The sequence below is a fragment of the Apus apus genome, chromosome 1, assembly GCF_020740795.1.
Source record: "Apus apus isolate bApuApu2 chromosome 1, bApuApu2.pri.cur, whole genome shotgun sequence".
Taxonomy (NCBI): Eukaryota; Metazoa; Chordata; class Aves; order Apodiformes; family Apodidae; genus Apus; species Apus apus.
The window spans coordinates 55,472,616-55,616,794 of record NC_067282.1 but is presented as its reverse complement, the minus strand read 5'-3'; the positions used below and the strand labels follow the sequence as shown (position 1 = coordinate 55,616,794).

The 144,179-nt window shown below is 40.2% G+C and overlaps 4 protein-coding genes across 17 annotated transcripts; 1 reads left to right on the top strand and 3 right to left on the bottom strand.

Annotated features, from left to right (window-relative positions):
* The first annotated feature begins 11,217 nt into the window (after window positions 1-11,217).
* SLC10A2 (solute carrier family 10 member 2) lies at window positions 11,218-21,008 on the top strand. Its single transcript, XM_051608356.1, has 6 exons — window positions 11,218-11,639; window positions 15,207-15,325; window positions 16,465-16,553; window positions 18,700-18,875; window positions 19,466-19,623; window positions 20,716-21,008. The coding sequence occupies exons 1-6, from the start codon at window positions 11,218-11,220 to the stop codon at window positions 20,847-20,849; spliced, it is 1,098 nt and encodes a 365-aa protein (XP_051464316.1). The 3' UTR covers window positions 20,850-21,008.
* A 64,963-nt stretch (window positions 21,009-85,971) lies between these two features.
* Window positions 85,972-102,654, bottom strand: LOC127380010 (protein-lysine methyltransferase METTL21E-like). 7 transcript variants are annotated; one of them, XM_051608387.1, is made up of 6 exons: window positions 102,528-102,654; window positions 101,696-101,822; window positions 100,733-100,842; window positions 90,877-91,034; window positions 88,254-88,371; window positions 85,972-87,348 (listed from the first exon to the last, which is right to left on the bottom strand). In XM_051608387.1, the coding sequence occupies exons 3-6, from the start codon at window positions 100,800-100,802 to the stop codon at window positions 86,924-86,926; spliced, it is 771 nt and encodes a 256-aa protein (XP_051464347.1). In that variant the 5' UTR covers window positions 100,803-100,842; window positions 101,696-101,822; window positions 102,528-102,654; the 3' UTR covers window positions 85,972-86,923. The 7 variants fall into 7 exon arrangements, with proteins under 7 accessions (XP_051464347.1, XP_051464326.1, XP_051464358.1 ...); XM_051608366.1 differs by having other exon boundaries at window positions 100,733-100,816; XM_051608398.1 differs by having other exon boundaries at window positions 101,722-101,822.
* A 2,098-nt stretch (window positions 102,655-104,752) lies between these two features.
* ERCC5 (ERCC excision repair 5, endonuclease) lies at window positions 104,753-123,220 on the bottom strand. 3 transcript variants are annotated; one of them, XM_051631963.1, is made up of 16 exons: window positions 123,176-123,220; window positions 122,622-122,742; window positions 121,832-122,007; window positions 121,196-121,311; window positions 120,995-121,087; window positions 120,179-120,239; window positions 119,167-119,310; window positions 118,069-118,276; window positions 114,262-115,452; window positions 113,612-113,850; window positions 113,116-113,235; window positions 111,298-111,511; window positions 109,506-109,650; window positions 108,510-108,710; window positions 107,515-107,599; window positions 104,753-105,415 (listed from the first exon to the last, which is right to left on the bottom strand). In XM_051631963.1, exons 2-16 carry the CDS (start codon window positions 122,707-122,709, stop codon window positions 104,864-104,866), a joined length of 3,633 nt encoding a protein of 1,210 aa, XP_051487923.1. In that variant the 5' UTR covers window positions 122,710-122,742; window positions 123,176-123,220; the 3' UTR covers window positions 104,753-104,863. The 3 variants fall into 3 exon arrangements, with proteins under 3 accessions (XP_051487923.1, XP_051487932.1, XP_051487941.1); XM_051631972.1 differs by having other exon boundaries at window positions 122,622-122,722; window positions 123,176-123,204; XM_051631981.1 differs by lacking the exons at window positions 121,832-122,007; window positions 122,622-122,742; window positions 123,176-123,220 and having other exon boundaries at window positions 121,225-121,291.
* Window positions 123,221-124,155: 935 nt separating this feature from the next.
* On the bottom strand, window positions 124,156-139,675 carry BIVM (basic, immunoglobulin-like variable motif containing). Of its 6 annotated transcripts, none has more exons than XM_051631994.1 (12): window positions 139,614-139,675; window positions 138,515-138,581; window positions 137,389-137,986; window positions 135,643-135,769; window positions 135,080-135,175; window positions 134,864-134,968; window positions 133,145-133,239; window positions 131,715-131,847; window positions 129,450-129,521; window positions 128,569-128,652; window positions 126,495-126,591; window positions 124,156-125,646 (listed from the first exon to the last, which is right to left on the bottom strand). In XM_051631994.1, the coding sequence occupies exons 3-12, from the start codon at window positions 137,876-137,878 to the stop codon at window positions 125,356-125,358; spliced, it is 1,590 nt and encodes a 529-aa protein (XP_051487954.1). In that variant the 5' UTR covers window positions 137,879-137,986; window positions 138,515-138,581; window positions 139,614-139,675; the 3' UTR covers window positions 124,156-125,355. The 6 variants fall into 6 exon arrangements, with proteins under 6 accessions (XP_051487954.1, XP_051487963.1, XP_051487968.1 ...); XM_051632003.1 differs by having other exon boundaries at window positions 138,515-138,586; window positions 139,614-139,641; XM_051632008.1 differs by lacking the exon at window positions 139,614-139,675 and adding an exon at window positions 139,517-139,560 and having other exon boundaries at window positions 138,515-138,586.
* Between the last annotated feature and the right edge of the window lie 4,504 nt (window positions 139,676-144,179).

Sequence of the window (144,179 nt, the reverse complement as noted above, 5' to 3'; positions counted from 1 at the left end):
ATAAATACTCATACATTTAACTTTGCAAACTGAGGCATAGCAGGAAAAAGGATAAAGTGCATCAAATCACAAAGGAATCATTAGGAGCATAAAAACACAGTTTAAAGATTATAAGTCCATATTTCTGACAAATACATTCAGAACAACATGGGGTTTTTTCCTAATTAATAACACTTGACAGCAGGTCACCAGATTTTTGACAGATCAAAGTCTTCATTAAAAGAAAATAGATGTCACTGAGATATCTAAAGAAGACTTTGATGAACAGAAATCTAATACTGTTTATATTTATTTCAGGAGCAGGGGAGGGGGAAATAATTTCTTAGACATGGTGAAGGAAGCTGGGAAAGCATTTAGAAAAGTCACTTTAGTCAGATGGAAATTCCCAGAAAGCACAGATATTCTCACATTATCACCAGAAAAAAAACACCCCAAACACCTCTCCACCTATATTTAATCGTTATTCACGTCACATATAATCTATCTATCTATCTATCTATCTATCTATCTATCTATCTATCTATCTATAGTGGTCTAGGTATGTTTAGTTTTATATATCCATATAGAACTTCCTTTACTTGTAAACATGGAATTAATCCACCTTTTTGATTCATTACAGTCCAACTAGAAATCTTCCAGTTGTATCAGAAAGGAAAGCAACAGTTTTTATTTTCATAGAAATCATTTGAAAACAGAACTGATGGAAATAATCTTTATAAGCATTTTCAAAACAGGTATCCACACTAGCAAGCATGCATGGTTCAAGAAGAGTTGTGGGTGCTGTGCTCACAAGCTGCTACTGGAGGAATGCAACTCCAGGTGAGATGCTCAGGCTTTCACTGAGCTGACATTTATGCCTGACTGTGCCCCAGATCCACTGATGTTACCAGCAGGCCTAAAGCACAGGGAAGATGCACTCACCTGCAGAAAGCACTGCTGGCATCACTGCTCTTTTTTCTACCCCAAAGCCCCCTGGTTAAAAATCTCACGTGGGCTGGAGGGGGAGCAGAATAAAAATTGCTGCCTCTGTCCAGAGGGACCTGAGGTTGCATCAGCCAGATCCCAGGCGAGCCATCTGCAAAGTGCTCTGGGCACAGCCAGAGGGCTGCTCCAGGTGAGTGCTCCCTCAGCCCGCCTGCAGGAGCCAGGCAGTGTAAGCCCATGCTCACCAGGACAGAAATAGGGCATGAGCAAACATGATTCCTGTGAAAAGGGACCTGCAGCCCAGGTCCTACTCCAGTTCTTGTATTTTAGGAAGCAGTGCAGAAGGGGAGCAGGCCAAGGTCACAGACGTATCCCCTGCCTTATTCACTAATTGCTATGCACAACTTGCCTCTGCACTTATTCTTGTTGAACATCACTAGGTTCCTTTTTGCCCAGCTCTCCAGTCTGTCCAGATCTCATTGAATGGCTGCACAGCCTTCAGGTGAATCAGTCAATCCTCCCAGTTTTGTATCATCAGCAAACTTGCTGAGGATGCACTTTGTCCCCTCATCCAGGTCATTGATGAAGATGTTGAACAGGACTGGACCCAGCGCTGATCCCTGGGGAACTTCCACTTCAGTCAGAATAACCCCAGGGAACACTACTGGCTTGGGTTATGAGCCAGCAGTGTGTCCAGGTGGCCAAGAAGGCCAACGGCAACCCAGCCTGCATCAGGAACAGTGTGGCCAGCAGGAGTAAGTAAGTGATTATGCCCCCTGTACTCAGCACTGGTGAGGCCTCACCTCAAATACTGTGTTCAGTTTTGGGCCCCTCACTACAAGAAGGACATTGAGGTGCTGGAGCATGTCCAAAGAAGGGCAACAAAGCTGGTGGAAGGTCTGGAGCACAAGTCCTATGAGGAGAGGCTGAGGGAACTGTTTAGTTTGGAGAAGAGAAGGCTGAAAGGGGGTTGTAATGAGATGGGTTGGCCTCTTCTCCCAAGTGAGTGACTACAACATTAGAGAAAATGACCAGAAGTTGTGCCAGGGGAGGTTTGAACTAGATATTAGGAAGAATTTCTTTGCTGAAAGAGTGGTCAGGCACTAGAACATGCTGTCCTGGGAGGTGGTTGTATCACTATCCCTGAAGGTATTCAAAAAACATGTAAACATGGCACTTTGGGACATGTTCTAGTGTGCTTGGTGGGTTTTTCTGGGTTGACACTTGTACTCAGTGATCTTAGAGGTCTTTTCCAACCATGAAAATTCTGTGATTCTGTGATCCTCCTTGGTCCCAAAGCCTACACGTTTTATGTTGTTAAGTTTTGGTTTCTTTGGTATTGTGCACCCAAATAGGGTATGTACCCATTGGCACCTAATGGCTACCTGAAGACCCAAAATGTTACTCAGGTTCTAGTAAAAATGAAACTTCATTATTGCCATCTATTTCATTTGCAAAGCATCAGTCAATAATTCTGCCCATATTTCTACCAGCCCACAACACAGACATTCACACAGGACCAGTCTTATTATCAACTACAGTACTCCACACCATGGACAACGCATTCTCTGTACTTCCAACTCCCAAAACCAAAGATCTGCCTGTCTGAATTTCAAAAATTGTTTTGCTAAAGTAAATTTCCAGTATCCAGGTAGATGGCTCAAATTTCCCAAGCGCTGAGAGTCCAGCAGCTCCCAGATAAAGTTGCATCTGCATAGAATTCTTGAAGGTTTTACAAACATATTTGATCTTGTACATATTAAGCCAAATCTTAAAAAACTCCTAAACAGTGTCTGCTGGTAATAAAAGGTATTCTGAAAACAAAAAGTCAAACAAGTCACTGAAATTAGCATTAACAAGAGCTGAAAGTTTTAAAGGACTAGAAACCTTATGAAGTCCTGGTCAGTATTACCTACAGTAATGAAGATGGGTGTTGTAAGCAAATTGAAATTAAGTTAAAAAGATGGACATGCAGATAAAATTTTTCCCTGAGGAGAAGAGTCTAATAGTTTTAGACTGGCTTTTCAGACCGGGTGTCTTATTATATGTCATTTTTATATGCAATGATACCCTTTTGCATTTTTATTTTTCTTCATTTTTGTGCCTGTAGCATTGGTGGTTTCCATATGCTGAAGTAATATGAGAAATATTAGAGGAATAACCAGAAGTGCTGGGAAGTGGTATTTACTATGGTCCTAGCATCTAGCACAAATGGGATATTAAACTGGTAACAACTGCCATTATCTGATTCCCCTCCCTCACACCTAATTATATGCAATCAAAAAGCTCTAGAATCAATATTGGTGAAATCTAACCACCCATTTTAAGGAAGATACTGTTTCTTTAATATTCATTAGAAAAGTTTCTACCTGACCTAGAACTTTCTATAAATCTGGAGGGACATGAGAATATTCCCTGGTAATTAGGGTATCAACATAAGCAATGGCATATATAGGTCCTAATTCTGTCCTCTGACCTGTACAGGCAAAGCCACTCCTCTGAAGACAGTCTGAGACCAGCACCTCCCAACAGCTATGTGGCAGTTCAAGTCTTTGCTGTAAGTCAGGCAAAGAAATAATAAGGGATGCTCTCTCTCATATTGTCAGAGATCAGCCCAGTTTTGGGAAGGGGGCATAAACCTCCTCAATTAATGAATATGTTTGCTTTCTTTGTTAAGGCATTAAGTCAAAGTAAAACATCTGCTTAAAGAAACGGAACAAAGAGAGAACAAAGCAGAGCAAGAGAAGGAAAACAAAACCAAACAAACAAAACACACAAACAAACAAACAAAAACCAAACTCAAACATTAAAAAAACTCTCAACTTTACTTTTTTATTTCCCCTCAGTTGCTTCTTTTTCCCATTCCCAGCAGTGCTGCTCAGCTTATGGCTTTCTGCTCCTATTCAACTCCCTGGGCAAGCTAAAAGCAGGAACTTAGTTTACGATTCTCCTCAAATTTCTTGTATTCTCTATTCACTAAAGGATGTGCCCTATGAAACCTGGCTCTCCACATCCCTGGTCTAGCTGTCTGCTTCAGAGTTGTTCACACACAACTTGCCTTACTCTCAACACAGAGTCTCATGCACGTCAGAGCACAACTCACCTTCTCCGGTACAGCTATCCAGACTGGGACACAGCTGCCTAAATGTAGATGTCTAATGGTATTTTCAGTGCCATAGGACATTCTGCCCAACAACCAACCAGCCCTGCAGGACACAAAACCCCCCATAGCCTATGGCACGCCAGCCAGCCCAGTGCAGGTGACATGGACACCCTGAGGCTGCACCCCCTTTGCTGTTCTGGCCTGGAGCACTAGAGCAGTGTCGAAGTAAATCCCCAAACTGTTCACCTTTACTTCATGTCAGGTTTTTGCAGAGCAGTTTTGGTGTGTGCAAACTGGTTTCCTCTAAAAGGTTACAGCTACATCAAAAAACACACTGCAAGTTTGCAAATGTGCTCCGATACTTAATAGGGACACATGGATCCAAACTGATGGCTGATCCTTCAGACAGTTCCAAGACACATAGGATGGGGACATCTAGATCAGGGACCAGACTAAACCTTTTCTGAAGTAAAACACCCAAATTACATGTAGGGACATTTTAAAATCCTCGGCACCAGGTGCTTTGGACTACTGATCTCTGCTTCTGTTGTGCTGAGTTAGTTCCTCAATAAGGTACATCACGTCCAGTGACAAGTAAATGAGTGTATGGACATTATACATTTACTATCGTTCTTATTCTACTTTAGTTCTGTGCCTTCTGTGCCCTATCTTTACCTCTCAAAATAATAGATAGAACAATTTCATTATTTTTATTATTATAATTACTATTATTATTTCAGTAAAAGACAAGTTATTGAATTATTTTATTCATTATCAAAATAAAAACTTGAAAAGGTGCAGCTGAGTTCTAAGCTTAAGTGACGGTGGGAAAGTGCATTGGAAGTGAAGGCAAAACCTCTTATTTCCTGCTACTTGCCAGAAGAAAAAGTCATCAACCAACACAACAGCAAACAAAAAACAGTGTAAGTCACTGTCCCTTCTGATGTAAATTAGAAGAGTGAATTTTGGTCCCAAGAGAATAAGAATTCTTAAAAATATTCATTTTTCTTTAATCTTGCAGTCTTTAAAGTTAATCAGGCTTTTGATCTAAAATTTAAATATCTTATCCCAAATTAAGCCTTATGACAAACTTAAAATTACAGGACCAATGAAGACACTGAAATATTTGCATAATATATTAGTCCTCAAAGTCTGAAGTCATCCCTTGCTGAGGAACAAGAAAAACATACTTTTATTAAGGGATTCAACCCAGTAGAATCATTCAAAAACTTACACTTTTATAGTTGGTACCATGACTCATTTATTTGATTTAGTATAAAATTATCTATCTTTCAGCTTTTTAATTAATGTCAGAGGTCACGCTTACAGTTTGGCAGTCAAAAGGCTGGTTTATGCTTTTGGCAGACTTTTCATTATTTGTCTCATAGCAGACAGTCCTTGCTGAGCAACATGAAAGTGCAGATTTCCTCTCATAAATGTACCAAAAAAGAGAGAGATTCTTTATAGTCTAAGGCTTTTGCATGCTCTGACCTGCAGTTAGACAGTAACCATGCCCTTCTGGGATGAGATGTTCTGTTCTTTTGAAAATGCCTGCACTTGGCTACCGAAGATGAGTACACTGGCAGATTTCTCTTTTTCATGATTCAGGTAGACAACGATGAACTGTGTCAGAAAATACAAATGCATTATGTATTTCTCCTTGCACACTCCATATCTAGAGTTCTGACAAATCATAGCAGAGCTGTATCTCTCAAAGCAACTGCTTAGAGTGCGTGGGAGTTCAGCCACGGGCATAAGGTGCATCTCTCAGGGCTAGTACACCAGGAAGCTAAATTTGCCTGTAATCCAAGTACATAAAATATCAGGGGTTTTTCCCAACTGAGTTCATCAACAGCAAAATGCAAGAACACCTGTGCCCTGGATGTTTCATTTGAGACTCAGCTCAAGAGTCTAACAGGCAGAACATAGATGTAAGCACCTGACAGTGAAATGTAAAATGTAAACATAATGATTCAGTAAGTCGGCTTTAGAGCTGACTTTTCAGTATTCTTTAGAAAGCTATTCAGAACTAGATGTATTTTAATGACATAAATTTATCTCCTGCTATGCCATGGAGATCTCGCTTTCTTAATGCCTTCTATAAATTTCCAATCATGGAGTACAATTTTTTCCAAACAAGTAAACAAACACAAAAATCTTGCATTTACAGTTGTACTGTTACAAATAAGGTCACCAATATTAGGTATAACTGCTGTGTCTCTTAAAGTTTATGGTAAAAATCAGGCAATTGCCTTTAGGAAATCAATTATCTGAAATAAAAATTTCTTCTAACCAAGATATAAATATACTAAGAAGCATCTTTGAGTCAGAATTAAGCAGACAAGGAAGATTCATAAGTCTCATTAAGAGAAACATCACAGAAATAAGCACCAGACAGCCATAAAAGACAAACTGTTAAATTGTCTCTCCCAGTGTATGGCTTTCTATGCACTTACTGTTATTCATGTTTTATAACTGCTCAAGTTAATGTATAAATCAATTATCTAATCGTCAGCACAGGGGCAGATCCTTACGGGTTTCATCTGCCTGCATTTGTTTGCTAAAGTGACAGTAAACTCACTTGCATACTCACCATAAAAATTCAAGAAGACAATTCAGAATACAGCAATTTGGTAGTTTGAGGATGGAAGCCTACAGTTAGGCTGCTTTTTATTTATTTAAGTATTGATTGTTTTCATTCTTGAGGTATGCTGACAGTGTCCAGAATCAGACCAGGGATGTTAATCATCACCAAAACGTAACCAGGCTCACTGCTGCTTTCTTCCCTTAACATCAATGCCCAGTGCTTAAAATCACACTGAGTAACACATGCAACAGGAACAGGCAAAAGACACCAGTTCACTTCACAGAGCAGTACGAAGTCCATCTCACCAGCTAAGCAACATAACCTGTGTGAAAAACAGACAACAAAACAGAAGCTGTACAGCTCAGTACCCCTGACAACTGTCTCTGAAATGCTGCTTTCTCTGCGGAGGTCAGGGAAACTAACAAGGAGCAGCCAAATTTGAGGTTGTTGATCTATTTTCTCCCATGAGCCTGTATGTGGTTTAAACCCCAGAAGCACACTGTAAAAAGAAAACAGGCTAGAAGGTTTGAAATCCAGCACTCCTAAGAAATCTGCCTGCCTACTTGACAGTACTGTCCTTCCTGCAACATACTGAGATTTTAACTGTGTCTTTAAATATTTCAGTGTCTTGGATATGGTTTTAGTTCCCTAACAACACACAAGGATATCTTGAAATATCTATTTTTGGCATTTGTGCTGAATTGTGGCATTGTTAGCCTAAGAATAAGCTGAATTCAGAAGAGCTCAGTTCTTTTTACAGAAATTATTTTTTTGTAATCTAGGATTTTTTACATCTAGCTGCTGTACTAATGATTTGGAACCATTCCTTTTACAACAGAGAAATAAAAATGAAGGCAAACCTAGCAGTATAGCTTAAGTTTACACACCCAGCTGGCTCACAAGTCCATACAGAGGAACAGCTTATATTTCATCTGTCCTCAGTTGAGCCCAAATCCTGGGCATGAAGGTCTTCCACTCCGGTACATTTCCAGAAGTCAAACTCCAAGACAAGACCTGGACACTATTACCTCTCGGCAGAGGCTGGAGACCGACAGCAGGGAGCAACAGCTGTTCCTGGGGGATGGCATCAAGCACCCCTTCACAGCTCAAACACATTCTTGGCAGGGGGAGAGAGGAGGTGAAAGCAAGTCCTGTGTGAGGCTCCACTTAAGAAATAGCCTCTGTGAGTTAGAGACCCACCACCTCCTTTCCCAAACCACCCACCCTGGGTTCCCACAGCATCACAGATGTTTACAGGCCTAAGAAAGTCACCCCAGGCCCCAAGGCTGGTTGGAGATTTTTAAATGCTCCAGCAAAAACTTTAGTTTGAACAAGAAGCAAGTTCAAGAGCAAATCCAGACACTGATACAGGTTTTATAGAAAATGTTAATACAGACATTCTTTTAAAACCTTACTAGCCCTTTAAAAGACTTGGATTGAAAAATTTTGTTTGAAAGAAAGCATAATAAGAAGAATAAATTTTCTGCTCAAACAAGATCTTGTAGCCTTCTCTTCCTTTCATCTACTCCTTACTACCTTGCTTGTTGTTCTATTAGACATATCATAATCACACAGATGGGGCACTAATCATGGGGTAGGAGCTGCCAGCTGCCTGGGAGGATAAAGCTACTCTGACATTATACCATCAGGCACCTAACAGTGACTTAGGAGATACAGCCATTTAGCTGACCCCCTTGTAAAGAAACAGGTGCCATCTGAGCATGCTGGAAAATCCTTTCTAATGCAGTCAGCTCCTGCTACATGTTTCGCAGTTTAAAGTAAAAAAATAAATATATATATAGCAGTGCCTGTCACTTTGCACACTGAGCTTAGGCACAAAATCCTGAGGCTTTCAGTGAGAGTCTTGGTGCTGAAGATAATTATGGCTTAGGATGTTAGCCTAGTAAAAAATATTCCTGTAGTGAAATTGAAAAATGTTTGGAGGACATAAAAATTCTTCCCTTGAAAATTCCTTCCCAATTTTGAAGGAAGCCTGAGGCATAAATCTTTGACCAACCAAAAGAGTCAAGGACTTTGGTAGGCTTTCAGAAACTTCAGAATGAGATTCAGATGTGCTGTATAGTTAAAATTATCCCAGCTTTCTAGTGTTTTGTTATTGTTGCTGTTGCTGCTGTTGTTTTGGCATAAAAACCTCATCTGGCTGCTCTTCTGCCTTCTTTTGCTCTTACAGAATGTCAGTGGCACAAAGCTATTGTGCCACACATATTTAATGCAGGAATATTTGCACAGCATCCACGTAGTACAGTGATAAGCACAGTAAAAATATTTAAGTGCTGACTGATCTGTGGTGTTTTCCCACAAGAAAGCATACATGAGAGAAGGACATGAATTCAGGCAGGGGAGAGAGAACAGGGATGGGCAGCAGGAGACAAATACTTCAAGTACTCCACAAAGCTCCTCTGGTCCCAGGTGAAAACAAGGCATGAGCTGTGTCATAAGCACTGCTAGAGCTCATCCTAGAGCTGTCACACCCCAGGAGAGTCCTAGGGCAGCTGCTCTTCCTCAGCCTCTCATCCCCTGTGAGCCATGGTATGACAGAGAGCAAGGAGTCACACCAAAGCCAGGCATGAGATATCTGTCTCCCAAGCTTCATGCCACACCAGCCCAGGCAAAAAAAGGTGACCAGCACCCTTCTCCCACGGTATGGATGCTGAATGTGTTGCCATGCTGAATGGGACAGGGTCAGCTTTGGCTGGGTACCACAGCTGCAAAGTGGAATGCTGGCCCTCTCCCTTGCTCCTTGCTCCTCACACTCAGCTCAGCAAACACCTCTTCTTCCTCATCTGCCCTCACCACCCTGTGCTCCTACTCTCATCACCCATCATTTCCAGCACAAACTGGAGTGAAGTGTGACTGCACCAGCTGCGCCTGGCTGTCCTGGTTTGAGCCAGGATGAAGCTATTTTTCCTTTTACTGATTTTTTTTCCTTCAGTAAGCTTTCTTTTAACTAGTCTCAGAATGTTCCAGCTAGGAATGATAACAAACAGTGGAATGTTTTTCTAACTGCTGGGTCTCCAAGGTCACATGTTTATCTTGCCGGCTCAGACACTACGGGGAAATCTATGACCCCCCCGTAGGAGGCTGAGTTAGACAGACAGCAAAATTGGCCAGAAATATTCCATTCCATATATCTACATAAACTCAGAGGAAGGTCAGAGATCACAGAAGACAACTTCCTTCCTTCTTCTTCCCTTCTCTTCCGTCCATGGCCGGCGTCAGAGGAGGACTCCATCCATCCATCACTGTCGACCCTTAGGCTCGAGCTCTCCTAACCCTCATCACTCTGCTCTCTCTCCAACAGCTCTGGGACTTTTCAGAACTGGTCACAGCTAAGGACAGTGCTGTGGGAGTTGCTGGGGTGGGAGGAGACAATAGGGGTTCTGTACATTTCCTGAACACATTTGTATATAATTGTATGCATTTTCTTTTATCATTGGTGTTTAATTAAAACTGTGCAGTTAGTTTTCAATCCAGAGCATCTCTCTCCTAACTCTCTCTCTCCTTCCCTACCTAGGTGGGAGGGCGAGGGGATCAAGAACATTGTTGTCAAACTGAGTCAAAGGGTGATACTGGCAGAAGGTGCCAAGAGGACCATAGACCTCCACATCGCCCAACAAACCACAACACACGGCTCCTTGCCCCCCTCCCTTCCCCTCTCCTCCCTTCCCTGGATGATGAGATCAGTGTACAGGTAGACACGACCAGGAGTAAGGCTAGAATGAGCAGGAAAGAGCAGCCACCAGCTGGTCACCCAGTGCCCAGCCTAGAGGGACATGGAGATGTCAGGGCAGCGGTGATTCTCCATGTGCTGAAATCAAAAATACAGGTGACATTTTATCAGATTGCATCAGGGGAAACATTGCAGACAGGGATCTTCACCATCTTCAGGATTACGTGGAAGCTGAGAAGGAATCAGAAAGATTACTTAAAAGTTGCATTTATGAGCCAAAATTGACACAAATATGCATGCAGTTTTGTGGTAGTTATCACTGTACACCAGTCACAACTTCTATTATGCTAGAAATAGGACCAAACGAGGATCCCACCACATTCAAATGAGCCTGTGTGTCATGGTGGATGCTGCATCATTTAGGAAGAGTTGCAGCTTCAAATCCTCATTCAGCACCTCTCCTCCTGGTTTCCTGTTTTTTGGTCAGATCTTTCCACCCCACAGACCCTTGTAACACCAGTGTCAATGCACAAATGAGTAGCTCTCCCCATAGCATGCAAGAAAATCAAAGAATTAAGTCTAAACTTCTTCTTCATCCTGTGATTCTCATTTCATGTGTTCAGCTTCACCAAAAGCCTCCCTTACACTAAATATTAACACAGCTATTCTCTTTACGTGGGATTCCTCATTATCATACAAATAAATGATTAATTGTCCCCACACCGAGCAAGTGCAACTTTTATAACTACATGAATCAGCACAGTGCCAAACCCTACAAGAATAGTAACAGTGTTCAAGTATTTATTGCACTTTATTGCTTCCTGGATCATTTAAAAGGAATCACTGACAAACAGGCATTTACACGGGCTTGAAAGACTATCTCGGATGTACTGAGCAGTTCTGTATTTCAAAATGCAGACATACCTCCTTTCCCAGCAACTTAATGCTGGGTCTTTGGCAAAAAACTCCACAGCTTGTTCAGCAACTGCTACTATTTGCAATGGCACCTCTTGTGTATTACCAGAAGATAATTTTAATGAAACTTTGAGCATAGTTTTAAGTACTGTTCTAACAATCATGCTGGCTTTGGTGATGTTCTCCATGGGTTGCAATGTGGAACTTAAGAAATTCTGGGGCCACATAAAAAGACCCTGGGGTATTTTTGTGGGTTTCCTTTGCCAGTTTGGAATTATGCCTCTCACAGCCTTCTTGTTGGCCCTGGTCTTTGACGTGCTTCCAATTCAAGCTGTTGTGGTGCTGATCATGGGATGCTGTCCAGGGGGCACAGCCTCCAATGTCATCGCCTACTGGGTGGATGGAGACATGGACCTAAGGTAAGGGCAGCCATTTTCTAAATAATGTGTGTGTTTTTACAGTGTAAACTTTATATTGCTCCCTTTTTTTCTTAACTTCTCATCCCATGCACAGTGGAACTTTCCTCTTATAAATCATAGAATCATAGAATCATAGAATTGTTAAGGTTGGAAAAGACCTTAAAAATCATCAAGTTCCAGCCCCCCTGCCATGAGCAGGGAACTCTTATCACTAGACCAGGTTGCACAAAACCTCATCCAACCTGGCCTTCAAAACCCCCAGAGATGGGGCATCAACAACCTCCCTGGGCAACCCATTCCAGTTCCTCACCATCCTTATAGGGAAGAATTTCTTCTCAATATCTAACCTAAATCTCCCCTCTCTCAGTTTAAAACCATTACCCCTTGTCCTGTCACTACCTTCTCCGATGAAGAGCCCCCCCCAGCTTTCCTGTAGCTCCTTCAGGTACTGAAAGGCCACTATAAGGTCCCCCTGGAGCCTTCTCTTCTCCAGGCTGAACAGTCCCAACTCTCTCAGCCTGTCTTTGTGAATATGTTTAGTCACTGTAATAGTACTAAATATAACCAGAGTAGCAAATATCCTCGGTTCATTCAAAATTAGTGAGGAACTTGCGTGTCTTATAAAATATCTTTGTTGCACTTCTCAGACTCTGCAGAAAATAGCGTTGATGAAAACCTCCAAAATTCTAAAGATTATGAAATCTTTGTCCAAATTGTGGTTTTGTTTCTCACAAGATCTTGGGCAATAAAAAAAAAAAAATAACAAAAACACATAATGAGATTTTAGGACCTGTATCCTGTGTACAAGATAGTGGCTGTGCAATAGTTCTTGAAGCAATGTCTCTTGAAAAAGACCACTTGTGGAAAAACTTTTTCCTTCCTTTTGTGTTCTGTGCAATGAATAGGCAGGCATAGATTATCTCTTTGGGAACTAATAAAACATTAAAATCCCTACTCTTGGCACCTTCTGCAAAGTCTTCAAACTGAGCGAGAGTTTCACTGGCTAAAACCCACTAACCAATGCAGCTCTGTATTTTTGAGGCCAATGAAAAAACCCTTTGTGGCAAAGAGTGACAGTGTTTGTGACAGGGTGCTCTGAAGCCAGACACAGATATGTAAGGCACCTGGTACAGCCTAGGAATCAAAACACACAGGAGACTTGAACCCTACTCCTGATGCAAATTCCATGGGGGGGCTTATTAACTCCAACAGCCTTTAAAAATTAGCCATCTTTTTATTTTTATTTCCTGATTACTTTGCTCTAATATAAACAGGATCATTTTTCTGTTTCCCACAGAGAAACATAAATCGGAGCGTTCATCCAATTTATCACATATTATTCTGAACTAGAAATGGAAAAAATAATAGAAGAAAGAAAGATGTGGAGCTAGGGCAAAAAGACTAAGAATTTTCATATTTGTATCTTTAATAAGACATTTTTTCCATCCTTTGAAAATAGTGAACTTTTCTGCCTCATACAGGTGTTAATGTAATACCAGCTTTCGAATTATGTATGAGGTCAGCTCTACTAATCACCAACTTCCTCACTGTGGAAGAAGAAAGACCTAATGATATCATGAAAGACCTATGATATTAGGAACTGCAAGACATTTAATTTCAATAAATAGAGGTCTAAGAAACCACAGATGGAAAGATATCCAGCACAAGTCTGAAATTCTGTCCTAATCTTTCCTTGGAGGAATACACTGAGCTAAATTATGCTTTCTCAGCTCCATATGTTCAGAATCATTCTGCTGAAATTAATGGTAAAAATCTGAATTGATGATGCTATAAATATGAATAGGGTTTATATGCCATGAAGCTGGCAGAGGGTGAAGTAAATTGAAAATACATATGAAAGGTTGTTCTTCAGGTAAAGACCTTTACCTTAAGAAGTCAAAGGCTTTTGCTCAGTACCTTTGTGACAATAATGTGGGGACCAAACGATATAGAAGGTACAGCAGAGATGGCAATGCAATCATCACCAGTTCTTGATAGAAGAGTAACTGTGTAAGTAACATGCCTGGTTTCTGGAGCTAGCTCAGTATTATAGAAAGCCTGCTCATCATACCAGACAAGGTTTTATTTTCAACTGGTAGTGTTTTATGTCTGTACATAACAAGCCACCACGATAGCCTACAGTTCTGCTTCAAAATGTCCCAGTGAAACAGATCACAAGTTAGACCAGGAACTAATTTTCTACTGGTCATACAATCTCAGGAAGGTGAAGTACGAGTTTTCATACCTTTATTAGTAACTCAGATCCAGATGATATCCTCTAAAGCTTTCCATAGGGACATCTGTTTTTGACATCTCCTGATACTGGTACTGTGACCTACTGCTCCTGAAATATCAACTCCTCTCCTCCACAGATCCCTGGGGAGCTTCTGCGAGCACAAGGACTGGGGGTAGAGAACAGGCAAACTTTGGAGCAGTGTGTAGGTATAGGGACACTAAGAAGGTGTAGGAAATACTGAGGTAGGAAAAATAAGCTCTTTTCTCCATTTGGGACTTTATCTGACCTTGATTGTAGCCCATGGCTCTTTGTTCTGTATGTGTAGGAACTCTTGCCAGAAACTCCTACAAAGTTATATTCAATGACTCTGAAGTAAAGAATGATGGGAGCTAAAACTAATTAAGATATTCCTGTGGTTTTTGTATTAATTGTTCTAGTTTCCTCTGGATCTGCCCAGTTTGTGGAATAGGACCAGTAGTCCCTTTTCTGAGGGCAAACCAGACAAAAGAGAAATCAGAAGTGAGGCTCCTAAGGAAGTTTCCAAGGTCCCTTAATTAGAACCCTCTCTCATTATTTTCATGTCAAAAGAGTGTGATTTGTTGGCAAAATTCTGTATTTTCTATTCAGATTCTGATAATTTCCTCCTTATTTTTGCTGTCTTGCCTTTTCCTCTTTCTTCATCGCTGTAGCAGGATGTATTTTAGTACAAGATGAACCAGATCTGATGGTTTCAAACCTTTATATTTTAAAACAGAAGTGTCTTTGCTCAGACCAAGGAAGCAACAATACTTATTCTCAGCTTCATTAACTAATTCCCAGAATCTCTTCCATAGCCTACAGCAAAACAAGCCAGAAAAGGGAATTTCATAGCATCACACACACAAGGTGATGAAATATATGTGGTTTATGTTGTTAAGTTTGGAGTGAAATTTTAATGCTTCAGAACAGCTATTATAATGGAAAGCTCCATTTGATGTCCACCTGACCCTGTCCAGCTTCCTACCCTCTCAGAAACCAGCTGGACAGGCAGCACCCAGACAGACAGGCCAACAGACCTTCCTGATGGCCACCTGTCTGACTGCCTTATTTGCCCTGAGATTTACTGTTCTGTGGCTGCAGAACACATGAACATGTTATGTTGCTTTTTTGCAGCAGCAGCAGCAGAAGCCATTCCTTCCATTTAGCCTTTTTCTTACCTGTAATACAGGATAAATTGACTGTAGCCAGCAGCATTTCCTGCCCAACCTTTCATAGGTTGTTAAATTGTAAGGAAAGGAAAAAAACTGCAGGCTAGCATGAGGTTTACTGTCACTCTAACCAATTCTTTGCAGCATCAGCATGACAACCTGCTCCACGCTGTTTGCAATGGGGATGATGCCACTTTGCCTCTTTGTTTACACCAAGATGTGGACCGATTCTGATGCAATTGTATTGCCCTACGACAGCATTGGTGAGCCCAATGAACCAGCACTTTCCCTTCTGACTCTCTCCTTTGTCCTCCCTCTAGTAACAGCCATCTTGATATCATCATCCTTCAGACTCATGAAGAAACAACCCCAGATTTTTAAAAAATATTCATCCTCCTACTTTCTAATAACTTTCCTGGGAATTAGGTGCCTAGATCACTTCTAGTCATCCACAGCTCTGCAGTGCAAAGACTTGAAGTCATTATCAATATGGTACCGGTATTTACCATGTGATTGTGTATGTTGTTCTTTCTAAATGATTTGGAGACCCATGTGGTACTGGGATAAGAATGTAAAATAATTTGTACAGGAATAGCTGCTTCCCCTGGATGAAAGTGTTTGTAACAGCTTTACAGCACAATCCTGCAAAGTGCTAAATGCTGAGGCCGTAATCTGGCAAAGCACTTAAGCACATGTGGATAATTAAGCAAGTGATTAAAACTGCTGAGTCTCTTTGAAAAGCTGCAATCTACATTGCCAGGAGTGGCTTCATTTGACTTCCTGTCATAAATCTCATCCAGCTACAAAGAGAAAATAGTCAAAGTATTTAGAAATACATGTTCCAATGCTTTGCAGAGCTGTGGACCTTGTGCTTATCAAATGCTGTTCCATGTTGTGCTAATCTTCAAAGCTAGCAGAGTAGCTTTCATATTCTTCAATTTAATTTCCCATTGTTCTGGGGGGAAAAAAATCATATACGTTGCTTGTGCTTTCAAAATAAATACTGGAGGGGGGAGGCCAAAACAAAAGAAGATCTAGACCAGTTGTTGATATGGTACAGTAGCAAAATACCTGCAAACAAAATGAACATTTAATTTAGCTACTCACATCAGAGGCTAGTGATGATTAGCACATGCAGATTTCTGCCTGCCTTTCTGATGCAGGTGAATGAGTGTGTAGTTTAGCAGAATGCCAATTACTTCAACAGGCTGCCAAAGATAACGGACTCTATAGAAAAGCAAATGGGCAGGTGTGGGTAGAGTTTGTATGCGTGCTCTGGAGTGTGCATTCCAGAAACATCCTCCAAAGGCTTGCTCCATACCCCCAGCTGCTCTACATGGAGTCTGCCCGCCTGACACTGTGAACTTCTGAAGGATAATGTGGGCTTAACTTCTTTTTACAGGAATTTCACTGGTTGCTCTGGTCATTCCTGTTTCATTTGGAATATATGTTAACCACAGATGGCCCAGTAAAGCAAAAGTCATACTTAAGGTACGATATATACAGCTGAAGCACTAGTAATTATGGACAAATTATGGAATCAGGGCACCACTGAAGCATTATATTGCTATTCATAGTATTAGTATCTGACTTCACAAGAGCTGGGAAGTTTTCAGCAGAAAACAAATGAGACATTGCGGAAATTTATTGCTTTCCCTCTGCATGAAAGTGCATGAGCTGCATACATTATTGGAAACCCTCATTATCTAAAGAGACTACTTTTGTCTTTGGCTGCAACTATGTTAGTAATTGAGTTCAGTTTATAATGTAAACTGAAATTGGAAGGAAAATCATTCAGGTCAACTGGATGCAGTTATTCTCTGCAAAATGAAAAATGAAAACATTCTGCATTAAAAAAAATTTCCTGCCTTTAAACTAGCTTATCGATTGGGGGTGTGGGGGGGCAATTTTGAGTGTGATGTCAATTTGTATTTTAAAAAAAAAAAATTGAAAATGTTCAAACTGTTAAAAAAATCTAACAAAACTACTAAAAAAATTCAAGATTCTTTGAGATGCATCAAAAGTATGTGGTTTTGGCAAGAACGGTTCTCACCAAAATAATAATAATGGGAACAGCAACAACAACAACGTGGTTACATTCAGTGTTAACAGCAAACTAGTGATTCTGTACATTAGGTTTACATTTAAAGTGGTTGTCAGATGTAATGAGTACCCTTGGCTTTTGTTAAACACTCTTAGTTAACATATATGTTTTCTAAATTTTCTTAAACAAAACTCATCTGGCAACTGATTACTTTACCTATACTTTGTTATAAATTCTCTGCTCAGGTAGTATAAAACACAAATAAGGACCTTTTAAGTACAATTCATTTTCTTGAACTATTAGTTTATTGTGTTGTATTTTTAGATGCATTCACAACTTACTTATGAGCTTAGATTCTGTTGAGTGCTGGTTTCAAAACTTTACTATTCACGCTTAAACAGCTAAGAGAAAAACATGGACTTGAACTCACAAAAAGAAATACTCTACTTGCTGTCTCAGCAAAACACCATTTCATCCTCTTTCTTTCTGAGTGGGTGAGCAACGCACCAGAAGGTCCCTTGGCAGTTTGCTTTATGTATGACAATGAAACATCAAGTGTAGATTGAGCCATACCTGTCAGATTGAGACCCGTAAAGTGACAACTGGAGATAAGAGCACAAAGAGAGTGTGCTTGGTGAGACAGAAGTGCTTGTTGTGGACAGACTATGTTTCTTCTTCCTAGGCATATGTGGTTAACAGCTCAGTCAAGCCAAGGTACTTGTTCACTCAGTGCTCTTAAAAAGGCATCAGCTAAAGACTGATTAAATCAGTTCTAAGAAAATGCAGGTTTTACCTGAGAAACAGATTTTCCTAAACTTAGCCCCAGAAGTCTGTTGGTGAGATCCCTGAGAACATATGCCGTAAGACCAGATGTTGTACTTGGATATTGAAAAGAGAGTGAGTTATCACTTTGTTTGGCAAGAAGCAGTAAAGATCTCAACACATTCAGCCACAAGAAACAAGCTCAACTCTGTGTCCTGTGTCTCTGTAGAAATGCCATATGAGCTCACAGCCAGTTTTCAAACACAAATGTTCAGCCACATTAAAGATTTACTCCTCCACTTGGCAAATAATTCCTATCACTAACAATCCAGTGTTTAGCTAGCGTACACCATACTAAGCCCCAGAGTGTACCTGCTCAAGAACAGGGAGGAAAAGTTCATTATACTAACTATTAGACTGTCAGTTTCCCAACTCTGGGAAAATTTTTCTGATGTGTGCTCCATTCCTTGCTCATGTCACACCCATGAGATTATTTTTAATCTCCATTTCTAAGTACAACTATAGCCAAGGCTTCAAGGGACTAGTTTGACAGGTATCTGCTGTATATAATGCACCTATTAGAGCTGTGCCTTGATCTATATCTGCAGTCACACGTTGAAGTAGATCATATATCTCCTGTTTGGAAAAAGTGGCAGCTATCTAATCTGTCTGCCTGCTGTGAATTATATTGCTGCAAATTTTAGATTTTATGTCTAATAAGATGTTTCAGTGACTCAGAGACACTCACAAGCATGTTTGACACTATGTTTGATGCCATTACATTGCATTGGGATCTCTTTTTCACCAAGTCTTTCCTCTTCCCCCTCACAGATTGGTTCCATTGTGGGAGCAGTCCTTATTGTGCTCATTGCTGTGGTTGGGGGAATACTCTACAAAGGCTCCTGGATCATCACCCCAAAATTATGGATCATTGGCACCATATTTCCAGCAGCTGGCTATTCTCTGGGATTCCTTTTGGCCCGCGTAGCTGGTCTGTCTTGGCACAGGTATAAATTTCTCTGTGATAAAGTCTTATTTCAATTGTTAAATATTTTATTTAATGATTAATCAATGCTGAGAATGCTTCCTAAACATTAGCTATGCTACAGTCACTCATTCCCCAGCCCTGCCCCTGGAATACTTATGTGTAGATAAAATTTTCTTGTCCACATTTTTATTTACAGATTCTGACAATACTATTTCTTCCAGTCTTTCATATATCCTCTCCATGTCATGCACTTCAAAGGAAGGGGACAAAACAGACATGAATTCTAAGTGGGTTGCAACTGCAGTAAAATTTCTCATGAAGATGCAACAGTCTACAGTTTAGAATATAATTGCAATAGAGGGAGATAGTGAGTGACTGTTACCAAATACAGCATGCGTGGCTTGAAGGTAGAGCACAGTCATTTAGAATTACTGAACTGCCATAAACTCTGTGTGTTCTGGTGGTAACAGTGATATGTTTGTTGACTATGTGAGCTGAAGGATACCATATTCTCAGTTACTGTATGTTTCTTTTTTCATCCAGCTTATTGAAAAGTGTAAGGACGCACAGGTGGTTATTTCACCATTGTCTTTCTGTTATTCCTTTTAGATGTCGTACAGTGTCTCTGGAAACTGGCATGCAAAACACTCAGCTGTGTTCAACTATAGTACAGCTCTCATTCACCCCTGAACAACTTGAGCTGATGTTTACTTTCCCTCTCATCTACAGCATTTTCCAGCTGTTGTTTGCTCTACTAATTTTAGGAGGTAAAATATATGTATTTTCTTTTATAGCATTATAACTATCATTATTATTATCAGTCTTATTTTTAATGGATTTGGAGAAAACAAGAAGGGATAAAAATAAGCAAATGTAAAACAGTTAAGTATATAATGATCAACATAATTACTGAGCATTGCCACTGTGTTATGCCCTGTACATAAGCTGGAATATACAAGGCCCAGCTGAAGACTTGGAAGATGCCGTTTTTTTCAGCACAAGGGAGGGGATCTCCAGCACCTGCAACCAGGCACATGAAAATACCTTCAGCACAGAACTGTTATTATCCTTGGCTAAGGAAGAGCAAATGTGTCTTCTTCCACAACTCCAGGGTGCCCAGGCATGCAACTGCACAGCAGGGTCACCCCAACAGACAAGCACAAACTCCCCCTCCTATCAGCTGTTGAGAGAACAGGCATTAGCTTCACAGCTAATGTGAGAAAATATCTTCCATTAGATGTAAAGGTCCCTTTTCCTCCCACATCCACCTCTCATGAGTTGCCCAGCTGTTACTTCAACCCACCTATTGAGGGTTAGAACCTTGTCCCCCTTGCTGACCCCTAAAACCAGCTGTGACTGTTGAGGTGCCACTCCCAAACCAGCCATCATACCAGACACCAGAGCCCTGCCCCAGGGACACAGACTGCAAGGAGTAGCCCCAACTCTGACCTCTCTGGCAGGCAAAGGTGTGGGGACAGACAAACCACTTTGTTCTAGCTCCTACCAAACAGGACTCATGTAGATGTAAGGATCAGTCCCACAGCCCAGAGCCCAAAGGCTTCCCAAGCAAGACACAATGCTTTTAAAAGTCACTGCACACAAACAGAACACAAAGCTGTCAAGCACCAAAAGTAAACTTAAAATATTTTCCTTGTTATTTTCTAAATGTACGTTTCCAGTGATGGGGGCAGTTGACATAAAATAGTTTGATCTAACTTTAAATAAACCATCTGGAGGTTTTGGAATGATTTAGCAATATAAGGAAGGAAAATATTGTATGGCTACATGTTGTTACAGTGCCTTTTTCAGGCAACAGTACTAATTTCTTTATTTAATACTAAATATATTCTGATTCCCAGGCTACCGTGTTTACAGAAGACACCGGGTCAAAACAAAGACAGATATTGAGAAAACAGAGGAAACAGAAGATTCAAAATCAACGTCATCACATGCTAAAATAAATGGAGGATTTGTATCAAATGAGAACAAGTAGACAATTACCTCTTTTCTCACCAGCTGAAAAGATATAAGATATATGGTTGGGTTTTTGTTCGTTTTTTTGTAACATGCTGTTGCTTTATGGAAATATTTAACAAAAGGAGGAGTTTTGCTGATATTGTACAGTAAGACTTCAAAATTATTAACTTATGAAAGAGTTCTGCTTTGATTTTGAATATGGCTTCTGCCACAATTGTAGAATCTTTTTTTTGAAAATATTTAATGTTTTATTACGGCTTATTTAAAGAAAGGCAGAATAAACATGAGCTGTTGCTAAAAAAAAAACCCAGCAGATATTTGCATTATCAACTCCAGCCCATGATTCTGCAAATCCAGCTGCTATTTGTAGCCCAGAAATCTTGCAAAAGTTCCTGAGCAGCAATAGGAGTTGATATGGAAGATCTGATAAAGCTGGAAGACTTTCACTGAGCATGATTCAACCATGAAATTGGAACAAGCTAATAATGAAATAAAGTTTCATTTAGGTCAGTCCGGGCAGACTAAAGGCATTGCTCTCTACTAATTTCTTGAAACATTAATTTATTCTAAACCTATAATTTTAACAAACACAAGGTACCTTATGACTATATTTTTTTACCCAAAGTAATACAAAGTATCAGCTTTTAATCTTCAGTCTGGGTCTTTTAAGTGCTGGAAACATGAACAGAGAGACAAAGCTGAGGGAGTCAGCCTAGAGCAATTTTACTGTGACAGCAGTAAAAGCCTCAGAAGCAGACTGAGATTTTGAAAGTGTAAGAAATTATCAACTTCTGCATTGAAGGAAGGCATTTGAAAGTGGAACAAAACCATCCCTGATTCATCCAGGAACTACTTTCATCACTGTTAAGAGGAGACAATAGTGCTTGAGGAGAGTTAGACATTTTTATTATTTTATAAACTCAATAAATTTCAACTTACTAGGTGGCCGGGACATGTAAACACTGAACTTCAAGATTTTAATTGTCTGAACCACAGACAGAAATAATTGGATATAAATATAAATTATTTACATCTCTGAAAATTCAAGAGTACATGGACAGCTGTCCTGAATGTGTGAAGAAAATTAGTACAGAAACAGTGCAGTATTTTTTTTCTTTCTTCTTTTTTTTTTTTTGCAGCTGTAAGTTTTGGTGAATACATTTGCTAACATTAGTCCTATAGCTTTCATGTAAAGAAAACATCCAGAAAACTTCAGATTAAATGAGTGAGAGGTTGGCTGAAAAAAAAAATTCAAGAATGAGCCAACTGTCAGCACATGGAAACTACACACCTCTTTGTCATATTCAACTAGACGTTTTGAGGTGTTGTGAGCAGGTTTTTTACAAACACATCTGAAATTGTGGAATATAAGTGCCCGACATGTAGCTTTCCACCACTGCAGAAATGTGCCCAGTATTAAACTAAGAATAAATTATTTCTATCTGTCACACATGGTGGAGAGGTTCTCAAAATGTTCCTGAGTTTTGGGAGGCTTGAAGCTGCTTCAGTTTTGAGTGACACGGCTCAGAGTGGACATAACCTCTGAGGAGGAGTTCGAAAAGGCTATGTTCTTTTTCCTGCATCCATCAAAAAATGGGCAGTAGAAGTTAGTTAGGATCATGTCTTTCTTACACACCAAGCTGCAAATCTTTCCCCATGCTAAGTTACAATGCTTCTATGCATATTTTAAATTGATTTTTTAAAAAAGAATAATCGTATGTCTTGCTTCTGCTATGCTTGTGTGTGTATTTAAAGCAACTGTATAAACACTGAACTGAATAAAGTCAGAAACTATTTATAATTTTGCCCACTGGAGTAATTTAAGCTTGAAAGAACTGAGACTGAAATCTAACATGCAGACATGGTTTATGGTTTTGAGATGTAAGAAAAACACCTCAGATTATGTGTAAAATGAGTTTGTTTAATAATAATTTAGATTAAATGAATATGGGCTATCTGATTCCCAAGTTGGTATACATTTTTTAATGCATATGTGCACTTAGGGCCCCAGATGAAGGCCAGAGGCTGCAGTCTCTGCAGCCATTACAATATATCTAGCAAGGATTGTATGTTCCAAGCTTTACGTGAAACAAAGCCTGCTCAAAGGTCTCGACCAACATATGCCTCTAGAGCACATCAAACAGAAAAAAAAAATCTCAGGGCTTGTTAATGTTGCTGGAAGCATGGTTATGTTGATATGACAGCTACTAAATCTCCAGATGTAGGAGTCTGTGCAGCATCAATGTCCATCACTGATGCAGCTGGGCTATCTCACAGCAGCATAAGAGACTTTTGCAAGAGCTGTGTCCTCTCTCCAGAGGTCTCCAGAAAGGTTTTATGGGTCTGTCAGCCATATAAGTGCTGAAACATGGGTTTCCCAGTCGAAGGAGGCTGATGACCTCCAGCCTTGGAGCTGGAGTTACCTTGGTATCATCAAATTAAAACCCCAGCTTGCAGAGATCAGGTTGTTTAGCCTGCTCCTTGTTATCTGCTCTCATGTTCTCCAGCATGAAAATCCTATCAAAGAGAGAAAATATCACCAGTGCTTTTTTTAGCATTGTCTGTTCATTGAAACAACCTGTGGATGGGACATTGCAGGATATGCAATTTAGAAGCATCATGCAGTGATGCTCAGGCTAACAGATACTCCATCTCTTGCACATACTGGTGACCATGGATTTACCAATTCAGGGTAAGAAGTGGTAGAGGTGTCTTAGCAGGTTCTAGGTTAACACAGCTAGTGTACTTTTAGATAGTCATTCATGTCCAGAGAGCCTGGGTAATCCCTGAGTCTTAACTCTTCTGTACTGACGGTTCTCAAGTCCTTGAAGACAAAATGAGCTGAATTATGCTTAAAGATAGACATACCCTAAAAGTTGAAATGACAGCTGAATTAATGCCTACCTCATCCCAGGGCCTTTAATATAAGGGCTGCAAGGATGTGACAATCACACTTGTCAAACAGAAGTCATAAGCCATAAATCTGAGTATACAGGTGTGTTCCCTAGTCAGTGAAGAGAAAGAAGGACCACCACAGAGTTAATCACACCCTCTGGCTCAGACTCCTGTCATATGATGAGTTGTCCATAGGAATTGTCTCTCTCCATAAAGTAGATTTAGATGACCTAACTTAGGCTGAATACCTACTTTCCTTACTCTCAGACAGAAATAAATAAAAAAAAAAATTAAAAAAAAATTAGAAAAACCTAGTTGAAATTAAATACCTCTTTTTATCTTCATTTCTTTTTCTGCATAAAGTCTCTGAGTACCCAGTGAGTTTCCTTTAACCAGGAAGATAGGTCTTTATAACTGGGAAATAAAAAATAAAAAAAACTGGACACAAAAAGTTCTGTATAGTGATTTTAATCTCCTATGAACATGTAACAGCTGACTAAAAAACAGGCAGGAGAACTGGCTCTGCCATAGAGTTTGCTACATTAGTCAGAAGAGAGTGCAATTTGCATAGAGTTAACAAGCAAATGGATTTGCAGTTTATGTTAAATTAGTTTCTTTTTTCAGACTAATGAGGTTATGATGTTCAAAAACCACTATTATAATCTCTGCCAATCAGTGTTATTTTTGTCTGTCTCAGAAAGGAGAAATGAACCCATTTTGTTGTGGTCCAACCAATTAACATACTGTACACTTGCTGCAAATCTGAAACAATAATCAGTATTCCCTGTCTCCCAAGACACAGATTTTCTCTGCTTGGTTTTTGACAAGAACTGTCTGCTCTCTCTAGATTAATTGTATCATTTGCACAGGTCCAGGATTAAAGCAAATATAGTGTAATAGTACCACAACTGAACAGCAACCAAGCAACCCTGACTGGATTTTCCAAGCCAGAACTGAAAAGCAGTAGAAGCAAAACTCTCTTTCTCTTTGTTAATGAATATGCATTCTGCTTCAGGTGCACTAACATCTCAGTTAAGCTGAGCATTAAATTAACTTAAAATATAAAAAGTAAAAAATATGACAGGATATTTACCCACCATCAAACTGGAATTGCAGAAGATGGATAACTGAAAGCCCTGAAGGAGTCCCAATATATTTTCATTAATGGATATGATGAGCAGTTTGGAATTACATTACTATCTCCATTTAATTTTCTTTAAAGTTAGCCATATACAAGTTAAGTTTCCAGGATTGACCTTCATCCCTCTCTGAAATCAAGCAGCCAGTAATATCAGTAGGAAAAGACAGATATCTCTGGAAAGCAAGCCATCACACCTCTCAGACACCTGGTTTAGGATAGGAGGACTTTTTGAAAGACACAGATTATGCAGAATAGGATATGGACTTTGCTTGCCTGAACATAGGAACTGAGTGTGATATGAGACACCCTGGAGTGTCCTGCCTGGCTTTTTGCTATCAGTGTGGAATGTCATGTATCTTCTGTAGGCCTTATGTCCCAGCCACAGCCACCACAGCCCTACAGCATCTAAAAGGACATCAGACACCTGTTTACGCAGTTGGATCCTGGTGACTTCTGTGCAAGGCATCCTTATTTGCAGGGTTCCCCCTGATCTATACAAAACTCTTCACAGCCAAGTGAAGGGTCAGAATAGGATAATTGCAAGCCCTTAAGAAGACTCCTGCAATTTTCTTCCCATGAGACACCTCTCACAAAGCAATGAAGTTCACTTGATTGCTAAGCCAAATATTTCCAAATTTAAAACCCAAACAATTACTTCCAGGTGCCTCTTGGATTTGACCAAAGCTATAAATTCATTAATAAATTTATCCCAGCCCTACATCTTTCCACAGGATTACATGAGACTTCGAAAGGCTTAGGAATAAAATTTGGTGAGGACATACTAAACTACGTTTATGTAACTAAGAGTGTATTAAAAACTATTAGTGATATCTCTTCTTGTTCATAATGGACTCAATGTAAAACGAATCAATACAAAATTGTGCTGCCAGTAAGACTTGAAAGATCATAAATCAGCCTTCTCCCTCAGATAGAGTTTGATTTAAGAAAATGTGAGACTTCAGAAATAATGATTTTAAATAAAGATCTTAATCTTTTGGACTTCAGTTATTTGAGAATTCAGCCATGAGACTGGACTTTTGCCTTTCTAATAACCATCTCAAAATCTTCTGCAATCACAGCGAATCCTTTAGAATGCCAAAGAAACTGAAAAGAAACCTCAACACTGGTGAAAATACCTATTGACTACAACAGAAAGTTGATCAGTTCCTCTAAATGGTGTATACATATTTTAGATATTGTTATGAAAAGGAATAATTTCTGTTTGAGACACATAGAACCTAGAGGTTTTTTGCCTTAAAGAACACAAAGCTCATACAGAGTTTCTTGTTCACTGCACTTGTTCCTGACCACGATAAATATTAGCAATTACATACCCAGTGTCACACAAATGTAACTTTGCTTCATAGTTTATAGATGTAACTTAATTGCTTCAGATATGCTGTTTAGATATGCTGATCAGATATCATTAAGGTAATCTGGTACATTCTTTTAAATATGACTGCAGACCTTCTGTCTCCTTCTTCTGCAATAAGTTTATATATTACTCATTTGGGAGATTTCATCACAGTTTTTAAAAGCCACTTTCCCCCATCTGAATTCAAAATAGATGTAAGGAGGTCATATTGAGATGGTAAAGCCCTGTTTAAATAATTTGATGGTACAATTAATTCCCCGCAAGTGGAATTAACTGCAAGGGATTAATGAAAATGTCAGGGTTACAGGTTATGCTGGTGATGTGTTTCTAATGTCAGTAGTAAATCTGCTGTAGGTAGAACACAAATTCCACATAAGGCTCTTTCTTTAAAAATACACCCTGAACTCATAAAATAACCCACAGCTGATATGGACCAATATTTCATAAAAGCATCCCTACTGAGGAAACACAAAAATCATGCAGCTTACAGAGATGGATATACATTTCAGGTTTGAGATACCCAATGATCATTTTGAAAAAAGAAAAAAAAAAAAAGAAAAAAAAAAAAGATAAAATTCATGCACAATATATAAAAAGTGGGCTTAAGAAGGAGGCAAAAACAATAATAATTTGTGGACTGTAAATTCATTACTGGCAATTCAATATGATGCTCAAATACTGGCTCAGAAAGTCCTTTAATAATTGTTTGCTGGAAGTGGCAGAGATATGTGCCCATTTCTCTTACACTCTTTCCTTAAGCATCTGCTTCTGTCATTGGCAAGCTAACTAGAGCTCTAAGGTTTTTGTGTTTGTGCAGTCATTTCCAGTAAACATTAAATCCAAGGAAAACCACAAGCTGCTGTCAACTATTTTGCCTATTGAAAAGGAAATACTATCTGAGTGGAAGGATGGAACAGTATATACTGAAATTAACAATGTAGCAATCGACAGAACAGGAAAAAAAACTGACAGCATTATTCTATGAAGACTTACGTAGGTGTCCATAGAGGGACTAGCCATCACGTCAATTACTTTCTTTCTATGCTGTTCCACTTCACTGTTCTCTTGCATTTTTATCTGAATTTTTCCACAGAAACCATTTGGTACACAAGATAAAAACCTCCCACAGTTAGAAAACATAAAACTGCTGGGCTGTTTACAATATCAAAGTCACCTGTGCTATCTGGAGTATCACTGGAATATGGTCAGACTAGTTATTGCAACTCCTCCACCCAAAGACAGCAAATCCTCTTTGAGGCCTTTGCATGCACATACTGAGAAAGAGTGTAGTGCTACAAAATGTATAGGATGTCTGGTCACATCGGGGGGATGGTGACAAGTCAGGGATGGCTGAGCAAGGAAGCTGGGGTCGAACTGTGGTGAGCAGAGAGCACCATTTCACCCCTTGTTCTCCAACCAGCTTGACTGCACCATCTGTACTCATACCATCCATCAGGGGTGAGCAGGAGGATGAGCCAGTTCCACTATATATGTTTCATTTTTCCCAATTGGTTCCATCCAGACCAGATGCCACCACTTAGGCTTGTGTGGACAAGATACTAGGCTGGGCTCAGGCCTAAGCTATCAAGACAGCAAAGGTGCCAGTTTAGGCTCCACCTTTGCTGTTAATTAAAATAAGCCAGGGAGCAGTCTCTGACCCTGAAGCCAATTATGAGTGTTCACCTCATATTCTCAAAGCTCAGCTCTCTTTCCCGATGACCAGGATGGACACATTTCAGGCTCCCTTCTGGAAATAGTCCCCCTCAATCAACCCTCGGCAGGCACTACTCAAGACTTCAGGTCAGGAGAGCTGAAGCTGTGCCAGGAAGGGTGCAGACAGTCATGAGACAGTCTTGGAGCCCATGCCCTCCTCTTGACTTATTTACTGGTATAGATGTAGCAGTGCATGCCTAAACCCATTTTTTTCTTTTTCAAAACTGTCTGGCTTTAGTGGGACCAAAGAATTCAGGATAAAGACCATGTATTTTTCTCCATTGTTTCCTTGTAGACCTATGGCAGCTCTGACTCATGCTGTTAATGATAAATTAAGCTTTAACAAAGTAGATACTTCAGTTAGAGCAATTTCTACTTCTGTGGAACTGAGTCTCCATTTATAGAAAAAATGAGCATGTTCATCTCAAAAGAATATTATGTCTTTCCTGTAATTTTCTTTTTTAATACATAATTTCATCTTGGTACCATTTATACTGCACTTTGAAGGTTGAATATTTTTATTGTTAAATAAGTCAATGGCTATGAGAAGGAATGAAAGTGATCCCTGGAATTAAGTTTTCAATAGGATTTCAAATTTTTACTAAGTTATGAATGCTAATTGTATCACATGAGTTATTTGTGTTTAACTGCAGAGAACTACAAGGCCAAGTTCAGAGCTGAGGTGCTGCCTTCAGGCACCCTTTTCAAAAACCTGTGAATCAAATCCATACAGTGATATAGAGTAATTTCTGCGTTTTCTACATTATAAGAAAACCATGTTGACAAGGGAGGAGGAGGACTGAGGCTACTCGGTCAGATCCATAAACACTTCTGCAAATGCAAAAAACTTGTTTCTATTGTTAAACTGTTCAGCAAAAGTGCCTGAATTCCAGAGACACCTTACAGTTTTATCTAGGAGTTGTTCAGACAGTTCAAGTAACACATGCATGCAGGTTCTGAAAGTGCCTCTTTTGTAACCCCATTCAGGTCAGAAACAAGTTTACCTCTAAGCCCACCCAGGCCCTAGAATTAAGGAGTTACCCCACGTGCTTCTCAGGGACTCAGCCTAATGGCCATCTTCTGAGGAAATCTAGGCAAGTCCTAGAGCAACAGAGGGTTTCTGCTGCCTTTTTTATATGCAGCTGTTGTTGACCCACTTTTTATTCTCTTGCCCTCCCTCTCAGTTTGCATTAACCAATTCACCTTTGCTGCAGTGGGGGTACAGAGTTCCATTTCCTCTTCTAAGGAGATTTAAATCATATTTCACAATTCCCTAAAGAAAGCTCAACCACTTAATTCTTTTCATTCCACTTATGCACAGCATATCTCAACATCCTTAGCATGCAGCCTGTGCACCAAGTTGACCTTGTAGTTCTGCTCTTGCCTGGCTTGTCTTGTGTCATGTTTTTGAGGGACTGACTGTTCTCAAAAGCAGAAGTCCTGTCCTCCAAAAAGCATGACAGTTTCCCTGGAGGTAATACAACTGCTTTTCAGTTGAAGGTTGAAATAAAAATTATACAAGAGCACAAGAGAATAGTGTGTGGACACCAGGGGGAGTATACCATATAACAGAGTACTGCTTCTAGACTGCCATCCTAAATAACTGAACTGAGACAGCAAAATAAATGGATTTTTAGTTTAATCACAAAATTTAATATGAAGCCGTTTGTTTTATCCCCTTGTAAGAACAGACTGACATTGACCATGGAGTATGACAGGACTGCAAAGCAGCTGAGAGACAGAGCAAGAGCCATCTCCTGCCCTTGGGACTGCCCAAAGGAGAAGCTCTTTGGCCAGGGGGGAGGTAGGCATGAGCATAGCTCAGCTGGCAGACAGACAGAGAAGGTCACACAGAGATGAGTGACCAACACAGCTGCATCCCATTTCATCCATACTGCTATTTGTTTCTGTGGGACCCATCGGTAATGGGAGAGGCCATCCCCCCAGTGGTAAGGATGTTAATCACTCCCTGGCTCCCATTTCTTTAGCAGTATACATGTAGCAGGGCATTCTTCATTCTGCCTGTGCAAAGGCACCTCTGCCTGTTGTGATTTGGGCCTAACACAACAACAAAGTTCATGGGCCAAAACAAAGGACAAGGAGGGTTCTTCACCGATTAAGGGCCTGGGCAAAATAGACTCAACTTGGGGAAAAAATAATAATTTAATTTCACACTAATCAGACACACGCAGGACACAGACAACACACAGAGCAGGGCTTGCATATGTTACCCCACCCCTCCTTTCTTCCCAGGCCCAAATCACTTTGTTCCCGGTTTCTCTCCCTCCTTCCCCCCAGCAGCACAGGGGGACAGGGGATGGGGTTTAGAGTCACTTCACAGGCTGGTGGTTCCTGCCGCTCCTTCCTCCTCAGGAAGAAGGATTCCTTACAGTCCTTCCCTGCTTCCCCACAGGGTGTCTCCCATGGGAGAGAGTCCTCCACCAACCTCCCCTTCATGAGTCCTTCCCACGAGGTCCGGAGCTGCTCCAGCCTGGGCTTCCCACAGAGTCAGGGGCTCCTTTGGGAACAACCACCTCCCCTGGCACTGGGATCTTCCAAAGCTGCACAATCAGAGTCCACAGGCAGCAAATCCTCTGGCCACAAAATCCAAGTCCAGTGGCCAAGTTCACGCCTCCTGGTGCCTTCAGGGAATGTTCCACCATGTTCCTTCACGAGCACAGAGAGACAGCTGCCACCTCACCATGGGTTGCAGGGAAACTTATGCTTGGGCACCTTCTTCCCCGTCTTCCTCACCAACCACCAGGATCTTCACCCCAGCACTGCCTTTCACCTCACCAGCTCAGCTCTTCTTTCTTAACTGATTGCTCTGCTCAGGTCTTATATCAGATGTTTCGTATGTTAATCGCTGAGGTGCATCTGTTGTCCCTCTAATGGCTCCTTGACTGGTTTTGGAGCTGGGGAAGCTTCTCAGCTTCTTACCAGAGCCACTCCTGTGGCCCTTCCCCTGCTACCAAAAAATCCCGCTAAACCAGCACACTGCCTCAGGCTGAGATGTGCCGGAGCATGTGCTAGTCCCATCACAGAGGGCACTGGCCTTGATTTCTGCAGGAGGCAAACCCTGTGTCCAGAAAAGTACTTTTGTACACACCAACCACTTGTAGCACTTGGCAGATAATGGCCATGTGGTGCTTAACAATGGATGGCAAGTCTAAACACAGCCAGAGAGGTTCAGGCTCCTCACAGGAGTGGTCCTATGTCCTACTGCATGCAGGTTGGCTACATCACCAGCAGAAACATGGAAAAAAAAAAAAAAAAAAAAAAAAAAAGTTGTTATCTATTCTGGAAAATCACATGTGAATTTACAAGTAGGTGTACTTGTAAAGGACGTTATAAGGAAAGAAAAGAAATAAGGAAGACAGGGTGGGTAAAAGCTGAGCAACCACATTAACCATTGACTGGAGCAAGAACCCAAGAAGATAGAAACAGAAGTGGATGTACCACAAGGAAAAACAGAAGTGTGGATTGCAGCACTGGAATCCACCTGAGAATAGCTCTGCAATAAGACTGAAAAGAAGAATCAGAATTAGTAGGAAAAAGTTTTTAGACAGAACTGCCTAAGAAGGACTATTTTTCAATATTCTTCCTCTTCTTTTTGAAAATGCACCTTCAAAATTTAGACATTAAAAGAGTTTACTGAGTAACAGCTCCAAGATTTCCCATCAGAACATGAAGTTCTGGTTTTAACTTAATGCTGAATCAAATAGGGTGTGCCATACATTTTTACCAGTGAGTCTCATCTTTATGACTTGGAAGATAAAAATTACTTTTCTTATCAGATAAATTACAGGAGATATGAGACAGGAGTTCAGCTAAAAGATATGTACTTTGAATGCATAAGTGAGCAATGGGCAACTGCTAAAATGCAAAAATTCAAAAGAAAATAATTTATTTTATTTTCATTGAATTTATGCCACAAACTGAGCTTTGCATTAATCAACTTCTCAAAATAGGTGAGTAGTATTGTTCACCATCATTGGGTCATTAAGTAGTGGTGCACTGGAATTACTATGTATTTTTAGGGCACGGTTTAGAAAGCAATCTAAGCAAATATAAAATATTTTAACATAATTTTACTGTGCTCACATTTAGTAGCAACTCTGATACTGAAAACTAGCAGGTATATCTTGCATTTTGCATGAAGGAAGGTTCTGCACAGAGATTGGAATTTGTGAATTCAGATTTTAGACTAATTTTAAATCTTAACACAGATAATTGAAATTCTTTATTGTATTCATCTTCATCATATTCATACTTATTTTAATAGATCTCTTGAAATGTTACTCTGGATGATAACGAGAGTGAGTACTCCATCTCTTGAAGCACTGTAGTTAATGCTTACTTTCTTTTCAGAATAACAGAAGTATTTGGTTGCATACATTGTAGGGTAAATTTAATGTCTCTTCCTATACTTCCACACTAAAACTCAGTACCTTAAAAACTCAGGGAACCCAGACCTGTCACTTACTCTTTCAACTGAAAAAATCCCATCCTACTGGATTTGTTCTCCCTTCTTCCTAACTAGCCAAAATTATTTTGTCTTGCCTCTTATTTTCCCACTATGACCTGAAGCTAAACTTCTGATATCATGTGAAATATTTACACAGAAATGTGAAAATACCAGGATTTAACATGACGGGATTTAACACACAACGGGAGCAGGAGACCTGACCTCCAGAGTTTAATTTTGCATAATCACTCCCTGAGATCAGTTTCACTGCACAGCAGCACATGTCAGCACAGCATGTTCAAATAAAAAGTACAGAAGATCATAAATATTATCTACTGCCAAATGTGTGAAAAAGTTGTTATTTCTTTGCGTATCTTGTTTTTAAAAACTGACATGGGAGATATGAGATACCAAGATGAATTGTAAAACCAGACCTTAATTGGCTTAATCTTTAGCTCTGAAAAACACAGCTATAAGGTACACTGATGGTACACTGTCAAGACACTTGGGCTTCTATTAAAGGGTCGTTATTCACTTGCTGCAATAAAAATACCAACCCAGAGACCAACAGGAAACATTATTCAGTCTATTACTAGCCTCCTCGACATGTCCTTAGCCAGTCTGCCTTGGCCCATTGGTTGATTCGGACTAAAATGCCCTCAAATGTTGCCTTTGCACACACTGTGAGACATCTCCCTGCTTGTTCACAGACCCCCCAGATACTCATGCTGCACAGCCAAGAGACCTGCAGAGCAGCTATGTTCTGGGCTCTGGGAAAGGTCCTCCTCATTCTTCCTGGGGGACACCACTTCCTTGGGCTTTGCTGCAAACAGCACTATAACCTCAGCATACAGCATTGAATAAGTTGAATAAATTGGTCTGAGGCCAATTTTCAGAACCTTATCCATGGAACGTCACAACTCACAGTCACATTGATGACATTTTTCCCTTCCAAAATGCAGGGGAAGCTCCTAATTGCCTGTCTGTGTACTTAAACACTTCTGTCTCAAACCTGAATCCCAGATTTCTGGCTTACACCCAGTCATTAAAAGAGCAGCTTGGTGGCTGGCACATATATAACAGGGTGGAAGGAAAAATCCCTCTGCCAGAATTGTCCAGTGGGACCTGCGTCCCCCATCCCACCATAAGGCCACAGGTGCTGAGTCCAGTCCCTCTCAGATCACAGGTGGAAGCCACCCTACATTAAGTGCTGCAACCCCAGAGTCAAATTGATTAAAAAGGCAGCTCCTGACCAGGCAAGGTCTATATCCCCTGTCCCTTGCACTCACTCTACATCCTCACAGCTTGTGGCCATCCAGCCTTCTCATCTTTCTCACTTCTCAGAGAGCTGTGCAAGACACCTTCATATGCCTCAGTACTTCAAAGTACTTCAAAGGCAGAAAGCAATGTTTGGTATGAAAGAGTAAATTAATTCTTGGGCAGTCTTGAAATGAAAGGGTTCCATTTACACAAGATTCAGTGTATTTTTCCAGAAATTGTTTTACTGTATTCTCTCTGCTACTTCAGTCAGTTGGATTTTGTGTCATTTTTCCACTGCTGTAAATGTTCTTTTATTCCATCCCACAATAAATCCTGTTTCACCAGTCCAGTGTATGGGCTGTTAGTCTCTTTGGGCAGAAAGGATTCCAGGGTTATGCTTTTCACTGTCGTGGTTTCAGTAAATGGTTGTAATAAAGGGTGTCTCCAGCTTATATCCTTATCTGCATTTTCACAGAACCAACCAAAGCTTATTTATACTATACTAAACTGATGAGAAATGTTTCAGACATAATTTTTTAAAAGACTAATTTGTACATAGTAATTCCCTAAAAACACTCATGTTTATTTTTACTGGGGAGAGAGAGGCAGTGCTTATAGAAAGGACTGTATGGGAGATGGAAGATGATGTTGACTGAAGTTATATTATAATATAACTGCATCTCAGAGAAAATTAGAATGCAGAACCCGTTAATTTCAAGTAATATTTCTGTTTATATTTTCCAATTTTCTGAATTTTCCCTGCAACTGTTCCCATTTTATTAATGTGTCCCAGTACTCTGGGCACAAGGCAGACACAAGAATGAATCTTCATTGTTTTACTTGTGATAAATGTACAGTCTGCTTACTGAGACTGCTGTTTACTTTTTCTATCTTTAAAGGTCTAAATCTGGCCTACTTTCCTTAACCTCCAGTTTTTAACCAAGAGAGAGAAATAACAACTCTTAAAACATAGTTTATCTGATCCATTATATGCAAATTTAAGCTGAGAATAATGGGATCTCTCTATCTCCCCCCTGAGCAGAGACATGAGTCTGGGCCCAGGCGTAAAAGTTCACACAGTGGACACCCTCATTTGACCATTTACTAGGTTTGTGGATTCCACTTAGATCAAAAGGTGCAATGTTTTCCATGCTTCTTGGCAATTCATCTTCAACTGATCAAATAACAGTTGTAGAAATTATTTCTTCTGCAATTTTTTTTACACATACCTCCTTACCATTGGAGGTTGGTAATAGCTAGATACATGATGTAGAGCTATATCTTTTTAATTCCTTGTGGTATTGATCTGACTTACCTTTTTGGTACTCCACATTCACATTTTCAGGACCAAAGTTTTGATGACAGGAAGAATACTTCTTTCCCTTCTCTGGATAAATTGGAAGGAGCCACTGGATGTTTTGTACTGCTTCATGACCCGGTGCTGGGGGCATCCTCTAGGTACCTCTGGCAGGTTAAGTCAGTTCTCTATTACAGACTCTTAAGTTGCTAGCACTATTCTCATGTCTTCTGCTTACTGCCTGTGATGTATTATATGCATAAGAAAGCATGGTGGTATTTTGGGTTGCTGCTGTGTAAGAGCTTCACAGAACTCCTCTTTTTAGAACTCAAGGCAGGTGTTAAACAGATGATGGTCACATGCTCTTACAACTTGTCCCCCAACAAACACTTTATCAGATTCCAGGGAGTAAAAGAGAAGAGCTGAATTATTGCAAGAGTATTATTATGGTTTCCTATTGTATTACTCATTAATTCTAATAATATTTGAACTGTAACTAGCTATTGTAAGCCTCTTAGATGGTAAAAAAAAAAAAAAAAAAAAAAAAGGAATAATTTTTTACCACTGATTCAACACAAGATATTTAAGAAACAATGATAACCCTTGAGACCTTAGGCACATCTCACAGCAGGACAAGTTACATGTAATCAAGGACTAAATTAATATGAGAGGCTTGGAGAAGACAAGAATATGAAGCATCACATCACTTCAAATTATTACAAATTGCATCTCCTGGCTAGCAGATCTTATTGCAAATTTCTTTTCTAATTCATCCATGTGCAAATGGTGTTATTGTAGACCTAGGGGCTGGCACAGCAGCATGAAGGATGCTGTGCACTGTGTGTGTTCCACAGCCACTACCATCAAGATTATGTGTGACACACTCATTCCTTCTTCTCCTACCAATAAATCCATCTTTATCCACCCCAGTGCCATTGGAGGCCATATTTGACCATATTTTCTTTTGCTGCCTCGGCAGTTCCATCCACACATTACCTTGAATGGAGAGGTTTTATTACTTAAGCTAGAATTTCACGTAAGATCGGAAGATGGTGTGAGACCATGTATGTGATGATGTAAGCACCTCAGGGAAGTAATTTTGTGTTCTTTCTATCTAATCAGTCTAAGCCTTTATACTGCTGTCATTACTATGACTTCTAAGCGCTTATCATAGGTAATAATCTACAAAGATTGCAACACTATTTCTATCTTATTCCATTGTCACTGATTCTGATTTTGCTGACTCAGATAGTAGGAGTCTACCTGGGAGTGTCTTTAAATATGCATGAAGAAGTTCAGTTTCTCATGGCCAATAGAGCAACATCACTTTAACGTTAAACAAAAATGTTTCTTGACAAAATTCTTCTTTTTTCATCATGGTAATCACTGCTAATACTTTTCCACAGGATACCCATGCTCTAGTTTAGTCTCTTTCAGGAATGGATTTATCAGAAGCAAGTCTTGGACCTCTTTGCATCTTTAATAGTAGCATCTGGCTCTACCACATGCATGCCGTGGCATATAACAGCAAAGCTCTTCAGTAAGGCACCATTTCCCATTACAATTGCATCCAATTCAGATCCTCTCCAAAGGCAGGGAAAAGCTCTTTATTTTAGTGCACTGCATGAACCCTGCACGAGAGCACAGAATGTTCAACTATCAGGCTTTGGAGAAAGCTCCTTGTAGGGTGGCAGAGCCGACTGGCAAAACCAGGCGTTGGGCACTTAACACTCACATGCTGAGCTAAGGCAAAAAGAATGCGAACAGGTCCATTTCCATCCAATTATATTTTATGTTCCCACACCTCTCCTTTAGAGATTTTGTCTTTGTCTTTCAGGCTAATTGGCCAAAATAAGGTAAATCAGATCTGATCAAACACATTCAGCGTGCACTAAATGAGGGAAAGCTGAGAGGGGAAGGTCAGTCATGTAAAGGTGTGATATGGTCAACATGAGCCAAGTTGCTAAAGGTTTAGCCCTTTAGATGGCCAAGTTAAATAAGATACAACTGGTGCTAGGTTAGATTCCAAGAACTCCCAAGTGAAGGCTTATGCATGCCTGGAGACAGGTTTGCTTCAATTGTGCTGTATTTAACTTGGCAATTTAAATGGCAAAAGTCCTTTCTAACTTGGCTCTTGATATATGTATTGCACCTTTATATGGCTTAACATCTTTTCTAAAGAGGATTTTTTTATTATTATTCATGTTAATTAGATATTGCCATATGTGTCTACTTATTATTTGGATATATAGACACACATACAGACTTAAAATATATGCATCTATTAGATGTCACTGAAAATTTGCGTGGATAAGCAAAACCTTCCCACTTCTGGCATGTAATGTATACTCAGATTTTCAGTCCTCAGGGATTGGTTTTCCTAAAGGAAGGTCCTAATGCCTCAGATAGTCCAGGGAAAGAGAGAAGTGTAATGAAGGCTCCTAGAAGGAGATCCTGTCCAGTCAGTGTAAAAATTCCCAGCATTTGACTTGTTCAGTTTTTATATCTGGTAATTTTGTCCACTTAAGGATCAAATCATCAAACAAAGAATCAAATAAAGAAAACTTGGATTTCCAGTGATTTTTCTTCTCGTGATATCTCCCTTACAGCTTGATTGGAGTATGCTGAAGATTGGATGAAGTCACCTTCTAGGGCTAAGATGAGCATTATACAGCTGTTCTCTGTCACAGGAACCAAAATCAGATGTCTGAGTGTTAAAAAAGCTGGTGGGATTAAATCCTTCTCAGTACAGCAATATCTAGCATGAGCATGATTAAGAACAGAAGCTCCTTCTTTCTTAGCTTCTCTCTTCATTTTTGCTGTGATATGCAATGGACCTCTGCTACTATTTGCTATTTTGGTAACCCAGGTGTTCTTCTCCAGGACAGCAATAAGAAAATAATTGGACCTGAGTTGATCTGTACTGAGTTTTTCTAGAATGCCAGCCTCATTTACTCTCAAATTTTAAACTGTACTCTTGTAATCATGAGGGCTGAAATTAAAGCTCTTCAACTCTCTGATTTTGAATGGAGCACTGTTGTTTCCTAACAAACATCTTTTTCAGGTAATACAAAGAAAAATAAATAATCTGTTTGTTTGGTTGGGTTCTTTTGTTGATTGAAAAGCAGAAATGGATTAAAGTGCTGAGAAGAGGTGTTTTCTGGCAGAAACAAGAAACTGTTTGAGCACCTCTGGTCTGGAAAGTGTTCAGTCCCAGGATGGGCTATTCCTTTATTAATGTATCAGATTAGAAAGTTAAATTTTATTTCCTCACTTTGTCCCAACAAAAAACATTGAAATTAGGAGGCAGATTATAGGCTGATGACAGTACCACAGGCTTTAAAGGAACCATTTCGAAATGAGCTGCTTCACTTGCTGCTCCCTTTTAAATCTCTTTTGATTAACCATTGCATTATTCAACATAAGCTATGAAAGCATCATCTCAAAATAGGTTTTCTCCACAGCATCACCGTCATGTTTTATGGTTGGGGTAGTATACTTTTGTCTGCTTGAAAGGCACATCATGGTTGGGTGATATCACAATCTACAAACAGTAGACAGAACAGCATGAGCTTCTTGTCCAGTTGAAAACATCAAAAGAAAGTAAACCAGTAAATCTGTTAAGACGAAGTGCAGGATTTCTTTAGCTTTCATCATGTTTTATTGCTTTGTCCATATCATCACTTATAATCCTTACTATCAGTAGAATGCCCAATTACAGGAAGCTCCAGATATCAATTATTTGTTTAGGTGGGCCATTGTAGTACTCAGCCCTAATGCACAGTCTTTCCAATAGAAACATGTATTTCAAAGGAGAGCACACGGTATCTCTGGTTGATGCATGTGCAGCCGCCACCATCCCAAAGCCATTACCTCTTTGCAAAAAGGCTGATGTGGTACTCTGGTCTGCCTGGGTATTTTATGTGAAGACAAATAGACATTAGGAAAATGGTTTGAAGGACAGTTTAGGAGCTGAGTTCAATTTACTGCTTAGTCAAATATTGCCTGGAACAACTTAGGGCTACACCCACAAGCAAACGATGTCTCGCTCAGGAAGATGACCACGCCAAGGTCACTGCCTGAACTCCACCTACAACACAGAGGGAGAGGAAAGCAGCAGAGAGATAGATTCACAGCAACAACCTTCTGGAGGGGAGAAGGAAATGGCAGTTTATGATAAGCTAACAAGCTGAAAATCAGTGGAAAAAGGAATGGACCTGAAATTGTTGGAATGAGGAAATAAGACTCCTAGGCACAGATACTAGCCTATATTTAGATTTTTAAGGTTATGTAATTGGCTTTTAATGTACTCTGCTTTTCAAACATAGCTGAAGGAGGACATGGTAATGCTGCTGAGATTCATCCTGTGCACAGTAGCTGAAATAGCTGTTTCCTTTGTTAGGAAATAGTTGTTCCTTCAGTTGTTCATGAAGTCAGTGGAGGAAGAAAAATCTCTGGAGGGAGAGAAATAAATAATAAGCATTCCTAATGGGCTAAGTGCTTTTCATTTCTCCAACTCATAACCGTAATAATTACTCATGAAGATTCTCCCTTTTTTTCTAAGTTTTGGTATGTAACAGTATGTTGCTGCTAGGAATTTAATTTATGTGTTGTATTTATAAATCACTTCCATAGTAATTATTTTTCTTCCTTAGGATGCTGTATGCTACTATTTAAGGTATTGTTAAGGCTCTACTTGACTTCAGTGTGGAAAGCCAGTAGTGTAAGCTTCCTTGAGAAGAGTCAGGGAAATCTTGTTATATTAGAATAACTTAAAACCGAGGAAATTTTACTACACATCTTTTGTTTTGTAGATCATCATCTTTAGGGAAAAAAGAAACAACTTCATTGCTGAAAATAATTTGGTATAGAAAGTATTATGTACACTGCTCAAGAATGAATGTTCCACATTCATTAAGAAGCTCCAAACACTGTTACTAAGCCACAGTTTGGAGCATGGGTAGGTAGTAAAGAAACAGTAGATACCAAACAAATAATATTGTGGGGTTTCTTAGGGTCATTAGTCCGACATTGATTGTTTCAAATTCTTTAAAGTTTTTCTGACTAAATTATGATATTATGTGATTTTTTAAAAAAAATAGAAAAATGGGAACTTTAGATAGGCAAGCTAAGTTGTCTGGAGCTGTCTAGAACTATCTAGAGAAGGCTAGCAGAATGGGGTCATGAGCCTGGATGGTGCTCTCATCTACTCAGCTGAATAACAGACGTGAAGCAGAGATAGTTCTTCCCTTTTAACAATCACTTTTTGTGACTGGGCACCCAGGCCATACATGCGTATAACTGGCCTTAGCACAGTATTTTCCATAATAGTGACTGGACATTTCTTTTCTTTTATGGTGACTACTGAACAGGGCTACTGCAGTGTAAGGAACTGCTCAGAACTGGTGTCTCGTAGCATTTTTTAAGTATCTCCAAGATACGGAAGACACATTAAACCAGAGAGCTGTGCCCTTTCATGTGTCAAATTCAAACAATGAAGATACTTCACATCAAGTGGTAACAATAATGAAGCATGAAGAGAGCATCTGTTTCTCATAGTCTAATGAGGTGTTGAAAGGGAAGATTTTTTTTTCATTTAACCTAAGAACATGATTTTCATGAGACCATAGCATATGCCCAAAGTAAGTGAAAATCAGATCTACTCTGTTTATGATGACAATCATTTGAATTCTAATATTTGTCTAATATGACTAGAGGCAAATTCATGTAAGTAGATGAAACAAAGTGCCTGAGTGCCATAATTTTACATCAGAAAACTAGGTGTGGGTCCTTTTGTTCCTAATCCCCACCATCCAGTGTCTGTGGGAACAGCTTGGAGCACTGCCATGGTCCTGCAGCGACAGTGAGAGACTGCTGATGCCAGGCTGCGAAGGAGTGCTAGAAATAACACCTGCTCTCCTTCAGATGGAGATAACTCTGTGAGAAAACTGTGACAGCTGTTACAGATATGGGACACGGCTCTGATGGATAAGAGCATTCAGAGGGCAAATTTTGCTCTAGCAGCTCTGAGAACACTTGATAACTTCCATAGCACAGTATGGCAGGAGATCAAAGGCAAGCATCTTCTGGAAATCCCTTTCTGTCAACAACACACTTGGATGGTTTCAACTTTCTGTGAAGAAATTAAAAATAAAACAGACCCTAAATTATCTGTTCCCATTGCTTGACAAGGTCCTCACGGGAGATTCCCACAGATCTGAATTGAATGTTTGATATACACCATTCTGCCTTTTCCTAACAGAAAGGCACCAAGTCAGCACAGCTGGGTTTCTTGTTACTGTAGAAATACTTCGTTTAAAAGTATTTTACAATTAAATCACCACAGAGGAGGTTAAAGGAAAAAAACATAAGCAGATCTTTAGGGGCCTTAATTCCACAGAGATAGTTGTATACACTTAAACAACAGGTCTTATACAGCTTCCAAATGGAAAGCAGCTAGTTCTTTCATGCAGCTCTGCAGCCTTTTCAGTTATTCTGAACCAAGTCAACATATTATTACCATCTATACGGTTTTGTACAGCCGCTTTTCCAAAAACATCGTACAGAGGAAAAGCTTGCTGGAAACACTAGCTTTAGGGAACCCTAAAGATCTTTGTGTCTTCAAGTTGTGCAGTGAATAAGGCAGTATTTTATGGAAAGTTGTTTCAATTTCTGAAAGAAGTAATATTTTGCAAAGATTCATACTCTAGTCATAACATTAAACTAACAGTTAATAGTACCTTTGCAATTTCCTAAGTAATGACAAGTCTTGCCTTAATGCAAAACTCTGTAGAATAGTTTTAGAATGTATTCTTAACATCAGCAAGGCAAATTTTCCTTTTCTTTTTCCCCCCTGTAGGGAATGAATATCTAATCTGGCAACCTGTAAGGTTAAGGACACCAGAAAACATGTTAAACATTAAGCCGCTGATGGCATTCGAAAACCATCGTCACCAGTAAGGGCTGTAAAAGAATTCCTTAAAACTACATTTAAAGTGAAACTAGAGCTGGAGTCAGGTGTAAAACAGAAAGATCCTATAATTTTTGCCAATTAAAGCAAAGTCTGTTTTCAAAAGAAAAAAAAAAAAAAAGACATTATTTAACATTAAGGAACTACCTTTTCACACTAATTTCATACCTGCCTATTCACTGTTGTGCAGCTTGTAGAACTATTTTCACCTGTGACTTCCCATATGTTTGTGAAACACAGATACTCCAGTGCATCCTGTAAAATCACTACCTTAATGCACTGCAACACAACCACTTGCTTTATTTCAGACACAGTGCACTGAAAAATCATATAAAGATGATGGTGTTGACGTCATAAGACTACACAGAGCCCATCAGAGACTCAGAAGTAAAGTCAAGCAGTGGCAAACACATGAAGTAAACCCTGGGTAGGGTCAGCCTTGAGGCACAGGTGACAGGAGACATTGCGCACCACATGGCATGGAGCATGCATCACCCTGCTGGGCTGATGCAGATGTAACTACAGAAACTGCAAAGCATAATGCTGGCTGTCTATATATCTCTGTAAACATAATGCTTGGAATTTATTACCCAATAAACTCTGACCAAAAGGTCACTATTTGAAGGACAACTTTACAGAAAGAATACTTGCATCTGATACAGAAGTTAAAACTTTTCTGTACAAGAGATTCATCTTGTTGACACTACAGGATTTTATGAAGTAAATTAATGTTTTCAGCATAAAAATAACAACCTTTATAGAATTATAACAGAGTTGACATAAACTTCTACTCCCATTTTGGTTTAAATTATATCAGTTAGTTCATTGCATGGATGGTTATTGCTTCCAGTTTATGCCTCTTTTGCTGAAGTCAGAATTAGGACAAGTACGCTGCAGAGATTCTGCTGTGGTGATGGTTCACCACCTAAAGAGCTCTCTGTGTTGAGAGAATCCCAGACATCCATAGGTGGGATTCAGTACACCCTATAGCAAATCAGCTATATAGCTGGTTTTTGTCTTGGTGTTTCTCCTCTGTGAATAGTGCATGGGTCAAGAAAGTTTCAGATGTGGTTGTTATGTACAAAATCTGGATAGAAGATCTTCAAGGGGAAAAAAACAAAGAAAATAAAACAGGCAACAAGAAAAGTTTCTATCAGGACAGCAGCAGCAAGAGGAAGGCTAAGATTACTGTGGCAGGTAACAGGGTAAACCCTGAGGTCTTCCATGCCCTTTTTTCCTTCAGTTTTCACTGATAAAGATCCAGAAGGCCAGTCAACTTCACATCAGCCCTTGGGAAGACGGTGGACTAAATCCTCTTATAAATCTTTCCCAGTTATGTGAATGTCAAGGTTTAATGCTGGGCCAGCTCAAACCAGGACTAATAAGTACAATGTGATGGCAAAAAGGCAACATGAATTTACCAAGGGCAAATCATGACTGATCAACCTGATAGTCTTCTGTGATGAGGTGACTGGTGTTGTCAATAAGGGAAAGGGCAGGTGATGCTGCATACCTTGACTTCAGCAAGGTCTTTCACACAGACTTCATAGTCTGTATATCACTAAATTAGTAAGATAAGGGCTGGGTAAGTGAACAGTAATGTGGGAGGGAAATTGGCTGTACTGCTGGGCTCAAAGAGTTTTGACTGGTGATGCAAAGTCCAGCTGGCAGCCAGGTAATAGTGACATCCCTCAGGGATGAATACCAGGACCAATACTTTAGTGCCTTCATTAACAACATGGATAGCTTTATGCTCTCTGCAAGTTTGCAGATGGCACCAAATGTGGAGGAGCAGTAAATATGACAAAGAACTTCTTCACTGTAAGGGTTACAGAGCACTGGAATAGACTCCTCGGAGAGGTTGTGGACTCTGCTTCTCTGGAGAATTTCAAGACCCATCTGGATGTGTTTCTGACTGACCTGCCCTAGATTCTGTGGTGGTCCTACTGTGGCAGGGGGGTTTGGACTCAATGATCTCCAGGGGTCCCTGCCAACCCCTAACATTCTGTGATTCTGTGAATATGTTGCTATTCAGAGGGACTTGGACAGGTTGGAGAAATAGGCGGACAGGAACCTGTGAAGATCAGTGAAACTTCTAATGTTTTTACAAGTGATCTGGACACAGCAGTCAAAGGTACATTGAGTAAGTTTGTCAATTATACTAAATTAGGAGGATCTGCAGACTCCCTTGAGGGTAGAGAGGCCGTACAGTGATACCTTGGTAGACTAGAGAACTGGGCAATCACCAACTGTGTGAAATTCAACAAGGGCAAGTGCTGGATTCTCCCCCTGTGACAGAATAATCCTGGTTCTTTGTACAAATTGGGGGGTAAGTGGCTGAATGTCAGCCCCATGGAAAGACATCTACGGTCTTGGTTGATGGCAAGTTGAGCATGAGTCAACAGCATGCCCTGGAAGCTAAAAGGGCCAAGCATCAAGCACAGCATAGGTGATTGTCCTCCTCTGCACTGCTCTAGTCATCGCACCTCAAGCACTGAGTGCAGTTTTGGGTGCCTCAATATAAGGACATCAAGTGTTAGTGCATCCAGAGGACGGTGAACAAGGTGCTGAAAGGCCTCAAGGGCAAGAATTAGGAGTAGTGGCTGAAGTTACTTGGCTTGTTGAGTTTGAATAAGAGAAGGCTGAAGAATAATGTCATTGCAGGCCACAACTTCCTCAAGGAGGGCTGCAGAGGAGGAGGTGCTGATCTCTGGTGACCAGCGATAGGACATGAGGAAGCAAAATTAATATGCATTGATGGAAGTTTAGATTAGAGAAAAGGAAAAGGTTCTTCACTGGGAGCGTGGTTGGTCACTGGAACAGGCTCCTCCAGAAGTGGTCATAGCGCCAAGCCTGTCAGAATTCAATAAACATCTGGATAATGCTCTTAATCGTATGGTTTAGTTTAAGATAGTCTTCCAAAGAGCAGGGCGTTGAACTCAATGAACCTTATGGATCTTTTCCAACTCAAGATCCTAGCATTTTATGTTCCAACGAAAAGCAAATGCAAAGTCCAGCATTTCACGTGTGAACAACCCCATGAGATAGTACAGGTTAGGTGACACCCATTGGGGAAACAGCTTAGCAGAAAAGGATCTTAGTGGCCTCGTGGACACCAAGTGGAACAGGCATCAGCAGCTGCAGCAAAGGCGACTGGTATCCTGGCTGTAAAAGTGCAGAAAAAAGATTCAGGGAAGGACTTTTTGGTAGTCACAAAACCACAGTTGAAGTACTTTATGCAGTGCAGGGAGACCCCATTACAAAAAAAAGAGAAGAAGACACTGGAGGAAATCCAGAGAATACATTAATTAGAGAGACAAAATATTACTATCTCAGTTTGAACACCTAACCTGTTAAAGAGGAAGTCGCATTAATTTTTCTACTGCAGGTACCTGAGTTGAGACTGCTTTACTTAACTTGTCAATGAAAAGGCATGGAGAGACAGCCTGAAGCATGATTCCAGGCACAAATCTTTCTTCAGAATCTGAAATCCTTTTTGGAGTTTCTGATGTTCTCACTGACTATACAGGACAACCAAGAGATTTTGGCACGTAACATAATGGAACTCTCCCTGAGCTGTCATTCTTTTTTCTTAATTTCAGTTAGAAGTTCATAATTAGCTTGTATCATGATGTAACAGCTTTAGGGTTATGCAGGACTCTGTGCTTCTATTGTGACACTTGGGTGAGATTTGGGAAATTTCACACTCCATCTTATTTGCCTGCAATTAGACGGTTTTTGGTAGGCAACCTTCTGCTGCAGTAGTAGTGTCAGATTTCCAATGGAAGGGGTTGCCCCACTTGTGATTACCTGAGTGAATGAAGGTCATATACAATTAAACTAGTGGTATTTGAAATATATATAAACTCCATGGCTTTGATTTATTCTCTACTATGAAGCTGAGCCATAGAAACCATTCAAAATACAGCTGACAATGTTGTCAGGACAAGGAAGTTTTAACAGTGAGCCTCTGTTTCCTCAGCCTCCCTGAATTGCCAGTCTCCAAAATAGACATATGTTGACACTTGGAGCACTATCTACCTGGTTACCTCAATGGCATGGCAAGTGTCAGGGCTCAGTGCAGAACTCCCAGAGGATGCTGGTTGTCTCATACAGACACTTGCAAGGGAATTTTATCTCTCCATTCCACCCCTGTCAGAAATACTGGTCTCATTCTCCTTTGTGCTCAGTCAAATCCCAAGTTCAGCTACAACTGCACTATTGCTGCAGTGTTATTGGTGCAAAGCCTGGGGAATGGGAGGTGGAGAGTTTACATATCAATAATGACTCCTAAATGTGTGTTGAAATGTGGAGCTGGGGTCATCTTAAGGAATATGTTTCAAGAAGCTGGACCTGTATCAGGTTCAGAATGGCTACTCAGAACTGAGGCTGTTTAAATAACAAGTCATCTGAGTCAATCTTTTTTTCTTTATTTGCAGAGGTCTGTGAACTATAGTTTAGCCTAAACAATATATGAAAAATATATTATGTGAAATATAATATATTATAATATATATTATAAGATTGAGTAGGTCTATGTCCAAAGGCATCTCAGCAGCAGAACCAAGAGCTCTGAGCTTTTTCAAAAGCACCTGCAACTAATCATATACAAGAACAACATATTTTGCTCCTAATGTCTCTGAAAATCTTTTGCTAGACAGAAAAAGGGACACATTTTCTTCTTTACTGCATCCTTACAGTGTCACTGTACCTAGCAAGGTTGCGTGTGTGCAATTAACAGAAGAATTTGGTCCATTGCCTTCTGCCAGTTTTAATGACGATCCTTGACCGGTAACAATCCTAATAAAACTATCTCACAAACTGTGTAAGGATAATCCTGAGAACAAAACAGTAAAATATTGGTAGACATACTTTATTGTATATTATAAAATTAGTGAGAAAGAATTTACTTAACTAGTTCAGCTCATCATAATCTTATCTGCTTAGAGAGACAGCTGGCAATGCTTTCCCTTAGCAGCAGGAAAGAAAAGCAATGAGGAGCACAGAGATTAATTCTTCACCAGCTGATTTGCTTTATAAATCTGTGTTAAACTCAAAACTTTGAAACCTGGATATCTGTAATCAATATTTAAGCCTCTTTGAGGGAGTGACCTGGTTTTTAATTGATACTGAGCACCCACAACTTCCACTGGTTTCTCTCAGTATAAGTTAAGCACTTAACACTGATTTTGTTCCATGATGCATGTTAAACAACCCTGAATATCAGACCAAATAAACTTTTGCCCTCAGATAACAAAATCATCATTCATGGGTACATAATATAATTTGTGTCACATTGCTAACAGTGTGCAGAGCACAAATTATGATGTTAGAAGTCCCCCACTATAGAGTGGGACCCATGGTAATTTTCTATAATCAGTCTATAATAATTTCACCATTTAGAGACTATATATAATTTTTTTTCTTTCTGGATCTATTATAGAATTATAGAATCATAGAATGCTTTGGGTTGGAAAGGACATGTAAAGACCATCAGGTTCCAATCCCAGTGCATTGCAGGGACACCTCCCACTAGACCACATTGCTCAAAGCCCCATCCAACCTGCCCTTGAAAACTTCCAGGGAGGGGACATCCACAACTTCCCTGGGCAACCTGTTCCAGTGTCTCATCACCCTCACATTGATTTGTAATGTCTAACCTAAATCTTCCCTCTTCCAGTTTAAAACCATTACCCCTTGTACTCTCACTACAAGCCCTTGTAAAAAGTCCCTCCCCAGCTTTCCTGTAGCCCCTTCAGGTAGTGGAAGGCTGCTGTAAGGTGCCCCTGGAGTCTCCTCTTCTCCAGATTGAACAACCCCAACTCTCTCAGCCAGTCTTCATAGGAGAGGTGCTCCAGCCTTTGGATCATCTTTGTGGCCCTTCTCTGGACTCACTCCAACAGCTCCATGTCCTTCCTGTTTTGGGGACTCTAGTACTCTAGGTGGGGTCTCACAGGTCAGGAGTAGAAGGGGGAAAATTCCAAGGTAAGTCATATATGGGAGACATTATAATTATTTTGCTATGAAAGTTATTTCATTTTGAGGGTTTGGTTTGTTGAGGTTTTTTTGTTGTTGTGTTGTTTGTTTTTTTAAATGGAAAATAAATTGATCAGCAACCAAGATAGAGGATATGCAAAACTGAACACAGCATTTTTAAAAACTTGTAATAAATGTGTGATACCCAGGTAAAGAATTTCAACAGTTCTTTATTTTGGAAAGAATTTTCTCACCCTGCCTGTTTTTTAAGAAATCTATCATCACTTACTACTGCTGAAACACTATGGCTTTCTTACATCCCCACTTTTTTGTTCTCTACCAAATTCCTCCTGCAGCTGATTGTACATCTCCCAAACAGCTGTGCTGGCACTTCTGCATCTTGTATTCCAGGCAACCAGAGGGACAGTTTCTTATCTTTGCCAATAACATTATCTCTGACCTCAAGAAAAAGCAAGATGATGCCATTGCTATTTGGGTTCAGCTGATTCCCCTTCTCTTTACAGCCATTTCCCCTTCTTTCCACTATAGTTAGCAAGGCTACAGCACGTATCCTAATTATTTCTTAAGAGGTTTCTTAGCACACTCATTTTCAAAGCTCACATTTTCTCTCTCTTCAAAAAGAGAGCATGGGCAGCATTCTCATCAAAGCATTTTCCTGACCCACGCTTCTTCTTGTAACTTCTACAGGGCTAATTGTCTCTGTCTCAGAAAGCTTTCAAGGTTTCAGTTCTGAAGTTTGTATCTTTTTGCCCGTGAGCCTTAGAACTGGTGATCCTAATAAGTCATCTTGAATTGTGCTACAGTACTCTCACAATGCTATATATAGTTCTTTGGAAACTTCTAGGACATTTTGTGAGTTAATTGTACAGAATTGTTTAATAACCAGTTTAGCTTTTCATACTGTACCCTTGAAACAATGGGTCCAAATTATATTTTAAAATAATCTACCAGATTGGTTACTTGGCTATTTCAGTTCCACAAGGGGTTTCCTACCAAGAGCAATAGAATGTGTGCAAACACATAGACTTCAATGCCTTGTAAAACATTTAATTCTATAAGACTTTGATAAGATAATCCTTCTTTAATTCAGAAAGATATGTGCCAGTCTTGAACTAAGAACATAATTCCTAAATTATTTTATTCATTTTCTAATTTTTTATTATTTAAAAAAAAGCTTCATCTTGGTTAGAATTGTTTATATATTGCAAGAGTAAAACATCTTTGAGCTTTTATTTGGATGAAAATAAGAGTTAGGTTTAGATTTTCTGACCACATACTTAACAGGTTTCACAGAATCCTCTCCTACTTTTACCAATGTAGCCCAAAGAAGTTGTTAAGCTTGGAAATATCTGGGATTTTTCTACTGGTCATTCATCTGGAGTAAGGCTCTTAAATTTTTACACAATGAGCTAATTATTTAATTCCAATATAAGAATTTCAAAATAATTTCAAGGAATTAATATTACTAGTGTCTTACTTTCTTCAAATCCTTTTTCACAGCTCTGGAATTTTACTATTAACAGGTATCTTTAAAATTCTGTGTGCACTGCAAGAAACATCATGTCTAGCCTGCATTTCTTATTTAATGAAGTAACCATTTTCGGAAGCCTAGGCAGGTTGGAGATACTTTTTGATATCTGGTACAACATGAATTGTAAGGGCTTAGGGTCTTTTTCTACTCTAGCTATTTCTTCATGTTGCTTTTTGCTTGTGAGTATTTTAATAATGAACCCACTATAAAAAACCTAAAGAAGTAAAAGCAAACATTAAAATAATTCCCAGAAATTATTCAAGTCCACTGTTCTTCTGTCACTAAAAACCTTTACAATGCAACAACTGGCACTAAGATGGTACATTCTCACCATGAAAATCACTACTAATTTTTTTAACATATATAAATAGGCACTCACACATGTAAATGCAAGTTCAATGTTCAAACAGTAACAAAGAAAACCATCGGTTTATGCTATTTAGATATAATATTTGAAATTTTTGGCTGTGAGTCTAAAAGTTGTTACCAGAATAAGACAGGATGGGAAAGGAGCTAAAATATATTTAAAAAAAAAAAAAAATCCTGTTAAAAAGGAGAACTCCACCACTTGCTACTCTCAGAGTGAAACCTTTTATCTGAACGAAAGGTTGTCACAACCTTCCTGCAAAGATGTCATCAAGGCTATGTACCTGCTCTGGGCAGAGCCTGTAGACAGTCCCTGGGCAACCAAATAGGAGGTCTGTGGCTCCTGGGGACTCTGCACCCTCCTCGATCCCATTTGAAGGTGTCCAGCCACACCAGGCATTCATGTCAGACCTCTGCATAATCACATTGCCCAGTGACGTGTGAAAGGACGGACAAGGAAGTCGTGGCGGCCTTTAGCATGAGGAGCTAGCTCCAACCTCACAGCGCAATGGGCAGAGGATGTGTCCAGAGCCTCCTGTCATACAAGAACCCTTCAGACATTTCTGAGTGAACCATTGAATTTTACATAGCAACTTTCATGGTTCTTCATTGTCAGGAAAGCAAAGAACTGCTTTTTCATTTTGCAATGACATTTTTAAAAAGAAAACACATCTGCTGCCACAATCCCGCATCCCCCACAAGAGGATGAACAGTATGAGTGTGAATTAGCAGAGTACTGGCCACCTATATATGAACATTTTAGCTTGTTTTGATTCCCAGTCTCACATAATCTTTCCACTCTCTCTAGAATGTTCTGGCACTCACCCACTTTTTTTTTTTTTCCCTGTGCCTTGAAATTTGCTCACGTCATATCAGGTGTGATCAGAAGATGTGTATGACTCAGTGTAATCAGGTTGCCTTCTTCCTTCTTCCTTCATGCTCTTTCCCAAAACTGTTTACATAATACATCCTTAAATAATAGAGGGGCCAACAGTCATTTAAGTAATGAATTGTTATACTTAGAAGAAAGTTATTGTACTAAATATTTTTTAACTTGATAATACTTCTTCTGAAATTTTATTCACTTTCAAATAAAATACTAAAAGGTTGAAGACTAACATTTAATGTACTATTAGTATATACATTTGTTCCAAACCCCAGGAAAATTAGGTAGCAATATTAATGCTAAGAAAATATCCCACACTTAATCTAGATCTCCTACTGGTATGAAACAGAGGCCTATGTAACTGTGTTAAAACAGAAACTTGCTGCTGCTACACCTCTGTCTCTCGGTAATTGTAACATTTTACATAATTCCCATCAAAAATTACTCTTTTGATGTAGCCATCTTGTTTTCTACAAAAAAGGGTCAAAGTGATTGTGGTTTAATTGTCACTCCTTTTTAATCTTGCACAGGGATGCATGAAGCATAAGATACTAGCAAGAGAATCATGGTACTAACACTTGCTTTCTCATTCTGGAAAATCATTGACCAACAGTGAATATGGTGGAGGGCTTTCCAACCACCTGCTTTTAGGCACTCGCTTAGTATTTCCAACCACACCTGATTTTCCTAAGCTCCCTGGGTGCACAGTGGGGAGATAAAAGTATGGCCATGTTGAAGCTCGCCCAGTTTCACTCCAGAATCCTAGTCAGTGGGAGTAACACCTGCATGGCTGACTGTCACAGACTCTACTTTTATACATGCCAAGTGGCTCCCTTGCTGAGGAAACAAGCCATGGTGAGATCCCATGAGACATCTGTATTCCTGCATGCAACTTCAGAGTACTCCAAACTGTATTTCTGCTTTACATCAGTCCCTAGAATAGCTTCTCTCTCTCAAAGGGAGTTTATATCTACACAAGAGAGGGAAACTGGTTCCTAAGCTAGACTGAATACCTGAAGTTGGAAAGCGAGAACTATCCCTAATTGTCAAGAGATTCACAGAGCTCACTCAGAAATTATAGAGAGAAAGTACAGAATTAATTTAAAGCTTCATTTCACAAAATTATGCTTTACTTATTATTACTTCTTCCCCTCATTAATACATGAAAAAAAGAATAAATTTTGGAGCACATTTCTGCTGTTCACTTTAAGGTAATGTTGTCAAGCTAATCATTACATGAGTTCCAGCAATATTGCCTGCATTGTACTATTCTGATTTCATCAACTGTTAACTCTGTAAAATCAAAGAGGGATAAAGTTCAAGATAATGACTGATAAAAGAGTACTGCATCGTGAAATAAAATAGTCTTATAGCTACTGTTCATTGGAATTTAGAGGTCAGAACTGTCCAAGGTTTACGTTCTCAGATACATTATAGGCACTGCCTTTGATCCAAATAAAACTCTTAGGACTGTATCAGTTTATGCTATTCACAGTGTTGAGCAAAAAAGCACAAAAATCTTAATTTAGCCTCACTGCACATCAGGCAGTTATGAACACAGCACCCCAGTTCTCTAACCTCATAAAAACAATGCTTTAAATGAGGTAGTAAAAAGACAAGTCCTACCTCATTTGTTGGTTTTCATCTCCACAAGATCAGGAACTTAATGCATCAGCCCTTGGGATGAAAACTAATGTTTTGTTGTGTGGATTGGTTTAGACCCAGCTGACACTTGGGTCAGCCTGGAGTAGAACATGGGAGGAGACAAACTCTGGCTTCCTGCATAATTATGGTGCCTGGTGTTGAGCCAGGTGCAGGCACATAGCTATACATTGAGAAGAACTAACAAGAAGTCTAATATTACAGTATTTACAAATCAGTAAGAATATGTCATGGAGGGAATGTTTGACACAGTTATAACTAGCAGCAATTCAAGATGTATTAGTGGAATGAGATGGATCAAAAGGTTGAATTTTAGCAGCATTTAATCATTAACTGATTTAAAGATTTACAAGGTGATTTGGTAGGATATGTTATAATTAAAACAGCAACGTGATTACAGATTTGAGGACAACAAGATTCACACTAACTTACTACAAGGAATCCTAAAGCAAAGTATACATATGCATTTGTACATATGCACAAACACAAAACGTACAAAAACACACAGAAATATTTGGATCCAGTGAGAAGGACCTGCGGGTGCTGGTTGACAGCCAACTCAACATAAGCCAGCAGTGTGCCCAGGCGTCCAAGAAGGCCAAGAGCATCCTGGCCTGCATCAGGAATAGTGTGATCAGCCAGAGTAGAGGGGTGATTGTGCCCCTCTACTCAGCACTGGTGAGGCCACACCTTGAGTACAGTGTTCAGTTCTGGGCCCCTCACTAGTAGAAGGATGTCGAGTTGCTGGAGCATGTCCTGAGGAGCTACCAAGCTGGTGAAAGGTCTGAAGAAGAAGGGAACTGGGATTGTTTAGTCTGAAGAAGAGGAGGCTGAAAGGTGACCTCATTGCTCTCTACAACCACCTGAAAGGAGGTTGCAGGGAAGTGAAAGCTTGCCTCTTCTCTCAAGTGAATAATGACAGGATGAGAGGAAATGGTCTGAAGCTGTGCTAGGGGAGGTTTAGACTGCACATTAGAAAGAATTTATTTACCAAAATAGTGGTTGGACAGTGGAACAGGCTGCCCAGGGAGGTGGTAGAATCACCATCCCTGAAAGTGTATAAAAGAAATATAGTTGTGGTGCTTAGGGACATGATTTAAGCACTAAATGGGTAAATTAGGTTATGGTAGGGGGATTTAGGTTATGGTTGGACTTGATGATCTTCAAGGTCCCTTCCAACTAGGATGATTCTATGATTCTATGATACTATATTTATGGACACCCACACTCGTGAAGGCAAATGTGTAAACACATAGGTAGACAGGTGGATTCAAGAGGCTAGCCTGCTGTTGAAATGTCCCTGTTCTGTAGGGAGTGCCCTCTTCTCAATGGGTGGTAATTAAAACTCTAGAAGGATGACTCACCCTGGCCTTCTGTCAGCTTTGTTGGGAGATGATCCTTGAGGAGTTAGTACGTGAGAGGTGTCCCAGCTGAGGGGAAACCCTCAGCTCAAAGGGTTTTTTCTTGTAATCACTATTTATGGGGTCAAAGGTAATTGACTTTTGTCAAGTACTTTTCCATTTCAGCCCTACTCAGATGGTGAAGTATTCTGGTACTTTCCACCAGTTGTGTGGACCCAGAATATGGCTGGATTTGGAAATAATGGTATCACTCACTTTGAGACATGGCTCAGGTATAGATATGACAGGACCCAGGTGCAGATGTACCAGGCTGTCATTAGGTGACAGATTGTCACTGCCACTCCCAAGCAATAGGAGAAGCAGGAGCCAAGCACATCAAGGGGATGCTTTAACATTCTGTTCCTCTGCCTTTCACAGTCCACACATCTTATGTTGGCTTGTGGCCCAGAGAGGGGAGCAATCACATCCTGCACCAAGTGTCTCAAAAGTGAAGACACCACCACAGCAGAAGAAAGAGTTCCTAGGAAAATCATTCTCCTGCCTACTCACCATGTTCCATAATTGAGAAGTCGCTAGGTCTAAAAACGAGCTTCAAAGCCCCTTCAAAATAAAACCCAAGATTTTGGATTAGATCTGAGATTTTGCGGAAAGCCATACAAAGTGTCCAAGGCGCCTCTGGTTTGCTAAGGCATCAGGACTCCCAAGTTTTCATTTGGATTGGGGTAAGCAACAACCTTAGTGCATGTCAAAAATGTCTCTCCTCCTTTAGGGCCTTAATATGTGAGTTTCCTTCCTGTGACTTTCCTGCCTTCTACTTTGAACCCAGATGCTCAGACAGTAGTTTTAGATGATAAGACAGACTTCTCTGTGCTTGAGCTCTGACTCTCCTTTCATCTCTATAGTTTTTTGTCACCACAGTAAAAACACCTAACTCTAACTGATGCCTGTAATTCACTTACTAGTAGCCAATAAAGAGGTCTGTGACCCGTATAAACTATAAATATACTAACCTGGGTATGGTGAATATTAACTTGCTTTGATCACTAATATATCACTAAAATAGTAAAACTGGCAGCAGTATTTAAGTGTTTTGTAACATAGTGATGGCATATCCAGACAGAACAGGACCATCCTACTTCAAGTATGCAAGCAAGATCATAAGAGGGACAAAGAGAGATGGCTGTCACTGAATGTCACTGAATGTCACTGAATTAATATGAGACAAAAAGCTGCAATACAAAGGACAGGACAGCCACAAGGGACCGTGAGTAGCCAGGACATCCTCCCAAATACACTAGGATTACTGGCAAAATCTGAAACAGTTAAACAGTATCAGGAGCAGAAAAAAACTCTTTTTGGAGGGAGAGAGGGGGCAACAGTGGAAAAACATGAGGCATACGCAAGGTGAATTGTGGAAGACAAGACCTCTTCAGCCCTGACTTCTCTCATGGGCAAGGTCTCCAAGCCTCATAACTTCAACCTCGGTGCCAAAGGACAATCAGCAACTGTACCCATCCATGCAAACTGCACAACTTCACCTCCTTGATTTTGCACACTCACAGCTAATTCAGGATAATTGCCTAAAACTAACAGGCTTGTATACAAAATGGTGATTAATATTGTGTAGGATTTAGCCATTATCAAGTAGGATACTGGTAATTAATTAAGTCAAGTCAAATTTTAATGTTTAAAGCTGGCCTGATTTTTCAATCTTTTAAACACTCCCATCAAAGTGGGAGTCTTTAATTCCCTAATGTATTTATGTTTATTTGCAATGCTGTTTTGCTTTTGGCTTTGTCCTATTCCATGAAGTAGGCAGGATTGTTACCGTTAAACTAAATGAAAACAGATTCAGAAAGAGATTTCTTCCCTAATATGCTAGATAATATTCACTTCAGCCATCTTCTTTCTTTCTCTTTCACATACTCATTCTCATAGATCTTTTTTCTCACTTTTGAAAAGGATATTCTTTTCTCTCACTCAATACAAAAATTTCTCCATTTCTCTTTCTTTTTAATTTCTTTTTTTTTTTTTGTGAACATTTATTTGTCATGAACGGAGTATATTAATGTCTTTTATTTAGCCACAGATCTCCTAGAAACAGGCAGGTGGAGTGCAAGCCCCAGCTGAGATGTCTAAACCAGCAGAGATTAATCACATTGTGAAAGTGGCAACTTCTCTTCATTAACTGGAAAGGGAGTCCAGGCACTTAACTTTCAGGTGATTCAGATTAGCAAAACCAGTGTTGCCCAGAGCAAAGAATGATGAACACTGATTCATAATGCTGTCAGGAGTTCAAGGCCCCTGTTTAAATGCAGGATTATGCAGGAATTGGTGTGAGATCCACAGGCTTATGATGGATCTCTTAATTTCTCTCCAAGCTTCTTGCTTCCAGGAAATACTGGAGACCTGAGCTTTAGAGTCCTCACATAATAGGAGACACTGAAACTGACAGACTGCATGAAATTGAAGATAAAGAGCATGAAACAAAATTATTTTCTGTTGGGTGGAAATGCCCTGATATTTTCTATGTGACAAATATTGATCAGGCCATATGATCTTTCCATCATAGCTACAGAAATGCATCTGCATTTCTTTGAGACAACTCTGCTTTCATTGCAAAGACATTTGTCTATCAGAACAAAAATGTGTGTCTTTGTAGTGGAAGGATTTAAACTTCCTAGGGTTGTGTATTGCCTCCTCTAATTATATTTTTCTAGCTTGCCACAAACCCACATTTCACCTGACTTGAGAAACTAAGAAGTTCAAGTAAGATTCAATCCTTTTTTTTTTCCTTTAGGGATGTAGAAACATATATCTAGCTCAGAAAAGCAGTAAACAGTAGACCATTTGTGTACCTGATAAACAGCAAGTAGGTGAACCAATTTCTCTTGCTCTTCAGCAACATAATGACATAGCAAATGTGGTATGCAGTTTCCACTGAAATGCTAAACCATCTCATATATCATGACCCTCAACTCTGCATAAAGTAAGCTCTATGAAACAAGCTCTTGCTGATACACACATCTAGAAGTGTAATGAAATTAAATTTTACAGTGTGTGCCCTGTTTTCTCCTCCAGGAAAGTGACAAATTTTAACACAGTAAGGGACAACACTGGAATGGTGCAACATTTATCTACTTAAAGTAGATTCAAAACAGAAAAACTACACATATGCTTACCTCAACAGAAAAGACAGGACCAGAAGCAAATAACTTTTGGGCCTAATCAAAAGCATCTAGAGCAGCAAGTATTGCCATAAGATAGATACTTTGAAAAGCAATAAGTCAGATATAGTGGCATTCCTCCTCACCAGATTTTGTCTATAGTCTACATCTAAGGTAGTCATCCCAAGGGCCTAATTAGCAGATGTCTTTTCATTTACAGTTTGTCCAATCTATGCTTGGCTATCTTATTTAGGATGGGAGGCTCTTGTTCCTCCCTGTTGCCTATAATGGAAGTTGACCAGAGCCATGGATGTCTCTATGGTACACATGTGTACCTTATCCCCTCATGACACGCAATTCAAGTTACTCTGCACAATTTGATTTGTTATTCTTGCCTTCTTGCAGGCAGTATGAGAGTTCTTGAAACTATGCAAAACACAGCAGTTTGGGAAGAAGTTTCATCTGAGTTCGTTGGTGACAATTTTCCAGTGACACTGCCTTTCAGTGTAGAGTGGTTTACAGCGTCACAAATCTCATATTTACATATACTGCTCTCCAAGAACAGTTAAGGACCTGGAGCTCAGTGATGCCTACTATATGTTCACATGAAGTATAGTTCAGAAAAACCATAAAACTATCCTCCCCTCTTTGGTGTTACCACAGTGCTAAAACCAGTGCCAAGTTTCACCTTCTTAACAAGCATGTAAATATTTATACACACTTCATCTGCATTTTTATCCCATTAGACATTTTCTCTAAATGGCTTTTAAGTCACTTTTAAATACAACTGCAGATTTCAAGGGCTGTGTCATATTAGAAACACATTAGCAAACAATCTTGAGTGCTGTCTCTGTTCCACCAGTATTAGGTAAGAATTGATCTATTAATATACAATACATGAAACCCAATTTAACTTTTAATTTACCTTGTTCCTTAACAGGTAGGAGAAGAGCACTCTGGAAGTACCTGCTAATTGATATCTTTTATGCTCACCAACAAAAACAAGAATGCATATGAATAAGAGACTTTTCAATTTCTAGAAGTTGTGCCAACATCTCTGCGCTTCCAAGCTGTGGAAGTTGGTTTGTACTCCTGAAGCTCAGGTTTACTGAGCAAGTGAAGATCAAATTTACTTCCAACCTAGGTACCAGATACTACTAGGCACTACTTACTAGTACTACTACTACTATTACTGCCTATGTACTACTTACTGCAGATAAAAGCTGCAGAACACAAAGGGAGGCAAAAACTGCATTATGTTGGGTCAGAGAACTGGAAAATAAGTGGCATTTTTCAAGGGCAGAAGTTGCTCTGAGAGGACTTTGATGATCACATAAGATCACTAAGTCTGGAGAACTGCAGGGGAAGAGATTTTGTCTGGGAATGTTGTCTTCTTTTTGCAGAAGGTACTCCATCAGGTTATTGTCCACAGAGCTTGTCTTCAGGAGGATTGGCATCAAAGTAAAGCCTGTGACAAGAAAGTATGGTTTATTGGGATGAAATTTCCAACACACAAGAGAGATGTAAGACAGAGGAAAGAATTCCTCAGCAGACATTCTGTTCCCTTTCACATACTCCAGGTAGTTTTTTCTTCTGTTCAACTTTTCCTTTTTTTTTTTTTTTTAAAAAAAAGATATTATAAAATGAAGCTTCTGTCTGCATTTTGCCAGTGTTACAGTGTCTAAAGTCTCAAGAGGGAATGGAGTGCCAAAAGTTAATTTATGCAAGTTCGTTGGCCCACGGTTTCTTCCCCTCGTGTATGCACTGAACTGGCCTTTCCCAAGAAGGTGGCTTGACTTGTGCGCGGCCTGTTGTCACTCCCTCCTTGATTTTCTAGTTTTTCATGCTGTAGTTGTATTTTTTACCATGTTTCTGGTTCCAGCAGCAGAACTCATTCCCACATTAAATTCACAAGCGGTATCTTAACGCTCAGAAGGGTAAAGCATGAACATCGGGTTGTCAGATAAAGTCAATAATTGCTTGCAGTTCAGCAGCAAAGGCCAGCTGTGTAGGCAGAATGCCAGTGGGCAATGCCTGCTGCTACACCCTTCATCTTGGGATCATGTTAGGTCAGGGCAAGACTTAGCTCCCAGAATATTGCAGTCATGAGGATACTGCTTGCTGGAGCACAGGAAGGGGTTTCCTTTCCCAGGACTCTATAGTAAAGGAGTATGAGTTTGCCTCTCGATCATTGTGCAGTCAGGGTATAGTCACACCACACATCCAAGCTAGCCAGTAACACCAAAGTCACAGATAATTATGTCTTAAGGACACCACATTATCAAAGGGGTTTAATAAAAATATGAAGAGTGCACTAACTCCATACAGCTCAAAGGCAGCTTCAGGGCCCAAGTTAGCAATCTGGCATGAGCTCACAAGGTTGCCTTGAAAGTTGTCTCTGCAGTGCTACTTTATCGCAGCCACATCCTTGAACACAAGGGGGTGAAAGTGTCAAAAGCCAGGGAACATAAAGGTGGCATTCTAGACTCACTGCAAATAAAGGACTTTTCATACAGATTTGCAAAAGATTTTTTCTGGGATTCCACACTGAAAGTTTCCACAGTTAAATGGAGAGGAAAAAAAGAGGCAGAACAAATTCCTTGACAGAAAGAAAGCATGTTGAAAAATGAGGACACTGTGTGCTAGTAGAGCTTTTCTCTTCACACTCCTTTCTATCTTTCACACCAACTTCTTACACATGCTTCTGAATTTATGTCTAAGATTTTTTTGTAAATATTGTGTGTCACAATTTTCTTTCCTTACTGTGAAGCACCTGCCCTTCTTCTAATTGCTGAATACCTGTGTTAACAGCTACAAATAATTTTGTAAATGTAACAGTAATATAGAAATTTAAATATCTTACTATTATTTACTTTTAATAATGGTCAAATAGCTATTTCAGCTTTCCACCAAACTGAGTTTTAGTGTCCATAATTTTGTATATAAATGTCTGTACATCTATTTTACACTTCAGGTTATTTATATGTGATGATAATAAATCATTAAAAAATAATTCAAAACACAGGGCTATTCCACAAGTAATGGCTAGGTGTATCTTAGTGACAAAATACTAACTGCATCAAAATTAATAACAAGGAAATTGTTAATACACAGTAATAAAATGATGTGTACATCAAAGTTAGAAGCCAACAGCTAAGAAATTATTGAATATTTAAAATTAAAATTCCAAAGCTAGATCAGCTAAGTAATGAGAAACTGATTGACTGAATTGCCTCAGAGGAAATGAGTTCAACAGTACGGAGCCGATGGGTATCAAATAGAGTATTTTATAGATTTTTGAGAGAGCAAGCAGACTTTCAGATGGGGCATATATCATGGAGTAATGCATGGCCAATGAGATGAACACCTACAGATGTGATTCATAAAATGAGTAAGCTAGAACCTCATTCAAAGTGACAACTTTTGTCCTGTTTAATTAATTAATTATGCATCAAAATCCTATCAGGTAGCTTAAAACAGGTCACAGATAAACTAATTCATAGAGATCAGGTTTATTTCCTCCATGGCCAATTTATGGCTTACAATTTGTGTAAATTATCTACTTTAATACAGCAAGTAAATAAATTAAACATCCCCTCTACAGCAATTCTTGTTGATACACAGAAAGCCTTTAAAAGGCAATTTACTCAAGTTCCCAAGTGAATTGAATTCCCTGCGTCTCTTATTACTATATTTTAATGCCACTGCATCTGCTTTTTCTAGCATCTGCCAATGCATAAAGCAAAGGTGGGGGAGCACATTTGTCCCTCCCTCCTTAGACATCTGTCTTACAGCTAGATAGGATCTGCACTGAGAGATGCAGTCCTTCTCCATTAGACTTGTAGTTTATTCCCTCTGTAGCTAACAAAGAGAATTAAATGCTTCTCAAAGCCTTGGCAATCCTGGCTTCTTAGGCTGAGATATCTCCAGTTACCCCTGCCTTTTGTGTACAGAATTTGAAGGCGGTGCAATGAGTGCTGCTCATTATTTCACACATAGACAGGTTCCTGGGGATGGAGCTGTGCTATGCGCCAGTCCTTGTCAAAACAAGCCAGCAAAACAATACCCCTGAAAAATGTGCTGTCATCCTGACATTTGCTCTCCAGAGGAAAAAAAAAAAAAGAAAAAAAAAAAAGAAAAAAATTTAAAAAGGGAAAAAAGGAAACGAAAAAGAAGCAAATTGTTAGACTCGCAAGCCTGCTGTGGCCAGCAGCCCAATGGTTACAGCAGCCACGTCAGGAATACATGGGGTTTTTTTGTAAATACATTATTCAGAGAAAAACACTTTGCCTGGGTCTAATCAGAAACTAATTAGAATCAGCGTACACTTTTCTGCACAGTTATTGTGTCATCTGGAACAGCTAGATATACAAATCCAGACCTAATCAAACTTAATGCTTAGCATTTGGAGCATTATCATCTGAAGAGTCTTCTGCAGTCGATAGAAAAAGAAATAGCAGCATGATTCAACTTACCTAGTATCTTGAACCGACCTCTAAAAAGGATTATTGCTCTCCCTTGATTATAGAAGGGATCTGAAAGTGTGATTTATTTGCTTGAGCAATGGTCTTCAGAATTATCTCGGGTGCCCTTGAGCATCCACCTGGCCTGCACCTGCCCTTTTGGAATAACACAGATCTCTCCTAAGTCCTGTGACGTATCTGCCTAACCCAGGCAAGTGTCTCAGGTACCCTGGAGACTCCCAGGTGGCACCTACAAGTTGTGTCTTAGCCACTTCTGTGTGTTTCAGGTAGGGCCTGAGTTAGCAAAAGATAATCCTAGGCCATTGGGGCACTTCTGTAGCCATGAGTGAAGAGCTGGAGGCATGGCTGAGCTAAGAGAGAGCCAAGGACCAAGGGAGCTGCTGCAAAGCCATCCATGAGTGCAGAGCTCTGTTTACTTCTAGATGAGGCACTGCTGTGTTATGAGAGGATTGCTCTGACACTATCATTATAAAGCTTGTGGGTCAGACTCTTTGCCTGAACCCACTCCCAATATATATGAAGTCATAAAGACATCACATCTGTCTGTGCACAAACCCCACTTTTTCTGCAACACTTTTCATTCTGCACCTATTAACGTTATCAGAGTTATACAAATTACACTTAGCAGGAACATTATATTGATAGAAACAGTCAAAGCAAATGCCAGACTTTGCAAAACTATAATCTTTGGTCACCACAAAATTCTTCTCTCTCAGATTTTTCTGCTCATTTGATGAACTTTCTCCTTGTCTTTTTGATATTTTCTTTTTGATAGAGCTAAATGTTTTCCTGTATCCTAAAAAAAGTTTTATCATTAATCATTGAACTAAGATTTCGTATCAGACAACTCCTTTTGTGGCAACACACTAGGCTTTTAAAAGGAGATATTAAATGTTTTTCATCTTATGAGGATCAATGTCATTGTACAACCATGAGCAATTTTTTCCATTTTTCAAACCAGCTGAAGTCTCCTGTATTGAAGAAAAATCATTCAGCAAATCTAGTTTCAATTCAAGTGGTAATTTATGGTTCTGTATGACTGCAATGATATTTGTAATACTGGCCGCCAAAGTTTATCACCAAGAGTTTGCCAAGCAAAATGCAATCATCTCACAACCTAATTGCAGGTTTTCATTTAAACAAGTATGCAAGAGAGGGCATATTATTTGCATGATTGAAAACCGTTAATCTGATTTTCACTCAGTAGATAATGATGTATATTTGAACACGTTTAACCACTGAATAATTTCAAAGCATTCAGTGGACAGCTCTATCATGCTGCAACACTATCCAGCTTAAGGAGTCTGAGGCAGGTTCCTGAGCTGGAAACCTAGGCTCTCCATGCAGATAAGCAGCATCTGAACTCTTTCCCTGCACTTTCTACACTGATTGATAATTTGGACACCTGTAATAGATACCTAAAGTCAAATCCTGGGATAATCCCTACTGTGTGCCATTCTGAGGCTGAGTGAGAGGTGGGTAGTGTGTTAATACTGAAAAACCTGGAGAAAATGGCTGGACAGCTGCACACAAGCAAGAATAATGATACTTTAAAATATATAGTATGTCTCTTAAGGTTGTCAGATTATAAAAACCAAAGACAATAATATCCTTAAAACCCCTTTTCAAGATGAACCAGGATTGACTATGAATCAGGAAGACAGACTGCAAATAAATTCATTAATTTGCTGTATGCAAATATTGTACTGGTTTTGTCTCTTATATTCAGGAACACCAAAACATCCCCCAGGTATAATGTTTAAAACAACTCCATTAATCAACAGATGCTCCAGGATGCTCTACTTGCTAGGACCACTATGCAACTGGTGAAGGTGAATGTGCTTTGTCCACAAGGTATGTGGAAGATTGTTTGCGCACGATATTGACCAGATATAATCTGTGAAATCAGCCAAAGAACAACAGGTTTGTAGAGGTCCAGTCATTTCAACCTTCAGCATGTGGTAAGAGAGCTAGCTACAGTGCACAATTGGTCTTAAATGACTGAGACACTGCTGGTGAGACTAAGAAAGAGTGTCACCCATGATAAGGACAAGGGAAAGAGATACTGTTGAGAAGCCTCAGAAGGAGCAGCACTGTTGGAGGCCAAAAAAGAGAATACTATGTAAATGCTTGAATATGTCAGACTGTATAATCTGAAAAAAAAAGAAATTGTTTTGTGGGCATTCATTGCATGTGCACCCACAGGTCATCCTAACACATTGGAGAGAAGCCCAGCTCCTCACCCCAAGGCCGTGGCTGGCCACAAAGCAGCAACTGGATCAGGTTAATTGCAGAGGCTAAGAGAAAATATGACTGAATGCAAAAGTATCTGCTTGCAATGAAGTTTCAGCAAATGAGAACACTGATACCTTTCCCCTTGCAAAGGTCACATTTATATAAGACAAAGTAAATATTAAATATTAACCTGCCTATATGTTGGTGTATGTGTGTGTGTATATACATATATACACTTAGAAATCAACTGTATAACATTACAACTTTAATTTATAACTTTATAAATTTAATTCAGCTGAAATATTTTGGTGTAATGACATAAGATGGCCTGAGTAGATTTAGCTTTGTCTTTATTCTACAAAACTTTGTTTTGTTGTCCCTTAAACAAAGAAAAAACAGAAAGCAAGGTCAATCCAAAGCTAACAAGAGCACAACAAAAAATCCTTTGAACAGACCTTGAAGCTGAGTGATGTGCTGGAGCTACTTACTAGTGAGATATGCAGTGCATGCTCTTGATGACAATAATAATGCTGCTATCAACATGGAAACGCTGGATTTAAACTTAATCTTTTCCCTGATAAACTCTCCGTTTATCCATCCTCAGGATTTATAGCCTAGGCTGCTAAAAGTATTTCAGACTGCAACTCAGGACCAAACTGTGTATCTGTTTGTCCTATTTCGGTAGGAATTGGACGACAGTGCATTTTAAATGCAAATACTTCCAAGTCCAGACACTAGATGCTGAGTAGCAGAGCTGGAGGATCTGAGGAGGTCCCTGCAGAGGCACACATTGAGTATAAACGCAGTGCAGCTGTCTGTCCTGAGAGCTGGCCCAGGGCCCAGCAGCACGTCATGCTAATGGAGCAGTAGCTGAGGCAGCAAAAGTGGGGGATGGTGAATCCACCTGGCTGCAGCAAAATGGGGGAAATGCAAGAAGTAAACAGATACTCCCTGGCTGTGAAATGTCGATGGGCTTGAAAGGAAAATTAAAGCCATCCTTGTGGTAAAAATGCCAAAAATGGTCCTATAATTGCTTTTTTTCAGCAATATGAGAAAGGCCTCTTCGAGCTTCCCAGTGACCTAAGATGCACATTTATTTTGAAACTCATGGATAATAAATATATTTATGTTTTAAATATTTACAGTGTTGCAAAAGTTTTGGATAAAGAATCGATAATTATTGTAAATAGTCATAGAAAGGTTATTTTATTTTTGCTGATAGAGGATAGATTCCAAACAGCTGTAGTCAAAAGTATTATTTTTTGTACACATTATTTTCCGGAGCTTTGCCATCATTTCAGTGTTTTTCCCACACTTGCTGAAGTAACAGACTCATGTAACCAAAGCTGTTGATTGGCATGGGATGGCAAAAGTCTATGAGGTGATCCAGAGCTATGGCAGGAGAAACGGAGGGACAAAGACAACTCTGCTTTCAGAAACAGAGAGACAATCAACTCATGCAATGGCCACTAATGCCTCGTTATACTCTTTGCACAGAAGTACCATAGCTGTATGGAGTTTTCTCTGATGTCCAGGAAAAGAAGTGGCAGTGCCTTTGTGATCTGTTACTTTTGACTAGCATGTGATGAGGAGGAAAATCAGTATATAACATTTAAATAGCAAAATTATTTTTCTGTTGGTAACAGCAGAATGTACAAATAATCACTTGGATTTTGTTGTGGATTTGCCAGTAGCAACATTCAGGTTGTAATATACAGCTTTATAATCCAATAAACTTTATTTTGTGTAGTATCGGTTATTAAAAACTGCCACCCAAGTTGCTTTGCAAATAATGGACTAGTCTCAGTTAAACAATGAATGCAGTAAAGTAGAGCAGTTCTGAGCTGTAAGCAAGGAAAACAGTGTTTCAGTGTGGTTTGAGCACCAGGGATGCCTTTCATCCTTCAGATGTTATAAGCAGTGTCTTCTTTCAGTACATTCATGCCCACCAGCAAGCAATTAGGATGTGTTCATTGGAATAAAATTTTTTCCATAGAGAATTTTTCTCTTGGCAGCATTTAATTTGCTTTGCTTCAAAATAGCAGCTGTCATGTGTCACCATCCACATAACTTGGTGAGGGACAGTCCTGGGGTACCAAGAAGGAATTCGGACCCTGAATCTGAGAACAGCAAACCCTACACTTTATGTTAACCACCCAGAATCCACCAGTAACAGAGTATGGGGGGCAAGGATCAAGGTCCTCAATTTGTATCACTGCCTGGCAGTCTGAACACTTGCCCAAGATGTGGGATATTTTGCTTCCAGGTCAAAGAGTTCAGAGTCATATCTTCCCTGTTCTTTTAGTGAGATGTGGAAAAACTGAGCATTATCCCACATTAATGCTTATGGAGACATTTTCCCCTGAAGTAGAGATAGCAAGAGTCATGTCACTTCTCTTAAAAAAAAAAAAAAAAAAACAAAAACAACCCAATCCTTCACCCAAACAAAGTATACAGTATAAATGTCTGCAAATATAAATATTAAAAAAAAAAACATGGAGCAGTTACAGACAGGTCAACAGATGAAACAATTCTTGTATAAACTGAAGAGACTTTCACTGTTACTCTCATAATTGTCATTACACAATACCTGCAGATGTCTGTGTAAAATTTTCAATATGTCATTTCAAATTAAGGCAGAATCCCTGCTGCATCCAGTGCCAGTCATCTCAGGATTAATTACTGTTATGCTAAGACAGAAAGCATCACATTCCTCTCTGCTTGTGTGGATAAAAACCCCATACCTACACAAGAAGGCAGTTATTGCCACCAAGAGCTCACCATCAGGTGAGAGAGACAAATCAGGGCAGCAAACACGTGGGACCAAGAAACATGACAAATGAAAGAGGCCTTCTTTTGACAAGTTGAGTTTTCTGCAGCTAGAGCTTTAGAGAGACAACTTTTGTTCCAAAACATCATCTTTCCAGATGCTTTTCTGCCTGTCTTCCTCCCTGCAGGAAGGGAGACCTTCTTGCCCATCTGCCTGTGCTTCCTCATGACCATGTTTTGCCACGCTCATAGCTGTGCATGTGTTTTCAGAACAGATTTGACATCAAGGATTACCTTTTAAAAGTTAGTCTTCACAGGCTAAATAGGCAGCATGGGAGAAAAAATGTGCTTGATGTCATGTTTTTCACAAAAGGATACATTTTCAGTTAAATTATAAAAATACCACCAACACCTTCATTCAATTGCATTCTTTCTGGGGGGTCAAAGCTCTCTGTGTTTTTGGTTTTTTTTGTGGTTTTGTTTTGCTTTGTTTTGGGTTTGTTTCATTTTGTTGGGTTTTTTTTCCAAGGGACAGAGCCGTGACAAAATTTAATAGAGCATAGTTTAGTTTTGTTTCAAGAGTGTAGTACTGACAGGAGCCCATAACAAACACATTTCATTCCACTTCCCCCTATAGGAATGCCCTTGACACTCCCCATAGCAGCACATTAAAAACAAGCTAGGCAAGCACTAAATGTGAGCACTGTTTCTACTTTATAAAGCATTGAGGGATTCTTTACAACAGGACTTTACATTTGAAACTGTTTACAAGGGTTCCTCATTTTTTCTCTTTTTTATTAAAAATAATATACCTTATTGCACACATTGGGACTACTAAGGAGAGTAAGATTAAGCATTAACAGAAGCAGTCACAAAAGCAAAACTTCAGACTGTGAAATCCTTGGACAGACACTCCTGATGCCCCTGCTAAGGCTAGCCTGTGTTTTCTGATGCCAACCACAGCAAAACAAGAACTTAGAGTAGGGATAAATGGCAAAGAGTGGAAGATGGATCAATAGCTCTGTGGCACTTTGAAATCTAGACCCAGGACTGAAAATGAAGTGCAGTTAAATGCTGAGCATCATGAAAGTCACCAAACATAATTCTTTCCCAGTTCTCTTCAAAAGTGAGTTTAAAAGTTGAAGTGGGGAATTAACTTCAGACCGGAGGACTGTATTTAGACCTAGCAAGAAATCATTGAAAAGAAAGAATGGCAACCCTGAGACACAAATGAAATGAGCTGCCAAGAGGATTTTTCACAGTCATGATAATTATTTTTGAAATCTCACAGCTTGCTTTTCTCCAAGTAGAAAGCAATTCTCCTCACTATTCTCTTTCATGACAACTTGGGCGTCTGCTCTCTCAAAACTGATTTTCACTTGCAGTGGCATTGTTAATTATTATAATGAGAGATGCAAAAATCTAAAGCTTAAAAAAAAAAAAAAAAAAAAAAAAGCAGATACGGTGCCTCATTGTCTATTTAATTAGAACACAATAAAGTGTAGAATTTATCCTTTTTAATGTTTTGCAGCCAATTTTCACACATGTGGTAAGTCTGTTAGAAATTTCATGCATAGTTAGGTTTAAAGCTTCCCTGATGTTTGTCAGATACAGCCAAAGCAGTGATTTTGTGTTGTAGATATAATTAGGTGGCATATTGCCATGTGTTTCTCTTTCCCTCCCTCCTTTTTGCAACTCAGATGTCAAAGCAAATTATTGATCAGCTGTAAGATATGAGAGGGCCGGTTACAGGGAGAAAAAATAAGGCTAAACTTTCATTAGTTTTTCACTGGAATTTGCAAGTTTCTGAAGCATAGCCACATCTACATGGACTGTGTCCCCCACTCAGCTCCTGTTGCTCTCTTATACTAAGGCATCTTGTCATTGAAATGTTGCCACCTGGGAAATATTTGCTTGTTTCAGTCAGGCTACTGGTTACTGTGTGTCCTCCTCACTAGAACTATCACCCTGGTTGCTCTTTTTTGTTGTCTTGACAACGGAAAAGCCAAGAATTGAAAGAAGGAGAAATATGTCTGTACATGTTTGAGAGCTGGCCCACTGCCATGCAAAACCAAGAGCCAAAGTTTGCATGGGCAGAAGCTGCCAGCACTGTCTGGGTACAAGGGAAGGGCACCCAGAGAGAAGAGCAAATCTTGAGATCCCCACCACCCGAACGAGCTGCCTAGCAGGCTGTGTGCCCAAAAGCCAACCAGGCAAAGCTTTTGGGCACCCACAGGCACCTTGTGCTTGCAAATGTCCTTGCAGCTGCTCGTCAGAGATCACAGAGACCTGGTTGAAGAAACTGAATCTCTCTTCTCTCTGCACAGCTTTTCTAAGTCAAGGGCAGAAGGCAGTGGTGGGGTACTTGGGGAAACTTTCTGCTGTCATTTCCAACCATGTCTGCTCCCTGAGGACTCAGGTGGGACAAGGATTGGGCTCATACGGACTCGCTGTGTCAGTTCCCGTCACTGCCAATGGCAAGGAACACGACTCATCCTTAGGTAGACACTTAAAGCAGGGCAGCTGAACTGCATTTTCAAGCATCTATTTTAAGGTGCTCAGGAAGTGTGTTATATAGCAGAAAATGTAGAAGATGACAATGTGTCTGAAACTATGCAAGATAAATCCCAGTCCAGAGTCCAAAGATAGTGATCTAACCCTTTCCTGCACACGCTGTGCAAATGTTTTGGGAAATTTACATTCATTGGTACCTCCCACACTGGCAGACATAAAATGGAAGTGGAAAGTAACTTACATTTGCCTTCATTTTAAACCTCTTTGCTGTGCTGTTTACATCTTTGGTTCTTTCATGCAGAAGATGCACTCCCCTGGTGGTGTAACCAGTGAAATTCTTTAAACTGCCATTCAGTGGGGGAATTGGCATTCTTTTTAATCTAAATATTAAAATCTAAGTGCTCCTTAATAACAAAATTTTATTGTGTATTATATAATTATTCCTTTATTGAAGTAATTATATCTATAATATTAAATAATAATAATTCCCTTAGTAATGTATACATTTCTGATTCCCAGCTCAGAGCACAATTTCTTCAACAATTCTGGTTGCATCTCAATTGCTGGAACAACTACGGTACTGGTGATTTGAAGATTTCAGCAGTGCTAAATCAAGTCCTCACAACCTTGAGACTTGGTCTAAAGAGCAGCTCTTCTTGGCAGTTGTTCTTATTTTCTGCTTTTATGCATATTGGCTCAGACCTGAACTCTTTCAAGTCATATTGGGCCAAGTTAATGCCTACCTGCCTCCTTTTTTTTGCAGCACCCCCTTCTCTGGTGTGACTGCACTGACCAAATGCCTTGCACATTTTGCAAGGTGAAGGGCAGTGGCAAATAAATCCTCAGGAGCAGCCTTATCACAAGGTTATGTGATGTTTAAGCAGTTACAGTATAACAACACCACCTCCCTGAGCTGCAGCTGTTGCCTCCTGCTCCGAACACGAACGGACTAATGATTTTCCTCCTTATCTATTTCTTCATACCTCTGCGGCTTGCCAGTGAATGCCGTAACATTTCTAACGTTGCAGCCTTCTTGTTTTCAGTCTCCTGCCGAACAGCATGTCAGCAGGTGGCAGCCCATGGCTCATTAAGGCAGCTCTGCAGTGCTAAATTCATAGCAGAGTCTGGATTTACAGCTTTTTCAGTGGACAATTTATTATTTTAATGCCTTTTTCCACCGCCTGTTATACTGGGAATGATGGAGGCTAGCAGTAATGTGTCTAAATCCAACTTTTACTGCAAATTGCCCGGCTTTATGTTCTCTAAACTGTAGCCCACAGTCAGACATTATTATTCACTGTGTGCAATGTGTAGTGAAAGATGGGCTGGATATGTATGATCATGCGTTACCGTGGTATCCACCATGGGAAAGTGAGAATAGAAGTCCAAGACATGCAGTAATTTTTTAACAAAACACAGCGAGATCTCTTTTATTTGTTTGTTTTGAGAAGGAATAAAAATAAAAGATTAAATTTCTTTGTGATATTTCATTCTAAGAGAGGACCTTTCAGAAGCACTTTCAAAACTGTGCATGTTGCAACCAAACAGCTAGAAACAAGCCCTGCTAATTGCCCACCTTGGGTGGCTTAAGAGCACACCGTGCCACGAGCAACCAGAGAAAATGTCTCCATCGAGCAGACAAGGTAAGTAAAGCAGAGAAGTGAGCTTCTAGCAAAGCCATGGTACACACGACTTATGCAGATGAATGACTGCATGTACATGTTCTTCTACATCCTCTTTCTGGGTCTCTGTCACACCCATTTCCACATGGGTGAATTTTTATCAGGTTAGTGGGGGGGCAATGATGTGTCTTCACTGGTGGCTAGCTCAGATCTGACAAACTGTTTATTTGAGGGAGAAGGTTTTTGTGTTTGTTTTGTTGGTTTTTTTAAATTTATAATGTTAAAAATAGGAATATGCAAGTTCCTGCAGAGGATGGTCACATCTCCAGGCCCCTGGCAGAAACAAGTTCCAGCAGAGCAAAGTCCAAATTAGCTGGCTGGGAAAAAGCCTTGTTCCTCAAGACAGCCCCAGCAGACAGGGAGAAGGGGAACAAGGAGGCTGGCAGTCTGTCCTGGAGTGTCTGCCCTGGCAGAAAGAGCGCCAAGCCTAGAAATGACACTTTCCCCTTCCCTTGTCTCGTATGGAGATGCCTGACAGGAAGCGAGGACTGTCCTTCCATCCCTGCATGAGCCTGAAGCACAGAAACAGGTTCAGTCTTTCCACAGAGACAGCCTGGTAAAGACCATTACATTGTTCCTGCATTTATTTGTAATGCTTTGAGTATCTGCAACAGCCAGCAGATAAGGCTCACCTGTTTTGATAAGAAAAGGACTTCATGTAGCCCGTGTGACTGATGTGCCTAAGCCCTAGAGCTGAGCAGGGATCTGACCACAGCTGCTCCTGGATGACAGTGACACCTCCACAACCTAACACAACCTGCATCCAAATAGACTGAGTGGAGATACATACAACATACTCCCAGAAAGTTCAGAGGAATAAAAGTAAACAACAAATCAGGTTACACAGGACACAGTCTACTAAAATGGAAGAGAAAGAGACTGAATTGCTCCTCTGAAGGCAATTTGCCACAAAGGACCCAAGAAAGGACTCTGTGAAACTGTTGGCATGGATTAATACATCCAGTTATCACTACCATCCCCCCTCTCTTATGTCTCATGACCTGTCATAGCCCAAGCTTTGCACTGAATGAGGCTCACAAGTGTACTCAAAGATGACTTGCTTTAATCCGCTAATCCCCACCAGCTACACATTGTGTAGGAGTTACAGCTACCATTACATTAGAACTGGCATTGATATAAAGAGCAGGGAGATCATGAACAGGCTGAAACCACAGGCCCAGCAGGTTTTGGTCCTTTTTCTCAGATGTGCCACTGTGGTGGGCGTGGATCCATGTGAAAGCGGAGGTACCACACAGCCTTATGGAGAGTGAGATGCACTATAGGCTCCTTAGGGAGAGCTAGGAGAGGAAGGCAGCTTATGTCATGTCTGTCAGATATCCCTGTCAAGTGTATGGTAACAGGTCAGGCAGTGGTCTTGTAAGAACAGAGTGAGGAACAGGTAAACAGACTGGAAATATCTGAGTGCCTGGAAAATGGCAGACATTGTGGCACTGCACATGAAAACCATATTTGGCTGATAGGAAAACAGAGGCAGGAGCACAGAGGCTTGCCTAAAATCACTCGGTCAGTTACAAATAATTAGCAAAGCCAGCCTCCAGATACATCACCCTGCTTTTGGTCCTGCTTCTCCTGGAGATTATGATATGGTATTAAAGATAGACTGATAGATAATGTCTCTCAGATGCTAGGTCTTTTGTTTAAAGCATGGCTGACTTCTACTGAGTTGGCAGCCACGCTTTCCAATCAGCAGCTAGAGAGCTGATTTTCCAGATTACATTGGAGGGCAGGGTCAAATGTTAACTTTTCTAAAAAACTTTCCTTTGAGAAGTTGTCCCACAGTGAAATCCTTGCTGCAAATCCCTTGGAAATTACTTCCGTTTCCTCTGAAATCCTTCTCCATGTCTGGTATTCCCACAGAACATTAGAAAAAGGACGTAAACAGAAAACTTTTTAAGAACAACTAACTTGGCTGATGAGTTGTTCAGTTCCATTTCCTCTCTGCAGAGGAAGGAAGGAGGTTTCTCAGCAGTGATCAGGGGCACCAGCGCCCAACTCCCGTTGGGTCCCCATCTTCTGCGCATGCCCCCTGGGCCCATGCATGCACATGCTTCCACACTCTGGGGATCACCACTGCCTCTGGAGGCCTCCTTGTCCCTTCTTCTCCAGGTCTGCCCAGAAAACTCAGATACAGCATCCAGATTGAACCCATCCTCCACATCCACCCCAGATTTCTTTCCCTGGCAGCTCTCATCAGGCCCCTCTGATCAAATCTGGTGCCACTGCTCTCTGCTTGTCTCTGATGTGACTCAAAATGATGGAAAGAAAACTGCAGCTCCAAATAAGGTCTCCTCCCACACTTGACTTTTAAAGAAACAAACTCAGAAGGCTAGTAAATCAGATCAAACTTCAAAGTCAGCATTTTAAACCTCTCCAGTTTCTGCCAGCTGGAAGCAGCAAAGCACACACCTTGACCCTCACATGGTGTCCTTTGTACTAGCCTCTCCCTCCTGTGTATAATCATGTCAAGACAAGCCTTGGGACAGGCAGGGATTTAGTGACCTCTTTGTGCCAGAGGGTCCATACTACTTGCAGTACTGTTGCCCAGCAATGACTCCAGTCATGACCCTTTTGTCCTACTTACGCAACTCCCCCGAATGTCTTCATAGACATTATTACACTAGCTATCTTCTGTGCATGGGACACGTGCAATCAACTGTCCTGGAACAGAATTTCTCTATCCTCCTTAAAACTCTGGCTCAGGACTCACTTTTAAGGATGTATTGATTGCATTTATGCACATAGTGAAGTCAAATATGCCAATATTAATGTCCTAACAGCTCCTTAGATGAGCGAGAGATGCTCCGGGAGTCCGTGAAGAAACTGCGCAACTCTAACAGATAACGTCAGCCTTAAAAATATGTGACCTAAGTGTCAGTACTGCTAAGGAAGAGATCGATGGACACTCATGAAGTTCATAATCATTTTTAACATCTCCAACAGGAAACAAGTTTTTTTGGACATTCCGTCACCTGGGAAGATGGGGCAACACATGATGAGAAATGGACACATCAAAACCTCAATCCCTTTCCAAATTTGCTGCATCTTTATTGAGATTCAGACATGAAACCAGCAACTGCAGCACAGTAACAGACACATTACATACCTACCCAACATACCTTGCAGGCTTGTTCTCTGCATAAGCCCATTACAAGCGCGACATGCAGTATATGTGCAGACAGATGAATCTATAGGCTTCCACACCGTGATTTGGTCATCTTTCATCTTAATCCACAAGACACTCTTCCAAGCCTATTACCCACCCTTTACATTATCAATATCCAGGGACATGCATGCAGGTTATTTGCATAAGCTATCAGATGTCAATACACATAATAAACTACCCGCACTTAAGCATGAATGAATTTTCTGTTAAGCTGGCTTGTTACCACCTCCCTCAGATAAAGAGATGTAAGTGACCATGGCTTCTCTCTGCAATGCACCACATTTGTGACCTTTTCGGTTGTTTGGCCAGCTTGCCTCATTTACAACAAGTCTACTGCTGGTGAAATAGGCAGGTTACACCAAGCCACGTCTCTCCTGTTGCTGACAGCACAACTCATCTTACCACTGAGTAAGACTGTCAGCTAAAGATGGGTATCCCATACCAGGAAGGTGTCAACCCTCACTCACCCATATGCTTTCTTCTGCACAGTTCAAAGAAGGCAGAGAGAGGGAATCCCCTCAGAGCTAAATTGTACAAGGAAACTGAGGCTTGTACCTTGGATAGGATGAACTTCAACCTCAGTGCTTTTAGTAGATGTGGATCTACTGAAGCAGAATCTCGGTCCCTCTGCATTTTCCCTCACTAGCGTTTTTTATATTAGCTGTTGACTGATTGTCTCTAGCTGAAGCCTTTTTTGAGGCAAGATCTGTGTCTTCCTGTGAGATGTCTCCTAGGGGCAGCTATTGGAGTGCAAGAGACAGGAAGCTTCATAAGCACCCTGGTACAAGGACTTAACGGATTCTGCATCTTTTAAAAAAGATTTTACATTCTCCGACTCTATTCTTACACACCAGCTGAAGTCAGGGACATAGGTATGCATGAGGGTGAGGGTATACTAAAGTGCTTTGTGTATTACTGCCAAAATCTCATCCTTCCCAAGCTGGCTTTAAACTGGCTGGCTCAACTGCTGGTGGCAGCACCGCTGCAGCAGGAAGGAACTCAGGGCAGGCAGGATAAAGGCCAGAAAGTCTAACCACCTTTTCAGGTAGGTTTTGCAGCCTTCCTTGGTGTCACTCCTATACAGGCAACAGGTAACAAGCACAGGCAGTTCAGTGACGGAGCTTCCATAGCCAGTTACATGCTTGCCTATGTATCAGTGACCAGGAATAACTTCTGTCTGCTTTTGGGTCCTCCTCCAAGAGCTTGGTTGCAGCAGGCCTTGCTGAGGCCGAGCACATCCTGTGCCTGCTGAAAGGCAGACTTTACTGTCTGGAGAGGACAGGTTTGGACAAAGGTGAAATTTCAAGCCATCACCAAAAAAACAGTAATTTGTGTTTCCTGTATCCTCATGGCTTAAGTCTCCTAAAGAGGTGGACAGCTAAGGGAAGCAGAGGCCTCTGGTAACAGTCACATGAGGCTGGAAATATTTTTCGATAGGAAAACCCCTTCCCTGTGTAAAGATGAGAGGATGGGCACAAGCTTAGTGCCTCTTCTCTCACAACAAGCATTTGAAATCTTCACAGCATGTCGAGGAGCATGTAGGAAGAGGACTCCTACACTATTTGCTCAAAATAAATCTTAAACAAGCACAATTTGTAAAAATATGTACCAAAATATGTCACATTTCGCAATAGGATTTTATTGGTTTTATCCAACAGTTTTCACACCGTAAACACAGAAAGTCCCAGAACTCTCAATCATTAAACCTTTCTCTCATCAGTTGCTAATCACTGGGGGTTTTTTGGTTTTGTTGTGGGGATTTTTGTGTTGTGTTTTTTTTTGTAGAGCTACAGTGACCCCCAGTGGCCAACATGAGCCTTTCCCGTTTCTAAACTACTTTTAGGCAGGGTAAAACTATCCCTGATTATCATCTATGTCTGACAGGTGGGTCTGGAAATGGAGGCAGAAATTTAATCCGTGTACTTCTGGATCAAAGCTGACGGCTAACTGGCTGTGTTATCTCGAATTAGGTAACAAGTGAGAAGTTTAAAGGATTCATTTCTTTAACTTACATTCCTTTAATTAAAAAAGGCTTGTTTAACTGTCTATAAATCCTTCTAGCAGTATCTCTGCATTTGGAATTTAGTAGCACAAATTTCATGTTTCCTTATCAAACATGGAAAACATAAGTTGTAGAAAACATGAAAATATTGTAAAATATGGAGAAAGAAAATTCAAGTTAGAAGAATGAACAGCTAAGTTGTGGCAGAAGAGGAATGCAGAAATACGTACATTAAGCAGCTATATACTTTTGATACTACCGTTGAAAAATGTTATTTATTTCAGCTTCTGATGAGTGCAACAGCTTTGTTCAGGTGATAAACCTTTCCCATGCTGGAGTGATGAACTTTTGTGAGAAAAGGGACATAATGGTGTAGTCCCTTACACAGTCCCATACACAGTATGACAAATTCTATTCTTTTAACAACTGCTGCCATGAACTGCCATGTATGTGCACACACATTGCCAAGCCAGGAAGCTCAACTTCCTCAGACTTGGCTTGAGTTGGGAGCTACCATCTTACCCAGCACTGCTTTTTTAGGCGGCACTTTATGCTTTCAGGCTAATGGTTTTCAAGGACATACTGTGATAAAGCCAGTAGTCTGATTGCTTATAGACATAAATGAAAAAGGTGTGGTTTTAAGATAAGATCAAGTCATGGAAAAGCAACTCTAACCGATCTTTTTTAATCTGGTGTTCTTGAGTTCATGTACATAGTCATAAGCAATGGCAGCAGAATGTGTGGTTTTTTTGTTCTGTGCTCTCTGCAGGGGCATACACAGGCTCCTGCTCCCATCCACAGAAATACCTGCAGCCATAAAAGCATCATTTCATGTCCCTCCATCTCAACACTGGCTTTCCAGGAAATTCTTCTAGGATTTGATAGGACAAATATCAGGGTGTCTCAGAGATTACATCTTTAACAGGGGTAGATACTACTTCTTTCTGCTTCAAGGGCTTGCCTATATGTTCATTCACTGTGCAGGTCATTCCCAGCAGCACACAGCCCTGCAAGAGGAGAGGGTTCTTGGTTGAATAAAGGACTGAGGGGCAAATGCAACAGAGGCAGTGTCAAGCTGAGATGTTCCTGTAATAGCACAAAATTCCAAGTAGCAGCCTATAAATGCCCAAAAGGGAAGCATCAAAGCTGCTTTAGCTGTGATAGAGTCTAATTCTATTTCTCAAAATTGGTTTTCTAAGGATCTTGTCCCACCTTTGCATCGAAACGGCACGTTCTCTAGATCTTCCAGCTGTAGACAGATACAACCAAGGTCTTCTTGAACAGTCTTTTTTTTCCCATTATTATGAACTTATCTTATGTCCAATGCTTTTAAGATGCTATCACAATATTTCTGTTAATTGTTCAGCCCAGTCACTGCAGAGCTCTTGGCTTTGGAACAGTATACTGGTGACAGACACACTCCCTGATCAATGTATTGGCCCCCTTGCATGGATGGATCCCTCACCACCAGGAGAGAAGGCTCAGATCATGATGCTCTATTGACACAAGCCATCCCTGAACATGCAAAAAGATGGCACAATTCCCATTCCTTACTCCCCAGAGTACATTTACATGGGGTTTACATTTCAGAGGAAAGCACACTCTGCTACCCAGTTGCAAAGAACTTTCTGGCTGAAGGAAGAGACACCTGCCAGTGTCAACCTGGATGGCAAGGAAGAGCAGGAGGATGACATGAACTCCAAATACTGAGACAAGATCAAGTGAGACATCTTGCATGCCAAGGGAAGTATTACCCTCCTGTTGCAGAGATTACTCATAAAAAGAATCCTTGTAAAAAGAGACTGGACAACTGAGTTGGGGATCCAGCAGAACAGAATCAAACAAAACAAAACAAAACAAATTGTGCAGCCTTGGGATACTACACCAATTGTGGCATTTTTCTCTGATAATTATTTCTCAGGCATAGAAATTCCTAGATTCTTGAGCTCCGAAAAAAGTCTAACACAAAATATTATGATGTCACAAAATGAAACGAGAGAAGAGAAGAGAAGAGAAGAGAAGAGAAGAGAAGAGAAGAGAAGAGAAGAGAAGAGAAGAATCAACATAAGCTGCCATATGAACATCAAGTTTCAAAGATGCTTTAACAACAAAATTGTTGGTATCTGCATCTCTTTGGAATAGATACAACTTCAAGGGATGTCACAGCTTCAAGGGATGATGATCTATTTTATATTAATAAGGAACCTGCATCTCGTGTGGTGATCTCGGCTTATGGACCACAGCAGACTGAATTTTCTCTGTTAGTGGCTCATCTCTGAAGCACCGTGTTACTGGAGAGAAGATCCTCTGGAAAGAAAAGACTAATTTTCAAATTAAGTGGTAGTGTAAGTTGTTCTAAGGACTAAGAGAAAACTGACAAATAATAATTTAAAAAAGGTGAAATTAAGTTTTCCTAATTTACATGCTTGACTTAGGCATTATCTCATTGAAATATTAGGTACTTGCCTGAAGATGCAAAGACAAATCCAGTCCTTTCAGTACTATTATGAAGACTCCCTAGACAATAAGCAGAGAGGCAGTGCCTCCTGAGATCCACTGAGTCTTCAAATGCACTTAATAGAAGTACCTGCATTTCTCTGTTTACATTACACAGAACTTAAACACCTCAGCAATCACCTAGTCTGCTTAAATTAGTATTTCCTTCTCCCACTGAAAGAAATGGAATATTTCTCTTGAACCAGACTGGAAAGTGGTGGTACACAATTTTACGTAATTGTCTTGTGGTTACAGCACTTATTCAAGAGGATGAAGGCTAGGGCTCAATGTCTCCTCTCATTCTAGAGCTAGGTGGAAACAATCTCCACTTTGTATTCAAGTCTGGACTGCTCTGCATCCAGGAATGTAGGAGTTATGGGGCCAGACCGCAAAGACCCAAGGTTAAACTTAACCCTGGACTGATCACAGAGGACTTTTCACTGGAAAGGTGCAGCAAGGAGGCTTTAGACCACTCTCTAAAACACATATTTATATGAAATTTCTATTATACAGGGGGAAAAAAAATGATGATGCCATATGAATGAAAAAGAATCCCAGATCTATTCACTTTCCCTCTTTCTATACTTTGTCAGCATTTTTTCAACAATTACAGCTTTTGAGGAAGAAAGAAAAAAATATGAGGTCCAACTACATTTATGGAGAAAGAGTAGAAACAGAGAATTTCTGTGTTTGGTGTTGATGTTTGGCCAACAATGAAGAACTTAGGAAAGAGATCTTTGTTCTCCCTGACTAGATCTTACTAAATTGCAGCTACACCCCAGATAGTCTCTAAACATTCCATATGGATTATGAAGAGATCACAAGTGGGGATCCTTATAATACTTATTAAAAGGCAGATTTCTCTTCACGGGCAGTGTCAGACCATTTTTCTTACATTAACTTTCTCCTGCCTCTATTATTCAGCTGCTTGTGGCTACTATATGGACTATCTGCTAGGAACTTACTGAGAAATGGGCACTGGGCTGAAAATAAGCATTAAATAAAGTTTGGATATTTTACACAGCTCAGTGGTAATTTCCATATGATTTCTTAACTCTGCAACCTTTTCACAGCATGTTAAACAGATTTCCTCCCACTGCATTTCCTAGTTGGAATTAGCTGGGACTCTTCTGACAAAGCTGGCTTACAGAACAAAGCAGCAGTTATGCAAAACATACTCGTTACAGTGGACACACTTTGACTGAAAGTATTTATTTGCCTATCATGCTACTAGGAAAACCAGATTTCAGAAGTTCAAGAGCCTCTATCCACCCTGTAGGTTGAGCCAAATTCTTTCAGACACCTGTGGGAGGCGCCAACACACCCATCTTGGAAGACAGGGAACTAACACCCAAATCCCAGATGCTTCTCTGAAACTAAAACACTAAAGACTAAAACACTCCTCAAAACGTTCCTTTCTTTGATAAAGGAGCCTAAAAATATTATTTCTGCATGTAGTCTCGATCCTCTAAATCAAACTTGCTATCTGTCTCTGCCTGTGTCTTCTCATAGTAAATCAAAACAATACTCTCAAGATTTATTAAAGAAGAATGGAGCCATGTGTCTCTCTTGCCTTTTACAGCAGCATGACAGCAGAGCCTTCCAGGGTTTCACTGTCAGGGCATTGGGACCACTTTTTTGCAATTGCTTAGGACACTTGTGGAACACTGCTAGATTTTTCTTTTGAGAGATCAGTAGACGAAGTCGTAAGAAACCATGTCTTTCAAAAAATATTACCTCCACCATCATGTTTTGTTATCCAGAGTGCCCATACACTTCTACCAATTAATACAGAAGTGCTAATGCTACTATAAGCTGATTGACTCCTGGTAGGAACACAGCCAATATCTAATGACCTTTTTACTCTGCTGCCAAGGCTGAGCACCTCGGAGTGCAATAGTCATTGCTGCACACATGGGTGCAATAATCACAGGCATCATGAGAGCAACATTTTCTGCTTTCATGAACTGCTTTGAAGCCTCAAAAGGAATGTGAGTAGAGGCAATAACATTGAGGGCAGATGGCCTCTAGCTAATTTATAATAATAAGAAGAGTCTGATTATATATAATCTGGGTAACCCAATAATACAATAATCCGATACTAAAGATTAATCATATGTAACAAATGACTCATAATGTTCTGTAGAAAACTCATGTAATTATGGACATCCAAGAACATAAGCACTCAGTATTTCTGTGCATTCAGACTTTATGTCTCTATTGCTCCTAAGAGTCTGCTGCATCTCTATGGTAATCCTGGTTCACTTGTCTCTTGATTTCCAATTACCATTCTTCCTCAGAGATAGTAATATAGTCACACTGGTATATTTTAGAGCTTCGTCTTTCAGATAAATAGCACAACTACAGTGCAGTGGTCCACAGGTCTTTAAGTAGAACAATAAGAAATTATAAAGATGGGGGCAAATTTGCCCTCTATGTGAGGAAGGGGTTCAGACGCATGGCACCCTGTTATCAGTGAGGCAATGGGCTAGGCAAGAGCTTATGGGGAAGATCAGATGATAGATCAAGAAGAACATCTGCTACAGACCATCTGGAAGAGACAAGGTAGTGGAGGAAGCCTTCTTTAAACAGTCTGAGGAAACATCAGGATCATGGTCTCTGGTTCACATGAAAGACTTTAACCAATCCTGGTGTATGTTGTGAAGGCAACTTGCAACACTGCAAGCGATTCAAGAAGTTTCTAGAGTGTTTTGGAGTCATTTTTTTTGTATGCATGTGCTGGATTGGCCAAATAGGAAGTGTGCTTTGCTGAAACTGCTGCTTGTATATAAGGGTGAGGGATACAATAGCCTGTGGCTGCATCAACTGTAGTGACCCTGAGATGGTGGTGAAAGATTCTAAGGAAAGTGAGGAAGGCAAGTGGCAGATGTTAGATTCCAGGAGAGGATAATTCAGTCTGTTCTAGGAACCAGTAGCTGGAATCTCATTGTCAGGGCTCAGCTGGATAAGAAGATACAGATGTGATGAGTTTTACTGGTATATCAACAGCAAAAGGAAGACAATTTAAAATGTGACTCCATTGCTGAATGGAGCAGGGAAATTAATGACAAAGGACATGATAAAGCTAATTCTTTCCTTCTTTGTCTTGGTCTTTACTGGCAAGGTCAGCTCTCATAATTTCCATATCTTTGTGCTTAATGACAGGGCTTGGTGAAAAAGTTACTAGTAGGGTAGGACAGTCAAGTTAGGGACAACTTAAGCAAAATGAACATACAGAATTCTATGGAATGGGGCAAAATGCTGCTGAGAAAACCAAGGTTTCTGGCTATCAACTCTGAAAACTGTCAGTCAGAGACAGCTCCCAAAGGCTGAAAAAGGTAAACATTATCCCATATTCAAAAAGCAGTAAAGAGAGGCTCAAGAAGACTACTGTCCAGTCTGCTTCATCCCAGTCTCCAGGATGACCATGCAACAAACCCTCTAGGAAGACGTTTCCAAGCTCATATGTTTGCAAACAATCCACCAGTGACCTGGCCAATGGATAAAATACATTTAAATGAAATGTTAAGGCACCAAACTGGCGGAAAGGGCAGAGCTGCTGCTCAGAGGGACTTTGACAGGCTGAAGGAACAGATTGACAAAATCCATGAAGTCCAACAGGAGAACACCATGCAACGGCATGGACCAAGAATTGACTGGCTACGGAACACCTCTGCAGAGGAGAACGTGGGGTCCTGATAGAACAGGAACAAAGACACCAGTGCGGCCTTGCAGTTAGTTCAAGCTGACTGCGCTAGCAAGAGTTCTGCCAGCAGATCATTTGAAGCTGTTAATACTCCTCTACATGGCCTCATAATGGCTAATCTGCAGTACTGTGTCCAGTTGTGGACACAGGGTGGATCCAGGGGTGGATCTAATGCCTGTCATCTACTATCTAACAAGATGGTTATAGAGAAGATGAAGCCAGAGGTGCACTTCAAAAAGGACAAAAGACAGATGCCCAGTGGCAGCAAGAGAAATTCCAGTTGGATAGGTGGGGGGGTAAAAATTTGAAATTGACAGGCTGCTCAGATGTGGTGTGGAATCTCCATCCTTGGAGAACTTCTTATACCAACTGAACAATGAGTGACCTGTTTAGACTTTGAATCTGGCCCAGATTTGAGCAGGAGGTAGGACCAGGTAACCTTCAGAGATGTTTTCCAATCCGAATGACTCTAAAATTCCACAGTAGCAACCACAATCTATGTATTGCATGGTTGGTTGGCATAACTACTCAAAAGGGAAATCTGAGGCTTTTTTCTTGTCTATTGATGAGTGTTTATACTCCTAGTGGTTTTATACTTTATTTACAGAGTGGCATGGGAAAATATTCTATATGAAGTAATAAAATTCGTTTTTTTCTCTCCTTAATGCAAGCAAATCTGAACAAGATAAGAGCACAGGCAATGTTATATTCACTGTGAAAGAACTTTTATACTGGACTCTCCAGTGTGACTGAGGTTAAATCACTTGACATTTAGCTCAGTTCCCTCTTTGCTTTACACTTGTGTAACAATATTTCCCTGGCGTCACACAGCTATTATAAGAATGAACATATCAATTTCTGAAGTACACCCATGGAGCAATGACATCTTGACAGCATCTATCTTTCTTTCTCACTCAATTTATTTAAGATCACCTCACGGTTACATGCAGTACCAGTGCAGTATCAGTGGTTATGAGTGGGGCAAAACTCCCCAAACCTTTTGGGTCTCCAGAGTTCAAAGGGTGTTAGCTGAATCTGGGTCTTCTAAACCCATTCAGGTTTCAGGATCTTCTGGTTTTTGTTGAATTCAATATTTCTTCAGATGATTGTATCACATGTGCTACCACACTTAATGAATCTTAAATACTGACCACCATTAAGGAGGGCAGATGTGGCAGGTGGTCTTTGCTCACCTAACTCTGACTAGTGCTCATATAAGAACTAATACAAGAAAGTTGTTCAACAGTCAACTGGCATTTGTGCCACGGGCAGTTATTTGAGTAGTTCTTGGCAGTGGGATTTCTTAGGCTGGGCCTCCTTTACTGCTTCTAAATTAAAACAGGGTTTGAACAATAGATCTGACTGTCATTTGAATGCTTTTTTTCTAAATGTGCAGTGGCTACAGCTTTTTCTTACAGCTGTTATAGAAGGCAAAAGCCCAAATTGGTGGGTTTAATAATGCAAATGGAACCAAATAACTCAGAGCTGCAGCATCACAATTCAACAAGACCGAGCCAAAAACTCAATATAACCACATGGAAACCGCACAATGTTGAAAGTGTTTGTTACTTTAATGTTGAGAAGGAAAAGGCAATCATTTGTAAAAGATCCTGATAGAAATGTTATATAATAAGCAGCAAAGTAAATCGACTGTTACGATTTTAGATACAGTCTCTACAGAAAGAATCCTTCCTGAAAACATTTGCATTTGAAAAGCGTATTGTTTGTGGAAAATCTAACACATACCGTTAAGTTGCTTAAATATACTAATGCTCAATTAATTGTTCTTGGGTTCACATATGGAAAATCCAAGGAATTGATTGAACCCATACCATACATACCAATTTATCTCTTCAGTTATTATCATTACTGTAACATCTTATAAGACACTGTAAAAGCCTACCAGCTTAGGCAGCCTCTCTGGCATTCCTCATAGGTGGAGCTCTTTCAGCCACAAATTTAATTGGCCTTTTCTGCTCTCAGCCTTTCACAAACTATGGATGCAAATGTCATGTGTATTAGCAACATAATGCACTGCATGACAACATGAATTTTATTTGAAATATTAGAACAAATAATACATGATTATTAAAATGATGACAGACTGTAGGAGTGAAAAACAACATTCATGTGAGACTTTTTCTCATAGAGCAGAAAGAATGTCTACAGGCAAATGCCATATACAACCTCCACCCTCCATTGGTCATGGCTTTTAACCTGCCCATCATACCAGAGGACAAAAGGGGGCTGTACAATAGAGCAGCCAGTCACTAGAGTTTTCCCAGGAAGCTTCACACAGCAGTGCTAGGCAGACTTGCGAGAAAGAGGGCTACTGTTACATCACAGTAAATGGCAACAAGCTCTTGGGCCTAAAGGGCCCAATTCTGAATCAATTTTACAAACACATCTCCTTTTGTCTCCAGAAGGAGCCCAGCAGGGGACAGCCTGTGGCCCAAATAGGAGGCCTAACCAGCAGAACAGCTATTTTCAAGTGATTGCACTTAACTACTTCACTGTAATCTTCCTCTTTAGCCTTCATCACTTTGGAGTTCACAAGATACTTTTGCTGTTACCTGTCAATTACAATGCCAATCCATTTATCTGAGACACATTTGTAAACAAAGATGCCTTTTGGGATGCAAGGATTGTAGTTTCAACTGCAGTGGATTTGATGGTTGCAAGTGAGTTAGCAGGAAAGGAGCGGAGAGAGGAAATCTAGACATGGCAGAGATCCAAATTTGTTTCTCTGTTCACTTAAAGTGAACTATTTCTGCTACACAAAGTGAGTAAAGAAATTATTACCATTCTGTAGTTGCATTTTTCTACAGCTGTAATGATCTAAGGACATGAGCATAAAAATGCCTATAAGTAGAGATAGTACCTTATACCACCTGGTATAGAGTCTAATTTTCTGACCATACTGGTTGACCCAATAAAAGGTGCTACCTCTACCTACAAACCTTGTCACAGGAAACTACCAGATGAGGACCAGAAGATTTCTGGTTAATTACCTCTGGAATTATAATTATATATATACTGGATTAATAACCTTCAAACCAAAATCTCACACAAGATCTGCCAGCAGGACAGCCAGAAAGTGATGTTCTTGACTTCCATTCTTCTCATTTTATTGTCCTGGCCTGGCACGTGTCAGTCTGTTCTCCCTAGCAAGAAGTGGTAGGACAAGAGGAAATGGCTTCAAGTTGTGCCAGGGGAGGTTTAGATTAGATATTAGAAGGAACTTTTTCACTGAAAGTGTTAGTAAATACTGGAACAGGCTGCCCAGGAGGGTGGCTGAATCACTATCCCTGGAGGTATTTAAAAGATCTGTAGACGTGGTACTTAGGACATGGCTTAGCACTGGACTTGGTAGAGTTAGGTTAATCTGTTGCACTTGATGATCTTAAAGGTTTTTTTCAAACAGAACAATTCTGTGATTCTGTGATTGCTCCAGTATTACCGGAGTCACCCTCCTTGGCTCATCAAGGATTCCTCCCTTACAGTCAGTAGCAAGAAAGACAGTCTGCCCTTGCACTATGGTTCTTAAACCCTTTTTTTAAGTCAGCCCCCCGATTGCCACATCTTTTCTTTTTGCATCTCACCTTCCTACAGCTCCATTTTCTCGGCAGTACTCCTTCCACTTCCAGATACCTCCCTACCACATCCTCATCCATCCTCTCCCCCTCAGATTATCTTCAATACCTCTTTTCACACATGAGGATCCCCAGGTTCCACTGGAAAATCTTGACAGTTTACACTCAGCTCTCTACACTGCTTCTTCTCTAATGCTGGGAACTTTTGTCCCAGAAAACCAATGTTTGACTGGGAGTAAGAGAACATTGCAGTTACAGCAGCCATTTATCATAGTTCTGCCCTGTTCTTGTGCCAGGCAGCAAAGTAAGGGAGTGCAAAGAGGAGCTAAAAGGATAAAACTCTGCAAAGTTCTCTCACATTCAATTACAAACAAAACTGGAAAATCTGGGTGTCCAAAGAATTATTTTATTACTCTTCCCAAAAGACAGTTCTCTGATAGGCTTTCAGCACATCAGTCTGACTACTGAAAACAGGAACACACAGTATTGAGTGGCTAGGAGATAAGTATTTTTTTGTCCACTACCAGACAGCACAAAACTCCTCTCTTGATGGCCACTGTTGCATTTTCATTGTTATTCCCTGAGGTCCAGATAATCGTTAATTTTTGCAGGGGCAAAACTCCAAGAATTCAAGGTCTTTGCAAAGGGCAGCTGGTGATATGCTTTACTCTTCTGTTTCAAGACCTTTATTCAAGCAACAAAACATTTAATTCCCACTTGTCTCATGTGTCTGGCTATCTGCTGAAGAATCCCTGAATCTCAATAAAAATGGAAGGGGAAGAAAGCATAAACGTTGAATCAAAGAGTAACTAATAAATTCTGTCCCTTTATTATAACAGTGTATTTCCCAGGTGGGGAATTTTTCCAGCTAATTTAGTGTCCTATAAAGGCTATTCAAAGGAAAGATTTACATCATAGCAAGAATGGGGAAAGAACAGATTTCACACCACAACTTTTAAATGCAAACATTTATCACAGTCTTAAGTTTTAAAAGATTGGTTGATCTTATGCAACACTGTTCAAAGCTGCAATTGAAAGTTATTGGAAATATGTGTTACACATCTAGTAAGGATAATTGCAAGACTTGTGAAAATTATGAGTGTTGTCAGCGTAGCACATAAAAGTCAAGAAAACATCAAACATCCATTTCTTCTGTGGATAAAGCTAAAAGCAAGTCAAATTTAGGAATCTGACAGGCATGCACTAGGAATCTGATGTTTTGTTTTAGCTATCTCTAAAAATTTCATTCATGCAGGTGCCAGCAGCTACTAACATGGAAATTATTAAAAAGATAATCAGCTGCAGAGCAGCCAAAAGTGCAACCTACTTGTATCTCTCAGACCGCCACTTTGGAAGGTCTGACTTTCATCCTGCCTCTCCTCATTGCCTTATATAAGGTTATGTTCAAACTGGGGAAATCAGAAATTGCCTCCAAGTCAAAAAGTGTCTGAAATCTGTCCACAAACTGGTTCTCTTTGTCAAACCTAAATTTCATAGCCCACAGAATAACAGTGTCATTCTTGCACAAGTGATCAAAAGTTAGGAGAAGTTCATCCAAGAAGGGATGGTGGTAAACTACATCAGCAGCCATAATGTAGTCAAAGTGACAAGAAGACTTAGGAAAGTTCTTTTCCAGATCAATTCCCCAAGACAACTCCTTAACACAAGGCCGATGCTTGCATTTCAGCTTTGTATTTTGGAGAACATTGTACTCAAGGTTTCCTAGCAGTTCTGGCAAATCAGTGGCAGTCACAAGTGCACCTGTGACAGGGAGAAAACAAACATATATATTTTGAATATACTTTGAATATACTTCAGGACTTGGGCAAAAGGCCATTCACAAAAAACACTGCACAAAGAACTGACTTTACCAGGTTGCTCTCACTCGAGGGAACAGAACACTGTAAATGCTCCCAAAAGCTCTTAGCCACTGCTCTTAAAATAAATATTTGGTTCCTGGTAGTTTTACTCTACAGATTGCTATCTAAATGCAGCTGGGGATGGTGGGGAGAAATCAGAAACTTACTGTGTCTTGTTATCAATTGGTTAAAAGTACAGTGAGCAAATAGGGATGGAAGAACAATGGTTACTGAGTAAAAAAAAAAAAAGTCAACATTGAAACATTGCCTCAGGTTCTTTCCTTTTCACATAGTAAGATTTCTTAGACTACAGAAAACTAAGATTCTGTTAAAATGCAGAAGTTAGTTATTTGGATTAGTCTTGAAGAAGAATAGGCTAACATGAGAGAAAACTCAACAGTGTCTGTAAAAGAAAAGCCAAGGATCAATTGCTGAGAGAAAATGCTGAATATAAATAGAAAGAAAGTGACCTGGCATCCAAGGGCTGTTTGGTCAATGGAAGGTGATGAATTGGTCATACCTACATCTGGTTGCAACTGGCATCCTGTGAGGCCACTAGTTTCTTACTTTGGTCCCTGTTTAACATTGTTAATGACAACATCATCTATTGGGACCTCCTTTATTACATCAATACACTAGCAGCTTTACAGAAAAAAAAAACAGGTTTCCAAATTAGCCTTTTGAATATTTTTTTTTCTTGTTCTTGGAAGCTATCAAACAACAGAAAATTCTGAGCCACTTCCTTTATGCTCTAGTATTCATCTGAGAGATGTTTCCAAGAGCATAAAAGCAATGGCATGTACTCACCCAGTAAACTGGCTACTATGGAGACCAACCCAGTTCCAGCTCCAATTTCAATCACATTTTTGTCAACCAAATTGTATTGTTTAGAATTAGTTTCCAAAAAATAACACAGAACAAGAGCCTGTAGGGGAGGGAATCCATGAACATACTGAACATACTGAACAAATAAATGAAACAAACCCCTTCACGAAATATGCATTATCATTTAAAAGCATGCAAAAAAAAATATTTTGTAATTTCATGTCTGTTCAAATGAGCAATATTCATTCAAGTGCTGTCCCTAAAGGATCACAGCTCTCTATGAACTTTGAGCTCTATGAACTGACAAAATAAATGCCACAACATGCCTCAATATAGGCTTGTAAAGCATTACAGCCAGAAGGAACAACTGCAATTATCTAATCTGTCACACTGCATAACATGAGCTATGAAATTCCAGTCAGCAATTCCTGCTTATAATGGCACTCACTTCTGGTTGAGCTAAAATACGTCCTTCACAAAGACATCTTGATATAAGGACTGCTTGTAAGAGCAAATCCACAGCAATCCTCGTTAAGCTCTACCAATAGTTAATTATCTTTTACAATCATTAATTACTGTAATGATTCAAAAGGGACCAATAGATTTAGCCCTTTTTTTCAGTTCAGTTTGTTTGCAGGTCCTCTGTGCTTACCTTGTGAAGCACAGCAAACCTTTACAGCAAACAAAGACACAGAGCCCTCTACAACAGACTCCTTATGTATGAATTTATAAACTGTGCTTTCTGTCCTGTCCCACACTGACCAGTGAGTTTTAGTTCATTGTTTGAAATAGAAATTGCTAATTTTATTTCTCTGACTAAGATAATTTCCAGCTTGTCTCCCCCATGTTTTCCCACTCTTAGATAATTATATAGTCTCCATTAACAAATATGTATGATGGTTGCCACACCCTCTTGCATTACGGATGACCATTTGGGAAGGCAATTATTAGTGGCTCAGTCTCACACAGCAAAATTATGCTCTCAGTTTTATTTTTAATCAATTCAGTAGTAGAAGGAGAGAACATTGAGCCAATATTGACATGCTAGAAATACAAATTTTGCTGTCTACCTCTTAATTCAGGGCAAAAAGAGTAGGGTTATTTATGCAAAGTTACATATAATTGACAATCAACAAAGCTTTGATACAGAAGTAAGTCTGCAAGCACCAGGACTAATTAAATTCAGGTTTCTAAAGATTGCATCTGATGTTTTACTGACATTCGAAAGCACGTTATATGAAGATTTCCTGTTAGTTCCATATATACCTATAATTTCTTCCCTCAAAGCTTTGCCTTGTTCTGTTGTAGAAACTGGCTATCAAGATCAAAATTTCTGTGGGATAAATTAGGGAAACTTTGAAATCCAGCTTTTTTTCCATGAAACATGCAAAAATTTTTTTTCCTTAAGATTCCTGCCCTCTCAACAATTTTGGCTGACATTTTTTGGTAGAGTTCAAATATTGCTGCATGGAATAGAAAAGGAGAACATGAAAAGACATAGAAGGGTTGCCTTCCTTCCACAGCAAAATTGGCTAGACCCTTTCAGGAAAAAAAAAAAAACAACAACACACTTTTCACCACAGGCCATGATTTTGTGAGAACAATCAGCAGTCAGCCAACCTTTTCTCAAAGACATACACTGAGGCCACCAAGAGATACAGTATAAATTACTTGTCCAGGTCTGCTAAGACAAGGAAAATTGTTTGGAGTTCAAAACAGCAGAGTATGCTAATTCTTCTCAGCTGAACTATGGCCATATTTCTTAAAAATATTACAATCCAAGGAGGCTGACACTGATGTAACAGAAATTGAACTTCTTGGGTTTTAGTCCTCTCCCTCCTATAAGAGCCCCTGGAGGTGATTCTGTTCCAGGGACGTTCTCTAAATGCCACAAGTGTCAATGGTGCATTGGGGCACCTCCTTGACCACAGAGGTTTCTTTCATTCTTAATTGTTTCAAAACAGTCGAGTTAGCTGTGCATTAGCTGCACAGGCTCAAAACCTTGAAGAAGGCTCTTTGTATGGTGGGTATGTTGATAGTTCTATCAAAAAACAAGGACAATGGTTCTCTCCAACTAGATTTCTGGCTATTTGAGAAACTAAAAGCTCCAGCTGAAACTCTTCCTATGCCTGGGTATTTATGAGGTAAATTTCTTTCTCACAGAAGTAGGCTGAGTAGCTTCTGTAAGTGCTAGTATCTTGCGACCTCCTATGACAGCTGTTTCCACTACCTGGATTTGCCTGCTATACAGCCATCTGTATTTATAAAATGTACAGAAATTTAATCATAAGACTGCTGTATTTCCTTCAAAATATGCTTGTAACTAGCCAATAGGATGGAAAGTTACTGGTAGGTGAGGAGAGGACACAAGATCTTGTGTGATAGGAGCACAAACAAGAAATAACATTTAAGCATTGAGAACAAGGAAACAATACTAAACCAGGCTAAATTCAGGCTTTGGATTTGTAGAATGGAGACAGAGAAGCACAGAATGTTTTCTTTGGGTTGTCAACATAAAACCAAACATATTTATCACGCAAAATAAATTTAAAGTACTATAAGACTGCAAAACTTAAAAAATAACAATGCTGTATAAATATTGTACCGATGGCCAGACGACAGCCCCGTAGCAATCAGTGGCTTCTGTAATTCTTATCTCATGGCCAGCAAAGTGAAAGCCTTCCCAGGGCTTATTAGTTATGACAGCAGGAAAAAAACGCCTTCTCATGATTTCAGCAATTATCTGTTCGTCTTCTTTTCCCCCTGGAAGCAAAAATATAAAAGGTCAATCAGGCTGAGTAGACTGATAAGGAAACTACCCATTTATATTGAAAAGCTGAATTGGAAGCACAAATGTGAATTACATCTGTGAACAAAAATACATTTCACCATTAATGGTTAGCACAATGCATGGGGAGTCTCCTGAATTCTAACGGAAGTTTTTGGTTTAAAACTAAATAATTTCTTTCCTGTTTTGATGAAGAAGCCAAGTTCAGAAAAAGTAAAGAAGTGGAATATTACTATATATTGCTTTCCATTTCAGCAATTCAAAGGAAATGTTTTAACTTCTCTTTCCCTTCAAGAACAGCTACCCTAGTATAGACACTTAGGGTCTTGTGTGCCTGGATTTTTTATTATTTTTCCATACCCTTTTACTGTTCACTTTCCCTACATTATGGTTCTTTTTGACAGTAAACAAAAGGAGCCACAGTATCGATTACAAGTCTGTCACAAAACTTCTGAAACAGATCCTAGCAACACAAATTATGACACACAGGAGCAAAAGCACTAGCGTTGTCAAGAAAGCTTATCCACCCACCCCAACTGAGCCCTGTCAGAGGGATTCTTTCCAGTTGGCTTGATACCCTGAGTGCCATCCCTGTTGCTATGCAAAGGATATTTATGATAGCTAACATAATCCTGGATAACTCTTCTAACAGGAGAGGATTCATTCTTTTTTAGCTGAATACCAAGCCAGTTTCAGTTTTGCCTTAATCACACAAAACTGTACCACAATGTTACCCCAAAAAATGTTTTTAAAAAATAAATTAAAAATAAAAAGAAGTAAGTAAAGCTGTCCAGAGGATTTTCTTAAAAAAGTCTAGAATCATTCAAAATTTTCACAGGAAATTTACTTTCATGGCCAACAGTGATCTCTTGGCAAATTAACTAAAGCAAAACATGTTTACAAGCTACACCTCCTAGAAGGCATACTTGAGATTTAGATAACTGGGTTACCACCTTGGTCAAAGCAGAGCTGCTATATCAAGCCTGCAGTTACCATGGAAATCACAAATATCAAGATCAGGATCTGCACAGAAACTGTAAGCCCTATCACTATTTAAAATGAGAACATTTATGTTTTCATCAGCATAAAACATATTGGCCTACCAAAGATTCTTCACTTTTTCTTCCCCATCAAATGACTGCAGTCACAGGACACGATGGCCTGAAGTGTTGTCATTTGCTCTCCCATATGCCTCGGTATTTTTATTGCCATAACCTATGACAAAGTCTTGTGATGGAAGAATGAAGGAACAAAAGCAGGGGTGAACAAAGCAAGCGATGATACCAAAAACACATTGGGAAGATGCTTAGTCTCATTAGCCAGTGCTTTAAGCTTGTAATTCAACTTAGTCTGAGCATCAGAAGAAACTAAAGAATAGCAAAAACCGAGGAAGAAAAAGCAAAAACTTTAATCTTCAATCTTAGTATGTTGACAATAAGACATAACCTGGACATTAAAAAAAAAACACCAAACAAAAAACTCAGCAACAAAACCCACTAAACAACTCACAGTAATCCAAGAAATTTTTTTCTGGGGGGAACATTAGTCATGGGATACAGTGAAATTAAAAATATACACAGTATAATTTTATAAAGGTAACTTAAAATGGTCAACACTGAAACTATGATATTTTAAGATTTTAGGAAACAAGTAGCATGTGGCAGCCCATTACATCTTCTGCAAGCCTCTGATGTTGAGGGAACACACATGCATCACTGCATGAAAGCAGGGAACTCAGCACAAACTTGAGTTAAATGCCAGACAAATGCTGCTCCCGTGTAAAATTAATCTTTTCTTAAGAAAGAATTAATATGAAACGGTCTTATTACACATATCATAAGTGTATTTAATATATCATCCTTTTTCTAGGCATACCAGATATAGTCTACTTTTAGTCTTCTCTGACTCTAGAGCAGTCTGATCTTGTTCTGTGCTCAGTACTAGCTGTGGAAGTAAAAAGCTGTTACCTCCTAATTACAATCATTTTTCTTGATTCTTCCTCCTTTGACCTCCATTTTGGATCAAATTTTGTGGAGAAGCCATAACTTACTAAGTCTTAAATTACAAAGCTTCTGCCAGAAGATGTATAACACTTCAGCAGTTTACATCTACTCCTCTAATGCTCAATAAATATTTTCCAACTATTCCATATATTATCAGCAATCTTTCTACTTAAGGCTTGCATAGCCCCTACACTATCAGAGTTTCTAGGCCACTGCTCCCTACCTGAGCTAAATTGTCCACACCCCTGAAAGAGGAACCCCAAATCTGCTGATTAATAACACCACTTCAAACTTTGATCATCTTGTCCCTTTGGTAATCCCCCAGGTGGCTTATCTGGAGAAGTTTACATAATTGTTATATTTTTGTCTTCCCCTTAAGAAGATCTCACTATTGTGGAGAATCAAAAAGAGTGTATGTTTCATAAGAGACATAATATGGTAGATGGGCTTCAAAACCCTAAGGAGAAATTTTATTAGGACCAGGACACTAATGATTCTGAGGAAGAGTGCTGACAATATAAGGATTGCAGACTTTTAGTCAGATTTGCTTACTTACATAAAGTTTCTCTTTATACTGCAAAAGGACTCTTCTATTTTCTGCTTTATATCGTTAAGAATAACTAAATTTCTTGTGGGATTGCACAAAAAGAATTGAGTTTATTTTTCTGTAACTGCCTTCAGAGAGAAAAGTAATGAACTAGTGGGAAATATTTCAAACAACATGAAAACTGTTATCAGAGTAAGCAAAATCCAGGTGAGATGAAGTCTTTTAAAAACTGAAAACACTGAGAAAGTTCTGCAGGTACTTTCAACAAAATAGGCTCTTGTTAACAGATGTAAAAAGTTGATAGGAAGTTATTCTCCTGGAAGGGTTTATCTCTGTGTTAGGCTATATGCTCTTGCTCAGGAAAAAAATTCTTAGAATTATTACTCATTTAATGTATTTTAATGACATTTTAAGACAAGTGACTCATCAATAAAATAGAGTCAGGCAAGAGATGAGGATTTAACTGACCTGGCTTTTAATTCCCATAAGAATGGAATAGCATAATGGGCAATACTACTCAGGCACTCATTACTAAACTGTCAGAACCTAGACGTCTGCTAGGACTGGTTCTTCCCTTCTTCATTGCCTGGATTTGACCAGGTTTGCCCTCCTCTTCTGTGATTTGGACAGGCATGGAAGTGGCTTATACATAGAATTACGATCTTCAGCCTATTCATCTCTTTGCTTGAGCATGTACACACAGAAACCACTGGAGTTTCAGGTGCTAGAGCCTCACTTACTTTAAGATGAGACAGTCTGATCCTGTTCAGGTAACAAAGAGAAATTGAGGTAATTTTTGTTAGTGAAACAGATAGCACTTCTTTGGTCTTGAACTTCTGTTCAGAAACAAGTTCCCTTCTACAGACGCTCTAAATTCTTCTTGAAATAGAATTTTAATATCTCTAAGTTTCTTAAGAATGGGTTGATTTCTTACAATGTTCTTTGCCACATTTCGCGTAAAGTATTGTTTATCATAAAAGTCTAATGTCTTTGGAGCATGTTTTTTGAACTCCCTTGATTTTAAGTAATACCAGAGCTGAGGGAGAAAAGTCATATACTGCTGACACATCTTGCACTATATCAACCACATCATTAAGAAAATGGCATAAACATCATTCTCAAAGGCAAAGCAATCATCATTATTACAAGTGAAATGCGAACATAGTTTTCCAAAGAGACATACTAAATCATGTAAAAGACTGGAGTTTGGAAGTCAGTGGTAGGTTAGAGAAACGTGTGTCAAGCTGCAAAATCTTGTGCAGGGATTTTGCTGACACATTCAAATGTCAAATGAAATGTTTTATATTAGAACAAAACCTAAAGAAAAGAATGCAAGTTCTGCTGAGACAGTTGGAGAAGTCCTTCAAGAAGGAAGAGAAAGCAGAAGGAAAATAACAGGAAATAGACCAGGTCAGAATCACAGAATCTTAGGGGCTGGAAGGGACCTCGAAAGATCATCTAGTCCAACGCCCCTGCCAGAGCAGGGTCACCTAGAGTACATCACACAGGAACGTGTCCAGGCGGGTTTTGAATGTCTCCAGCAAAGGAGACTCCACAGCCTCTCTGGGCAGCCTGTTCCAGTGCTGTGAGCAAGTTGCAAATTGCAGCATCCCTTTCTTTAGCAATCACATGAATGGGCCTTAGGCTATTTTTATCTGCACATTTTTTCTTAGAATGTGTAGAAATTATACCTGTTTAGAAATCTGTGACATGATCAGCTGTTCCTCTTACACCAGTTGTCACATAAAATCATGCTTGGGAGTATATAGATCTACAAGGAAATGGAAACCTTAAAATTCAGTTTGGTATCTTCCATCAATTCATAGCATCTGTTAAATCTCACACTGCATAACTAATGATACCACCTCCATTAATGTATTCTCCGCTGAATAAAAAGGGAACAGAGACAGGCACTGTTAAACAGCGCTTAAAATGCAGAAAAAGCAGCAAAGACAAGGAGGCTGAATTAAAATTCTATTTTTAACAAAAGTAGATACTACACTCTAGATACCTGAACTAAAATGTGACTAAAAACAGAAGTAAAAAACCCTTCCACTTAAAAGCTGCCAAGAAAATCCTAGCAGTCAGTATCTCCATTTTCAGGCTCTTTCACAAATAACACACAGAGTAACAAAACATCCTTCAAATGCTTTGCTAATGGATGAGGACAGCACTAATTCAGAGACAACAGTTTCACCCAACGATTCCTCAAAACAACCTAGAGGGGAGAAAATATAACTAATCTCTTTCAAATGGTGGCCTGACTCTACTTAATCTCTTGAGGTCAAATGGTGTCACAGCCCACAGTGACAAAGAAATAAGACCCAGCCATCTTCTGCTTCTCTCCTGCCATGATGGATGTTCTCCAACTGGCAAATGGAATGAAATCTAAGCTTTCAGCATGACCTTGAGCTCACAAAATTCTCAATTCTAAGGGACTCTCAAGTCTCAAAATTTTTACTGAGCTACTAACATCTCAGGATCAGAGCCCAGATCACTCCATGGAAACAGACACAATCCTGAATCACAGAATAGTCCCCAAAATTCCATGTAAATCTAATCATGCTCTTCACTTTTGAATATAAAGCAAAGTACTGTTCCAGTACTTATCTAAACAATACCATTCATTTTTCTTTACTTATTCCCTACCTACAAAGAGGGAAATTACAATTTCAGCTCAACCTGCTGAAGTGATGGCAACGATGAGGTATATTCTATTGCTTAATCTGAGATTCTATATCAGGGTAATATCATGCTTGAAAGTTTACACTTAGAAATGCAGAAGTACAGAACTGCCACCCACAAGCTGCCTGTTCTCACCCAAGAGACAAGATGCACTTAGCTGAGGAGACATGAGGAAACAAGAACAGGAGAGGGATATGTTCACAGGATCTAGTCTATGTCTTTACTCAGGCTTGAGAGGTACATTTCAATTTGAAATTCACACCACTGATATTCCAGACCCATCCAAGTCACGGGTCATTCAAAACCATTAGAAGGATGAAAATAGAACTATCATAGTCACATTATCTCATGAACACATAATTAATTCAAATGTGCCAGGTACTTGCCTCGTTACTTCATCAGTTTGTCTGTCATTGAAAACATTTTCAGGTCTAAGCTCAGCAGCTATTTAATCTCTAAAGATAACTAATTCTCCTTTGATTACAAAAGGAGACTGTGTTCTTAAATTAGATGGTCTAATGTACATTATAAAAGGACAACAGCCAATATCCTGATGGATAGGAAGGCTCTCTATGAGTAATTTAGACACTGTAAACCATTCTCTAGTCTTATCTTTCACATCTCTTACCTTGCCCAGTCAAGAGGGCTTTGTGCCATTGAAAATGGCTCTTACTTTCTTGTAAGGACATGCCACAACATGCCAGGTACCACAGTCAATGGAACAGAAGGGACTCAACAAAATGCCTGCCAATCTTCCGCTAGAAATAATTGTAGATTTCTAAAATATTTATTTGAGGAACAAACCTGAAAGTAACGTAACAACAACAATGCATGCAAACTAGCCACCTTTCTTGTCTGGCAGTTGAGAAAAAATTAATTTATTGTTGAACTGCAGCTACTGTAAAGGGGAAAGATGTGAAAACAGGAAAGACAGGCACACAGTTGAGAGGGAAGATGTTACAGACTTCTCTGGAGAGTTAATGCGTGTTTTGATTATGTAACTGTTGCCTGCAACTTTTGCTCTTTCCATAGGCAGGAATTTTCTATTTTCATTTAGTAATGTTTTCAGAAAAAGCAGGTCTTGCTTACTGAGGGAAGAGATATACACCTCAAGTAAAAGAGCTCAGAGATAAGTTACTATAGGATAGCCAAGAAGTAAATTCAGAGAAGAGCTATTTTTAGATTATTCTGATTTGTGTCAAGGTGCTGTTTAGCTCCAGTCACTCCTTAATTGGGTTATGCTCAAGTCTCATTCCACACTATCTCTTAGTCAGGCCAATCCTGCAGTGAAGAAAAGAAATGTAGGCTACTAATTGGGTGACTTCCATGAGGTTTGGGGTGGGGAGTTAATGCTTTTGAGATGAGAATTAATGGAAGAGGTTGTTCAGTTGTCTTTTAAAAAAGAAAGATAGAGGTAATATGTAAAGCTAAGAGATAAAAAAGAGGAAGATGAAAGAAGGGAAGGCAGGTGGTGGGGACATATAGCAAAAGTGTCATTTATATATAGCATAAATAGGCTCATTTTATAACAAGCACTGTTAATTGCAAAGTTCACTATGTAAAGAATGGTTCAGCAATTTAAGGACTCCGAAAATGGAGGAACTGGGTGCTGGATCTTCCTCAGAAGGATTTAAATTCAAAACTCACCCAAGGGGTGTGTTCCAGTACAGAACCAGGTGCTTCCCCTTCCGTGCTTCACCACCAGAGGTGGGCCATCGGGAAACCAGGATTGAAAGAATCATGCTAGAAGGACATCAATCAAGGGAAAGCCCAGCTATGATCTGGGCACTAAGTTGTGACGAGGCAGGTGGGCTCCACATTCTGGTCCCAAGATATTTTTCACATTTTATAGCAAAGTTTTTTAAGTCAATGGAAAAGTGTCAGGGGGGATGGGAGTGAGAAAGAAGTAGCTTTAAGACGTAACCCAGGAAATAGGAATGAGACACTAAGTCACTCCCTCTTCCCAGCTGAATATCTTAACTTCTAAGTTACAGGGTTAGGCTGCTTCTCACTTCTCATTCCAACTACATCCCATTTAAGGCACATTTCTGGACTCCACCCAGAGACAGAAATTATAGCAGGAATCGCCATTAATTAGGACATCTGTCAAACAGGGTGAGTATAAGGAGCTTGTCTCTTCTGAAATGCTCAGAGATATGTGAAGGTTACCAGGTCAGCATTTTCTCAGATATTTATGGATTAAAAACTGATCCCTTGCCAAGTGAAATGAGAGGATGGACTGTCAAGGACAAGTACGCCTTGCAAACTTGCTCTTCTCCTTTTGTCAGAGAGGTAAAATAATTCTGGGGTGAAGTTTAATAATGCAACTATGGTTAAGTAATTTAGTATCCAAAAAAATAAAGATGTGAGTGGCAGAATCTGATGTTGGAGATGTTTAGCCAAGGAGAGTCAAAGATAATGATAAAGAGAAATCATGAGGGGAAAGTAAAGTGACATCTAATAATGCAAGTGCGATGGAGAACCGATTGGATAAAGACACCAGAGGAGAGATAAGAGTGGGTGAGGACCTATCTGTAGGCTGAGAACCAGTTAGTAATGGGCACCGTGAACAAGAATAAGGAGTTTTAGCCTGGAGAACTTGTGACAAGCCAATTAAGAAGGAAAGGCACCAAGTAGAAGAGCTCAGCCTGGAACTTGCAGAGAAACTGAACAGAACTTGAACCCCAAGAAACAGAGATTGAAACTAGGAAGGTGATGTTAATGAAATGGGAATGGGGGAGACAGTGGGGGAAAAGGATGAGAACAAGGCTCAGGGTGATGAAGAAGGTTAAGTCTGCATGCAGCAGGTTCAGCACCCTTTATTTCCAAAACCTGGCATGGAATTTAATATGCCAAAGCCTCGTGTCATATGAAACTGAAAAGATATCCTATTTTCCATTCATGTCTCCTCTACCTAGTGTTCCTAGACATGGAAGACAACCACCTGTTATTGCTATCTACACAGTTACTCTTTTAGCTAAGTGGAATATATTTCTGGGTTTGATCTAAAGATTCTGCTCTACTGACTAATTTTGCATATATTGACCTAATGTCTCAAAGTTCAATTTATTTTTATCATTCAAAAGCTAAGGAAGATACATGCAGACTCACTCCTCCCCACCCTAAATCCTATGTGAAGAGAGTACCAATATTAGAGTGCCAAGCTTCCAGCAGCACAGAAATGCCTGTACAACTTTACTTCAGCCCTTGTGTACTACAAAATATGTGATGAGACATCAACATTTCAGTCCTTACTAGCTCTAACTTAAATATTTATACTTCTAGATATTTCTTTGCCCAAAAATAATGCTTCATTGCATAGGATCAACTTGAGTTCTCAGTTCAACTCAGAAATCCACAATAAGAAAGATTAAGACACTTTAGAATCATAGAATGGTTTAGGTTGGAAGGGACCTTAAAGACCATCTATCTCCAAACGCCCCTGCCATGTGCAAGGACACCTCCCACTAGATCAGGTTGCTCAAGGCCCCATCCAACCTGGCCTTGAACATCTCCAGGGAGGGGACAGCCACAACTTCCCTGGGCAACCTCTATGGAACAGCAACCTACACCAATCTGTATCAGCTATCTTCTTGCACAATGTGAGCTTTACAGAGAAGGTAATAGATTTGGGGCACTTAAAAAAATATTCAAAACCAAAATAATATTCATTTCAGCAAGGAATTAATTATTTTTAAGTATTGCAGTCAGACTCAAAACTCCACCTTGCCTCACTGAACAGCTAGCAAAATAAAAAGTGGATACTGAGCTCTCTTGAAAAAGCAGGCCAAAAACCTGGCTCTACATGGACCAAGATTCAGCTAAGATTTCAAACAAAAATATTATAAAAAATGAAATAACACTTAAAAAAAAAACACCAAACCACCTTCTTTCACGTTTAGCTGTAGAATGTAACTAGACCCCATCCCCAAAACAACACACATACTTGCTCTAAAACCTTGCCTTACTTTTGGTGACCTCTAAAAAGATGAGGATCTTGAAAGATGTGCAGCCATGAACTTGATAAAAGAAAAAGCTGCCAACAGCCCCTGAAGGTGTTTGAAGAGCAGGTTTGAGGCTATCTAGACAGAAACAAAGCTTGTAATAACCAATTCTCCCTATTTGATACCCTGTAAATAAACCTCTCCTGAATAGCTTGATTGCAGTCACAGCTTCATTCCCTGGAATCAGCCACAGGCAAGATGCCAGGCAGTGGTAGGAAACTGCCAGGACCAAAGTATGCTGGCATGGCAGATACTTACTGCATAGCTAGAATACTACAACAGTGCTATCTGTTGTATTTTCTGTACAAGTGTCATAAACACAATTCTTCAGAAAAAATTAATGAGAAGATAGCTCATTGTTAGCAAGACATTTCAATCCTTAACAACATTCCTAAGTGCAACAAGAAAATACAGTGAAATAAGAAACATCTTACCTTCTTGTCTTTCCAGTGCTCTTATCCGTTCATTTTGTAGATGATTATGTTGTGATGATGTCAAATCCATATTATGCTACAAAACTTGGGACAGAGAAATACAAGCCTGCCTGAATAAAATTACTTTATTTATTTCCCCACATAACACTTCACAAAAAATTAAAATTATTTTTACATGTATTATGCTATAATTTACCTTTATTGATAGTAAAGACATGTAGACACATAAGTACCAGTATTCAAGGCAAAAAAGAACCAGAAGTGGCAAACTAGTTTGACTGTTCTATGCTCAAAGAGGGGAAAAAACAAGTGGATTTAAAAAAAAAAAAATTAAAATAGCTTTGATAAACATTTAAAACTATTTTATGAAATTTTAAAATTAGAATCTGTTTAAATTAGGGCTGTAAGGGTTATAAATGATTGAAAGGAAAAGTAGCAATACATGTCTGAAAGAGAAGTAACACCAAAAGGATCTAATCTTGTCTGAACTAATTGCTTGGAAGGGAAGGAAACAACCTTTAAGTTGCACATGAGAATAAGTAGGAAGCAGGATATCTAAACATGCAGAACAGAATGTATATATGCATATACAAACAGATGAGAACATGCAGATTCAGGAGAAAAAAGTAACTGAAAAGGATGACAGAGCAATAACAATTTTCAGCTTTCTGCAGAAAAGCAGACAGACAACCAATAGTCTCCATTTTTTAATATTTTATTATCAGAAAAACAGAGTTCACAGAGGAAAAAAAAAAAGTAAATCAATGCTCTGGTAATTTTTAAAGCTCTTGTGCTGTTACATAGAAATTTGACTGATTTTTGCAGGAATGGTTGCAGGCAATATACAGTTAATTTACAGACATCTCCACACCCAATAGGAATGCAGTTAAATAAGGCAAAGGGTGACAGAGTATCTCTAGTTAAAAAAAAACCAAACAAACAAAAACCAAAGTAAAAACTTACACTGAATACTCAGTAAACTTCCTCACCCTGCAAAGCCTTAGGCAGGCTTTCCTCTCAAGGTTTTCAGATGACAGCAGACAACAGCCCTGTCTTGTTAGAGGGGGTGCATCATACTCTCGAGTTCACCCTACAAAAGGCATACAGGATTGATGTTAAACCGTATCGTCACAATGCCAGCTGACATTATACCATTTGAAGGTGAAGAATAACTTAGAGGGCTTCTACACATCACTGTACTTTGTAGAACAAAAATACCACTATTATACAGACTACAGACATCTACCTATGAACTTAGCAACTGTAACATTGTTACATGGGGAACAGAAAAGAGATTCTATGAGATTCAAAGTCTTTGCACACATCTCCCGCACAACGAGTAGCATAAGACATTATAGGGACATCAAAGCCATGAGTGTTACACACATAAATCAGCTCATCATCTACCTCAGAAGTATGAAAAAAGACAATTTTTCTTCCCGTTAGAAGATATTTTATCTTCTAACAGATTAATAAACAGTCCTTTTGCATTCTGAAGGACAAGCAACATTGCACTATAAAAAGCACACTAAAAGGGAAAACCTTTGCATTTTGTGGTCATCTACATCGTTTTTTTTCCTCCTAAAAATATCCTTTGAGGTACACAGAACTACACAACAAACTATCTGACTTTAACACAAGCTCAGGAGTAGTACAAGCAACCAAACAGCGCAGAACAGCTGAACAGGTGAGCTATGTTGTGTAAGGTAAACTATACAAAGTAATTTAGAGTAAAAGACAGACAAGTGAAATATCACTGGCATCCTCTGTGTTTCAGTGTTGCAGCCAGCATTACCTGAATCTCTTGCAGCTTTCCAAAGATGGCACTCGAGCAGATAAGTCCTTATCTGCCCACTCGTTGCCCTCCCAGGCAGTCCCAGGCAGAAGTGTGCTCTGAAGTGCGTGTCACACGTCGCCAACATCCCCACACCAGGAGCAATAATAAATCCCGACAGCTGCAGCACGAGCACCGAGTGGGCACCACACGCCCTGTCCCTTACATAAGGGAGCAGATTTCATAACAGCAGCAGGCACCCAGCCACGGGAGCTCCAACCAACACGAGCCCACTTCCCAGTGTTTTTTAGAAGGACAAGACACAGCATCAGTAACTATTGGCTGTTACTATAAAGTAACCAAAAAGCTAAATGCCATTCTTCAGAGTCAAAAGGGTCTTGCAAACACAGAGGGCAAGTGTCTTTTTGGCAGGGGTATGCAAGTGTATGCCCACGTTGCTATGCAGAACTGTAACAAGGCACACAATCCCCAAAACCTTAGCCCATTTTGCCCCATGAGACTGCTGTCACCATGCATAAATATACACATGCCGCTCCTCTTTTGTTACGCACAAGACAGACATTCGCTCAGAAGATCACAACCACTTTACTGTCCTGGGAACAAGTACAGGCATCTTTAAGACTTCTCTTACCCAGACTACAATCAATTTAGGATGGGAACTGTCTCTTACTTAACCCAATTTTTAGCAAAATTAGACTCTGACCTCAACTGGGGTTTGTAGGCGCGCTTTAAAAGTAATAAATTATTGTACAAGAAAACTAAAGAACCCTTACAGAGAACTGAAGGCCTCTGTACTTCCCCTTACTGGGCAGGAGAAATTGCCAGGAGCTCTTCTACGTTTAGAAACTCTAAAACAAATCAGAGGCCTGATCTACACTTTCAAAGCAAAATTTAGGAATACTAAGGAGTGATTTACAAAACACTGCTGTTAAGAGGCTGTCCAGGCTGAGAAATTGCTTAAAATATTATAATCTTCTACAAAAGTACTATCAAAAGAGATAGTTTTTGCGCAGTAAACACTGTAGATGAAGAATTAGATTCTCTGCAACTGTAAGCACCAGTTTTCTACCTAGCTCACCTCAGCCCTCCATTGTTTTTCGGGAGGTTACTCTTTCATAAGAAAACTAGTTGTATGGACTTGGACTTTAAAACAATGGAATAATGAGAAATTAAGTAGAATTATTAGATAAGAAAACAAAAGAAGCACGGAGCACTAAATGTAATAGAAGAACACAACTACACTGGCAGAATTTGGTGTGTTTTCACCTTGATCCACAGGAGCTCCAAATAAATTCTACAACCATTCAGACACAGTTGAGGCAGGAGGGAAGCCTGAACCCAACACATCATCCCTCTCCCAAATTAATCCAACCTGAGTGCTGCAACCAGTGGGTACCTCTGAACATCACTTTTGCAGATAAATTCTGTCCTTGGACATGGTCACGTAACTACAAGTCTAGAAACGTGTTATTTACATTCAGAACATAAACAGAGACCTGGGGCTGTTTAGTCTAGAGAAGAAAAGTGAGCGGGGATCTTATTAATGTATATAAATATCTGAAGGGTGGGTGTCAAGGAGAAGGGGCCAACCTGTTTTCAGTCATGCCCTGTGATAGGACAAGGGGCAATATATGCAAACTAGAACACAGGAAGTTCCACCTCAACATGAAGAAGCACTTCTTTACTGCAAGGGTTACAGAACACTGGAACAGGCTGCCAAGATGTTGAGGAGTCTCCTTATCTGAAGACTTTCAAGAGTGACCTGCCCTAGTTTCTGTGGTGGTCCTGCTCTGGCAGGAGGGTTGGACTCAATGATCTCCAGAGGTCCCTGCCAACCCCTAACATTCTGTGAATGATGGCACCTCAGATTATCTAAGGACTTACTGTACTGTATGATTTTTCCTGAGATGTTACAAGGGCTTATATTGTCTCAGGAATAGTTCAATAAGCAACATTACTTTGAGCACAAAATTTTTGATACAGCCACAGTGAAGAGAATAATGTAAACAGCACTAATTGAGCAGATTTTCATTCTCTCAGCCTCTTTAAATGATCCAAGTGGCTTTCAAAATTGTATTAAAATTTGAAGTTAAGGATGCAACAGATTGCACGTGATTTTTAACAGCTATTTCACCTCAGAACACAAATGAATGGGCATATATATACTGAATCTGACATAAGTAAATGTGCTATTTTTTTTTCCCACAAAATTCATGACAAATACATGACATATAGGAATAATTTATTATTTATCAAAAATTCATTAGAATATTTACAAAGCTTAAGGCATAAAAACCCACACACATGTAGCCTTGGTTTTTAAAGACCTTTTTTCTTTAAGAATTTTTCTTTTTTCTTCCTCTCTTACGCTGTGATTTCTTTCTTCTGCCTTCAAACACAGGCTTGGCAGTCACCATGACAACATTTCCCAGTTCTTCATCCTCATCACTTGAGCTACTGCATCCCTTCTTCTGTTTATGGTCTGCTGTCTCCATTGCAGAGACATTCCTCCTCTTTTTGCTCTTGCCTAAATGTCTGCTTTCCAACTGCTCTACTGAGGAGTCACTAGAGGTTTCCGAAAGATGCAAATTCCCAATAAAGCCACCTCCATACAAATGTTCTTTCCTGGAATCTGAATGTTTTCTTCTCTTTCCACTTTGGATTTCTGTTGCCACAGCCTGATAATTTGCACAGCCTGCAGCACCTTCCCCTTTCCTTTCCTCACGCTGTTTAGGTTCAATCTCCATAACAGCAGCAGCCTCCTGAATTTCATCGACTTCTTTTTCCTTTCTCTTCAGGCAAGTCACAGCTCTGCGCAGCCTCTGACTTTTAATAGCTTGTTTTTCATGCTGTGCTAGTCTGAAGAATGAATCAATTCGAAGCTGAGTCTATCAAAAACAAAACAGAGAAACGCCTTAAGATGTTTTTGTGATGGGAATTCAGTTGTTATCTCAGCTATACTATAAGGCACCTCAAATTAAATGAGGACAGAGGACTAATGAATATGCATGCAAATAGATGCAAGCAGTGATATGTTATTATAGTTATTATAAATTATGCCACAAAAACCTTCAGAGAAACTAAATAGTAAGCAAACTCCAGTTAAATTTTATAAACATTGTGCTGCTGATGATCAGACATATGTTGCTATTTTCAACCCTAATACAGAGAACCTCTGTAGTACTCTTAAGTATGTCTTTATAAACAATCCTTAGCTTCAAACTGTTAAAACAACAGAATGTTTAGTAAGCAAATGTTTTAAGTTGTTCTGGTTTGGTTTGGTGGGTTTAATTTGGTAGCAGGGGAAGGGCCACAGGAGTGGCTCCAGTGAGAAGCTGAGATGATCCCCCTGCTCCAAACCCAGCCAAGGATTCATTAGAGGGACAATAGACGCACCTCTGCGATTAACATACAACAGACTCAACATAATGCCTGAGCAGAGAAGCACTCAGGGGAGAGGAGCTGTGCTGGAGGAGGAGAGCAGAGCTGGTGGTTGGTAAGGAAGAAGGGGAAGAAGGTGCCCAAGCAGAAGTCTCCCTGCAACCCATGGTGAGATGGCTGCTACCTCCCTGCACTTGTGAAGGAACATGGTGGAACACTCCCTGAAGGTGCCAGCAGGGGTGAATCTGGCCACTGGACTTGGATTTTGTGGCCAGTGGATTTGCTGCCTGTGGACTCTGATTATGCAGCTTTGGAAGACCCTGGCGCCAGGGGAGGTGGCTGTTCCCGAAGCAGCCCGTGACTCTGTGGGAAGCCCAGGCTGGAGCAGCTCCTGACCTCGTGGGAAGGACACATGAAGGAGAGGTTCCTGGAGGATTCTCTCCCATAGGAGAGACCCTGTGGGGAAGCAGGGAAGGACTAAGGAATCCTTCCTGAGGAGGAAGGAGCGGCAGGAACCACCAGCCTGTGAAGTGACTCTAAACCCCATCCCCTGTCCCCCTGTGCCTCTGGGGGGAAGGAGGGAGAGAAATCACAAACAAAGTGATTTGGGCCCAGGAAGAAGGCAGGGGTGGGGTAACATATGCAAGCCCTACTCTGTGTGTTGTCTGTGTCCTGTGTGTGTTTCATTAGTGTGAAATTAAATTATTATTTTTTTCCCCAAGATGAGTCTGCTTTGCTCGGGACCTTAATTGGTGAAGAACTCTCCTTGTCCTTTGTCTTGATCCATGAGCTTTGTCCTCCTCAACCCAGAGTGTGTGTGGGGGCAGTTGAGTGAGCCGCCTTGGGGCTGTTCCTTTGTTGTCATGTTGGGCCCAAACCACAATATAAGTGCACTTTACATGTGCATACACCAGTGCAACAAAATGTGGGCATTTGACTCAAGTTCATTGTAACACATGCTGCTACAGTATAAAGAATTAAGAGCAGAACTAGAAGTAGTCAGACACAATGGGTCCCCGTTACTCAACCACAGCTAGGCTTCCTGCATAGACTAAAATAGTCCTCTCTATTCTCCCTGAAAAAAATCTTAGGTGACTTTCACAGTATCACAGTACACACCACTCTTCACTTTTAAGTTTAATTACAGTTGACAGAACATTTACTCAGAAATTAGAGTAATATTATTAATGGGCATTTGCTCAACAGTTCAGCCTGTGCTTCTCCTCAAAGGATATGGATGGTACCCAGTAATCAGTCTCGCTTCACCAAAATCTTAGGGGCATTTTCATGAAACATTTTAAGAGACAACAAGTTGTCTTTCAGAAGTACTAAAGATGTCTCAGGTACCCATAGTTTAAGCTACATCCAGAACAAACAGCAACGTGGACTTGAGATTGGCACTTGATAGATAACAGAATTTGAAACCAACAATTGAAATTTCTGGAAAAGTAAATGTAATGGCCTCTAAAATATATATTAAGATAAAAAATATGGCCAAATCCCAGTTTGAGAAATGTATTTTAGATTAAAGCCTTGCCTTTATTTTAAGATGCTTCTCTTACAATTTCCCAGTTACCCTTAAACTATACATAGTTTCACACTTTACCTGCTGCAAGTTCAGCTGTTTCATCACTGGCAAAAGGATTTCATCTATCTTTGTCCTAGTCCAGCCAAAGTGATCCTGACAGAATGTGCAGAAAGTTAAGGAACTTTACAAAATGGGTATTACTATTATTTTGTAAACACATAAAATGAAAGCTCTTCAAATAAACAATTTCTGGAGGAAAGTTCCCCTACTTCAAAGCTTTTTCTACAACAAAATTGCAGAACATAAGTTATTACAGCTCACTTACGTGCATGGTTCCAGTTTTATGCTATGCATCTTAATTACACTGTTACATCTCTTAGTTATAGAACTTCTTCTCTAATATCAACATTTCCAAAAACATGTCTCAGTGAAGACAGAACTCAATTTGGCTGTATGTTACTGCTGTAAGGTAAAACAGCTCTAAGTAAAATTTTTTTGACACTTGCACACACCAAAGTTTCTTTTTCTGTTCAAAACACTATTAGCTCTGCACACAACACCATCTACTTTTTAACAATACACTGCAGCTCAAGCTGCAACAGATGTAAGCAGCCAACGTTAGGGCAAGAAATGGAAATGCAGTGAATAACTAAGGATAAAACACAAACCGAATCACCATTTCTGACTAGGTTTTGAAACTTTTTTGTGCAAGATGGAAAGCATACATCAGATGCATGCAAACAATTCTACTCTAAGTCTAGAAATAGGCACAGCACAGTTGCAGAGATGTATCACTGCAATGAACCAGGCATCCTAGCTACAAAACTCTTTGCGTGCAAAGTGAAGCAGCCCACTCTCAGGAGGGCAGAGGAGCCCTGAGTGCCACACATGCACAGCTGCATTCCCCTCCTGCCATTCCAGAGCTGGCATCATTGTAGGAAAGCACATGCAGACAAGGCTAGGAGCCCCTCACATAGAGATGTTAAGAATTTGACACTCCATTACTGAATAACAAGCCTTAAGAACTTTGAGTACTTCTAGCTGACACGTCCTGTCATACAGTAAAAGGATATTCTCTGATCTGCTCTACATCAGGCTTTCCCCAGGTGAACGAACCCCTTGTCTCATCCACCACAGGCTTCAGGTATGCTTCTGCCACTGCTGGATTTGGGAAACCGGCAGAAAGCTGCAGCTCCCGCAGCTTCTTCTTTACTTTGGTATCATGTGGATTTGGTCTCAGTTTCTTATTCTTCTGAGCCTCATTCCACCACTCACTGAAAAACAGAAGAGTATTAATTTGCCTTCATAAACTATAATTTGCCGTACCAAGAGCCACCATGCTAACTGTAATAACTTCAACAGCCTTCAGTAGTCTACCTCCCTCAGTTACTACACAAGCTGAGGCAGAAAATTTCCAAATAAAAGTGGCCAAAGACATATATAATCTGAAAGCAGAAATGACAAAACACATACAGTAAATGCAGCCGTTGTAAGCCACATCAGCAAACATCACTTGGATTCCCCATAAGCTGCCAGAGAGAAGGCTTTAAATTCTCCCTCACTTGGGAAGGATCTTCTAGATATAATGATCACTTTTAGAACACAAAAAAAAAAAAAGAAATCACCATCCTTGCCAGTGCCAATACAATGACCTGGCCCTCTTCAAATCTTGTCCTTTCCCACAGCCTACCTGTCTGTGTCTTTCCAGGTCATCCATCCCTCACTCATCAAGTCTTTTTGTCTCTACGAGCAAGCTACAGCACCTTCTCACAAACTCAGGGAGAAACAACCTCCACTCCACTAGGGATCCAGCTCTGCAATGAACTCAGAGGCAGTCACACAGTTCTGCAGCTGTTCTGTTGTCTTCATTAGTCTCACAGTAATTAATTTCTGTACCACCATGTCACCTTATTTACTTGCTATTTAAAATAGCAATAGAACGATGTCACATATTTTACAGTCACCTTAGTCTCCTTAATGATCTGTTGTATGCATAAGCAGCAGAAACGTATACTGACTAATATTCATTTTATGGAAAGACAAAAAAAACAAAATACGACAAAGCATACGCGAATTTTAGGAGAGGTTCCAATCCATGTCCAGGAAACTCATTTAAAATCTCCATCGCTGTTACAAAGCCAACATTTGGGATGCCCTCAGTGTAGTCACTTCCAAGCAAGTATGCCAAATTAATTAGCTTGCTTCGATCCAACCCTGTAAAGGAATGTGAGTAAATCAAACAAAACCAGTGGCTTCACTGTCTGTTCTCTTACAAATTAACAAATCACAAATTACCTGAAAGGCAAGAAATCAAAATGAACACATAGAAAGTAACTCTGTAAAATTCAATTTAATTCAACATCAGAATCTGCTAACCATGTTGCAGTGTTGATATGCTGCTGCTATGTCAAGCACCAGTGGCTCTGCTAACCTGGTAAATAAATCTTGCCAAATTAAAAGTGACAATGTGAAGACCACTGGGATATCCTGGGTTTCTACATGCCAAGATATGTTATTTTAAAGATATTTCTCCAGTTACTGTCCTTTTCTCATCTGAGGCTGACTTGAATTTAGTAACTCCCAAATCAGAAATAAAAACATTCAAGTCCTTAGTTTTGAATTCTAGTCCATAATATCAATGCCTCTACTGCTTTGAAGTGTTTCCACACTGGAAGCCATTTGCCCTGTGCCACTGCAATTATTAAGTCAAGCAAAAGGGCCTGTGAAACAGCTAGAAAGAAGGAAGAACTCAGCTGGCCACTTCTACTTGCTATGCTGTAAGATCTGAGGCAACAAGACCAATTTTCAGTGACTAGCCTCAGGTGTCTAGATTTTAAAAATAGTAATAAAAAAAATCAGTAATGAAAAGGAGGAATGTGTGTCTAGGCACACAAAACAAGACCATCAGCATGCTAGCCAGGATATCCATCAACTGTCAAGAAAGAATAATTAGGTAATGCACGGAAAAGGAGCTGCAGAGGAATGTGACATGAAGACCAATGCTAACTATTTTTGCCCAATAAGTAAAGCAAGCTCTAATGTATTACATTAATAACAGCTAAAAATCCACACACACTTTTACAGCAAGTAAGCCACAGCAGCATACCAAAGTAGGTATGAGAAGAAAATACTTAATTCAGTGTACTGGGAGAAGAAACCAAAGATACATTTTTAACAACATAAAAATGTGGTGAAATTTTACATGCTTTGGACAGTAAAATAGTATTTCAAAATCTATAGCCTCTCTCAACTTGAAAGTGTCAAAATTCATTAACAGAGTTCTGCTTAAACAAGGCATAAGAAAAAAGCTAAAATTGGCTCATACTTTCCTTAACACACTATGTGACACTGAGTTTAGTAGTTCAACATAATTAGCAATAATCTGATTAGACTAGTACAAGAACAATCTTATCAAAGAAAAAAGCTGTCAGTCTTAACTACATGAAAAACCTTTCATAAAGCATATACATATGCCAGATCCTCTTCTAATACATTATGTGTCAGTATGTCCAAAATCAACTTCTATTTCCAGACTACAGATCTGATGACATCAGAATATAACTTTCCCACCATGTCAGACAAGTCATGCTGACATTTACCCACTGGTACCATAGTTTAATACCTCCCGCCTTGATGATCATCACACTAACTCAGTGTGTCAACAGCAGGTGCCTGCAAATTCAGAGGGGTCATCTGGCAGTAAAAACAGCAATACCAACTGAATATCTTTAGACTTTTTAAAAGAATGGGCACTGAGGTAACAGACACACAAAATTCTGTAGGAAATATAACTTAAAAAAGATACAGCCCTTAGTAAGGCAGGACTGCCACGTACCCAACAAATAAATACCTGAGACTTACCTAGCTGGTTTTGAAAATCAACATACTGGTAATACTCCACATATTTGTTTTGACTGAAGAAATTTTTATAAACATGTCGTGCACCAAATAACCAAACGTCACTATCATCAGTGATGGTCCCTGAGGTCTGATCAGTAAGGTCCAACATTGCACACTGCGCCTCTGCCTCCATCGGAGCTTCAATATATGGAATGCCAAACAGACGGAGAAGTTCCTGTAGGATGGAGAGAAATCACTTCACATTCCGTCTGAAAAATTAATTTCTTTTAATCTTCTGCCTGACTCAGAACTGCTAGACCCACACTGACTCATCTCAGGCAAGTAGTGCCACATAAGTCAAGCATTACTTGATCATGCTAGTACTACATAGCTTGAGAATCTGCTACCTTAATTACACAAACATACTTAAGTATTGTGCTTTCCATGACATGGAGAAAAGTCTATGCATTACAATAATGTGGGCTCCATGAAATAATGATGCAGGTTAAATAAATAATAAATAAATAAAAATCACTCATCACCTTAGCTCAGAAAACGGCACGAAAGCCTATGAGAAACAGTCATATTAAGCAGGAAATAGTGGGCAGATTAGTAATCCTTTGGATGGTGTTATGATAAACATGTATTTTGATGCATTTTACACAATTTGCTTTTATGGAATACATTATTTAGCCTCAGTTAAATATCTCACACACACTAGGTTTACAGGCTTGTGTTAGTTACACAATTCTGGATTACACCATTTCCAGAAATTATGCTTTCCATTTATTCTCCTTTCCCAAGATGGATGTAATAATCACTGCAAAAGCTAAGGTGTAAAATGTATTATATATATGTGATATGTATACATACACATATACATATGCACACACACACTTTTTTCCACTGCAGCTGGCTTTTGTGCCCTGAAAAAGTCAGTCTCAAGACTTAAAACTTCTACTGTAATAAAAAGCAAAAGCACAAGGTCAAAAGACTTACAACTATATTGGTGTACCTAGAATTACATGGCATGTAATATTACAAAAGCACCATCTACTGCCTTTTAAAAAAATCATGTGAAGAAACAAGTATGAACAAAGATTTAATGAAGGAAAAAAAAAAATCTTTTTAAAGCTATCCAAATTATACTTTTATGCAAAGAAAATAAAAGCATTTATGTATTTCTCAGAATTAATTCAATAGTATAAGTTCACTACATCATAGATACGATCACTAGTCTACTATATCATGGATATGTTAAGCCCAACACATTGTATTCCAAATAGTCCTTGTATCAGACTGCATTAACTTTTAAATGCCAGTACTGAAACAGAAGTTACAAGATTATGCAGATACTACTGGTGAGATTATTTAAAATCAGCTACCCAGGGCACCAACCTGGGCTACCATACACGTTTCTTGAAAGCTTTTATTTTTCAGTCCCTAGGGGAAATCACAATTTACCTAACACCCAGATCAGATCAATTACATGTTGCTGAACATGATATCCTAATATCTTTTTTCTTCAATTTGCATATTTCAGAATAGCAGGCAAAGATCCAACCAGCCCAACCTTAAAAAGTTAGTGCTTAAAAATATTTATTTATTTATTCACAGTTTCATTACTATTTTATAATGTTTTAACAGTTATTTAAAACTGTTGGAATTTCAGATTATCTCAGTACTTGCAGTCTTTTAAATGAAGCAGACTGAAAAAAACAAGAGGAAAAAAGGTGACCAATAAATAAGCAAAATTACTAACAGCTTATGAGAAAAATTTTGACTGGGGTGGAGACCACATCAAGCTATATTAAATTGCAATGATTCAAAAAATACTACCTGGCTTTCCAAGAACATCTGTCCTGTTACAGAAGCAGCAACACGTTCCTGTTTCTGTTTTTGAGTCTGAAGCATGTTCTGCTCAGCAGAGAGGTCATTCTCTAATTCTTCTAGTTCTTCCTGAAAAATGAAACAAGATTTTAATCATTTTTAAAATTTGGTTCTTCACTTAACTGCTTATACCTAAGTCTCCAACTATAATTTTTCTAGTCGTATATACTCCATTAATTCATGCCTGGAAGCTGTCATAGCTTCTCTAATGCAGTAAATTATAAGCCCAGAGATAGGTCTATTCATCAGAGTGCTGAAACCTTACAATTTCAAAGAGATTACAGTTAAACATCATCTTTGAAGAAAAACCAGTTCCCAGAGAATTAAATGCATATATGAGAAAGCAATGAAACAGTAAGAAGCTGTTTAATGGTCCTCCTTAAAAACTGCTTGAGGACAGAGAACTTAATTCATTACTAGGTCAAAACAAAAAACACTGAGTTACCAAACTGATGCCTTGCCACTCATTATGTGCATCTTTACTGTCATCTTCTCTTTCAACATTCTGATCATTTGCAAACTGCATTTCATCATCATCAGACTCCTTCACCAGGTCCTGTGTGACAATATTATGTCTGTTTATCTCCACTTCTGGAAGCACTGTCTCATCACCCAGTTTTTCACTGTATTTAGCAGGAAACTCAGCCTCGTTATTGATTTCAGTATCCACTTCAATAAAGCTTCCTAGGATGAGAAAATAAAGATTTCAGTTTCTTACTGCCTGTTAAAAACAAGTATTTGGACAAGTCTTTTACTTTGGGCAATTAGTTTTCTTTTATTTGCTATATGCTGTAACTGGATATAAGAACTGTGAAGCTACAGAAACCAAGTGGTGGACCATTGATACACCAGTTAAGCATGCTCAATGTACAGAGGAGAACGTTCTCCTGCTTCTCCATACTGTATATCAGGTTTCAATGGTAAAACATAACACCAGGGGAAGAACACAGATTAGATAATTTTTTCCTTCCTCCTACTTATGTAGGAATAGATGTATTTTTAAAGCATTTCTTAGTAGGAGAAAAGGTTAACTTCACCTGAATACAAATACAATAACGTCCTAATTTCTTTTATACACAATTAGAAAGCACATACCATCAGAATCACTGTCTTCAGACTGGGATATCCCTTCTCTTTTCTCCTCGGAACCTTCTGCTTCTGGGAGAAGTCTAGTATCCTTCTGCACCTCAGATACATTCTCTTCTGCTTGCAAAATTACTTCCTCAATCTTTTCAGAACTTTTCAGACTTTCCTCATTTTTAGAAAGGTCTGTTGTTTCAGACTGAATCAAAGCCCCCATACCGGTTTGTAGAGGGGAACTGCTTGACAAGTTTATATCCTTATTTCTCAAGGAATTTAAGTCCATTTTGGAACCATTCTCTTCTTTATCCACATCTTCTTTGCCTCTTCTAGTATTGTCAACACAAGAGCAATTTTCAGCTCTGGATATACTGGTGACCTTGGATGTAATAAGATTTTTTTCTAACTCCTGACTCTTTTGCTCAAATTCAGGGTCTTGCATAATCACTTGGTGTGACAAATGAGTTGTAGGTGTAGGTGTTTTTTTACCCTCCTTAACTTCAGGAATCTCATCTTCCTCATCTGAGCTCCTAAGCAGAAAATCTTTCTCTTCTGATCTTTCTGGTAGCACAGCATCAGTTCTAACAGTAACAACTTCCTCCCTTTTATTACCATCACTCAGAGCTTGCTGAATTGCCTGTAGTGTTCTTGGAGACACCCTACTTTCTTCTGTTACAGACACATCCACCTTCAATCGTCCTGTATCTTCAGCCCCCAGTTCATCTTCTGAGCTGCTTTCTACCATAGCTGCCTGGATAGCAAGCAATGTCCGAGGAGAGGGTGGTGCTGCCACCACATTGTTATCCTTCTCTGTGGGACACTTGTCAGAGGCAGCTAGCTTTGCACTAGCATGAGACTCATTGATTTTACTCGATTTAATAAATTCAAGCATTTTTGCTCTTGGAGACACCCTGCCTTCCTCTGTTACAGACACATCCACCTTCAATCGTCCTGTATCTTCATCCCCCAGTTCTTCCTCTGAGCTGCTTTCTACCATAGCTGCCTGGATAGCAAGCAATGTCCGAGGAGAGGGTGGTGCTGCCACCACATTGTTATCCTTCTCTGTGGGACACTTGTCAGAGGCAGCTAGCTTTGCACTAGCAAGAGACTCATCGATTTTACTCGATTTAATAAATTCAAGCACTTTTGAAGAGGATCCTGCAGCAGTTTCCAAGTCTCTACTTGTAGCTTCTTTTGCTTGAATGCCTGAAATAAAGTTTTTTGTTGTTATTTTTAGTAAAAACCCACTTTATTCAAACACTCCATTTTTACATAATTACATCATTATATAAAGACAAATAAACAGGCATGCATACTCAGTCTAGAAGACTCTTGCAGTGCATCAATAACTTCCTGATGCAGGTAGTGCAGGAGCCTATGAGGAGAGGTGCACTGCAAGACCTTGTATGACCAAAAAAAGGTCTGGCTGGGGACAGTCTTGGGGACAGTGATCATGACAGGATAGTTTAGTATTTTACAAAGAAGAAGCAGGGCAATAAGTAAGATTACAACCCTGGACTTCTGGAGGACTAACTTTGTACTGTTCAAGTATCTACTTGCAGGAATCCTGCAGGCTAAGACTCTGGAAGGGGGGGGATAGGGGGCAAGAAAGTTGGTTAACTTTCAGTATCACTTCCTCCAAACTCAAGATAGCTGCATTCCTTTAAGTAAAAAAATCAGGTAGAAAAGGAAGGAGACCTGCTAGGATGAGCAAGGAGCTCCTGAAGAAAGTAATTTACAGTTTGTGGAAGAAGGGACTTGTCACTTGAGAGAACTACAGGACAGTTGTCAGGGTACGTAGAAAGGCAACAAGGAAGGCCAAAGCCCTCATAGAACTAAACCTGACGAAATAAAAGAAAACTAGAAGTGCTACTTCAAATACATCAGTGCTAAATGGAGGAACAGGAAAAATGTGGGCTCACTGCTGAATGAAGTGGGAGCCCTGGTAACAGAGGATGCAGAGAATGCAGTTATTTAATACCGTCTTTGCTTCAGTCTTTACTCCTAAGACCAGCCCTTATGAATTCCAGACCCTGGATATAAGAGGTAAGACCTGGAGGAAGGATGACTCTTCACTGGTCAATGAAGACTGGGTTAGAGATCAGTTGGGCAAAGTGAATATACACAAATCCCTGTGCCCTGATGGGATGCACCCACAAGTGCTGAGAGAGCTGACTGATGTTGTAGCTCTACTGCTCTCCATCATTTTTGAAAGATCATAGAAAACAGGAGGTGCCTGAGGACTGGAGGAAGGCCAGTGTCACTCCAGTCTTCAAAAAGGGCAAGAAGGAAGATCCAGAAAACTACAGACCAGTCAGCCTCACTTCCATCCCTGAAAAACAATCAAGCACATCATTCTGGTGGTCACTTCTAAGCACGTGGAACAGAATAAGGCTATCAGCAGTAGCCAGCATGGATTTATCAAAGGGAAATCATGTTTGACTAATATGACAGCCTTCTGTGATGTTGTGAACGAATGGGTAGATGCAGGGAGACCAGGGGATGTAGTCTATCTTGACCTTAGCAAAGCTTTTGACACTGTCTCCTATAACATCCTTGTGAGCAAGCTCAGGCAGTGTGGGGTAGAAGAGTGGACAGTCAGATGGATTAAGAACTGGCTAAAGAATAGAGCCCAGAGGGTGGTGATCAATGGCACAGAGTCAAGCTGGAGACCTATAACAAGTGGAGTTCCCCAGGGATCAGTGCTGAGCCCAGTCCTGTTCAATATCTTCCTATACAACCCGGACAGAGTGCATCCTCAGCAAGTTTGCTGATGATACGAAGCTGGGAGGATTGGATGATTCACCTGAAGGCTGTGCAGCCATTCAATGAGATCTGGACAGACTGGAGAGCTGGGCAAAGAGGAAACTAATGAGGTTCAACAAGAGTAAGTGTAGAGTCCTGCACCTGGGAAGGAACAACAAAATGCACCAGGTTAAGAGCCAACCTAAGCAGCTCTGTGGAGAAGGACCTTGGAGTCCTGGTGGACACCAAGTTATCCATGGGACATCAATGTGCCCTTGTGGCCAAGAAGGCTAATAGTATCCTGGGGTGCACTGAGTGTGTCCAGCAGGTCAAGGAAGGTTCTCCTCCCCCTCTACTCTGTCCTAGTGACAATCCCACCTGGAGTATTGTGTCCAGTTCTGGGCTCCCCAGCTCAAGAGGGACAGGGACTTAGTTGAGAGAGTCCAACGGAGGGCTATTAGGATGATAAAGGGACTGGAACACCTGCCTTATGAGGAAAGGCTGAGACCTGGGGCTGTTTAGTCTAGAGAGGAGAAGACTGAGAGATCTTACTAATGTATATAAATATCTGAAGGGTGGGTACCAAAGAGGGGCCAATCTCTTTTCATTATTCCCTGTGATAGGATGAGGGGCAATGGATGCAAACTAGAGCACAGAAAGTTCCTCCTCAACATAAGGAAGAACTTCTTTACTGACAGGGTTACAGTGCTGGAACAGGCTGCCCAGAGAGGTTGTGGAGTCTCCTTCTCTGAAGATGTTCAAGACCCGTTTGGATGCATTTCTGTGTGACCTGCCCTAGATTCTGTGCTGGTCCTGCTCCAGCAGGAGGGGTTGGACTCGATGATCTCCGGAGGTCCCTTCCAACCCTTACCATTCTGTGATTCTGTACACTAGCTTTCTATGCATTCACAGATAGCTGTTAATTATGTCTACCTTAATGTCTACCAGTAACAGACCCTTCATACAAAGTACTGGCTTCAATGCACCTGCAAACAATATTCAGGTTTTTCTTAAAACTGACAGCTACAGACTGCAGACACTAAACAAGAGGTTTTACAAAATTAAGATCTGACATACCCTTTATTAGGATATAGTGAGATGTATCTTCAGAGACTACCCTCCTCGTTTCCACTTCTTTCACAAAACCACCTTCATTTTCATATTGTGTTTGGATTTCACCTGAGTGCTGTTGATTCAATTCTTTTTCTACATTTTCTATGCACCGATTGAGGCTGCTTTTCTTAAGCAACCCCCTAAGCTGGTACTGGGAAAAGTCATCAGACTCCTTAAAAACAAACAAAACAAACAAGCAAGTCAAATTAAATAAAATATTACTAACTTGACCTTTTAAGCAAGTTCATTTATCACACCCTGGAGAGCCTTTTAAGAGTTTCCTTGGCACAGGTAACATTTTTTTTTTACTGACTGCAGCACTACCAAGAAGCAGCAACACTAGCCTGGTAACACACCACAGTTCTCAAAGGTACCATGAAGTAGTTTGGGATGCTGACTAGACTCAAGGAGAGCAGAGTGACTTGACCAACAAAACTGAGCTGGCCTAAGGAGCTGGTCCCTGTCTTGAAAACAAGGCAATTGTAACAGAATCCACATCTGGATGGTTTTAAAATTATGATGGTTCTTATCTTACTCTTGGGCACAAGCTACCATTTGATCTGACTTCTATTGTATTTTTTTTAATTAACTGTGCTCTGAAAAGCTTTGTAGAAGTGGCACTACTGGATTCCCCATTTCACTCAGAATGGCTCCAGTTAAACACCTGCCTAAGCTACAGAAGCTTCCCTAATAACCTGAGGGTTTGGAATCTAAGCTGCATTCATTCTGCCTGGTTTATCCACACCAGTAATATGTTCTTGCAAATGAAATCTTGGGATTAATGCTGATGAGGCATGAGACACAGCATGATTTTTTTTCCATTCTTGCCAAACTGAATTAGCTCTGCCAAGATTAATGGAAATCAAGAGACAGGGCTCTGAACAGACACACAGGAAGGCTCTGTTAAGATTCATTATCACACTGGGGTTTTTTTCCCCTTATGGTAACATCTCTTATTAAAAAAGCAGTGGGGGTAAAGCCTTCCAGATGTGATACCCTTATGTAGTCTTCATCTGCATTAACAGAAATAGCTGATGGCTCAAAATCTATTTTAAATATTACCTCTGGCATTGCTTCAAATAATGTTCTTTTCCGCTTTGTAAATTCTTTTATATCAGTCAAGATCTCATGTTTTATTTCTGGAGGCAACTTGTGGAAATCTTCTGATTCAATATCTACAGAATGAGGATTTTCACATAGCTCTTCCTATAAAAATGGAAAAGAACATAAACATGTTTTATATTACAGCACAGTAAGAACAATAAAATATTTGGAGCATCATTCCAAACAACAAACCCCCACAAAATCATTGTTGCTACTTCCTATACTGTGAAAAAAAGTTAAGTAAAAAAGGGTAACTACTACCTAACAATGTAAAGTACATAATTAAGATGTCCACTACACAGAGAAACTTGATTTTATTGTTTTTACAAAAAGATATTTAGTGTACATCACAGAAGCAGGTCCTAAAGCCTCTGCTAGTCTGATTTGATCCTGAAAGAGGTTCTAAATGCAAATTATCTGAAAGAAAATCAGTACTTCCAAGTATGCTTGTTTTTCTTTTTTTTACTTTGATGGAAGCAGAGATAATTTTGTTATTCATTATGCCATCTTCTTAGGTTACATATTTATTTTCTCCTCAGAAGGTAATGCAGAATTTTATCTGTGAAAACTCAAGGACTGAAATGCTTCAACAACAATTAATTTTTGGAGAATCATGGGAATTGTGTTAAATATGCTGTCTTATACATGCATACTCATGTGTACAAACGCATGTATCTCATGACTACAAAAAACAATTTCTTCTCCACGTGTCCAGACACAGTAATCAAAAGAAAAAAAAAAAGTAAGAAATTCCTATTCTGCTGCATTCTAGTGCAGAAAATTATATTTGTATTTCCTCATTAGCATGAATTAATACAGTCCTTAAAATTAACTCGTTTGTTCAATTAATAATGTTATAGTAAGACCTACCCCTCCAAACACTTTTTTTTTTTTAATTTGTTTGTCTTTTAAGCATTGCTTATGAAGAAGAGGATTGCTCACAGCAACAGGGCAATTAGGATGCACTTACCTGCAACATTTGTTTTTGGCTCATTCTCGCTTGCCATTCTTTTTCATCTTCCTCCTCTGAACTAAAAATCATGAAGAGAAAAAAGATGTAGATATTTGCCTAGGAAAATAAAATTCCCATTTTAAGCAAAAGGACAGTAGCCATCCCTTCACCACTAAGTAGAAGAATTCACATACAACATCAAAATATACACACATACCTACATACACATACATATAAATACATATACAAGTCAAAAGAGGAAGCAAGAAGGCAGACTTATTTAAGTTAAAACTAAACTGAGACAACTGTTGCTGTTTAAATCTTCACCTGATTCTTACTTGGTCAGCACATATAAGATGGGCAAAGTATAATCTAATGGATAGCTCCACATTCCCACTTAGTGCCATTCAAGATGTCACAAGTTTGACAAGCACATTCAAAGCCCACTAATGCTGAAGCTGCACCACTGAACAGATCAGAATCCAGCTGCTACACATCAGCTACCTGAGCTTGCACAATCAGTTGTTTAGAGGTATAGACACAGCCACGGAGACTGAGGTAGCACTTCTGTCCATAAATATGAATCCATTGCAGAAATTTAAACTGTGAGCTGAAGGCTTCTCCTGTCACTTTCCCATAAATAACTAGAAGGCTTCTGTATTGAGAGCTATAAACCTAACTCTCCAAAAAGAAACTGAAATAAAGAAATATACTTAATAGACAACAAAGTCTCATGGGTCGAAGACCTTTCAGCAGTGTAAAAAAAAAATGTGTTTTATACTTTTACCTGAGTTTATTATAGCCATTTAAGCTATTTTTCTTAATTCTACCTACCTGTTCTTCTCTTCATCCTCTAAAGAAGGCAATGCATACATATCATCAATTTCTGCTCTCCGAACTTCTGTAATACTGGGAAAAGCTTCATTGCTTAGGGAAAGAAACAAAAACAAAAACAAACAATAGTGACTAAAAGCTACATAAAAACTTACCTGCCACTTTGAAACAAGGGGAAAATAAAATAATTTTTATTCTTGCCTTTTGTTTTTAAGTGCAGTTTTAATCACCTGTCTCTTCAAAAATGTTTTCAAGAGTTTCTCTGCAGTTTTCCTGGAATCACTGATGGCAAGTTCCTTCCTCTGCCTTCGCTTAGCCTGTAGAAATAAGATGAACAGCAACAAGATTTTGCTGGATGCTGAAGATACATATCCAATTAATTGCTGCTATAATTTTGTATGCTGAGTCAGTCTACAAGCAAGTTCTAACTCATCCTACATCAACAGGGACATAGTCTTCAGATCCTCTAAACCTCTCTGTCAGTATCCTCTGTGGGACTGGGGAATAGCTTTCAGCTTCTGGATACAAGAAGCTTGCAAGAGTTGTGTTCAGGCCCATTCTGGAGCAAGACCCAGGCTCATGCCATCATCTACCTCTCTGAAATCCGGTTTCTATGCAAATCAAACCTGAATATACCAAAACGGAGCTTCTGCATGCTCCTACAGCTAACCAAGACTGGGACTGCCAAGAGCACCTCCACAGCAGTGCACTTCAAAAGCCCTCCGTCCTCAAGGCTCAGAATCACAAGCAGAATAAGAAGGAAACTGAAAATGCCTACCTAGTACCAGCAGACATACATCTTATCTTGCATTGCGATGACTCAGCAAAGGTACTTACCAAGGTTTGTCTCTTCAGAAGTGGTGCCTCTCCATCAAAAACAAAGACAGGCCGAATTCGGAAAAACAGTAACTTGCACAGCCGATGAAACAGAGTGAGGAGGTGAGCATTCCGTATGGAACTACCACCACGGTCTCTGGCTCCCTTGATTGCTTGGTTCAACCAAATACTGATGTCTTAAAGAACCGTTAAGAAGAAAAAAATGTGCTAACACATATACTGTATGCATAGTTTCTATAAAGTGCACAGATTTGACTGAGTGGCTTTTGCCAGCTGTTTCAGGCTTGGCTCACTGAAGTCAAGATCCTCCAAATACTTGTAAACTTCAGAGAAGAACACATTCTTGCCCCTATCACCCTGGACCAAAAACTGGAGTTAAAATAACTGTGCAGACAGCAGCACTTCCCCAGTTATTTTTACAAATGAATGAAGGGTAATTGCTTCCTGCATCTTACCAACTTTTAGCTCAGTGCGTATGATAGGAAAGTCGATGCAGAAGTACTTAAAACTTGTTCATCTTACATTCCTACGGGGAGCAGTTTGTTTATTTATAACGCACAAAATCCTACAGTCCGACACTTGCGTAATGAGCCTATTTTAAAAGTCTCTTTCTTTAAAAGATGAAAAAAGAACTTATCGTTCACCATATTATAAGGCATAAAACCTACTTCTCAAAATGCCACGCTTTAAAATAAAAACCTAAACACGACAGACCGCTTAGAAGTAAGTTAAATAATTAAAATAACTTCCCCTGCAAATTTGGGTCCTCGGCTCTGCTTTTCAAGGATACCAACAGCAAGAATCTTCCCTTCCAGCGTCTCTGGGTTGATGGGTCTCCCAGCGCACTCAAGCAGCTTCCAAAGTCCTTGAACTCCCATTGCGCTTTCTCAGCTGCTCGGAGGGAGAGGAATCTGTTGAGGAGCAACAGCCCAGGGATCACACAGCCCAGGGATCACACAGCCCAGGGATCACACAGCCCAGGGATCACACAGCCCAAGTGACGCTGCATTCACGCCAAGACGCGATGACGGCCCACAGGAGGCAGGCGGGCCGGGACCGGCCTCTCGGGCGGGTCCTGGACCGCTCCCTCAGCCCGCGATTCAGGAGAAACCTTCACAAAACTGGGCCAAGCACGCGTAGCTCCCCGGCCGGCCGCCTCCCAGCCCACGGGGAGCCTCCCCTGCCCCCCCGAAGATACCGCCACGGTCCCAGACACCCGCTGAGGCGCCCGGCGGCCACCGGGAGAGGCGCAGGAGGCCCGGCCGAGGAGGGGCAGGGGAAGAGAAGACCCCCCCGCCCCCGCGGCTGCGGCGGGATAGAGCCGGGGGCGGCAGGAGGGCTCACCTGTGGCCGGGGCCCGGTGCGGGGCCGGGCAGCGCCGCGGCCTCCCGGCGCCGTCTGCGCATGCGGCTGCGGGGCGGGGGCGGTGTCACGGCGGCGGGGGCGGGTGTCGCGGCCGCTGCGGTGCCCGGCGCGGAGGAGCCGCTGCCCGACAGGCCTGCGGGACGCGGGGCCGGCGCCCTGCTCGGCGCGGGTCTGGCTGCCGTGGGCGGAAGGTCCCGCCGCCCCTTTCCGATGGGGAGAGCGAAGGAGCGAAAACCACGTCGCAAAAATAAGGGAAGGGGGGGAGAAGTAGGTTTGTTGTTTTCCCCCCCGCTAAGCATGATTTTTTTCCCTGCAGCCCGTGCTCTCCCCACAATATGCTTCCAACGCTAGGATGCGGAAACAACGCTACGTTTCGTTCCTAACACCCCGTAGGGAAGAGCTCCTGGCAGCAGGTCCCCGGGGGTGCACATCTTCCTTCTGCTCCTGCTGGGAGGACTGAACAGAACCCACTGGCGAAGCGTGAAAGAGCAAAATAAAGCTCCTGTAAAAACAGAAGCCCCTCACGACACATCTCTTAAGAACAGCAGCAGGCTACTGCCAGGGAGGAGGTTATTAAGCAAAACTTAAAGAGACTTTTATAGAATCGCTTGAAGCCTGAAGTACCCTGAAGAACACAGCTCAAGCATTCTAAAAGAGATTTCAGTCCTCAACCCAAGTTCAGCTTGCAAAAATAGATTGAAAATAGTTCATCTGGAAAATACATTTTCAAAACCCTATGGGTGTTGTTCAGCCATTAGCCTGCAGACTTTGGGAAATTAAACATTAGAAGTTAAGTCTCAGTGGCCACACGGGCTTATGAGCAAAAAGATCCTGCACCTCCAGGATTACTTTGCTAAGCAGGTGTTGCAATTCTCATCCTTCACTTACCCACTTCCCTGAAAACCTTCACTAAACATAGGTTCACCATTCCCAAGAGAAATGAAAAGCAAACAACAAAATACAAAACAAGTTTTATTGAATGAACAAAAGTCTAAAAGTCTCCCATTTTTAGATAACAAAAGCAGCGACCTACAAAACCCCTGCATTCCATGACAAATCTTTATGTCAAAAAAATTAATCCTTGAGCAGGTGTGAACATTTGTACGCAGAAAGTTACAATGGTTGATATGTGTTTGGGTAAACAACTGGACACATTTCAGATTAGGAAGGAGAAGAAAAAGAAGGGAAGAAGAGACTGCACATGGACACCTGAAAAAGCTTGAACTGCTTGCTGGCCAAGAGGTATATCATCAGGGCTGCCAGCAGCTTTCGGCACTTGCACCCCCTTCATACAAAATGAAAAGAGCAGCAGAAAAATGACAGAGGTTTAAAGACTGAAGGAGGAAGAGACCTGCCGACAGAACGCAGTGTTCAGCTGGCTCATTTGGCTCATGGTAAATGCAGCTTCTTAATATGGAATTTCACTAGCTTGTGTTCAGTGAGTCTGAGCTCTCAAGAGGCTCCAGAGTAAGAAATCGTCCACTGTGCCCACAATAAGGAAGCTCCATCACTGAACGTGCCCTCCGACAGGCAATTCCTCAGTCTAAAACAGGCATCCAGCTAAGCAAAGGGAAACTGAGACCTGCTTGACAAACTATGACTGCCAGAAGTCTACTGGGATCTAAATGGAGAATCTACATTCACTTTGTAAATCTGACAAGGTTTTCTGACCTATGTGTTTTTTTCCCTTTTCACTGGACACAGGCAGCCTTAGTAAAATGGAGTGTTAAAAGGAAGGCAATGTTTACTTTTACCCTTACACCATTTGCAGAATAACTCTTTTATAAAGTCATATCATAAATTTTCATGCTTTTGAATACTAAGTATTTTCAGTGAAGTCTTGTTTATTACATTGACTTAGTTCAATCCGATCTTTTGTTTTCACAGATCAGAACATAAGTACAATTATTTCAAAATAAGTGATTGATTTTCCTGTAATAGTTACTTTGACTGCAGAAGTACAATAATCTGTGCTTTTTTGTCAGTTTATACACTGGATCTCATCCATTGCAACCATATAATCAGATTTTTTTCAATAATTGTGAAGCTGTATCTTATACCATAATTTCTATTTGTAGGTATTCTAGGACTAACAGATCCCTAATATGTCTTGATTAAAACTAACTTTGATATATCAGCTCTATTACCTAAAGTTAATTTTAATCATTTCCATCATAATCATGATAACTCTGATACCCACTGTTCCTCCTCTCACGAAGGTTAGATTTCTTCCATGTAGATTCCTGCTGAAAGCCAGCACTAAAAGATCGACCCAGTCGTCCATGTTGTTTCTTAGAGATATTGTCTTCACTCTCAGATTTGGAAATTCCTTGTCCTTGAGTTTGGGATTGTTTATCCTGCCTAACATTTCCAAATGGAAAATTCCAAGGACCAAATCTTTGCCAGGTAAGTCTCTGAAAGGCAATGATGCAATGAAGATTTCCTCCAACCTAATCAAAGTAAAAAGGTTTATTCGTTACGTGTGTTTCTAACATACATAGATAATTGAAATTAACATCTTGGTGAGCAAAATAATTATTTGAAAAAGAAAAAAAACAATCATCCAACCACAAACTCAGATCAATCAATTTTGTTTCCCAGATTCAATTACTGCCTTCTTTCTCATCTTTTTAAATTATCGTTTTATATCTTTCACAGGCTAATATAACTTACAATCTGCAAGTCTTTTTTACTCTTCAGTCACTTTCACACAAATAATCTTTTCTGGCCTCTTCTCACCTTGCTGACACAGTCTTCCATAGGGTCTTCACATTTGAAATAATCTCTTCAGCCTATTATTTCTCACAGACTTTCAATCTAAAAATCAAAAATACACACCCCCCATCCTATCTACAGGGAAGCTAGCTGTATATATTGATAATAAGTCCACACAAGAGAGATGTGCATTGTTTTATGTTTAATTTTACTTGAGTCTACTTTCTTTCCTGCTTTCCTGTAGCTAGAAGGTCAGGCACCAAGAGGATCTGTCTAATTTGCAGAGTATTTTTATACTTGCTGCAGCTATATTTTAAGCCAATAAAATTAAATATTGTGACCAAATATACTGTATGCATAGATATCCTGGTTCATTCTAGCATATGCCAGTCTACTGCTGTACTGTATCCCAGCCTGCAAGTAAGTATGACTCTGGTATGCAAATATCCACATGTGACTTCTGTCTTCAGCAACACTTGACAGCAAATTTCTTTTAGTGAAGTTCCCTTACACTGCTGAGGTATAAATACATTTGCCAAAAATATACCATTAATTTCTTCCCATGTCAGTAACTTTACCTCACCTTCTTTGTTTTTCGATGCTGCAATCCTCTCTCCAGATGTCGAATATCTAGATATTCTGGATTTTGGGTGTTTAGGTCGGTGACAATATCTGCCCATCTACAGAATAAGATTATTACTACTCAGCTAACATTTAGGAAACGTCAGCACCACTACTACATGCAAATACAGATCTGCAACTTTAAATAGTCTGACCAGCAATGTAAAGATAAACAAATGTGTAAAGATATAAAAGCCTCAGTATTAGAGACATCAAGCTAGATATAAAAGCATCACTTTTCATCAAAGCATTCACAGTGTTAATTCCTACTCTTTGGAAACACCGTTCAAAATGTGCAAGAACACCCTGAGTCTTTAGCTGCATTGCTTACCCTTACCAATTCATCAGTTTCACAAAAGCAACAGCAAAGCACAGTTTAGGCAAAGAGAAACATTAGGTTTTACTTTATTTAATCCTCTCTTACTCTTTTCACAGAATTGTCACAGAATCTTAGGGGTTGGAAGGGACCTTGAAAGATCATCTAGTTCAACCCCCCTGTCAGAGCAGGATCACCTAGAGCACATCACACAGGAACGTGTCCAGGCAGGTTTTAAATGTCTTCAGCAAAGGAGACTCCACAACCTCTCTGGGCAGCCTGTTCCAGTGCTCTGTCACTCAGTTTAATATTAATGTCTGAACTCTTGTCTGTTTTTCTTGCCCACTAAATGTTTTCAGCAGACAACTCTCATGTTCCATCTGTACCAAACTATCAATTCAGTATTACCTGCTTCTCTAACACCACCCTCCAGGTTCAGGAAATCCATTTCTACCCAAACCTTTGCCCTCCTACCTTAAGCACAGAACTTTCTGCTAGCTCTCACGGGGACTGCAGCAGGAGGAAGAAAGTCTCCACAATCAAAAACAGTGTTACAAAGGTTTGTATTCTACATTCAGAAACCTCTTCCTGTGCCATTTGTAGCTTATATACAGGACAAAATTCCACCTGTGGGATGTATAGTATGCCGTTTCTCAGCACAGCAACCTCATGCATAATGTGACTTTTATTTTGTTGCACTTAATCTTATTAGTCCAAATTATTCAGCTAATTACTGTTATTGACATAGTCACATCACTGAAATAATAAACAAAAAAGGTATCTGTGTTTTAGGTACTGGGTTAGATCTGACTGGCTATGAAACCATTTGGATAAGCACTTTCAAACAATTTTTGAAAATAATTAGAGAAAAAACAAGCGGAGACAAAGCAGGAATGGTGTGACTTTTTAAAATTATTAGTTTTATTAATTTTTTCCACAGATCTTTTCCTAATGTATCAAGAAAAATCACTGTAATTCACTTGGGGTGACAGAGAAGCTATTTGCTAGAATTTATGCTTTGGCCATGGAACTGGTTTCTTGAGACATAGTATTCTTTTGTACTGTGCCTTCATTTCAGAAATTATTAAGCATTATTAACTAGCATGTCAAGTAAAGCTGAGAAAACTGTTCCATTAATTTAGCATTACAAAATTAACCAGTGAATTTTCTACATAGCACCCTCTAGCTCACCTAGTCTGTACATCTACTTCAGACACCAACTTCACATGGGCAAGACCTCATCATAACTGTATTGCTTGAATGCATAGGTAAGCTAATAACTGAGTACAGGCTGTCCCTGCACCTGAGCTAGGAGATCCTGCTAGCAGCATTACATCCTGTGCACATCCCAGGCACAGCCTGTCTACGTCCTCAACTGAAGAATAACCTGCAACGTTTGTACAGCCTGTAAGTCGCAATCTGCACACTCACAGACAGCTGAGGTGTCTTTTCTTCTTGACTAACATGAGCTGCGTCACACCCAAACCAGAGAAACAGGCTTTGGCTTTTAGCAGCCTACACGTGTCCTGCCATGCGATATAAAATGGCAGAGCCAGCTCTGAGGTCAAAACCAAAGTTTCTCTCTAAAGCATTTGTTTCTCTTAGGACTATAATACAGTCATTCGAAAGAAATAAAATGTCACTTGGTGACCTTTAGTAGAGAAATACAAATGACTTTGAAAGAAAACATACTGGTTTATATTCTTACCAAGCAACATACCTTTTACAGTGTATTGTTGGATGTTTTCTGCTTGGTTCTCCAATTAAGATCCAATATTCCACTTCTTGCTGCAAGACACGACCTCTGTTCAATAGAAGATACAATCCTAGTAAGATTTATTGTGCATACTAAAAAGAAAAAGAGAGATTAACATTCTATTGTTCCTTTTAGGATTTTCTAACATTAAAAATTGTTTCCTCAGACAAACTGAAAACCAGCTTATCTGTTATAAATAGTGTTTACAATTGCATACAGGGAAACTTCTGATTTCACAAGGCCTGTAAGCAAGATAGACACTTTTCCTTATGATTATTTGGGAAAAAGACAGATCTTCCTGAAAAATACAGTGTTCCTCAGATGAAAGGCACTCTAATATAAGTTCAAAATATAAATATATACATAACAATAGAAATAAGAGTTGTGGAAAACCACATGAAGGTGGAACAAATGTCTTCCTCTTTATATCACAGATATCTAACAGACTCACAAAATAGCCCCTTTCACTAGTTTTAAACTATACCTCATCTGACAGTTAATCACAAAAAGCTGTAGGGTAACCTGTATGAAAACAACTGGCAACTTCAACTGCTTCCTCCTATGCATACAGTACCACATATTAAAAATCAAAACCATCAGGGAAAAATTGTGACACTGCTGAGATGCAGAGTACTGTTCTGTGACTTCCTGTGTACAGTTATCCTGTGAAAAACTACTTCAGGCTCGACTGACAAAACCTGAGATTTTTTTGCCTAGGGAATTAGACAGCATAGTGCCTTACTGCCTGCAATAATGTGTTTACTTGTAATTCCCTGGAAAATAACACTGTATGCCATCAGAGTACAGATGGGAAACCAAAACACAGGATAGATTAATTGACTTACCTAAAGTCACACTGGAAGTCTGTGGTTGAACTGGGAACTGAACCCAGGTCTCCCGAGTCCAAATCCAGCAACCTAAGATCATACAGGAAGTCTGTGGGTGACCTAAGAACTGTCTCCTAAACTCAGCCTAGCAACCTATCTACCCATTTCTTTTGCAATTTAAAAAAAGTTTCTTAGCTTGATTTTTAAAGAAAAGCTTGCCTTTGTAACAGGCAAACAAGAACTGTTACAGAATCTGTTGACAGTGCTTCTGGAACCTGAACATATTTTTTCCCAGTAAAATAGAAGAAGATATGAAGAGAACAGGATGCTTTTCGGTCTGACCTCCAGCCTAAAATAAGGCTACAGAAGCTCCTTGAAGTCATTACTTCATGTTACATTATTATAAGAGATTTGTTGTTAGGAAGAATATCTAATACTGACTTATAAATAACATCACTAGTGACCGAGAATCCATTTCAATGACAGGAAAAGTATTGAAATTGTTGTTCTCCCTCTTCACTGAAGAACAGAAATTCAAACTCGGTATTAGGTAAGTGTCCACACACTGGACCATATTACTTCTCAAATTACATTTTTGATCTAGTAAACAACTTTATTTTTTTTTCCACTTTGCTCTTCCAGTGCAGATTCTTAGGAACTGATGAAGTAAACCAGCTATTAATCTTTCAGTGAACTTAAGCAGACTGATGTGCTGGACATGCACTTGGGGCACATTTTTCACACTTACACCACGTATCAGTAAAAGCAGTTTTAATCAAAAATTTCTGTATTGTACACTAAAAGCTTTCATTAACTTTATGATCAGACTCACATTAGGAACAAATTAAATTCAGGTGATTTTGCTTTATTGCCTCCAAACAATTCAAACATTTTGAACTCTAAAAGTAAAGCTAACATTTTCCACTCCTGGATGTGACTACATCTTCAACACAGCCAAATGTAGACCACTTGGTAAGCGAGGTGCAAGACTGAGGCTCACATTACACCAGTGACCTGCTCATGTCATTGTTTAGCATTCCCCACCACTGGCATCTGCCAGTTTTGGCAAGGATTGTCTTCTTCTGTCCCACGGTAATACTAATAAATACTGACCAATAGTTGAACATTGAGAAAGTCCAAAAGAAACATCCAATATATATGGTGTTTGAAACTACTTTGAGAGAGGAAAGCCTGTTTAACTTAGTGACTCTGTGAATGAGACAAAACAAACTGCACTCAGCATATTATACAACAGCAACTTAAATGTTAAATAAGCTCAATTCCCTCAAGATTATGAAATTTTTCAAACCTTATTTCGTTTTTAATGCAATACTTTCCCTAAACTCAGTGTGAATATCAATGCTATTATCCTCTTTTAAAATCTATGTTTAATTTAAATCTATATCAACTATTCCATTCCTTTATCTTCAGTAATGTCACCCTGACAGATTTAAAATTATTCAAGTAATTGTGTATATTCTAAAACAACTGGCACATTAAGTTTCTACTGATCTTTGAAAAGTGCTCCAGTATTCCAAGCATTTTTTTCAAAAAGCCTAACATACTTTCATATTCTAGAGATTTCTTTTAGCTTCTGTGCCCCCTCCAATTCTTGTTAACAAACGATTCAGACATCTTTACTTTTCTAAGTAGTTGCAGTTTATCATTATTATTAGTCAACACTGGAAACAAAGAGCATAAACACCATTCTGCATTACCTACAACATCCCCTGATCTCACCACACACAAAGACCGGTTTCTGTGCGTGCAGATTTTATCACGTCCACTTCATAATGGACTAGTATCACTGTAGGCTTTTTGTTTCTAGTTTATAAAGAAAAATCTCAACACAGACACACATCTTTTGTTTTCCATCAAGTTCTCTGTGCACAGCCTCTCCTCATGATTAGCTGACTTTTTACTGTTTTTCCTTAGAAAACACCTGGCTTTTTTCAGCCCATATGGTTTTACTTTTCAGACTGGTCATCTTCACTTGTTCTTCAAGCAAATAACTACTGCCTCTGTATCTGGCTAAAATGTCTTTAAACAATTTCTTAGTACCATCGATAGTTTTCTGTTTACGTTCTCTCTACCTAGTCTCCTTAGTTGTGCTTAATTTTAAGTCAATCCTTTCAAATCATACAGTAGTGTTTTGCTACTTCAGACAGAAATGCTTTTACAACATACGCTGGAAAGTTATTTAGGGAGAAAAATGGTATCAACTTGCAGTAAATTTTTCTGTATGTTTCCTCCAGTAAAATAAGCATAAACACAGTATCTTACCTATAGGCTTTACTAGCTTTTACTGGGGTTGCTTCAAATCCAATTGGGCAAAAATAATGGTTTTGGCAATGGTAGATGTAGGCCATTGATTCATCTTTCAGTCCACGTGTTAGTTTCGCAAGGGCTCCTGCAGCTACAAAGAAAGATCAGGTTACAAGTGCAGAATGCTTTGGATCCTGCCTAACATTCACCAAAAAAGCACCTATTTGATAACATGAAATAGTTACACTGCTTCTTAGAGTAGAGGACATGACCTGACAGGCATTCACAGAACAGTTTTGATTTCAGACTTCTTAGCATTTAATTTCCTGCCTGGTAGGGAAAAAAAATAACATCTGCCACACAGTCTGTATTAGGGAAATGCATTATGAAGTCTGCATTACATTTAGATGAAAGTCATATTAAAAAGTACTTGTTCTGAAAAAAAAAAAAAAAAACACCAAAAAAAACCCCCACCAAAGTATCTCTTAACCTAGGAAATACACTCTGCAACACAATGCAGTCCCACTGCCCCAAGTTAGATGTAGCCTACCCATGGTACTACTGAAACCCCTGAAAGCTTTCAAACATTTTGATATCATTAACTTCTTGGAGCTTCCTAGACTCAGAAACACCTCCCACATTTGGGCATACAGTATTTTGCAATGTGACCACAGTGCTAGGCTTCAGGAAAATAATAGAAAAGGCACTGAAATGTGACAGAATTCTTAAATGGGATAGGAAGAACAAAAAAAGTTACTTCCACTTTTAATCATCTCCTCCCCACCTCTTCAGCATGGCTTTATCCTTTTAAAGAACCTTCCACTTACAAGATAACTCCCAAGCCTGTACCAAAGACTAACAAGCTACGCATTGAAGTATCATTTTTCTTGAAGTAGCACACTTAGAAGTAGACATAAAAATGCAGCTTCATAAGCTAATTGAGAAAAATCACCTAATGTTTGAGAGTGTTACCTAAAGTCAGGCAGAACGGATGAGTTCACCAACTTCGAAATAGCATTTTTTGATAGTGTAAAACATTTATTAAAGACATGGATACTTTCGTGCTCTACAATCTCATTTTTTTATACAACACAGATTTCCAAAACACTGAAATAAAAATGTGCTGCTCCCCTAGTGTACTACAGCAAGACTCTTCCAGGACACCAGCACAGAACTGTAAGTGCAGTGTCCTCCTGGATACCTTAAAATTCTAGTTCTGTGATAGCAGAATATATAGCACAGAACATATTTTATCAAAATAAAAGTACAAATGAAATTTTAGCAAAATAAGAAAAAAAGTAAACCAGAAAAATCAGGCAACTTGGAGCTATTTGATAACTTATGTCAAACTGGAAGTACTTACAGAATTTGTGCAATAAAATACCGCACATTGCAGGATTTTTCAGTTTATATACTGTAAAATGAGTGTTTTAGGATAAGCTACGTACCAGTTTCTCCAGCTGTCTTGTTCTTCCCATGAGGTTTATACAGAACATACGAACATCCCTTGATATGGAAGTGATCATTTATTTGTCTAAACCATCTGAAACAATAAGCTTAAAGATTGTAGTAACTAAAGAGTTATTTAATGCAATTTTTTTTCCTCCTGCTTTTAGTCTGCTTGCTGATTTAGGAAACTCTTGGTGTGCTAACAAGTCCCTACCACAATAGCATGTAGATTGTAGATGACCATGGTACCCTAACACAAAAAAAGGTTAAATCACAAAGAGAGAAATAAAATACTCAAAGCCTTTTCCTTCATTTTGCCTTTTTTTTTAGACCAAACTTAGACCCATAAAAAACAAAGCGCTAGATTAGAAATGCTGATCTTGTGTTCAGTGCAGTTACCTGTAAGTTTGAGTTATTCAGCCTTTAAAAAGACACTCAAATTCTGAAGTGCTTCAACTGTGACTTGTCAGCTACACAAAGTGAATCTTCTAAGACACCAGAAGGCAGGACCCTTCAAGTGAGACTTTCTGCATATCATGTTGGGCTTCTGTCACGGAAGCTTCACAATGCCCAAGTGCTACAGAAGTTGCCTACTGCAGCTCCTCAGAGCAGCAGTAATTGAGAACAGGTCTGCAAAGAAGATTTTTGTTCTAGATATTTTTCTACATCAGAAGATTCAAATTCACATCTCCAAAGATAACACCTCAATCATAAAGCTGTGTTGGGTGATGGGGTTGGCTCTTAGCCCTTCTATTTCCCAGCCTGCTAAGCAGTTAAAAATTATTTGACGAGACACAAAAAAAAAAACAGTAAGGGCAACTTTTCTACTGCACACATAGGGCACTTCCAGGGGAAAATGAAGAATTTGGAGTTTAACTTTCATCTGTATAAACTGCGACATAAAGAGACAACATTTTATTAACTTGGTCTGTAAGAGCTGCTATACCCTGACATATTCCTAAAAAGACACAAAATCTGAATTAGTCTCCTAAGGGAGAGAAGGAATTTTTCATGACACTTGTCAATGATCTAGCCAGTAGTATGCTACCAATTAAGGACAGACTGCTGCAACATTTTCAAATCCAGCTCCCACATTCTGTGCCAAAACCTATATATTGCCTTCAAAAATACTAACTCAATCAAATGAAACTCATGAAACAGGGAAGAATAATGCAAGTGTTCTGCGAGTCCTGCCTCACCCTTTTTTCTTCTCCTTCCTCCTCCTGAAGAGCTCCACTGCAGCAAAGATGCAGCACTCACTACCTCATTTTCATTTCTTAAATTGCTTTTTACATAAAGCAATTTGGCATTTTCATGCCGTTTCAGTGACATTAAGAAGCATTTAATGTGTATGCTCAAAAACAGACAAATGAGAGTAAATAAAAAATTTCTTACCCAGGAGACTGGATTCATAAGAGTATTATCCAACAATTAAACAAACTCAGCCAAAATCCAATAGAATTTCATGTTCACTTGATCTGTGTAGCAACACTGCACTGTACAAAACAGCTAGTGAAAAACACTCTTTGAAAAGTTTCTGCAGGCACTCTCAGAGTACCTGGGTGTGCTTTATTATTCTAAAACTGAAGAGGACTACCTTGTGTCATCCACTTCTTATTTAAAATAAACTAACTGCTACTGTATTTTCAAAGGTTTTTACTTTTATGTTGTTTTTACAAACATTAATCATTTATCTGCATCAAAAGAACCAAACATACCTCATTAAAGTTGTATTTCCTGTGAAGGGACCAAATCTAATCTCCTCAAATGGGGGCTGAAAACCCAGTATATGCAAAGCTTCTTCTTGAGTAATAGGAGGTAAACTGAAAGGGGGGGGGGGGGGGGGGGAGAGAAAGAAAAAAATAAAATATTGTTTAATAATTAGCAATGTATTTTAGACTCTTTAGAGTCAAAGGGGTCTCTGTGTGACTTACCTTCCAGCTCCCAGTGTACTATACAAGAAATTCCAGCAAGACACTAAGGAAGAAATTCCACAGGAAGTCTTGTATTGAGGTCGGCTAACACAATACCTAAACCAAACAGAAACAGAGATTCATTAAACTAAGTTATTTTAGTGAAATATATTCATATGAGATAGGCTGTATAGAACTGACAGATTCTGATCAAGTATTTCCTCGTCAAAATAAAAATCAGGACTAAGACATAGCAGTATTATGCTTAAGGTTATTTTTTGCCTGATCATGCTAATAAACTTGCATATTTTTTAGCAATGAATCCCCACATAAATATTTCCTTATTGAAAGGAAAAAAAATATTTAGAAGGAAAATATTATTAGAATGTCAAGAGTGGGGAGGGAAGCTCTCATTCTTCCTGTAGAAAATAAGATATTTAGTTTATATTTGCTTAACATATCCCCATTTCTTATTTACAAAGAGGACAAAGACATTACTAAGAAGTGTGAAATCGGAAAACCAGCAACATTGTTTACCAACAAGCTGTATGGGGATAACCTTAAACACAATTTATAAATACTACCATCTTCGGAGGTCCAACACTTTCCTCTCCTTCACGTCTTCAAGAGCAGAACGCTGAGGACACTCCCTGTATTGCTTGCTTTTTTTGTCTAGGTATTTTTTCTTTGTTGTTTGTTTCTTCATGTTGCCTGCAAAACAGAATTCAGAAAGAAATTCATGTCTTGTATATCTTCTTGAAGGTCTTCCTACCTTTTATATCCTTCTTCTTAAATCCTTTTAGTAGCAGCATGTACCTCAAAGAGAGACGCTGGTTGTGTCAGTAAGTGCAAATTGGGACTGACCATTAATTGTTGGAAAAAGCTGAAATGCGTTATCAAGATTGTCAACAGGTTTGTAAAGCCATTAGCTCCATGAACAACACTCTGTTTTTCTGAAGAGAATTAATGATGACCTGCACAGCTGTTTAAGAAAGAGGAGTCAATCTGATTATTCTAATGCATTAAATCAGTCATCCCAGAAATAGACTCTCCGACCGACGACTTCCCATCTCCTAACATTAATGCAGAGAGAAATGAAAATAAACTTGTTTTCCATGGCCAGTGATGAAAATTTACATGCAAATTCAGTGAGAATAATATACTCTCAAGGTCTTTTCCTTTTTGTAAGCCTCTTAGACAGCAAAAAATTAAAAGAGTTGGGCCATGTGATAGAGCAGGACTATTTCTATCCCATTTTTCACAGAATGGTAGGGGTTGGAAGGGACCTCTGGAGATCATCTAGATCAACTCCCCTGCTAGAGCAGGATCACCTAGAGTACATCACACAGGAACATGTACAAGTGGGTTTTTAATGTCTCCAGGGATGGAGATTCCACAACCTCCCTGGGCAGCCTGTTCCAGTGCTCCCTTACCCTCAGAGTAAAGAAGTATCTTCTCGTGTATCCAAATGAAATACATCACATGTATTTTAGCAAAACTTAACATCCTGTACAATTTGTTTCTTACTTTTAAAGACGCTACACGTACACGCGAAAAGGCAATGACAATATGCTAACTGTGTTTAAGTTTTGTTAAACCAGTTTCACATCAGTAGACAAACCAAGAACTTGAGTAGCCAGCCAATGCATTAAGGAAAACATCTACAGCCAGCTCTGGGCTTACACAAGGATCACAACACAAAGAAAACCAAGCCTGTATGTAAGTGCTTGATGCACAATTGCAATCTGTGACTAGGCAGAGAAAGAACATAGGAGGTAGCACAGAAGCCAGTTTTACAGAAATGAGCTCCCTAATTCTGTGCAGATACAGCAAATCAAAATAAATACAGTTCTGTTACAGAAACTAACTTATCTCCTAGACAACTGTAATTATTTCACTTACTTCTTAACATAAATAAACCACGTATTTTATTTCAAAATACATCTCTGAAGTACCTTCAAAGATTTCTGCAAGTGACAAACCTTATAATTAAAAGCAGTAACCACTGCACAATGTACTAGGTCCTACTAAAAGAAAGAAAAAAAAATATTCAAGGAAAAAAACAAACCCAAACCAGAAGCCACATCAAACAACACTAAAAGAAATCCCACACAGTTAAACACAAGCCAGCCTTGTTTTAGAGGCACTTCCCTAGGCAGCTACACCTGACTTCTCACTCACTTCCTTCCCAGTGAGGTTGTCTGAAATGTCATACAAGCTCTTCTCTAGCACTTTCTGGAGGAAACACCTGTTCTGATGAGCACCCTCCACAAGCAAATTGTCAACATGAAGCCTCTTCCTATCACAACATCAAATTTTCACCACCTCACCTGCTTTGTTCTTCAGATTTGTGGTCACGGCATTAAACTCCGATTTGTCGATTTCCCATGCCAGTGGGAGCTTTCCAAGATTGCCAGGCAAACCTTCCAAGTTAGCATCTTCACTGTAGATTATCTCTGAAGCACCAGTTTGAATGCCTAGTAAGCTGGGTGTGTTATTTCCCACGTTTAAGGCAGCACTGCCTGACAGACAGGCACTAACTGAAGCACTTGGGCTTTTACAAATAGATGTTACTCTGTTTAAAAAAGCATAGTCTGAGCAGATGGTATAAAATTTCTCTCGTGTATGAGTCACAGGACATCCCCATGGGTAATGCCCATCTCCCCTGGACACCAAGGACACGGTGGAGACATCTGACATGCAGCATGGCTTCATGGGATCAAGAAGAGAAGCTTCTGGGGATTCTTTCCCAGGTTTGTTTTCAGTGTTTCTATTATTTCCAGAACCATTCTCCTTTTCATCTTCTGCAATGTTCGGCATTGAATGATACTGAAAGAGTTGCGTACAGCTAAGAATGTTTTCCTGTTTTAATTACAACAGAGTTTGCATCATTGCCTCCATTGCCTCTGCAAGCTATCGATGAGGTACCTGAAAGAAAAAGAGAGGTTCATACAGGTGTCTCCATCAACATAAAAACACACAAAGCTTATTTTTAAACTCATCCAATAAAAGCCGAAATACCCTTCAAGATACACCACAACACCTATCGTGTCTTTTCCTAAACACCTCTAGAATGCTACAAGCAGCCTTTTTTATTATTTGTGAGGTGCCAACAGCATACACCACAGTGATGCCACGATGAAGACATGAGTAACTCACTTGTAAACCAGTACAAGAGTTAAAAAAAAAAAAAACAAACAACATAAAACCCCAAACAAACAAACCAAAGACATTTCTACATTTACACAGTTGTGGTTAATCACTTCTATTTCTTTGTAGTCACAATAGCTTGTGTATGTGACACAGAAAATCATTTATGCAAACTAATAAATCAGAGCAACAGCAAGTTAATGTCACTTAATTCTGAAGAATCCTGCATACTTCTGCTTCAAGTTAAGTTCAAGCTTGCATGAAATTACAGTAACTATTACCTCTTCATTCTAAATTGACACTTACCCTCAATGTGTTTCACTGGCTTCCCTTGTACAGCTCGTCAGGGTTCCCTTTTATTTTTATGCACTTCCTGTTCTTCGAGACGTGAGAAAGAAGCGCGTCAGATTTTGTTTACAGTAGTTAAAAGAATTACCAAAAACATACTGAGAAGGCTGGCTTCCTTCTAATGATCGTTGTTAAAAGGCAAGCTGACAGTATTGCGTTATCTGTCATCTCAGCAGGTCGCAGCGCCTGCGGTGCGAGGACACACGCCGCAGATGGGCAGCCTGGCACGCAGGAAGCGGGAGTTCCACCCGAGAGCAGGCTCCTGCAGCACTGATTTCTGGCCGCTGAACCGAACCGACGGTGCATGAGCCTCCCTCTGCCAGAAGCAGGTCTTGCCCCCCACACGTAAGAAGGGCTCTCCTTGAAACGTGACAAGGAAACACCAAAACACATGCAACCTATTCACGCCCCCTCCCTGGAAGCGCTCAAGGCCAAGTTGGACGGGACTGTGGGAAACTTGCTCTGTATGGGAGGTGTGCCTGCCCGTGGCAGAGGGCTGGGAACTAGACGGTCCTTACGGTCCTCGCAACCCAAACCATTCTGTAACGCTCAGCAGCCGCCTGCAGCCCAGGGATGCCAAGCAGCCCCTGGCAGGATGGGCTCTCCCCGGTCCCGCGGGGACTCACCCACCGGGGGTGCCGCTACCGCTCCCCACGGCGCGGGGGACACCGGAGAGGCGGGAGGACGGGGACGCCGCCCATCGGGACCTGAGCGCGGCCCTGCGGCCCCGCCTCCCGCGCTGCCGCCGGTCGGCTCCGGAGCGAGCACCCCCGGGCTGGGGGCGGGGGGGGGAAGAGGCCGCGGCTCGGCGGCAGCGCGGCCCGGGGCCCGCCGGAAAGCTGGGCCCACCTCCCTTCCGCAGCGCCTGCGAGGGGCGGGGGGGCCCGGCGACGCGGCAGCGGCGGGGAGCAGGGGAAGGGCGGCTTCAGGGCGCTGCGGCCCGCGCTCCCGGCTCGTTACCTGCGCCGCACCCGCCTGCGTCGCCTCCCCCGGCCGCGGCGGAACCGGACGGGGCGCGGAAGGGGGGGAGGGGGGGAGCGCCGCGCCGCGGGCTCACCTGCGCCTCCGCCGCCCCCGCCGCCTCAGCGCCGCCGGACCGCACCACCTCCCGCCGCCCGCCGGGGGGAGGCACCGGGCGGCGCGACCGGGGCCGGTGACCGCGCTCCGCCGGCGGGCCCCCGCCGTCACCCAGAGGAAGCGGCTGCGCCTCGCACGGCGCCCAGGCGCTCCGTGTCCCGCCCGGAGAGGCGTCTCTTTGGCCCTGTATCCCCTTCCCCTCCTCCTGTCTGCGCTCCGGTGGTCTCGTCCGCTGCTGCCCCGCGGCCGGCGGAGGGAGGAGCCGCTCGGGGAGGGGGGTTGCGGGAGGCGGCCCCGCTGCCGGGGCTTGGGGCCGGGCCGTGCGAGGCCGCGGCGGGTCGTCTGGGGCCGTGCCGCGGTGCAGCTGTGCGCAGCCCGGCCGGCAGCTGCGCTCCTCCCTGGGCTTGGCGGGGGCAGGGCAGGGCAGAGCAGAGCTGGCTCACCTCACCTCACCTCACCTGTCCGCCGAGGTGAGGCTTCGGGTGCTGCGCGGGGGCTGGGGAAAGGCAAGACGTAGCCGGGAGAGCAGCGGAGATCCCGCCGAGCGGAGGAGAGCCGTGAGACGCGTGGCTGTACCCGCAGGGTCCGTGCCGGCGAGCTCCAAAACCCTGTGAGACGCTGAAGCTGCCTTGACTAGTGCCTGCGTGGCTGCAGGAATTCCTCATCCCAGTTACCCATCGCCGACCGGCATCCTTGGCCTTGTAGGCACCAAGCGAAGCAGCCCGGCTCCGGAACACCCAGACGCCGAGACTTGCAGCTGCGTTCGGCTCGGCTGACGGCGAGTCTTAGCTCGGCGGCTCTGTTAGGGCGCTTGTGAGGCGGCTACATCTTGCCCTCCAGGGTGGGGAAGGGGTAGGAGAGTAAGCAGCGCTGGGTTCTGCCTGGGGAGCAAGGGACAGGCGTCCCGACCTTTGCTTTGCCCCAGGTTTCTCTTGGCTTCCCTCTGGCGCAGTAAGAATACATGTAACAGAAATGTTTCTGGGAAACTGTATGAAGGAACAGAAGATTATTTCAGGTAACCATGTCTGGAACTGCTAACAATATTTCCTTTCTCATCTTCACTGCAGTCAGCATATTTTCAGCATGAACAAGCATTGACACTGGAGATGTAAGGGGAACACATCTGGCACTACCACAATTATTTAAAAGTATTTGCTTTTGTAATATTTAATTACTTGTTTTATAACAAACTAGTAACAAAATTTAAATTAATTAAAAAAACCCCAGAAATATAAAGTCAGATGGTGTCCTGCTGACAGGATTCAATGCTAGCTGTTCCAGCATGCTCTTGAGCTCACAGAGCCCCTGATCCCAGCAGCAGTTTCTGTGAGAGGTGCTGCAAATAATGGAGAGGAGAATCCACTTTCTCCTCAAATGTTAAAGAGTTGATAGTTTTCAGTGGTTAAGCAGAGCAAAGGTACAAAACTCTTCTAGCAATTGTGGGCATGGGCAAGTTTGCCATCCTCTGGACACAAGTAAGACATGATCTAAGATCTGATCCAGAATTTCATGTGGCATCCTGCTTCTTGTAATGGAGAGTGTCCTGCCTCTGCCAGCTGGAAGCCTGGTGAGCCTTAGTTGGCCAACAGCCCTTGAAGTAATTAAACAATTCTGCCTCCAAAGCATTTTTCTCTGAGGCAGATTATAGGCATTAGGATAGCAGCAATGTTGGCTTTGCCAGGACTAAAATTAGGTTGCATGATTTGTTTTACAGCTTGTTTGGGTGCTGACAAATGGTGCCAGATCTCTACACAAATTCCCTGAGCTGTGCATATGTGGGGGAAGAAAAGCTGGAGGAGAGACTGGCAGTAGGGTAGAATTGTGTCACCTTAACTTCATAGCTGCTGTGCTTTTTTGATGTCCCAATGCTGCCCTGCTAGGAAGAGGAAGAATGTTCTGTGAATTCTATAGCGGTGAAATTTCTTTTAAAATAAAAACGTCTTTAAAATTCTATTCTACTAAAGGCTTGCCTCATAAGGCAGAACATAAGCTGAGGAGTGTAATTTCAGCCTGTAAAAAACATCAAGAGAGTAAAGATGGGAAAGGGAAAAGAGCTGAAGGGTCATGAATATAAGGTCTGCATTAATTTTTAGACTGGAAGCTGTGAGTCTTCTAACTGCTGAATGTCCTGAAAAATCATGTCAATAGGAACAGCAGAGGGCAAAACTGATGTTTTTAAAAGCTGGAGCTTGATCACTCTTAAGGCATTTTGTAATGAGTTTGCTGGTTGGAAAAAACTACGTTGATTGACCCAAGTGGTCCTTTCTCAGCTTTCTCAAAGAAAGTTATTTTTTGTGTTCTTTTCTACAAACATATTTGCAGTATTTCGAAATACAAGATCTCTTGGAAATTCATGACTCATTGATAAGGTTCAATGTTCCATATCATTTGCTGTAACAAAATAAATGCATTAAAGAGCAAAACTGAAGGTATCTTTTGGGATTTAAAGTCTCCCATGAAAAAGCCTTTTTGGTGAGGTTTCCATACCTAAGTAACAAAGAAAAGCATTTGGGGGTGTGTGTACATATGTTACTAATTTCATAAGATGATTTGGTTTGACTACAAGATAGCCAGGCCTAATCAAACTAGATTGAACGGGACAGAACTTTTAGGAGAAATGGGTCTTGTGGGAATCATATGGGGGAGTGATTGTGTTTTACTTCAATAGTCACAGAAAACAAATGAAGTGAGCAGGGGGTACAAGTAGCTAGGGTCTAGCATTATATTTATCTGGGAACAGTAAAGTCAATAAGATACTATGTTAAAGCAACTGCCGTGGAAAGAATAATAAAGTAACTAATCTTGATTATCAGGAACTACAATCAATAGATGACCAATGATTTTTGTTAGAAATGAATATACATGAAGTTATGTAACTCGGAAGATCATAAGAGGCCAATCAGTGTAAAGATTAAATTTAATGAGTAATTAAAGGCGCGCATTGTATGCATTTTTATGCTAAATAATCTGTACCAAAGAAATTGCATGTGTAAAAACCCGCTGACTGTAATGCAATTTAGGATACGCTAGGTGGAGTTACCCGCCGTATCCTCAGCGCCCTGGAATAAAGTGTCTGCTTATCTCCATCACCTTAGTGTTCTTCTGTCCTGTGTGGTGACACATATGTACTTAGGAATCGTGTCACCATTCACGGTTGCTTTCTGCATTTGCTCTTCTGTGCAACAGGAGTTGCACTGCTTTTTTCAGAGTCCAATGCTATTAACTGTGACCAGTTTCAAGCACCTTTGGCTTGCTTGTTTCTTTATGACAGAAATTTTGGAGTTTTGGGAGTGAATGCTGAAATATGGAGATGCTGAGTGTTTATTAGGACTAAAATGAGCATATTCCTGGTTCACAATGCTTCAATAAATGTGGATTTTTTTTACACTTGTTTCCTGCTCGCTAAGCCCATGCTTGGATCATCTGACAGACAAAGAGCTATTGAGTCACTCAAGGTGTGCAACAGGCAATTACCCCTGTGACAACAGGCTGGTAAGATGACCTTCAATCCAGGATGGTGACCTGAGCTTCCAGACACAGAATCATAGAACTGTTTTTGTTGGAATAGACACATAAGATCATTGAGTCCAACCATTAACCCAGCACTGCCAAGTCCACCACTAAGCCACACAATCATAGAATCATCAAGGTTGGAAAAGACCTTCAAGATCATCAAGTACAACTGTCCGCCCTACAACCCCTAACAACTAAACCATCTCCTGAAACACCATGTCTACCTGTTTTTTGAACACCCGCTCGGCAGCCTGTTCAAATGTCTCACCACTCTTTCTGTGAAGAAATTCTTCCTAATATCCAATATGAACCTCCTCTGGCACAACTTGACCCCATTTCCTCTTGTCCTATCCCTAGTCACTAGGGAGAAGAGGCCAGGATGGTGTTGGCCTTCTTGGCCACCTGGGCACGATGCTGGCTCATGTTCGGCCAGCTGTCAGTCAGCACCCCCAGGTCCCTCTCTGCTGGGCAGCTCTCCAGCCACTGCTCCCCAAGCCTGTAGTGCTGCTGGGGGTTGTTGTGGCCAAAGTGCAGGACCCAACATTTTGGCCTTATTGAAACTTAGGCCATTGGCCTTGGCCCATCGGTCAAGCCTGTCCAGATCCCTCTGCAGAGCCTTCCTGCCCTCAAGCAGATTGACGCTCCCACCCAATTTAGAGTCATCTGCAAACTTACTGAGGGTGCAGTAAGTTTGCTACCTTGCTAAAGTTAAGGTAGACAACATCCACAACCCTTCCCTCATCCAGCAGGCAGGTCACCCTGTCATAGAAGGAGATGAACCCATGCTGACCGGGCCTGATCACCCCGTACATGCAGAACAACCCAGTTATTCTGCACGTACCACATAATGGTATTCAGGATGATCTGTTCCATCAGGTTCCCTGTTACTGAAGTCAGACGACCAGGCCTGGATCATCTTTCTGTCCCTTCTTAAATATTGGGGGTTACAGTGGCTGATTTCCAATCTGCTGGTACCTCCCCAGTCAGTCAGGACTGCTGATAAATGATGGAAAGTGGCTTGGTGAGCACCCCC

Coding starts and splice junctions, on each gene's coding strand:
- LOC127380010 (XM_051608387.1), bottom strand. CDS start 100,802: ATGGATTTGACATCATCACAACATAATCATCTACAAAATGAACGGATA. Junction 88,372..90,876: donor GGGCTGTCGTCTGGCCATCG/GTACAATATTTA, acceptor CCTCCCCTACAG/GCTCTTGTTCTGTGTTATTT. Junction 87,349..88,253: donor CATAGTAGCCAGTTTACTGG/GTGAGTACATGC, acceptor TCCCTGTCACAG/GTGCACTTGTGACTGCCACT.
- SLC10A2 (XM_051608356.1), top strand. CDS start 11,218: ATGCAGACATACCTCCTTTCCCAGCAACTTAATGCTGGGTCTTTGGCA. Junction 11,640..15,206: donor GATGGAGACATGGACCTAAG/GTAAGGGCAGCC, acceptor AATTCTTTGCAG/CATCAGCATGACAACCTGCT. Junction 18,876..19,465: donor GCTGGTCTGTCTTGGCACAG/GTATAAATTTCT, acceptor TATTCCTTTTAG/ATGTCGTACAGTGTCTCTGG.
- BIVM (XM_051631994.1), bottom strand. CDS start 137,878: ATGCCGAACATTGCAGAAGATGAAAAGGAGAATGGTTCTGGAAATAAT. Junction 135,176..135,642: donor GTGTTGGACCTCCGAAGATG/GTAGTATTTATA, acceptor TGTTTGGTTTAG/GTATTGTGTTAGCCGACCTC. Junction 128,653..129,449: donor GACTTCCAGTGTGACTTTAG/GTAAGTCAATTA, acceptor TCTATTGAACAG/AGGTCGTGTCTTGCAGCAAG.
- ERCC5 (XM_051631963.1), bottom strand. CDS start 122,709: ATGGGAGTTCAAGGACTTTGGAAGCTGCTTGAGTGCGCTGGGAGACCC. Junction 121,088..121,195: donor ACTGCACTTAAAAACAAAAG/GCAAGAATAAAA, acceptor TCTTTCCCTAAG/CAATGAAGCTTTTCCCAGTA. Junction 120,240..120,994: donor GAGGATGAAGAGAAGAACAG/GTAGGTAGAATT, acceptor CATGATTTTTAG/TTCAGAGGAGGAAGATGAAA.